At 37.4% G+C, this 138,179-nt stretch overlaps 16 protein-coding genes across 28 annotated transcripts; 7 read left to right on the top strand and 9 right to left on the bottom strand.

Moving 5' to 3' along the window:
- Positions 1-9,013: 9,013 nt before the first annotated feature.
- Positions 9,014-14,798, top strand: LOC130722320 (uncharacterized). Its single transcript, XM_057573014.1, has 2 exons — positions 9,014-10,656; positions 10,775-14,798. Exons 1-2 carry the CDS (start codon positions 9,014-9,016, stop codon positions 14,796-14,798), a joined length of 5,667 nt encoding a protein of 1,888 aa, XP_057428997.1.
- A 19,531-nt stretch (positions 14,799-34,329) lies between these two features.
- On the top strand, positions 34,330-36,739 carry LOC130729881 (uncharacterized). Of its 2 annotated transcripts, XM_057581732.1 has the most exons (6): positions 34,331-34,615; positions 34,718-34,889; positions 34,985-35,234; positions 35,868-36,147; positions 36,313-36,390; positions 36,518-36,739. In XM_057581732.1, exons 3-6 carry the CDS (start codon positions 34,987-34,989, stop codon positions 36,566-36,568), a joined length of 657 nt encoding a protein of 218 aa, XP_057437715.1. In that variant the 5' UTR covers positions 34,331-34,615; positions 34,718-34,889; positions 34,985-34,986; the 3' UTR covers positions 36,569-36,739. The 2 variants fall into 2 exon arrangements, with proteins under 2 accessions (XP_057437714.1, XP_057437715.1); XM_057581731.1 differs by lacking the exon at positions 34,718-34,889 and having other exon boundaries at positions 34,330-34,615.
- A 3,296-nt stretch (positions 36,740-40,035) lies between these two features.
- Positions 40,036-45,349, bottom strand: LOC130729880 (uncharacterized). The gene is made up of 13 exons (XM_057581730.1): positions 45,124-45,349; positions 44,821-44,886; positions 44,588-44,674; positions 44,130-44,228; positions 43,671-43,766; positions 43,447-43,512; positions 43,264-43,354; positions 42,147-42,214; positions 41,997-42,062; positions 41,575-41,625; positions 41,306-41,370; positions 40,653-40,735; positions 40,036-40,379 (listed from the first exon to the last, which is right to left on the bottom strand). The coding sequence occupies exons 1-12, from the start codon at positions 45,298-45,300 to the stop codon at positions 40,678-40,680; spliced, it is 990 nt and encodes a 329-aa protein (XP_057437713.1). The 5' UTR covers positions 45,301-45,349; the 3' UTR covers positions 40,036-40,379; positions 40,653-40,677.
- A 4,665-nt stretch (positions 45,350-50,014) lies between these two features.
- LOC130729877 (adenylyl-sulfate kinase 3) lies at positions 50,015-54,631 on the bottom strand. Of its 3 annotated transcripts, none has more exons than XM_057581726.1 (7): positions 54,290-54,631; positions 52,728-52,916; positions 52,324-52,473; positions 51,628-51,746; positions 51,465-51,549; positions 50,442-50,488; positions 50,015-50,343 (listed from the first exon to the last, which is right to left on the bottom strand). In XM_057581726.1, the coding sequence occupies exons 2-7, from the start codon at positions 52,849-52,851 to the stop codon at positions 50,245-50,247; spliced, it is 624 nt and encodes a 207-aa protein (XP_057437709.1). In that variant the 5' UTR covers positions 52,852-52,916; positions 54,290-54,631; the 3' UTR covers positions 50,015-50,244. The 3 variants fall into 3 exon arrangements, with proteins under 3 accessions (XP_057437709.1, XP_057437711.1, XP_057437710.1); XM_057581728.1 differs by lacking the exon at positions 54,290-54,631 and adding an exon at positions 53,168-53,282; XM_057581727.1 differs by lacking the exon at positions 54,290-54,631 and adding an exon at positions 53,006-53,150.
- Positions 54,632-55,759: 1,128 nt separating this feature from the next.
- LOC130729876 (uncharacterized) lies at positions 55,760-58,226 on the top strand. The gene is made up of 3 exons (XM_057581725.1): positions 55,760-56,110; positions 56,964-57,032; positions 57,465-58,226. Exons 1-3 carry the CDS (start codon positions 55,850-55,852, stop codon positions 58,074-58,076), a joined length of 942 nt encoding a protein of 313 aa, XP_057437708.1. The 5' UTR covers positions 55,760-55,849; the 3' UTR covers positions 58,077-58,226.
- Positions 58,227-59,178: 952 nt separating this feature from the next.
- Positions 59,179-59,929, bottom strand: LOC130729878 (uncharacterized). Its single transcript, XM_057581729.1, has 2 exons — positions 59,596-59,929; positions 59,179-59,492 (listed from the first exon to the last, which is right to left on the bottom strand). Exons 1-2 carry the CDS (start codon positions 59,755-59,757, stop codon positions 59,388-59,390), a joined length of 267 nt encoding a protein of 88 aa, XP_057437712.1. The 5' UTR covers positions 59,758-59,929; the 3' UTR covers positions 59,179-59,387.
- Positions 59,930-65,026: 5,097 nt separating this feature from the next.
- On the top strand, positions 65,027-73,141 carry LOC130729875 (glutamate dehydrogenase 1). 3 transcript variants are annotated; one of them, XM_057581723.1, is made up of 10 exons: positions 65,027-65,720; positions 68,341-68,459; positions 68,596-68,709; positions 69,067-69,288; positions 69,448-69,522; positions 69,640-69,756; positions 70,180-70,430; positions 72,018-72,093; positions 72,178-72,264; positions 72,780-73,141. In XM_057581723.1, exons 2-10 carry the CDS (start codon positions 68,352-68,354, stop codon positions 72,963-72,965), a joined length of 1,236 nt encoding a protein of 411 aa, XP_057437706.1. In that variant the 5' UTR covers positions 65,027-65,720; positions 68,341-68,351; the 3' UTR covers positions 72,966-73,141. The 3 variants fall into 3 exon arrangements, with proteins under 3 accessions (XP_057437706.1, XP_057437707.1, XP_057437705.1); XM_057581724.1 differs by lacking the exon at positions 65,027-65,720 and adding an exon at positions 67,450-67,631; XM_057581722.1 differs by lacking the exon at positions 65,027-65,720 and adding an exon at positions 67,694-67,893.
- A 1,357-nt stretch (positions 73,142-74,498) lies between these two features.
- On the bottom strand, positions 74,499-76,587 carry LOC130729874 (putative H/ACA ribonucleoprotein complex subunit 1-like protein 1). The gene is made up of 4 exons (XM_057581721.1): positions 76,308-76,587; positions 75,736-75,884; positions 75,509-75,624; positions 74,499-74,951 (listed from the first exon to the last, which is right to left on the bottom strand). The coding sequence occupies exons 1-4, from the start codon at positions 76,477-76,479 to the stop codon at positions 74,792-74,794; spliced, it is 597 nt and encodes a 198-aa protein (XP_057437704.1). The 5' UTR covers positions 76,480-76,587; the 3' UTR covers positions 74,499-74,791.
- A 9,399-nt stretch (positions 76,588-85,986) lies between these two features.
- Positions 85,987-93,558, bottom strand: LOC130729872 (casein kinase 1-like protein HD16). 3 transcript variants are annotated; one of them, XM_057581716.1, is made up of 19 exons: positions 93,144-93,558; positions 92,859-92,899; positions 92,663-92,725; positions 91,986-92,460; positions 91,465-91,593; positions 91,142-91,215; positions 90,967-91,036; positions 90,832-90,887; positions 90,683-90,754; positions 90,479-90,573; positions 90,142-90,208; positions 89,939-90,068; positions 89,619-89,837; positions 89,382-89,512; positions 88,695-88,869; positions 88,502-88,592; positions 87,357-87,514; positions 87,077-87,265; positions 85,987-86,457 (listed from the first exon to the last, which is right to left on the bottom strand). In XM_057581716.1, exons 4-19 carry the CDS (start codon positions 92,400-92,402, stop codon positions 86,398-86,400), a joined length of 2,133 nt encoding a protein of 710 aa, XP_057437699.1. In that variant the 5' UTR covers positions 92,403-92,460; positions 92,663-92,725; positions 92,859-92,899; positions 93,144-93,558; the 3' UTR covers positions 85,987-86,397. The 3 variants fall into 3 exon arrangements, with proteins under 3 accessions (XP_057437699.1, XP_057437698.1, XP_057437697.1); XM_057581715.1 differs by lacking the exon at positions 92,859-92,899; XM_057581714.1 differs by lacking the exons at positions 92,663-92,725; positions 92,859-92,899 and having other exon boundaries at positions 93,144-93,557.
- Positions 93,559-100,814: 7,256 nt separating this feature from the next.
- Positions 100,815-105,896, top strand: LOC130729873 (YTH domain-containing protein ECT4-like). 4 transcript variants are annotated; one of them, XM_057581719.1, is made up of 9 exons: positions 100,815-100,958; positions 101,350-101,426; positions 102,363-102,471; positions 102,608-102,675; positions 103,158-103,730; positions 104,121-104,687; positions 104,778-104,990; positions 105,087-105,233; positions 105,515-105,896. In XM_057581719.1, exons 1-9 carry the CDS (start codon positions 100,931-100,933, stop codon positions 105,689-105,691), a joined length of 1,959 nt encoding a protein of 652 aa, XP_057437702.1. In that variant the 5' UTR covers positions 100,815-100,930; the 3' UTR covers positions 105,692-105,896. The 4 variants fall into 4 exon arrangements, with proteins under 4 accessions (XP_057437702.1, XP_057437700.1, XP_057437701.1 ...); XM_057581717.1 differs by having other exon boundaries at positions 104,115-104,687; XM_057581718.1 differs by having other exon boundaries at positions 100,827-100,958; positions 101,353-101,426; positions 104,115-104,687.
- A 1,194-nt stretch (positions 105,897-107,090) lies between these two features.
- Positions 107,091-109,455, top strand: LOC130729871 (photosynthetic NDH subunit of subcomplex B 2, chloroplastic). Of its 3 annotated transcripts, none has more exons than XR_009016163.1 (4): positions 107,091-107,723; positions 108,349-108,789; positions 109,007-109,323; positions 109,419-109,455. XR_009016163.1 is itself a non-coding variant. In XM_057581713.1 (3 exons), the coding sequence occupies exons 1-3, from the start codon at positions 107,289-107,291 to the stop codon at positions 109,202-109,204; spliced, it is 1,074 nt and encodes a 357-aa protein (XP_057437696.1). In that variant the 5' UTR covers positions 107,091-107,288; the 3' UTR covers positions 109,205-109,455. The 3 variants fall into 3 exon arrangements, 1 of the variants encoding a protein (XP_057437696.1); XR_009016162.1 differs by having other exon boundaries at positions 109,416-109,455; XM_057581713.1 differs by having other exon boundaries at positions 109,007-109,455.
- Positions 109,456-112,117: 2,662 nt separating this feature from the next.
- LOC130722291 (S-protein homolog 5-like) lies at positions 112,118-112,555 on the top strand. Its single transcript, XM_057572979.1, has one exon. It carries the CDS (start codon positions 112,118-112,120, stop codon positions 112,553-112,555), a length of 438 nt encoding a protein of 145 aa, XP_057428962.1.
- A 1,274-nt stretch (positions 112,556-113,829) lies between these two features.
- Positions 113,830-114,153, bottom strand: LOC130722284 (uncharacterized). The gene has a single exon (XM_057572971.1). It carries the CDS (start codon positions 114,151-114,153, stop codon positions 113,830-113,832), a length of 324 nt encoding a protein of 107 aa, XP_057428954.1.
- Positions 114,154-114,770: 617 nt separating this feature from the next.
- LOC130729870 (protein SINE1-like) lies at positions 114,771-118,559 on the bottom strand. Its single transcript, XM_057581712.1, has 3 exons — positions 118,391-118,559; positions 116,655-117,945; positions 114,771-115,495 (listed from the first exon to the last, which is right to left on the bottom strand). Exons 1-3 carry the CDS (start codon positions 118,402-118,404, stop codon positions 115,001-115,003), a joined length of 1,800 nt encoding a protein of 599 aa, XP_057437695.1. The 5' UTR covers positions 118,405-118,559; the 3' UTR covers positions 114,771-115,000.
- A 1,514-nt stretch (positions 118,560-120,073) lies between these two features.
- Positions 120,074-125,016, bottom strand: LOC130729869 (PHD finger protein ING2). The gene is made up of 7 exons (XM_057581711.1): positions 124,812-125,016; positions 124,646-124,717; positions 124,296-124,516; positions 122,073-122,136; positions 121,285-121,544; positions 121,112-121,150; positions 120,074-120,534 (listed from the first exon to the last, which is right to left on the bottom strand). The coding sequence occupies exons 1-7, from the start codon at positions 124,855-124,857 to the stop codon at positions 120,424-120,426; spliced, it is 813 nt and encodes a 270-aa protein (XP_057437694.1). The 5' UTR covers positions 124,858-125,016; the 3' UTR covers positions 120,074-120,423.
- A 785-nt stretch (positions 125,017-125,801) lies between these two features.
- Positions 125,802-130,146, bottom strand: LOC130732545 (uncharacterized). The gene is made up of 10 exons (XM_057584569.1): positions 129,762-130,146; positions 129,604-129,687; positions 129,371-129,510; positions 129,183-129,280; positions 127,818-127,906; positions 127,628-127,736; positions 127,168-127,325; positions 127,019-127,089; positions 126,292-126,406; positions 125,802-126,148 (listed from the first exon to the last, which is right to left on the bottom strand). Exons 1-10 carry the CDS (start codon positions 129,975-129,977, stop codon positions 126,002-126,004), a joined length of 1,227 nt encoding a protein of 408 aa, XP_057440552.1. The 5' UTR covers positions 129,978-130,146; the 3' UTR covers positions 125,802-126,001.
- Between the last annotated feature and the right edge of the window lie 8,033 nt (positions 130,147-138,179).

Below are 138,179 nucleotides of genomic sequence, written 5' to 3'. Positions count from 1 at the left end.
TCTCTCATCATTAAATTTTCAATTTGATTTCCGTTCAAATCTCTCTCCCATTTTCTCTCTCTTCTTCCCCCAACTGCTTCATCCTTCAGCCTCTTAAAAAAACTCCATCAAACCATTACTCACTTACTTTTTTCTCATTCTTCAAGCATGATTGGCCTTTCCTCTACTTTTCCTTTTCATTTCCATAACTTGAAAAAACAAAATTCATTTGAAGGAAAAGGAGACGCAGTGCGAGAAAGAAAATTGAGTGGTGTTTGTCCATATTGTTGAGATCTAGACATAATTAGAAAGAAGAAGAAAAGAAGGAATTGTGGCCAATTGCAAATATTTTTTGTCATTTGATACTATGATACCGGTGGGGAATGAATTAGAGGAGTGATAATGGAGGAAGAGTGAAGTGAAATCGTTTCACTGTTGAACAGAGAGAAGCAGGAGGGTTAGCCGGTTAGGGATTATAAAGAGAGAGAATGTGTTTTTTTCAAATTTAAAAAAAATTAAAATGCAAATTACTTTAATACCCAAACAGTTGTGTTAGTTTGAAAATAAAAGAATTGATTTTTTTGTCCAAAAGAAAAGGTGTTGGTTGCTAACTTACTCCTTTTAAAAAACAAGTGGGAGTAAGTTAGCATTCCCCTATATATATATATATATATATATATATATATGAGGAGGGCTCCATTTACTCCAGGAGTAACTCTTTAAATTTACTCATCGTCCTAGCCTTTTATTTTAGTAAAATTTAACGGTTGTGATTAACATCTAATTAAGTCTCACGTGATTTTCATTTTATTCCTATTCTGGAATTCATTACCCTAATTTGATCACAAAAGGCTTTATGCTGCACAGATCTTTTCAAGTTGCCATCCACTCCGCTCAATTACTATATTAACTTTGTCTATCATATGTATCACTCCTTGCAATTATGCTGCATATGTGTGTTTTTCCATAATTTTTTATGTCAAAAACACCTCACATGGAAGGTAAAAGGATCTGGGGCCTGGGCTATAGTATTAAAATGATACAAATCGCTCAAAAAGAAGAATGAGACAGTTTAAAAAATTATTTGCTGATGAAGCTTTGTAGGAGAAACAATGAATTAAAAGAACACAAATTTACAAAAGCAATGATGAGAAGAAAATCGAACCCTGTCAAAATCTCATTACTGGAAAAATTAGGGATGGCAAAACGGGCTAGCCCGCCCCGCCAATAACCCGCCACAAACGGGACGGGTTGGGCTAGCCCGCCAAAAAAGTGGGCTCAAAATCCTAGCCCACCCTGCCAAAGGGCGGGCTAGCGGGCCAGCCCATGGGCCAATATATCAAGGAAACAAAAACAATTATTTTAGTAGAAAAACTTAAAATAATTCTTGTATTATATTTTTTTCTAATAATAAGAGAGATAATGCAAATAATAAAAGTGTAACAAAGAATAAAAACAATATTTTTGACAATTGACATAGATACATCTATAAATATATAACAAAGAGTGAAAATAAGAAAAAATTAAGAATTATGAAGCTGCATATCTTATTTTATGGACACAATATATGGGTGTACTATACAATACATAGTTACGTACCAAAAAGAAAAAAACGTGAAGTAGGAAGAGAGAATAAAGTTTTGAATTTGAGAGTGAAAGAAACAACTCATATCAAATTGATAAACTATCAAACTCAAGAAATAGAAATTTAAAGTTTTTTTTTTAGAATCAAACCATATATATATGGACTGGGCGAGCCCCTAGAGGGGCAACGCCCAGGGTTCACACCGCCCGGTGGCGCCCCAAGCCAGTAGGGTTGGGCCTCGTTCAGCCAGGCCCACACGGCCCATTAAGGACCCTAGCATATGGGGGCCCAACACTACCTCTATAAATAGGTAGCAGATACCAATTGTAAGGGACTTTTTTGGCTCATTCGATGAAATAACACTCGAAATTCAGCACTCTCTCTCTCATTCTGATTCTCTCTTAGCACAATCCCTCTACCTCTAGGTACTATACCTCTCTTCAATGTTCATTCCCATAACATTTGGCGCCGTCTGTGGGGACTGTAAACTTTCTACTCCCATTCACGTGGATTGATTGTGCATGAAGTTACCTCTGATTGTGATTAGGCAATTCTCTGGTTTTCTGATTTTGATTCTGTGACTAGTGATTGGTTTTCCGATCGAGTTTGCATCGTTTCTGGTTTGGATGGAGACTCGACGCAGGAGGCAACATCATTCACCAATGCGACAGCGGATTTCGCCGCCTCGGCGGCCTCATCGTGTGGTCCTGGATTCTCCGGTACGAACGACAGGAGTACAATCGCCTTCTCCTCCTCCATCACCTCCTGTACCACCACCTCCTCCATCGCCTTCACAGGTGGGATCTCTGGAGCGCTCACCAGAGAATTCACATGCTCCGGAACAACAACCGGCGGTGACACAGGAGCAATGGCGCCATTTGATGCGCAGCATTGGCAACATCCAGCAGCGGAATGAGCATCTACAGGCTCAGTTAGATTTTTACCGTCGCGAGCAGCGAGATGATGGAAGCAGAAAAGCAGATTCCGTGGCTGAGTTCCGTCCGTTCTCGGAAGATGTCGAGAGTGTGGCGATTCCGGATAACATGAAAACGTTAGTTCTGGATTCTTACAGCGGAGATTCCGATCCGAAGGATCATCTTCTGTATTTTAATACGAAGATGGTGATAATTGCGGCGTCAGATGCGGTGAAGTGCAGGATGTTTCCATCGACGTTCAAATCGACGGCGATGGCGTGGTTCACAACTTTGCCGCGCGGATCGATTTCAAATTTCAGAGACTTCTCATCCAAGTTTCTAGTGCAATTCTCGGCGAATAAGAATCAGCCGGTGACGATCAACGACCTATATAATATTCGCCAGCAAGAAGGAGAATCACTGAAAGAGTACATGGCAAGGTACAACGCAGCATCGGACAAGGTTGAGGACGAGGAGCCTCGAGCTTGTGCTTTAGCATTTAAAAACGGTTTGCTACCGGGAGGGTTGAACAGCAAATTGGCACGTAAGCCGGCGCGTTCGATGGAGGAGATGCGTGCTCGCGCCAGCACTTATATTCTTGATGAGGAGGACGACGCTTTCAAAGGAAAGCGCGCGAAGTTGGAAAAGGGCGACACGTCGCCCAAGCAGCGATAAAAGGAGGAGTGTCAGATCGGTGGCAAGGCGGAGGGGAAAGAACAAGGTACGTTCACGAGAGAATGACAGATCGAGATTCAGCGTGAAGGCGCATCCAGCGATGGCAGATCGGAGCAACACGGTTCAGACCGACAATGAAGAACGTCAACAGAGGTGAAGCTTCAAATCGAGGAAGCATGTAGGCAAGGGAGAGCAGATCGGTAATGACGAAGAAAAGAACAAAGGCGAGGAATCTGTCCAGAGCACAATACATGAGGAGCAGAGCCAATCCCGAGACGTTGGAATTCTGGCGGGCACGTTTTTGCTTTGGCGGGCACGTGTTGAAGTTAGGCGGTGAGCAAATTCTGGCGAGCACGTTTGCTTTGGCGAGCACGTGTTGGCTTTGGCGAGCACGTTTTGAAGGTAGGCGGCGAGCTAGTGTTGTTGGCGATGGAGTTCGACGGCGAGAGAATGTCGTTGGCGTTGGAATCTAGCAAGCACGTTTTACTCCGGCGGCGGAATTCTGGTGGGCACGTTTTGTTTTGGCCATGGAAGTTTGGCGAGTAAAGCGTTGCTATGGTTAAGATCGCTGGCCAACAAATTTTCCAATTCCTTTAAACTTTTCCTCCATCTTTCATTTGATTCCCTTCTCAGTTGTTGTATTTCCTAATTTTCTTATTTTGAAGTTGGTATTAGAAGTTATATTGTCTTCACTGGTTTTGATTCAGACAGAGAGGAGCAAATCGGATCAAAGAGAAAGAGTGGGTGAATTGAGGCACACCATTAAAGTTTTGTGAAACTTGGAAGACTCTTCCATAAGCGGTTTGTTATTGGGTGGGACAAGCTCCTGATGGCGCGATTTAGTTACAAAGTGAAACAAGTTTCACGATGAACTAAATTAGCCCCGGAAAAGCCCACGTAACAACCGGATTCATTGGCGATGTGTGGGGTACAAATTGCCCATTCTACTGAGCACCGCTTTGGTAATCCAACTGGCCATTGGAACCCAAAGCACTTTGAGTCCCGAAATGGGACGATCACACCAAGGGTGGCGACCTACCGCTAGGGTGGTGACCTCATGCCAAAGGGTGGCGACCAAACGCTATGGGTGGCGACCTGTAAGACTCAGTTTTTAGACACACAAAAGTCGCCAAAAGGGTGGCGACCTCACGCTAAGGGTGGCGACCTACCGCAAGAGGGTCGCGACCTACCGCAAAATGGTGGCGACCTACCGCAAGAGGGTCGCGACCTACCGCCAAAAATGAGGGTAGCGACCTACCGCAAAATGGTGGCGGCCTTACGCTGAGAGTGGCGAGCAAGTCAAACTAATTTCTTATAAGGCTAAAGCAAGATGGTGATGGCGATGCGGCAAGTGAGGACACTCCTACTCCTCATGACTTGGACACAGAGTCTGGTGGACTTGTAGACTATGGCGAGTGAAGGAGCATGCGTGCTGGGCGGATCTTCTCCTAGGGACGATGCGGCGGCGACTTCAGCTTGAAGACACATTGTGCTCTCATGCTTCGAGCTCGGTGTCTTGTGGACTGGTTGAGTCCCTTCACCATATTAGGGGACTCGCCCAGGAAGCAACTTGATCCATGAAGATGCTACGAGGGGCGGATGCGGGAGAGATTGGCGGGAGACCATGTCACCAGGCGAGCCAGCTTCTATTCAGCGAGTCACGTCATATGAGGCGGGCCTTTGTACACCATCTTTCTAGGTCCCGCGTCAATCGGAGATTCATGTATTTGCGTATTTCCTTGCGCTATTGGCGGTTTGTGTTTCATTTGCGCCATGTCGGCGACCTACACGCTTTATACATTCTTTGATCCCGCAAAGTAGCGTGGCTAGGTGATCTTCTAGGCGGGGAAGCTATTGCAACTAGAAGCTTGGGAATAGTTCCTGCGCGTTGGTCGAAACCGCCAGCCGAGGAACGCCGTACCAAGTGGAAAGTGGCAACGGGCGACCTGCTAGGGGGATCACAAGGGGACAGAGATTGACGGTCACATTTTGGAGACACACTTCGCTCTCCTGCTTCGAGCTTGTGGACTTGCGGACCAAGGGCGCTCGCCCTTCATCTTTTCACGTCATGTTGGCGACTTGGATTTTTGCATACGCGATGGATAAGCATTAGGCAGTTATGTTATAGTTTTCTTAAAGACACACTTAGCTCTCATGCTTCGAGCTCGGTGTCTTGTGGACTGGGCGAGCCCCTAGAGGGGCAACGCCCAGGGTTCACACCGCCCGGTGGCGCCCCAAGCCAGTAGGGTTGGGCCTCGTTCAGCCAGGCCCACACGGCCCATTAAGGACCCTAGCATATGGGGGCCCAACACTACCTCTATAAATAGGTAGCAGATACCAATTGTAAGGGACTTTTTTGGCTCATTCGATGAAATAACACTCGAAATTCAGCACTCTCTCTCTCATTCTGATTCTCTCTTAGCACAATCCCTCTACCTCTAGGTACTATACCTCTCTTCAATGTTCATTCCCAGAACAATATATAAGAAAAGTAGCAGGTTGAAAAAATCATACAATAGAAATATTATATAAAAATAAAGAAATAATGAAAGAAGAAAGAAACGGGGGAAGCAAACAGTACAGGGACATAAAGGAAGGAAGAAAAGAAAAATGCAAAACAGTACAAGAGCCAAGAACACTTAGCAAGAGACACGCTGCAGCATAGGAATTATTGCAGATAAAAGGAAAATACAACTGAAAAGATGAAACAAAGTGCAAATAACACTTTGTTGTGGGCTATGGGCATAGAAGAATTTTTATAAGAAAGAGGAAAAAAAAAATCAACCCAACAACGGCAGCCATACCCCTCACCACACCAGCAAAAAAAAAAGAAAAACAAACGAAGCCCGCGGACCAGCCCGCCTTCAACCCGTTAAATTACGGGCCAAAACGGGGCGGGCTAACATTTTTTTTGGGCTACATTTTTCAGGCCAACCCGCCCCATAACAGTGGCGGGGCGGGCTGGCCCAACGGGCTGAGCCCATATTGCCATCCCTAAGTGGAATTATCAAATTGGATAGTAAATGGAGGGTTTTCTCACCAGAGATCAAATCTAAGCGAAACTAAGAAAACTTTCTTTGTCATCACTGTGTGAATAGAGGTGACAATTTGGAGAAACAAAACCCGGAGCAATTGCAAGATATGAGAAGAACAGGTCACGTGATGATGAATTATATGTTAATCACAATCGTTGAGTTTTACTAAAATGAAGGGCTAGGATGCAGAGTAAGTTTGAAGAGTTACTCCTAGAGTAAATGGAGCCCTCCTATATATTACTCCTAGAGTAAATGAAGAGTTACTCCTATAATGCTAACTTACTCCCACTTGTTTTTTAGAAGGAGTAAGTTAGCATGCAACACCTTTTCACTAGGACAAAATCTGCCCTTGACTTTTTCTATTAAGAAATAGTTAAGTTCTGGGTTTTTAGTAATTTTGCTTACACATACTCAAATTTTCTCTCTCTTATTTATTACTCTTCTTTACTTTTCTCCTTCTTCTCCTTCACCATCAAACCTCTATCTTCTCCGTGTAATTTCTTGTGTTCTTTTTTTTCTTTTGTTTTGTCCCATTGAAACCCCAACTGTAACCATTTCTTTCAAGTTTCAACCATTGCATCAGACAGCCACTGGTTTCCCACCATGAATTTAGTGCTACTCAACCTCCACCTTGAAATGAATGACAATATTCTCCAAAAGCTTCCACGGGCTAGTAGTCCAAAGAAACAGTACCCATTACAGACTCTATTTATACTGGGCATTCGGTTAACTCGTTCAATGTTTTCTCTCAATTATTCAATTAGGGGTGGAGGAAAGAATGCAAACTCAAGTATCTGGTACCGTTTGATTGTTTAATTGGGTTGAATTTAATCCAAATTGAGTCAATCACTTCTTACAATTTCCACGAGAGTTTTTAGTTTCCATTTTACCTACCTCCTTCATGCAAGTAAATTAAGTGTTGTGCAAGATGAAACGATTGATTGTTCTTGTCCCATTCCTTTTAGGGAAGAAAATCATCATTCTATTGTTCTCTTATTTTTCTCAAAGTAATGGCAAGGCTTTTTTTTCTGAATGGTGTGAAAACAAATATTAATTGGAAAAAGGGGTAAAAAAAATAAAATTTAGCTGTCTGGGGTAGTTTCTGACATGTACTTTATAGCATTCGAAAGAAACCTTACGAATGGTAGTAAGACAAACAACTTTTTCAGAACTGAATGACATGATGCAGCATGAACAGTAGCCATTCGCAAAGATCCTTGCGAATGGTAATAAGACAAATTACCTTTTCACGTCAGGAAGTCCCTTGTCTTATTAGCATTCACAAGGATGCTTGTGAATGACTACTGTTCATGCTGGCAAATGTGTCATTCAGTGCTGAAAAGGTAATTTGTCTTATTACCATTCGCAAGCATCCTTGCGAATGCATACTGTTCAACCTGAAAAAGCTTCCATTCATGTCATTCAGTTCTGAAAAAGTGTTTTGTCCTATTACCATTCGCAAGATTCCTCCCGAATACTCACAAGACCAAACTAGAAACTACCCCAGACAGCTAAATTTTATTTTTTTCACCCCCTTTTTCCAATTAATATTTTTTTTCACGCCATTCAGAAAAAAAAAGCTAATGGCAAAGCAAGAAAGAGAAAGATGAGGGCGTATAGGTGAGGAAGAGGTTGCATAAGGAAAGAAAGAAAAAAAGTAAAGAAAGAGTAATAAATGGGAGAGAGAAATTAAAGTTTATAATTAAATAAAATTGTGTAAGCAAAATTACCAAAAACCCAGGACTTAATTAGTTATATATAGAAAAAGTCAAGGGCAGAATTTGTCCTAGTGAAAAGGTGTTGCATGCTAACTTACTCCTTCTAAAAAACAAGTGGAAGTAAGTTAGCATTCCCCATATATATATATATATATCACATTCATTACTTATTTATATTCTCTTTATTTCTCACTTTAGGTGTATACACATGTCTATCTAATATTTCCCCTCAAAGTAATGTCTTTGCATCCCAACCTTGTTTCGTGCCATCCATTCAAGCCACTTAATCCTCGTTCACATGTCCCGTCAGACTCTTAAGTTGAGTCATTGAGCCGTTCTATTTCCACAAGTCATTGCATCTTTTTCTTTTTTCCTATCTATTATCTTGTCCCTTTCTTTTCTCCCTTTTCATATGATGAATAAGATTTTTTATCATGGCTTCTAATCTACTTCACCTATGTCATCATTGAATTGAACTATATCTCGAGGGTCAGTTTGGGTGTTGGGGCTCTGGTTGTGGTTGATGTTGGTGGGTTTGTAAGACTTGGTTTTAGATCCCGCACTACAGCATTTATGACTTTCGGCAACACTGTGCATACCAACAACATGAAAAATGTCCTTGAAAGGGGGAACTGGCTACGGTTTTCAAATTGTAGATTCCTATCATACCAACGGTTCCGTAACTATATCTGAAGTATAGAGTATGCTACACTTTATCTAAGTGTAGTCATTTGACTTGTAAACACTTTCGTAAATGTTCCTAAAACATACAAAAGAGAACGGTTGTGTAATTGTTGACGGTAATCTTTTCTACAGTTTGAGAATTGTTCTTATAACCATAAACAGACAACGAATTTTATTATAATTAAATCTCATGTCAACAATTGTAAAATTGTGCTAAAAACTTTGTAGATACAACGCTTATGAAAATGTAAATTATGAATGTATTTTGAAGCAACTATAATAAAAGAGTAATAATAGAAAAATGAAAAGTCACACCACATAGAGAAAATGTTGCCGCTTTTAGAGAGAGAATCTCTCCCTTCTCTCTAGAAACCTTTCTTCCCTCTGTACGCTGCCCTTTTCCCTAGCGCCGCTGAGGCTCTGATGACGACGACGCTCCACCCCGGCGGGGATCCCCGCAAAGCACCTTGTGAAGGAAACGACCAAGCAGACCGTAGCAACAAAAAGGTAAAAACGACGGATTGTGTAACTGTCTTTGATTCAGAAATGGATCTACTGGAGGAGAATAATCCCAGATTGGAAGGTCTGCAAAAGGAATCAAAGATGTCCTATAAGGATAAAGTGATTGCTGGGGAATCCTTCACCCCCTTTTCCCCCCAAGAAATTGTTGACCTAGTTAGGGAAGAACTCGCTGGAGATGATCTGGAATCTATGAAACTTGAGGATGAGAGGAAGCCTTTCAGCCTCAACCCCGTTGTTCCTGTCTCCTTAGAAGAATATGAAGAATGGTGTCGCCCATGGAAGTTTACCCTGGTAGTGAAGCTCCAGGGAAAGAAAATTGGGTTTAGGTGGATGGACCAGCGCCTCCACAGAATCTGGGCAAAGGAAGGGGACATTAAGGTGATTGACCTTGCTGAGGACTACTATCTGGTTCGCTTTGCTTCTGAAAATGATTACCGGGTTGCTCTCTTCGAGGGCCCGTGGATGATTGCAGACCACTACCTACTGGTGCAGAGATGGAGACCTAGATTCAAGGCAAATGATGAAGCTGCCAGGAAGATAGCGGTGTGGATCAGGTTTCCAGAACTTGATGTGGAGCTCTGTAATGAAAAATTCCTTTGGCGCCTTGGATCCCTACTAGGGACGATGCTCAAGATTGATACCCACACATCTGTTAACAACCGTGCTAAGTTTGCCCGAATCTGTGTTGAAATTGATCTGAATTGCAAGCTTTCTCCCACTTTCACTGCTCTAGGAGAGGTATACCGACTAGAATATGAAGGTCTCCATGCTATATGTTTCAGTTGTGGAAAATATGGCCACAAGAGTGATCGATGCCCAGAGAGGACTATTCCCACCCCTCTTCCCTCTTCCCCTAAGGGTAATGATCCAATGTTGCCAGCGTCTGAGGATCATCAACCAAAATCTAAGGTGATTCAGGAACAGACTGAAGTGGAAAATGACACTCCTAGTGGCTTTGGCCCATGGATGTTGGTTAAAAAACCACCCAAGAGGAAGCCTCTTAAACCCTTGAACCAAACCATTAACCAGCATGGTAACAAATCTCGTTTCTCAGCCCTCAACTCTAATGATGAGCCTAGGGAGCAGCCAGTCAACGTTAATCCCCATCCTGGTCAAGAAAACCATCAGCAACAAGATGCCCCCAAATCCAAAAGTGGGCTTGGGATAAAAGCTAATAAAGCTTCTGGTAGGATCGCAACCCAACAGAAGATAGTGAATCAGAACCAAGAGAGGGTCCAACCTCAGAAAGAAATGCAGCAAAACAAGGACATGCAAACTATCCATAAAGGTGAGGAGGTGACTCATTACCTCACCAGGGAAGAATCTGCAGCCCTGGCAGCGGTGAAACAATTTCAACAAAAGATGTGGGATGATTTTAAATCAGGGAAAATCCCAGAAGATGGCCTTCAAGGTGGTTCCTACGTTCCTTCCTATGAGGAGCTCAATTTCATCAAGTCCCTCATGAAGCAGAAAGGTCTAGATGCCTCAGTAGCAGACATGGAGTGCAGTGATAGATGCAAGCAAGATTCCTTGCACGAAGCCCAGTCTGGGGATGCTCTAATGGGAGAGGGCAACCCAACTCCTTTCCCTTAGCCAGCGTTTTGGTACCTTCCCTGTCTTATCTCCAATTGTTTTAATGAATTGCTTATTTTGGAATTGCAGGGGGGCTGGGAAAAAGAATTTTACCAGCTTTATTAAGGATTGTTCAAGAATCTATCATTTGGGTTTTGTGGCCATTCTTGAGCCTCGTATAAGTGGTGAGAAAGCTGATAAAGTCCTCTCCAATATGGGCTTTGACAGTATAACAAAAACTGATGCAAACGGTTTCTCTGGAGGTATCTGGTGTTGTTGGAAGCAATCCATGTTCTCAATCAGAGTAGTGGCTTTAAACCAGCAATGCATTCACCTCCATGTTAATCCTAATGATCAGGGAGGGTGGTACCTTACTGTTGTTTATGCTCATCCCCAAGAAAGGATGAGGGTTTCCCTGTGGAATGACCTTGTGAACTTCAAGGACCAGACCTCTGGCCCCTGGTTCGTTGCTGGAGATTTCAACTCCGTTCTTTTTGAGGCAGAAAAAGTGGGTGGTGCCCCCTTCAACCGTCAGGCTGCTAACAAATTCCAGGAATGCTTGAACATCACCCACTTGGAGGATCTTGGCGCGAAAGGTGTCCATTTTACCTGGCAGAGGGGTGATCTTTTTGAGCGTCTTGATAGAGCAGTCTCCAATGCCCAATGGAGGACCAGATTTCCTGCAGCCTCTATAACAAATCTTCCTCTCCCTTTCTCAGACCATTGTGCCCTCTGGTTGAGACTCAATGTAGAAACTAGGAGCCCAAAACCTTTTAAGTTCTTGGCTGCCTGGTCGCAACATCCAGAATTCCAGGATCTGATTAAGAATAATTGGAGAGCTTCCAGTTCTTGGCAGGGAAACATCACAAACTGTACTGAAACGCTCATGGAATGGAATAAACTGGTTTTTGGAGACATATTCCGCACCAAAAAGAGGCTCCTGGCCAGAATGGAGGGCATCCAGAAGAAGATAGTTCAGAACCCAAATCCTTTTCTGATGAAGTTGAGAAAGAGACTATGGACTGATTATGAAACCATCCTGAGAAGTGAAGAGTTGTACTGGGCTCAGCAAGCCAAAATTAACTGGCTTAATTTGGGTGATAGGAACACTAAATTCTTTCACCAAAGCACTATAGCTAGACAACAACGAAACAAAGTGGAGGCCCTCCTCAATGAAGAGGGAGAATGGACTTATGACAGCGTGAACTTGAAAAGGTTGATTGTTAATTACTTCAAGTCCCTTTTCTCTACTGACCAGGGACTTCCCTATAGTCTGTGTAGTTCCTCCTCTTTTCCGAAGCTTAGCGGCCTTGAGAGCACTGAGATGATGAAGCTAGTGACCCATGGAGAAGTGAAAAAAGCGTTTTTCAGTATTGGAAATCTGAAATCCCCAGGCCCTGATGGATTTCATGCAGTCTTTTTCAAACAGAACTGGGATCTCATTGGGGATTCCCTAATCAGTCTTATCAGAAACATCTTCTCCAATCCTGCTCTGATCAAGAATGTGAACCAAACTGTTTTGGCTCTTATTCCCAAAGTCCAAATCCCTGAACGTGTCTCCCAATTCAGACCAATTGCCCTTTGCAACACTAGCTATAAGGTGGTGACAAAGATTCTGGCCAACCGAATCAGAGATGTCCTTCCCAATCTGATTTCTGTAAATCAATCCAGCTTTGTCCAAGGGCGCAGCACTATGGATAATATCCTGAGTTTCCAAGAGATGATTCACTCCTTGAGGTCATTAAAAGGGAAGAAGGGCTTCATGGCTATCAAATTAGACCTCGAAAAAGCATATGACAGACTCCTATGGCCTTTCATTGAAGATACTTTACAGTTCTTTGGTTTTGATGAGAATTTCATTCACATCATATACAATTGTGTCTCCACTTCATCTATAGCAATTGCTTGGCAAGGGGATTATACCGACTATTTCAATCCCCAAAGGGGAATTAGGCAAGGGGATCCCATCTCCCCTTACCTTTTTGTCCTCTGCATTGAACGTCTCTCCCACATCATCCAAGATGCTTGTGGAATTGGTAGCTGGAAACCTTTCAAGGTGGGTAGACATGGACCCTCTATCTCTCACCTCCTGTTTGCTGATGACGTGATTTTAATGGCAGAAGCTTCAGATGATCAGGCAAGTTTAATCCACAACATTCTTAACAAATTTTGTGATGCCTCTGGCCAAAAAGTGAGTCTGGCCAAGTCAAGAGTCTTCTTCTCAAAAAACACGAATGCCGTCATTGCGGGGCAACTTGCCTCCAAATTGGGTATCCAACAAACCCACAACTTGGGAATGTATCTTGGTGTTCCCCTTCTCCATTCTCGAATGATAAAGGAGAATTTCTCCTTTCTTATTGACAAGGTCAGGAGGAAACTGTCGGGTTGGAAGGCAAAATCTTTATCTTTTGCTGGTAGAGTATCCCTCACTCAAACTTGCCTGCTCAATCTCCCGGCTTATGTTATGCAGACAACTCCCATCCCCATGGGTGTTTGCCAAGACATTGAAAAATTGTGCAGAGATTTCATCTGGGGATCCACAGTGGAAGCGAGGAAATGTCATCTAATTAATTGGTCAACGATTTGCTCTCCCAAAAGCGAAGGTGGCTTGGGTCTCAGGGATCTCCACTCTATAAACAGAGCCTTTATGACCAAATTGGCTTGGAACATTAAAAAGAGTGAGTCTAGCCTATGGGTAAGTATTTTCTTGGCAAAGTACAAGTTTAATCCCAGGTTGGGTCGAGTGCCTATTCCCAAATCCACTGACTCCCCGACCTGGAAAGGCATCTGCAAAGCTTGGCCTATTGCTGACCTGGGATCCCTATGGCGTGTGGGCAATGGTCAAACTACCCTTTTCTGGTCAGATACCTGGAACATCTCCCTTGGTAACCTATCTGACTACATCCCTGAAGACTCTCCTGAATGGGTCAGATTTTTACCTGTCAACTATTATGCTGAAAATGGTCACTGGAAAAGAGAGACTCTAAATCTCCTGCTCCCTCCTGCTATTGTAAACAAAGTGTGCACCATTAATCCTCCTGACCCTACAAAAGGAGAAGATTTTCTGAGTTGGAAGCCAAACCCAGATGGCAAATTTAGCATAAATTATGTCTATCCTTTGCTTCTTGAGGTGGAGAACCAGAATACTCACCCATCTTTTGAAGCTATTTGGAAATTCAAGGGCCCCCCAAAAGTTCAAAGCTTCTTATGGAAGGTAGCTCACAATAAAATCCTCACCAATCAAGAAAGGATGAAGCGGAATATGTCAACCAATGCTACCTGCCCTCGCTGCTTATCTGCTGATGAAACTGTTATCCATGCCATTCGTGACTGCCCTTTCATCCAACAAGTTTGGAATTCCTTCCTACTTCCCAGGGATTGGAGCAGATTCTATAGTCAGGGCATCTCTGACTGGTTAAATTTTAACTTGCGGCGCAATGCTGTGTATCGAGGTAGATTCAGTTGGCCTCTGCTTTTTGGTCTAACTACTTGGCAAATTTGGAAGGACAGGTGTGATTTGATTTTTAACAATCATATCACTCTCCCCTGCAACTTGATTATCTTGATTTATAGTCTGGCTGAGGAGATAACTAGGAACTTAGCCAGACCGACCACAGTCCACAATCTCCATTGCAGGAAACAAACCATCCACTGGGTTAAGCCTGATCACGGGGTTTGGAAGTTGAATACAGATGGGTCGGTGAGAGAGAGTATTGGGAAAGCAACGTGTGGTGGCCTTATCAGGGACTGGGAAGGAAAATTTATTAAAGGGTTCTGCAACAACCTGGCCTTTTGCAACCCTCTTTTTGCTGAATTATGGGGAGTCTTTAATGGCCTCAAGATAGCATATGAGATGAAACCCCAACAACTGACTGTGGAATTAGATTCCAGTGAAGCCTTTAAGCTAATTACCCTCCACTGTGATGTGAACCATCCCTGTGCAGGATTGGTAAAGGAAATCTCAGATTTGGCTACAAGGAACTGGAAGGTCACTTTCAGTGACATCTATAAAGAGGCTAACAAGAGTGCTGACTATCTTGCAAGCTACTGCTATGGGAAGCCTGATTTGTTAATTGATGAAGATCAAATCCCTCCCCCCTGCTCCCTTTTCTGATTGATGATGCCTCTGGGGTCTCTACCCCAAGGCTTGTGTAGTTTTCTTGGGCTTTAAGCCCTCCACATTATCAAAAAAAAAAAAAAAAAAAGAGTAATAATACATCAGATTTCACTCTCTCTCATCTCATTTCTGCTCAGACTTAAAGTTCTCTAAAATTATTTTAATTTTGATTTTGAAATACAAAACAATAACATATAACATATATCTTCTAACTTATTCATCCATATTTCAAAAAAAAAACTTATTCATCCCTCTATCTCTATACGCTTCAACCTGAACCTGGAAACGAGAAAAAAGAAAAGAAAAGAATGAAACCTAAAATCAGAAATAGCCTTGAGGGCCCTTCCTCTCTCGGTAACGCGCAGCGGCGACGAAATGCCTTGTTAACCAGATCTTGGCTGAAGCCGTTTGATGCTTTGGTGTGATGAGCAGAGCAACGAAAAAAGTGAGATAGATGAGAAAGGGAAAAAGCTCGTAAGCGGCCTCCAAGATTAGTATCGAGCGATTTAATCAATCCCTAGGAATGTTTTCTTCAGTTTCACTCCCAATTGGCTATCGCCAATCGCCATAATCGCTTCCTGTTAGGACTCTAATGCCTAACAAGTGTAAATTTAAGCACAAGGTAACTCTATAACTCAGAGGTGATTGTATTATGAGTATGACTGGCGATTACAACAGAAAAGGAGTGAGTACCAATCCTGACAAGAGCAATGCTCCTTATAGGAAGCTCATAGCTTCCTACCCATTTCTATGCTAAGCAACAAATTAGATACCCTCTCAACCTTTCTACAGCCTTCTTATCCTAATGGCAGTTACAATCATTTTCCCGTCATTACCCTTTCTCTCTCCCCTTCTATTCTGTTAGGGAATTAGTTACATAGAGATCCCCTCTTCCTCCTTCTAGAATATACCTTCCACTCCCTGGGTCCACTCTGGTTATGCAATATAGGCCCACGAGTATCAGCTCCAACAATGCCTCCTCCTGAAGAATCAACCTTGTCCTCAAGGTTGAAGTTGGGGAACTGACTTTGAATTGTGAGCATGTCTTCCCAGGTTGCTTCTTCAGCAGACTTCCCGTGCCAATGAACTAAGACTTGAGGAACACTTGCCCCCTGTCGAAGTATGTTCCTGTGAGCTAGAACAGAAATGGGCTGGACTTGTGGTAACTCTTCCCCATCCAATTGATCTGGTAATTCAGATTCTACAGAGTAATTGCCAACAGCTTTCTTGAGCAAAGAGGTGTGGAACACAGGATGCACACGCGAACCAGCAGGGAGTTGTAGGCGGTAAGCTACAGCTCCAATTCGAGCAATGATTGGGTAAGGCCCATAGTATCGAGCTGCGAGCTTGGCGTGTACCCTGTTTGCTACTGATAGCTGGCGATGGGGCCTTAATTTAACGAACACCCATTCCCCTTCCTCGAATTCTTGCTGCCTACGTTTTGCATTAGCTTGATTCTTCATGCGTTCCTGGGCTCGTGTCAAGTGGTGTTTGAGTTGGCGGAGCGCCTCATCCCTGTCTTGAAGATCCTTTTGCACTGCCTCCACGCGAGTTTCCCCCAACACCCAACGCGTCAGTATTGGTGGTGCGCGGCCATACACAGCTTCGAACGGTGTCTGTTGCGTGGCGGAGTGATATGTGGTGTTGAACCAATACTCCGCCCAATGCAACCAAGAGGCCCAAGTTCTGGGTTGGTCAGCAGCGAAACAACGCAGGTAGGTCTCCACACATCGATTCACAACCTCCGTTTGACCATCACTTTCAGGATGGTAAGCGGAGCTCATTCTCAATTGTGTCCCCTGCAATCGGAACAGTTCTCTCCAGAAGTTGCTCACAAACAGAGGATCGCGATCACTCACGATCGAAGCGGGAATCCCATGTAATCGAACGATTTCCTTAGCAAAGTGTTCTGCAACGCTTCGCGCCGTGTATGGATGTTTCAGAGGGATGAAATGGGAGTATTTAGAAAGGCGATCGACGACCACGAAGATAGCCTCAAATCCCTTGGATTTGGGCATTCCTGTGATAAAATCGAGGGAGACATCTTCCCAAACACGCTCCGGGATCGGCAACGGTTGGAGGAGACCTGCTGGCGACATTGCCAAATACTTATGGCGTTGGCAAACATCACACTGCTTCACAAAGTCCTGGATCGTGTTTTTCATTCCTCGCCAATACAAGTTAGCCGCAATTCTCCGGTAAGTGCGGAGGAACCCCGAATGTCCCCCTTGCGGTGTGCTATGATACTCTTCGAGCATTCTGGGAATGAGAGAAGAAGTCCCCGACAACACCAAGCGTTGGTGGTAAAGCAAGACTCCCCTTGATAAGGTATACCCCGGATGACTTTGAGGGTCAAGTTGCAATTCAGCGATGATCTTTGCTAATTGGACATCAGCCTGTACCTCCTCTTGATTTTGATCATAATCGTCCCAACGCGGATAGGACATGAGAGTCTGCAATGCCCCTGCTTCCCCACTGCAATTCAGGGCATTCCGGGATTCTTCACCAAGTGCCTCTGTTTCAGCAATTCGAGACAGAGCATCCGCTCCCCGATTCGTCTTCCCTGGCTTGTACTCGATATCAAAATTATATCCTAAGAGTTTGGCTGCCCAGTTCTGTTGGTCTCCGGTGACTATCTTTTGCCTCAAGAACTCCTTGAGACTTTTCTGATCGGAGGACACCACAAACTTCCTCCCCAGCAAATAAGGACGCCAGTGCTGAATGGCTAATGCCACCGCCATAAGCTCCTTCTCATATGCAGATTTTGCTAAGTTTCTTGGCCCCAAAGCTTTGCTGAAATAGGCAATTGGGTGCTTGCCTTGCAGGAGAATTGCCCCAATGCCCACACCCGATGCATCACACTCAATACGGAATTCTTGTGTGAAATCGGGCAAAGCCAAAACATGAGCCGTAGTGAGTTTACTTTTAAGCTCCTCAAACGCTTCTTGTGCTCGTTTTCCCCACTTAAAAGAATCCTTGCGTGTGAGCTCTGTCAGTGGTTGTGCAATTTTGCCATAGTTCTGGATGAACTTGCGGTAATAACCTGTGAGACCCAGGAATCCCCTGACTCCCTTAACATTCTTTGGCTCTGGCCAAGACACCACACTTGCAATTTTCTGAGGATCCACCGCAACCCCTGATTCTGAAATTAGATGCCCCAGATACTCCACCGTGCGAGTAGCAAACTGGCACTTTTTCTTGTTGGCCGTAAGGCTGTGCTGTTGCAGAAGTTGTAACACACTTTCCAGTTGCTTCATGTGTGATTCCCACGTTTTGCTATAGACCAATATGTCATCGAAAAAGACCAACACCCCTTTTCTCAACATATGTCGAAACACATCATTCATGAGACTTTGGAACGTGGAGGGAGCATTCATCAACCCAAAAGGCATCACCATGTATTCATAGTGCCCCTCATGGGTGCGGAAAGCTGTCTTATGGATATCGGAGGCCTTAACCAACACTTGATGGTACCCGGATTTCAAATCGAGCTTAGAAAAAAAACAAGCCCCATGGAGTTCGTCAAGCAACTCCTCAATGACCGGAATGGGAAATTTGTCTGGCACAGTTACCTTATTGAGGGCACGGTAATCCACACACATACGCCACGTTTGATCTTTTTTCTTAACCAGAATAACAGGACTTGAGTAAGCACTAGTGCTGGGCCTAATAATTCCTGCTGAGAGCATGTCCTTCACCTGTGCCTCGATCTCATTCTTTTGGTGATGGGGGTACCTATATGGCCTCACATTCACTGGCCCTTGCCCATCTTTTAGAACGATGCTGTGCTCTCTGCCTCTACTCGGGGGCAGCCCTTGTTTTTCCTGGAACACAATGTCAAAACGCTCCAACAGCGCTTGCAATTCTTCATCTTGAACTGAGGCAATGTCTTCTGGAAACACTTTGTTTACCACCTTGCAGAACACTGGTTTGACCTCAGTTTCCTTGATCAACAACGAGGATAGGACACTCTGTAACGCTACAAGTGTGTCGCTGCTTGTGTGCATTCCCTGTAAAGTGACCCATTTGTCATTTTCCCAGAAACTAAGGACTTGAGTTTGCCAATTGATCAAGGTGTCCCCCAAAGTCTTGAGCCACTCAATTCCAAGTACGATATCAGGACCTCCTAAATCGAACAGCTGAGGCGAGCAATTTAAGCGGTACCCATCGAGCTCAATGGCCAGATCTCTGCACTTCCCCTGAGCTTGAGCCCGGTGACCATCTCCCATCTTTACCGTCATTCTGGGGGTGTCGACTACCTCCCATCCCATTCTCCGAGCCAGTTGGCAATCCACAAAATTGTGGGTTGCGCCGCTATCCACGAGCACCAACACTGGAACGCCACCGATGGTTCCTCTCAATTTCAGCGTTTGTGGAACATCCCCGGGTTTTCCCACGATGTTCTCCAGGTTCATGAGGCTCATCAGGCTCAGTTCAGCTTCCTGCTCACTCTCTTCCTCGTTAATTTCCATGGCGAGGATCTTCCCTACTTCCAACTCATCATCATCTTCTTCCACGATGAGCACACGCAAATGACGATCGGGGCATTGGTGGTTCGGGTGAAAAGGTCCACCACACTTGAAGCACAAGCCTTTTTGCCTTCGCTCCATGAGTTGTGGATATGTGAGATGGTTGAATCCACGATCTCGCGGCCCAGTTCGCTTGACTTCGCCTCCGTTTTTTGTTTGGTCTCCGCGAACAGTACTGGGGTTGGGCCGGTTGGTTGCTTGGCCCACGTCCTTGCTGCCTTTGACCCAGACCCAATTCTCTCCTTGTCCCTTTCCGGTTCCACTTGACCCTGTTTTGAATCCGGACCCACCGAAACGGTTGGCCCTTGCTTGACCCGATCCACTATCCCCTTTCACCTCCTTCTCCACAGCTCGGGTCACCACTAACAACCGAGCTCGAGTCATCCCTCCCATGGCGAGTAAACTCCTAACCTTACCTCTGATCTCTTCCTTCAACCCATGCAAGAAGTAGCCCTGGTACTGCTTGTCTGGAAGCCTCGGGATCTGAGCAATTAGGTATTCGAAATCAGCAATGTATTCCTCTACCGATCCACGTTGACGAAGCTCCAACAGTTGCTCGTAGACGTCGCCCTCTCCTTGCCCCCCATATCGCTCCAGCAAGGACTCGCGTAAGCGTTCCCATGTCAGATCTTCTTCCGCTTCGAGTAACGAATTGAAAAAGTGAATGGTTCCTCCATCCATACTGAGCTGCGCCAAGCTCACCTTGACTTCTGGTGACGTTTCTTGTACCTTGAAGTACACCTCCGCTCGTGAAATCCACCCGGCGGGGTCCTTGCCATCGAACATTGGTAGCTCCACCTTCTTTACAGCTTGCCGGAACTCTGTCAAGGCGTCGCCATTCAACGATTGCAGGCGCGAACTTCCCCCTTTTCCCCCAGATGAAACTGGGGTTTTGTCTCCGCCAACATCGCGTGGCACTCCATCTTCGTCGTTTCCCTCAATCGCGACTGATTTTCCCATCGCTTTATCCACCATCGTGACCAACATCGACGGCAAGTCCTTCATCGCTGCTGTCACCGCTGTTAACGACGTACGCATCGCCGCGAGCTCACTCTCCAGGGCATCGATCTTGGATTCCATCCTCGTCACGGCCACCTTCGTCTTCTGGGGTGGCATTCACCGGCTCCGACGAGGAATCCGGCAGGTCGGACCAAATTTGTTAGGACTCTAATGCCTAACAAGTGTAAATTTAAGCACAAGGTAACTCTATAACTCAGAGGTGATTGTATTATGAGTATGACTGGCGATTACAACAGAAAAGGAGTGAGTACCAATCCTGACAAGAGCAATGCTCCTTATAGGAAGCTCACAGCTTCCTACCCATTTCTATGCTAAGCAACAAATTAGATACCCTCTCAACCTTTCTACAGCCTTCTTATCCTAATGGCAGTTACAATCATTTTCCCGTCATTACCCTTTCTCTCTCCCCTTCTATTCTGTTAGGGAATTAGTTACATAGAGATCCCCTCTTCCTCCTTCTAGAATATACCTTCCACTCCCTGGGTCCACTCTGGTTATGCAATATAGGCCCACGAGTATCAGCTCCAACACTTCCTTTCGAAAACCCTATGCATTCCGCTCTGTAACCCTCAGGCTCACTTGTCTCTCCGGCTCCGCACGATTGCCATGCTCAAAGCCACTTCTGAAACCAAATTCGTCAATAACCTGTGAGTTTTATCACGTTATCTAATTCATTTCATGCTTTTAATGTCTTTATATGTTGATTTGTTTTTTTTTCCTGGAAATTTTTAGATCTAAATCGTATCTTAATGTGTTCTTACTTCTTTGTGATGTGAGCTTCATGAATTATATCTGAGATATGAAGAACTATTTGCCTTGAACAAATTTTCAGTAAGCATATTTAGTGCCCTTGAACAAATATTCTCTATGCCAATATATACTTTATAATTTGTTGGTCCGTGGTGCATTTACTATGAACAATCAAACTCCTTCTAAACGTGTACCTGATGGCTCCAAAAGGGTTTAGGTTCCTTATTTTACTCACTTGATATTATTATCCTAATAATGTTATGGATCTACATGGTTATAAGAGGAGGAAAAAATGAATGTATTAAGGGCAATGAAGAAATATAAGCTGTGAAGGGAGCAAGAGCAGGAATCAGTAAGAGAAGAGGGTAGAATACAACAGAATGGATAGTTGACATATAATTAAAGGGGCAGGCAATTCAGGAATAAAAAAAGAGAAAATTATAAATCAGGTGAAAGTAGAGAAGAGGGGTATATTTATTTACAAATCAGGTTCCTTATTTACTCAGGGGTGAGGTTAAGCTAAAAAGAAATTATCATCTTAGAGCATATTTTAATGTACCTCTTTTTTGGGGACTAGGGTGGTATAGTTGAAACATTATTTAATGGGAAGTGTATTAGATTTACTACTAAGAACAACGTTTTGAGCTTTTATTGTTACCATTTAGAGGGAGGATTTGGAACCTCATAATCATGTATATTTAGTTTCTATACACTACTAATGTTCATATTTCAATTTTAATAATAATGGCCAGCTATTAGAAGTAACAGCTAGAGCAGTTCACCCAATGCTTCTGTTTGGAGGATCAAGATTGCATTGGCAGATGGTCTTTCAAACCTTTTAAAGGTAAGCAAACTTCTGTTATTGAAATTTTAATTTAACTTGACTATGTTTAATGTAATATGTTAAACTTTGGAAAAATGATTCTAGTTTATGAGACAAAACTACTCTGTTTTTTTGGTTCAGATATATCCCAAGATACACCTTTAACTGGCTGGAAAACCTCATGTGGTTGGTCATAAGTTTGTATGCTTTTTTGCTGCCTCTGTTCAAGTACTAAGTGTTACCTGTGGAGACATCAATCCTCTTGTGCTTCTTTTGAGTATATAGTGTCCTTCAAGTAATGAGTGTAACAATTATATTGACAATGATTCAAGAAATTTAGCTTTAAGACGAGCATGGTTCACTTATTACATCAGTAACTGGGAAGACTTTTCTTACATGATTAGGTTGAGAAGTTAAATGATCGGGCATATACACTTTGCACCTTATTTCATTTTGTCATGTGTTTATTGTATTTCTTGAATTTCATATGCTTATTCATTTTTTTAATGGAAACAATGCAGTGAATGCACATCCAAAATTTGTTTTGAAGTGTAGAAAGTCAGATTTTGATGGCTATCTTGATGACGATGTGATTCTAAATTCTGGAACTCCTAAAAGTTCTTCTCATCCAATCAACATTGAATTATATGAGACTAATGTAAGTCCATTTGCATATATGTATGAAAGTATGTTGTGTAGTACAATCTTTGTTGAAACATAGACTCTTTAGGGCGAGACTTATACACGAGACAAGCTTCATTTGATAGCATTGTATTCCACATCATTATAGAATATAGATATCATGAATATGTCATAAACTGGTGGACATGCTCTTATAGAAAATGATTGCATTGAGCACTGATGCGTGGGTGAACTGCTCATCTTCCAATTTTAACCTACATCTCTTTTAATGGTTTATTATTTTTAGTTTTTCATTTTTACATGACTTGATTCTTCATAGTGAGTGTATTGTTCTTTATTATTATTATTATGAGTTAGAATGCTTGTAAAGTTGTAATGGTGTGTTTCAGTTGTTGGACTGTAAAGGAAAAAGTTTATTGGATTAATCGTAGAATTTTAGTCTTCTGAAGCTGTTTGTGGTAAGCATAGGTTTTTGTAGGTAATATAATATTTCTAGCAACGGTTCCATAATCGTTCTTTTACTGTAAGGCGACGCTTACAAAATCGTAGCAAGACTGTATTGTTAAACCGTTGCTTAACAAACATAAGACTACATTTATAATGTGTGGCTGGAAGTGAAACCGTTGCCGTTAGGATCATATAAAAACGTTGCTGAAGTTCATATTAAGACAACGGTTTTTCTGGTATGTGGCCGAAAGTTGGAAAACCGTTGCTAGAAGGAAAAGGCCACGGCTTTTAATACGACATATGCAAAACCGTTCCTGAAACTTTCAGCAACGGTTATTTGGCTTTAGGGAACACTTTCCTGGCATTGCCGTAGACCAAAAATGCTGTAGTGCCGTCACCTCACTTCTAGTGGTTTGTGGCGAATTATCTTCATATGAGAGAGGACTTAGCACGTATGGTGGTTATTGATAATAACATTAACAGCAACCCCAACTAGGATTTCATATAACCTAATTTTTAAATTAAAGCTACTGAGGTAATTTTACGACATAAATTAATTGTTTATTAATATATCCTACAACTATGAATGATGTTGCCTAGCACACTTTATAGGCTTCCCAGAAAGATTTGAATTCACCAATATACTAGATGATAATAGTTCCAAAATTGAAAGAAAATGGTGCATTGATGCATGATACTACTAAAGTTGCAGAATTCGAGTCCTAGAATTGTCTCTTTTAGATAACTCAAATGGTAAAAGAGTTTAGAGAGATCTTGAGACACAGGGTTCGAACCCTACTGGTTGAAAATCCACTCTCCCCCTCCCCCCCAAGTCAATTATATATCTTTTTTAGAAGTTGGTTGATTTTGCTTAAAATGGTGGTTTAATAATCAGATCAAGAATTGGTACCAGCAAATTGCAATAATGATCTTCTGTCACTTTAATTTTTCAAACTTCAATAGTTAATAGCGCCCTTGCTTTTCGACACAAAAGCTTTTAATTTTTCAAAAAGTTGTTGACAACGGTATAGATTTTGCATTTCAAAAAAATTAGAATGAAGAGATTTTGAATCTTCAGTTGATCACCTAATATGTTATATGGTTCCCCACATAATGGGACCTCGTCCCCTGCATCTTCCATTGAAATTGTTGCAAGTTATACATGCTCTTGTATTTACATGGGGACAAATTGTTGGCTTTAAATTTCATGTGAAGTGACCCTGTTCATTAAGACAATAATGGCTACAAACAAATAACAAAAGAGAACAATGTATTTCAAACCGATGGTCCCCTAGCAGCCTAGCTTGCTTCCAAACTTAGCAATGTTCCAACTTTGGTCTTTGTCATCATGTATTGGAATCTCAATGTTAAATCATATAACTACCACAATTGCAAGTCTAAAAATCTAGCTAATTTCTTGTGTGTGCATGTCCTTTTTAGCTGACGGCTACATCTCACTACTCTAATATGTGATGTATAAGTGAATCACTGAATATTGACATATTTATCCTTAAACATTTTAAATTTATAACTCATGTCAATCATGGGAAGGAGAGAAAATAATTAGAGTTATGGAAAAGGGAATTGTGAAATACTCGTGTAAAGTTAATGAATAAATTGTAATTCTCATTGAGTAGGAAAATTGAATAATAGTGTGTTTGAAAATGGTTGTGCTCATGCTCCAATTCATGTTTTAGTAGAAGCTAGTATAACTTGGTGCTTCTGTAGTTTTGTTGGACTTCAATCTCCTAGAAGCGGTTTCAAACAATTATTAAATTTTAGTTTCTTTTGAATTTCTCAGTTAAAATTCAGAGTTAAATATGTTTCGGGCTCATGATATATAAGGTCAAATTTAAATAGATCATAGAAAAAAATGACTTTTAATATAAAAAATAACTAAATTCAAAATAAGGATAAATGATATTATAGTTATGACAGTTGGTGTGAACTTTTTTCACATCACTTTTCCACCCGTCTTCCACTCAACCACCACCCTCCCCCTCCTATTTCCTTCCCTCCCCTACTAATAGATATGGATATTGCTAGTTAAAATGTAAATATAGTTGTTACTATTAGTTAAACGGTAAATATAGTTGTTGAGTTTAGTTTGCTTAACCATAGGTTAGTTAAGAGTTGGTTAGGCTTTGGGTTAACTAACTAGATGGGTTGGTTAACTCAACTTGAGCTCTCCTTCACTGTATATAGCTGAGAGCAAAGCTTGTAGATACTCATTGAATCAGTTGGTATCATTTTCATTCAATACAATCAAATTTTCAGTTTTGTTTACTCTCAACTGTTTCTTTCTTCTTCTTCCTTCCGCTTTCAAGAATTGTTATGGTATCAGAGAGAGCTCTGCTGCGCACATCAATGGCGGGTGAAGAACCAACCTATCCCTTCACTATGCAAGATGCACAAATAGTTTCTCATGCCTTCTATGTTCATCCAAACGAAAGCCCCTCCACCGTTCTGGTTTCACCACCGCTTTCAGAGGGGAATTACCACAACTGGGCGAGAGCCATGAGGATGAGTCTCTTGACCAAGAACAAGCTTGGTTTCATCGATGGGTCAATCGTTGAACCTCCGCAAGGACACCCCGTTCTTCCTTTTTGGCAACGTTGCAATGTCTTGGTGTTGAGTTGGATTATCAAGTCATTGAGCCAAGAAATTGCACAATCAATTCTCTGGCGCGAGAAAGCAACTGAGGTTTGGAGAGAGCTTCGCGAGCGTTTTTCCTTGGCTGATCTGTTCAGAATTCAGAGCTTCAAGAAGAAATCTTCAGCTTGAAACAAGGTGATTCTTCTGTCACAAAATTCTATACAAGCATGAAAATTCTCTGAGATGAACTCGATATCTTGAATCCCCTACCTGTATGTACTTGCAACCCTAGATGTTCATGTGGTGCGATTAGGAACATTGAAGAGGAGAGAAACAAGAACCAAGTGGTTAGGTTTCTTGGGGGTTTAAACGATCAATTCTCAGGTGTAAGATCTCAGTTGATGTTGTTAGATTCTCTTCCTAATGTGAATCGAGTTTTTGCTTTGATTGCTCAACAAGAGAGACAATTCTTGACTGAGAATGCGTCTGGATCAAAAGCACTGATGGCTTCAAGAGAGAATGGGAATGAAAATAGAGGTTCAAGCTCACATTCTGGTGGTTCTCATTCTGCCAATTCAAGCTCACATTCTGGGAATTCTGGTTCACATTCTGGGAACTCCAATTCTGGAAGCTGCAATAGTAGCTATGGTGGCAATCGGTACACGAACAAGAAGTGTTCATATTGTGGGAAAATGGGCCACACTGTTGAAGATTGCTACAAGAAGCATGGATTTCCACCAGGGTTCAAGTTTAAGAATCCCAAATATGCAAACAGGTCTGCAAACTGTGTTCATACCTCTGAGGAAGATCAAGGTAGTCAAGAGGGTACTTCTTCAGGCCAAGAAACTGCAAGGTTTGGCTTCACAGCTGATCAGTATCACCATTTGTTAGCACTCTTACCATCTCAGGAACAGAAAGGATCTTCATCTCATCAAGGAGCAAGTGTCAATTCCTGTGTTCAAGTTCTTCCCAACAAGAATGGTAATGGCAACTCACAGGAGATTCCTACAAAGAATGGTAAAATTCACCCTCTTGATACTACTTGGATTCTAGATACAGGGGCAACTGATCATATATGCAATACTTTGGGTTATTTTAGCTCATATCAGCATGTAGGATCAATACATGTTTCTCTTCCAAATGGAATAGTTGAAATTGCAAAGATAAAAGGCACAATTCAACTGTCTCCTAATTTCATCATGACAAATGTTCTTTACTTACCCAATTTCCAGTTTAACCTCATTTCTGTTCATAAACTGGTGAAATGTTTGAAATACAAACTGGCTTTTGAAGATGATACTTGTTTGATTCAGGATTCCAATGCTTGCAAGAAGATTGGCACAGCTAGAGCATATCATGGACTTTATATCTTTGATAGGTCCTCAGTTCATAAAGCTTCCACTTGTAAATCCACTTGTAACTCAATTTCTGTTTCCTCTGAAAATAGTGTTAGTTCTCAGAGTTTAGTTTGTGCTTTCACTCCTAGTATGCCCAATTTATGGCATTATAGGTTAGGCCACCCTTCATTTGTTAAAGGTCAGTCAATAACTGAGTTGTTTCCTTATATCCATTGTACAAAAGATCATATTTGTGATGTGTGTCCTGTTGCTAAACAAAAGAAGCTAAGTTTTCCATTGAGTAGTACTGTTTCTTCTGTTGTTTTCCAGCTCATACATGTGGACATTTGGGGTCCAGTATTTGTTCAATCTTTGCATGGTTATTCTTACTTTTTAACCATTGTGGATGACTACTCGAGATATACATGGGTTTATTTGTTGAAGTCAAAAGCTGAAGTGAAAACCTTAGTTCAAGATTTTTGTACTTTAGTAGAAAACCAGTATGGTGCTACTGTTAAAGTTGTTAGGAGTGACAATGGAAAAGAGTTTTCCCTAGGTCAATATTATGCTTCCAAAGGAATTATACATCAAACTAGCTGTGTGGAAACACCACAACAGAACTCCATAGTAGAAAGAAAACACCAGCACATACTTAATGTAGCTAGAGCCCTGTTATTTCAAGCACATTTACCTAAGATCTTTTGGGCACATGCTATAATTCATTCCATTTTTCTCATAAATAGATTGCCCACCCCTGTGCTGAATAACACATGTCCTTTTCAGCTTTTACATCAAAAACTTCCAGATTTAACCTTCCTCAAAGTTTTTGGTTCTCTTTGTTTCTCTTCAACATTGACAAGCCATAGGACAAAGTTTGATCCCCGAGCCAAAAAGTGTATTTTTCTAGGTTTCAAGTCAGGAACTAAAGGCTACATTGTTTATGACTTGAAGACAAAAGACATTTCCATATCTAGAAATGTAGTGTTTCATGAGCATATTTTTCCTTATCAGAATTTATCATCTCAAGAGTATCCTGAATCCCAAGCTCTATCACAACCCTCCTTTCACTCTAGTGACCTCTTTGATTACACAGAACTTGATAGTCCTCTGCATATTGCTCAGTCTACCACACGGCCTAGTTCACATGATGATATTCCTCAAAGCATACAGGGTAATGACCAAAGGGTATCGGGTAGAGTTAGGAGGCCACCTTCTTATCTCCAAGACTATCATTGTACCCTAGCTGCTACAGCTGCTGTGCCAACCCATTCTTCAAGCAAAGGTACATTACATCCTTTATCTAAAGTAATTTCTTACCATAAGTTGAGTGACTCTTATCAATCTTTCATCATGAACATCACATCCATACCTGAGCCAACAAGATATTCTGAAGCAGTAAAATATGAGTGTTGGCAAAAGGCCATGCAACAGGAGCTGGATGCTTTAGCAAGGAACAATACTTGGGTCTTAGTTGACAAGCCTCCAGATAAGACACCAATAGGTTGTAAATGGGTTTACAAGATCAAGCACAAGCAAGATGGGACAATTGATCGATATAAGGCACGTTAGTGGTCAAGGGCTATACACAGGTTGAAGGGATTGGCTACTTAGACACTTTCTCTCCAGTGGCTAAGATGACTACTCTTAGAGTGTTATTGGCTTTAGTCTAAATCAACAATTGGTTTCTTCATCAGCTAGATGTGGATAATGCTTTCTTGCATGCTAGTTTAGATGAGGAAATATATATGTCATTGCCACAAGGACTCTCCACTTCTAAACCAAATCAAGTGTGTCTTCTTCAGAAATCCTTGTATGGATTGAAACAAGCTAGCAGACAGTGGTTTTCAACTCTGAGTAGTTCTCTTTTGGCTCTTGGTTTCTCACAGAGCTTTGCTGATCACACATTGTACACTAAGAAATCAGTCTCAGGGTCTTTCACAGCTCTATTGTTGTATGTGGATGATGTATTATTAGCTGGTAATGACATGAGTGAGATACAACTTGTCAAAGATTCTCTTCATGCTCAATTTTGGATCAAGGACATTGGTGAAGCAAAGTTTTTCCTTGGTCTTGAAATAGCAAGATCCAAAGAAGGCATAATTTTGAATCAAAGGAAGTATGCTTTGGAGTTGCTTTCAGATTCTGGCTTGCTTGGTGGGAAGTCAGCTTCAACTCCTATGGATAGTTCCCAGAAGCTAGGAGCTGATTCTGGGACTCCACTCTCAGATGTTGGATCTTATAGACGTCTCATAGGTAGACTCCTCTATCTCACCACCACACGCCCTGATATTTCCTTTGCAGTAAATCAACTCAGTCAATACCTCTCTGCTCCTACCACTGATCATGAGGCAGCAGCTCATCGAGTCCTGCGTTACATCAAGGGTAACCCAGGTTCAGGACTCTTCTATCTGGTCACTTCTTCCTCTACACTTACTGCATTCAGTGACTCAGACTGGGCAGGTTGCATTGATACCCGCAAATCCATTACTGGATATTGCATGTTCTTAGGCTCTTCTTTGATTTCATGGTGATCCAAGAAGCAATCCACTACTTCTCGTTCTTCCTGTGAAGCTGAATACAGAGCTATGGCTGCTGCAGTTTGTGAAGTACAGTGGCTGAGCTACATTCTGCATGATCTCTAGTCCTCTCTTACTTCACCTGTCTCTTTGTATTGTGACAATCAGTCAGCAATACACATTGCACACAACCTCAGCTTCCATGAACGCACGAAGCATATAGAGTTGGATTGTCACATTGTGCGTGAAAAGCTGCATCAAGGGCTAGTTCATCTTCTCCCTGTGACTTTTTCTTCTCAACTAGCAGACATTTTTACCAAACCTTTGACCCCAGCTCCATTTCGTTACCTCTTCTCCAAACTGGGCTTGTACGACATACATGCTCCAGTTTGAGGGGGGCTAATAGATATGGATATTGGTAGTTAAAATGTAAATATAGTTGTTACTGTTAGTTAAACTGTAAATATAGTTGTTGAGTTTAGTTTGCTTAACCATAGGTTAGTTAAGAGTTGGTTAGGCTTTGGGTTAACTAACTAGATGGGTTGGTTAACTCAACTTGAGCTCTCCTTCACTGTATAGCTGAGAGCAAAGCTTGTAGATACTCATTGAATCAGTTGGTATCATTTTCATTCAATACAATCAAGTATTCAGTTTTGTTTACTCTCAACTGTTTCTTTCTTCTTCTTCCTTCATACAACGGACTCTGTTTTTATTGTCTATTAGAAGCACTTATTCGTTTGCTCAATCTAGCTAACCCCTTTCATGTTAATTTCTCGTATAATAGATAGGGGAATGGAGACAAAGATTAAAGAAATAATAGTGATTAAGTGTCCAAGCTACACTAAAAAGACAAATAGCAGGTGGAATTAGATAGTTATCAATCCCTAACATAAATTTGAGGGTGCTACGGTAAAAATAATTCTAACATATCCACAACAATTAAAAGAAACTTGCAATAAGAAACTGTCATAATGTTTTATAACCATTTGATTATCTTATTACAATTATTATTTTGTTTCATTAGATGTTCCAACACGTTGTCTTGATTTACAGGTTTCATTTTATGCTTATCAACAAATATTTTGATCTTCAAAATTTGTTTCTCAAGAGCAGCGATGGTTTCTTCTACTAGCTTCATTTGATCATCGCTTGCTGCTCCCCCAGTAAAGTTTCATTTTTAGGATCTTCCTATGACTTCACAATTAATCTACTCTTTATCAGCACAAGATCTAAGCTACCGGTTAAAAAAATAGTAAAATTAAGATTTGATCACACACTATTTTTTCAACAACCACAACATAGTAATTTAAAACACCACAACATAGTAAAATGAAACACATACAATAAGAGAAATAAAAGTCACAAATAAAACACATACAATCACACCATACCATCTAAGTCAGTAGGTGGCAATAGTGGCACTTTAATGGGTGGTGGTATGTCGACACAATGGGGTGGCAGTGTGGCGAGGTAATAGTGGACAAGTAGTGTGGCAGTGGGATCAAGTAGTGGAAGGAGGAAGCATAGACCAAAAGAGAGGGTGAGGGTGGCAGTGGCGGAGGAGTAGAAGATAGAGGTCGAGGAAGATGGTGAGGGTGAGGGTGGCGTCACTAGAAGGAATAGAAAGATGATGGAGCTGAGAGTGGCATAGGAGGAAGGAAGACTCAAGGATGAGGGTGAGGGCGGTGGAGGAGGATAAAGGAGGAAGAGGCCGAGGGAAGAAGGTGAGAGTGGCAAAGAAGGAGGGGGAAACCAATATGAGAGGCTGAGGGTGGGGGTAGAAGAGGAGGAGGGAGAGGGCGACGAGAGAGGCTGAGGGCGGTAGGGGGGAGATGGTGACTATATTAGTGGTAGAGGAATGGGGAAGGAAGAGGCTTATAAAGAAAATAGGGCAAAAAAAGGGTCGTATCTTACACATGAGTGTCGATTACAAAAGACACTTTTTTTTTTTGATTTTCTTGGACATTTTGCTTTGGCTTTGGTCGGTTCCGTTGATGCTAATTTTTATTACTAAAACTAATTGAAATGATTTGTTAAAATTATAATATTTTTATTTAAAGCCTAATTTTTAAAATAACCTAATAGGAGTTAGCTTATACGCATAGATCATGACTATCATGAGTATCTAGTTGACTTTAGCTATGATATCATGCAAGTAGCCTTTGTATTTCATCACACAATTCCCAGTACTACATATATCATTATTTGACGTTGTGGTTTCAACTTTCAACTCCTTTTTTCCTGATTTGCTTTATTGTTATGAAACCTTTGTATTTTTTTTTGGGAAAGCTATACCATTATATTAAACTAGTTCAACCATTTGGGCGTTTCAATATTGCACGGTGATATCAAGTTTACTTTTGATCTGACACAGTACAACTAGGATTGACTTTGCTTTTTAATTTTGGGGTTCACCGTTCATGTTTCCACCTCCATGGTTAGTAGTAGTAGTTGTCGTCATCTTCTAAGGCTATATATGGGATTATGGGTGGTTCTTCGTCCCGTTGGTTGATTGAGCTAGCTAGGTTCTTATTGGTTTCTATTTTTGGGCTCAACCCTGTCATGTAACAAAGAAAACTAGTTCAGTCATTCTACTTTCAAATCAGTTTTTAACAAATAAAATATTCATGCAACTGCAACATACACAAACAATGAATATATAACAAAGTTCAAATAACATTAGTTAAAATTTACCACACAATATGCAAAGTCTATAAAATAAGAAATATGATTTATAAAGACCCACATTCAATTCGTCCAATACATGAAGTCTAACACTCAAAATATACCATAAATATTCAACTCATCCAAAAAGTAAAGTCTTCATTATAAGTAATCTAATTTTTATTTAAGCAACTTTATTGGATTTTTAATAGTTTAGGCATTTATATTTTTTAAATTTTTTATTAGATATTTAACTTTTTATTAAGAGTATTATTGTATTTTCATTTATATATATAGGATGGGGACCCTACGAAGCATGGAGGCTGGCTTCACCCCGTTCCCAAATTTGCCTAAGGGATTCTCGTCCCCGTACTCATTAGGAAAATTCCCCAAGACCAGACCTCAAATGGGACAAACTCCGTAGAGCTCGTCATATATGTACGTGGAAATCACCATCCCTAAATGTCATTCAACAAAAAATCTAAGAAATAAAGCATTGAGTTGTATACTTTTTATTCCAATTTCTAGTTGAATAGAATGTGAAAATATAACGTTTTGAACATGTTGGCACCATGTTGCATGCAATTGAAGGGAGATTAATTGATAAAAAGGCTAATCCAAACATAGCCGAAATATTTTAAACATTTCAACAAGATCTAGAAATGCATAAAGAGGAGGAGAATATTGTTGTCATTCACATTACTTTTCTACATGGGAAATTTTTTGTTCACACTTCATTTTAAATGTAAACGAAGTGGAGTGAAAAGAGATTTGGGGGGGGGGAATGGAGGAAAAGTAAAAGATGCGATCAATTAAATGATTAAAAAAAAAAGAAAATAGAGGGGGGAGGAATGGAGGAAAAGTAAAAGATGCGATCAATTAAATAATTAAAAAAAAAAATAGATTAAAAAAAAAAGAGAGGTGCACACAACATTGTTGACCTTGATGAACTTGTACTACTACTGATTAACATCATTCAAGCAACTCATGTAATTGACCAAAAAAAAAAAGCAACTCATGTTATTGATGTTAGATTTTGAAACAAATAACCACTGAACAAATTAAGTGACAAAGCTGAAACTGCATGACTACACATTCATATCAACATGATTTAACCTTGTATTTTATTAATATCATACACATTTCGTAAAATCAAATCAATGTATCAAAAAGACAAAAACCTACTGCCAATTTTGTAAATAAACCGGTAGGAAATTTTTCTACCTTAGGCAGAAGTTTCCTATTCAAGTTATTGTAAACGTAATTGCATTAGCGCATCTCCAATGCAATGTTGATATTTAGATTGTTAGTTGGGTTGTTTAAACACTATTCTTTTTTTTTTTGAAATTGTTTAAACACTATTCTGGTGGGTCCAAACTGCTACATAAGATTTAAACAACTCAAGCAGAATTCACTCTAACCACGGTTGTTTATTTTATTTTTGTTTGGATCCCACTATACCTCATATATTTATATTATTTTAAGTTCATGAATGAAAGAGAAAATATGATTTTTTCATAAAAAAACAAGAAGAAAAAGAATAAGCAATCGTTGCTTAAATTTAAGCAACCAGACTATCATACATGTTGCTCAAATATAATAGTGCTTCAAAATAAGCAATGTTACTTGAGTGCACCAAAGCAACCTCCATTGGAGATGCTCTTATATGCTTGGTAGAAAGAGCTTTGCCGCCCATAGAGGTCCTAGGGGACTCAAATATAATTGTCTCAATGGACGATACTTGTGGTATAAGAAAGAAGACTAAAACTCTATAAATTAAATGATAATGGGCTAAAAGGCTTAGATTAGATAACCACCTGCACTTTGTTTTGTGTTTTCTGTTTAAGATTGAAAGAGAAAAACACTTTGTTTTGGTCTATACACAATTTTTTTAAGATGGGCATGAAGACAAGTCATGTATTGTTATAGTTTCCAACCCAAAGAAAAGTTTGCTTCTCTTAATCTGTCCTATATGTTGGGTCTCATAAAAAGCCCATACCCTTGACCAAACCAAACCAAAGCCCAAGCCTGTTTGATTTTAGTTTGAGAATTATTGGGAAAAGAGTGAAGAAGAAGAGCCTGTTGGGTGTGGGCCCCTCAAAACTCTGATCAATCACCTAACCCTCCTCTTTGCAATCCAACGGCTCTGATTCTCTCAAGTTTTCTGATCACTCCAACCAGAAGGATAAATACACAAAGGCAGAGAGGGAAGAATTAGATTACAAGAGATAGAGAAACGAATGAGAAGAGAAGAACAACAATAACCCTCTAACTCTGTTTCAGTTTGAGATAAGAGAAGAGGTAGAGAGAGAAACAAAGTGTTGTCACAGAACAGAACACAAAACACAGAAACACCACCACCACTCCTCTTTGGCAGAGAAGAAATCCAAACAAGATAACACAGTTTCCATATTTAACATCAGAGAAGAAGAAGATCTGTGATTTCTCTTTCATTTCTGTGGTTGTTTGTAGAACCTGAATCTGTATCATTGTAAGATTCTTCTTCATTTTCTTCATCTTCTCATCAAAGGGCCTTTTGTAAACCGATTTGTTCTCTTCATTTGCTCCTTCCTCTGACCCTTTTATTCTTCAGGGGATTTTTCTTCTTTTGAGGCATAGATCTTGAGGTTGGAGCCAATCCATTAGACTTTGACATCCCAAATTCTCTATAATCCTTGTCTGAGTCTTGTTTTTGGACAATTTCCATCACAGTTCAGACCCCTGAACTTGAATCTGTTTACAGTTTCTTCGTTTTTTTTTCCCAAGTGAGTGGTGTAAATTGTTCATTTCTCTATGTTTGAGTTCATTGTGGACTGAAAAACTCAAGCCTGATGATGTATTTTTTGTTGTTGTGTGGCAGATATGGAGATAGAGGAGAGGAACCAGAGAGCGTGCAAGGCCTCAGAGCCAGAGTTCTTCTTGCAGTGGGGGAACAGGAAGCGCCTGAGATGTGTGAGGGTGAAAGACCCTCGGATTTCAACCAGGCTCAACGGTGGTGGTGGAATCCGAAGGAAGCTTGCTTCTGGAGTGGATCATCATCGTTCTGGTGTTACTGCTTCTGAGAAAGAAACTTCACATCATCCTCATCAACAACCCAATCGCCTCACAAGGTTGCTAGAGATCTCCTCACAATCCTCCTCTTTTCTTTCTTCCTCCATGTTTGGTTTCTCAGAAAAAACCTGGGAATTTTGTTGGTGATGTTTTCCTCTGGTTGGTTGCTTTGAAGAAAGAAAAACTCTCCATTTTTCTAGTACTTCTGTTTGATTCAAAAACTAAGAGATGGGTTTTCATTGATGAAATGTAATGATGCTGTTTCTCTTGTTGAGAAAATTTCTCAGAGGAAGAGAAGCAGCAAGGATGAAATATTTTCCTTTTCCTACTCCTTCTGTTTGATTCTCAGTAAAATTGTGGTTTTGAATTGATGAAAGTTCATGATGCTGTTTCTCTCTGGTTGGAATTTTTCTCAGAAACAGAACAGAAAACAGAGGATTTTCCCCCGTTTTTTCCTTTCTCTGTTTGGTATAGAAGAAAAAAGATGGATTTTTGGTTGTGAAACAATGCTCAAAATGAAATTTTGTTGAATACCCAGATGAGATAAGCATGTACTTTCTCTTCTAGATTGAACAGTTTTGTAACTTATTTAACAAAAAGAGGGAATTGGATCTGAAATTTCTATGATGGTTTTTACAATTTGCTCTGTTTTTTCTATTTTTGTGTGATTTTGATGGAATTTTTTGGTGCAGAAACTCCGACGGGACTATTCTCCGGGCGGCGGCCGGAGAGAATAGGAAGTCAGCGTCGCCGGAGAAGGAAGACCGGTACTACACGACGAGGGGATCGGCGGAGGATACCGGCAAGTTCACCGGCGACGTGAACATTGGAGAGGAAAAAGCCTTTGTTTGGCCAAAGCTTTACATCACTCTCTCTAGCAAAGAGAAGGAAGAAGATTTTCTAGCCATGAAGGGTTGCAAGCTTCCTCAAAGGCCTAAAAAGAGAGCCAAAATCATCCAAAGAACACTACTTGTAAGTTCTCATTTCAAAATGGAAAGTTTTGTTTTGTGGGAAAAATGGGAAATTTCTGAATTTTTTTGTGTTTTTTTATTTGTGTTGGATCTTCATTTTCATTCTAATTTCTCATCACTTTCTCTTGTTAATTTGGTTTTTTGTGTGTGTGGTGGTTGGTTACAGTTGGTGAGTCCTGGAGCGTGGTTGACTGATATGTGTCAAGAGAGATATGAAGTTAGGGAGAAGAAAAGTAACAAGAAGGTACTATGTGGTTGGTGTGAAGTTTATTACCTTTTTTGGAACTTGATCTAACACCACATATCTAACCAGTTTATATGCTATAAATAAATAAATAAATTGCTTACATTTTTGGGATTTTGATGCACAGAGGCCTAGAGGATTGAAGGCTATGGGGAGCATGGAAAGTGATTCTGAATGATTATTATGATGCAAGCACTTGGAGATGATGGTGATGATGTGTTTGAGTTGATTTTTTTGAATTTTCGTTCACAATTCTGTTGGGAAAGGCATGTATGCCCCTCATGTTTTTGTAAACGAGTAAGATCTGATCCGATCTATTCAATCAATGAAGAAAATTATTTTCTGATTCTCTCTCTATTTCTCTGGTCTTCAATATACTTTTCTTTCCCTTCAATCATTTTTTTTTTTTTTTTGTTTTCTGGCTTGTACTTGCTAATCAAGTTAAGCAACTCTCTTCATGGGAGGGAATGCTCAATTTGGTCTCTCATAATGTAAGCATCTGATAAGTTAATTCCTAGAAGAAGGAAGGAAATTCTCTAATCTCTAATTATGTCAAATGTCGATGAAGTTGGTCACTATGATCAGATCGACACTTGACACAATCATGACCAACCATTCCTTCTTCTACCGATTAACATCTGCGACGCTTACACCTTCCGGGCTAATTTGAGCATTCACTCGTCTGTTTTCACTACCTAATTTCAAGAGAAGCCTGGATCCAAATGGGGTGTGTGTGTAGATTGGATTATGATCCTTTTAGCAAATCCAATTTTGCATGCCCCACGTTTGTACCTTACAAAATTGAAATGAAATCAGAGAGATTTTGACCGTCAGAAGAAGCATGAATGTGCAATTAAGAGATAGGGTAGAGTGGTAACCAATGAGGAAAGAAAATATTCAAGTCTTGTTAGCCTCGGGCATATCCATCATATCAGCAGTGTAGGCATGTGGCTAAATAAAGCATTATCGTGTACTTGTACTAGCACACGGTATCTCACTCATTTTGTCGTCTCTATCTAAACACTGGTGTATAAGAAAGAGATCTTGATTAAAAAGAAAAGAAAATGAGGCTTGTATCTGGAATTTCAGACCATTTTTGTGTCCAAATTTACACATGTTTTCCAAAGATTTTTCCAAAATGAAATTAGATTATGCTGTTTTCTAAAGATGGGATTTACTTGTGTCATTGCTGAATGTGCTCAAGCTTAGGCTTAGTGTGTATGCAACAAAAGCACAGCCCCATAGCACCGAAATTTCATATGATACCTCAAAAGCTTTCATGCTGCATTCACAACATCTGCAAGAGTCTTGAAGTAGTAGTTGTTATGACACGTGAGAGGTGATTAAAGTAAGAGCTCAGCAAATGCAATGACCAATGGGCATCGTTTTTATTTCCACAATCTAGCCCATTTTTATTTCCACTATCTATTCTAGAATCGGGTCGATCTAACTCTATTCCAAAATATATTTTAGATGTGACGATTGTTTCACTTTTTGTAAGATTTTAGAGGCAAAGCAAAGAGAGCTTCGGTTTTCTTAACCCTGCGTAAGCCAAGGATAGACAAACATGGTCTTATTTGGTCATATCTCTAATTTAAGTAAGGTTTCTTAATGCACCCCTCATGTTTAGGGTTGAATATCTGGAGACTGGAGTGTGAAATTTACTACTAGACATGTGCTAGTGGCTAACATATGGGTTTCCAATAAATTGATCTAAGATTGATTCTAATACTATTTTAAAATTGAGTTAGACTTAACTCTACCCCAAAAGTTAACTAATTAGAAGTGAGATCGCTTCAATTTATAAGTATTTACTTTGTCATATTTCTAGGTAAGGTGAGACTTCTTAATATATTTTTTTGGGATTTCAGTTCTTTGCAATCACTGATCTCATGAGGGAATCATGTGAAGAAACGATAGAAATATGTAAAGATGAGATATATTATCCGGTAATATTAGATATTACCTTAATTACGAATCTATATTCTTATACACGTATGACACGATCAATATTTGGTCCAAGCACTTGGGCCTATCATTTTATTTTGTAAGAGTTACTCACGAGTTTGAGTATCTGATGCATTATGTGTTTGGAATGTTAAGATCCAAGATAGTTTGTGGTCTGAAGCAATGAGACGTTTGGCCTCCCCCCACAGTATACTCGTGAAATTGGATGAGATTAAGAGCTTCAAGGCATTCGTTTGGGATGATGAGCTGAATTCATATTATCATAGGTGTGTTTTCAAGGTTTGATCGTTAATGGGAGTAAGTGGACACATGTGACTTTTTGTCTTGTGATAATCGATCCAGCGCGATTCATCAAATATGGCGCAATGGTGGGTCGCAGGGTATGAAATGCCTTCTTTTCCCTCGACAAGTTAAAGAATGCCTTTGCCCTCAGTTCATTACCTTTAAATCAGGAAATTGGGTGTCATTTCAAGAAATAGGTTGTTGGTGACAATAAGAAGAGTGCTATAGGAGGAAAAAAAGAGGCTTCTAGAGGAAATCTGGCTACTGGGAAATGGAACAAATTTAGAAGGTCCTCAAGGGTGAAGAGGCTTAGGGTGGCAGAGATTGATGTTGAGGTGCAACATGTCATGGAGGAAGAATGGGAGAGTGATGAGTTAGTAAGTAAATCAAGTGATAGTGAGGGAGATCCAAATTTAAATACCCCAAATTAAATATTGAAGACACGTGAAATGCTTGGTTTTTGTTCATAACTTTTTTTTTGTTCAGTTTGGATTTCTAATTTTGAAAAAATTTCCATGTGATTTATGGAGATCCAACTAATAATAAAAAGACTGAATTATGGAGATCTATGAAAAAAATTAAGGACTAAATTGTGGTGATTTTGAAAATTATGAACCAAAACTAAGTGAAAAATTATACGAGTTTGCAGTGTATAGTTAAAGAAGTTGTTACCCTTACAGCAACATTCCTTGCAATATTGAGGGAACGGAGGGAGAAAGCAAGTTAAACGAGTTTCCTTCATGGATCACTGAGGCACAGTTTGCAGTGTAATTTGCTTGGTAATTTGGAAGGTTAACCATTACTACAGGCTCTACCAAATGATATGCCAACATAGGAGTGGAAGAGAGGGAAATAAAACGAAAACTGGTTACTTGTTATGGTTAGTGAGCACACACACACACATTGGGTTCATTTATATAACCGACTTCATTTTTCATACCGTAAGCAATTCGACTAATATTTTACTCCAACCGAACAACTTTCTTCACAATTTCTTACAACAAAAGACATGTTTAGGTATATCATGTGTTCTGTGTGCTCCTAAAATTCACCAGATGCAACAAGATTGCTCTGATATGATATGATATTTACTTGAGAAAGCAGGATAGGAATTTCATGTAAAAAGCTAGCTTTTAAAAAGCGGGATCTAACTGATACATAATAGGTAATGTGTATGAGATCCTCACATATATAAATGATGTGACTATGCTGTACTTCCTTATCCCTCCAAGGTAAAGTTGTGTGCAAATATAGTTTCCAACTGTTCTTTCTTCAACTTGTGATAAAGTCACAAAGAACGTTCATGAAATATAACAGAGGTGTGGTATGCATATGATAATGGCACAACAACCAGCCACTGTACATGTCAAATTAATTGTTCTACGCACCCAAAAATTAAAAAATTAAAATGTTGTTTATATAAGGATTATTCATAAACTGTTTCAACTCTCAAATAGAGTACAACTCACAGAAAGATCTAGTAATCATTTATGTACAATGTCAACCACATGTGTCTTTGAGAGGCTACTACACCACTTGTAATTTTGAGAGGCTACTACACCACATGTGTCTGAATTTTCAAGTGTTTTCACCCCACGAAAATTCCCAATGTAAAAAAAGTATACAAAGTCAACCATATGACTTGTCATCTTTATCTTTGCAAAATATAACTAAATTTACTTTCCTACTTTTTTAGGTACACATTTAGTCCTCTTCCAAAGGATGACTTGTGGAGCGCGCTGCAGCATTTCAAACAAAAGGGTTAGAAATTAGAACAGAAAGAACTTGTACACTACCATCTTTTAAATGTCTCCTCCTTCTCTACTTTTTTGACATTTTGCAAGCTTTATTACAATCCAAGACTTAATTGGCTCCTTTGACTATAAAACCAGGCAACCCAAGTCCAAAGACATTGCAATTTGGTCAAAAAGCAGTACACAACTAAAATTTAACAAAACTTGTGGCAAGTACAACAATTGAATTCAAGAATTAGTTGAGTTTTGGATGAGCACCTATCATCTTTGATCACTGGAATAATCAATCACCTTGAGGCCTGGCAGCTTGGAGCATCTCAACAATGAGAGTCTTAACATCCCTACACGAAAAACAATATAAAAAAAATAAATTCTTCTGGAGAAAATAATAGCCTGTTTGTTTTTTGTCTTTCTCCTCGTTATTGCATTCATAACCGAGAAGGTTAGGGTCAAGCTGCTTCTCAGTTTTTGCCTAGGACAGAAATTTCTTTTATTTCCAGTTTTTGGCAAACAGACACTAAGCCAACATGGAAAGGTTATTCTGCATATTTACATATGTTCCTTATAGGAAACCCATAAGCCTATGGCATCAAGAAGCAGATGACGCAGTTATTCAGCAGGAGTTCATGGCATGGACATGATTAATCCCATCTTAAAATGATGATAAAAGAAAGGAAACTGATAACAGAGGAGGTTGTTACTTATCTGATATTTAACAGCATAAAATTTAATCAATTGAACAGTATCAATTGTAGACTAATACAGTAACACTACTATTTTCATCAAAGTTCACACCACAGAACAAATTTGCTTAAGTTTCCCGGAGAATAAAATGGCACATTTAATCTAATGAAAGTGGATATGATATTGTCTACAGGATATGGGAGTTTATATCAAACAGGAAGTCATACTTTCTATCTTCTGCACGTCGAGGGAAAGGTACACGGAGCTTGAAAGTATCTCCTTGATAACCAGCCTACAAAAACAAAATTCTTCTTAAAAAGCAGGTACATATTTCAAGCTCATAACTGCAAAAGAGGAGAAATGATTATTGAAAGGACCAACAACACTATTGATATCATAATACCAATTTACCGGTGATTTTTTTTATTTAAAAAGTAGTGCCTAAAGGGACTGGAAATAAAGTGAATAACAATTAATATTCCAATACTGGAAATACCTTAACATTGAAACCAAGACAATCCAAATCTAGTATGTCAGCAAAGTCCACCTGTAGATGATCAATTAGTAGACAACATCATCAGCCTCTTCCCCTCCCACAGCATGAGGAAGAAAAAACAATAATTTGGGACTGTATATTTTTTCTAGAACATACGATTTTATTTTAATTGGCTTTTTCAGCGCTGTAACACCCTAGCATTGATATGATTAATAACACATCAATGTAATATACAAGATAATGCAAAAGTCATCATCATTACTCTCATACACTATGATATCATATTGCACACTGGCGTAACAAAGGAATTTTACATCTTATTAACAGTTGAATCAATTAATCGAAGAGCTTTTCTTGTTGATATTTATACTCTACAATGGTTACAAGATATTTTATACTTAACAATGGTTAAAATGACATACCGGAACTGAGGTCCAGTGCTGCACAATCACTTTTGTATCTTCACCATGGTCTTTGTTCATATGAGACTGTCAAATTACACTAAGATTAGAATCAAAATAAGCTGACTTATAAAATACATAGTAGAACACGTGGTCGGTTAAGATCGCTACCGCCACTGGCTTGGAAAACTGAGCGACTGGATCAACTTTTGCAGATTTATACTCATCTCCATCAAACTCTGACATCAAAGTTAAAGCATAAGCATAATAAAAAGCTGTAATAGACAATATACAAAACAAACAAGAAAGTCACTTGACATCCAGAGATGATACTTGCTCATTCCAGAAGGTTCCAATTGTGATGGCAAGGGATTATTATCAGCAATTAAGCATCAATTAAAAAAAATCAAATAAAAAAATTATCAAAAGATTAAATTTACTCCTCAAAATGCAGGTATTATTATATATTCTTTGCAATGCCTGTCCTATAACCAGATAACAAGTACAAGTTTCAGTCAAAGCCACGGGCTTGAAACTTGAAAGGCACAGTTCTTGTTCTCCCATAGGATGCAGAACGCACCACACCAGAATCAAGAAAAACTCGTCATAAAAAAATGATCTCAGTACTGTAGTTTAGTTTTGATTCTGGGGTTGATACACTTTTACTTGCTCATTTTAGAGACAAGATTACTTTAGAAGAGTTTTGTCCCACTTCATGGCATTCGAACAGCACAAAAGCTTACTCTAACCCCCCCCCCCCCCTCTTGCCTGCAAATCACGCTTACCAACTGTATTTATCCTTCAATCCACTGTTTCTACCCTAGGTTTACTTTAAAAAACCCTGACACTGATGCATATAAGTTGTAAATCTACTGCCGTAAAAGATGAAGAAAATTATCATACCCACATGATTGCAATCCATATAGCAAAAAAGATAAATGTAGATGTGACAGTTAAACAGTTTAACAGACAACAGATAATACAAGTACATTTAGAATATTAAAAATCCCACAGTCGGTATCTCTAATAGACAGAGTGCTAATGTATGTTTCATTGTAGAAGTTTAGAGAGAAAGGGTAGGGAGGATTCATTCTCATTTTTAAATTAGGAGAATTATAAATTTTTATATAACTGAATAGAAGATGACAAGAAGTTTACATGATAATCTTTTATTTTATTCCTCATTTAGGATTTAGGGTAAAAACATAAAAAAGGGTCCATCCAAACATACCCTGTCATTAACATTTAACAGCCAATTACACCCACAAGAGTGGCAAGGTTAACAAACCTCCTGATCCTAATAAAGCTGTGGCAACACCTGACACAAATCGTACAGTCTTTGGTTTAATGCGAACAAATTGGAAGTCTCCAAAGTCAACCTTCAATATTTGAAGTTTTCTATAGCAGTTAATTTTATAACAACAAGAAGGAAAAGGTGCAAGCTCTAGGGAAGAATGATGAACAAAGTTACCCAAAATGCATTGGGATGTCTTGCTAAATATGCAGCTCGAACGGCTTCTTTATCTTTTTCAGGTACCTGAATAAAATTTCAGGAATAGAGTTAAACTTTTCCACCTTCATATAATGAATCTGTAACACAATAACTATGTAATCCAAAACGCAATAGTAGAAAGAAATGAAAACACAAAATGAAACATCCTATAAATGGGAAATGAACAGAAGATCATAACTTACAGAGACAGCATCACCATGTAAAGTTATCACTAAATCAGTCCTATCTTCAGGATCTCTAGCCACAAGCAATGAACATTTAGGATTAGCAGTTAAGTCCTGAAAAGTATAGAAAACAAGACTCTTAACCAATGGAAGTAAGCTTTAAATTGAATTGGGTAGGTGTCAATAAAAAATGATGTTCTCATGAATTATCATTGTTAAGATGACCATGATCTGGTTGAGAACATAAAAAAAGGGTTTGAAACTGAAATTGAGGCCGTGTACAAGCCAAATTCAGCAGTGGGCTGGATGGTTACATATACAAGTCAGTTCACAAAACACCAAATTCAACATCTAATCCTACTGCTCAAAATGCCAATTTACAACCAGAAACAAATGTAATCTTTAAATTGCTATATATTTATTATTTCCTAACAATATGAAAAAAATTGGAATACAGAAAAAAAGAAGAAACGGAACCTTGGTATGAACTGCCAAATCGCTCACTGCTAATATTGGGCATCCATTTGCATCACATGCGAAGTCAACCATAGACCCTGATGGATAACCCTCGTACTTCTACATGTCAAAAATCAAAAGAATACCAGATTAGAAGGGGGTACTTGTTGTCAATAAATACTAAAAATTTCATGCCTAAAAAATTAACATAAAGGACAGTCAGATTTCAATTTGATTGCTCTGGGAAGGGGGTTTGCAGTTCCTTCTGGCATGAACAGAAGGCCACAACTGAACTTCCAAACAGGCGAAATTTCTATATCTCCTTGCCTCATTGATTGGTCAATATGCTATCAGTGTTGTATCGAGTTAAAGTTATGCCTTTTATTAAATTACATTTCTCCTCTCATTAAACTTGTTACCACATTGGCTAAGAAAACAAAAAACTAAACATATGTACTGAAAATCACATGAACAGAAACCTTAGAGAATGTTGAGAGCACCCCGCGTAGGCTATGATCAAGGACAGTTCGAACTTGTTCAACCGGTGGAAGTCTAGCAGCTTTTTCCTATCATAACAACCCCAATACATTAACACACAACAATCTTCCTAAAAAATACACAGGCATACACAGAAACGTAGGCATATATTATATACATTTCAACTACTTTGAAGTTCACTAGTAACAGATTGAATTGATAACTGAAAAAATACCTGATGCGCTTGAATTAATTGAAAAACTTCATCTTTTTTCATGCCAACATCACCAGAGGGCACAGCCTGATTCAGAAACAAGCAATAGCATAACATTACTTCACTAGCTATGATTATCACTGAAAGAAAAACACTTCTAAATTCAAATTATTCAGCAAATGAAAACATGAACAGAAAAAATTATATTGTAGCTTCGAGTTGTTTTTGTTCAAGTTCAGATTTTGAAGCGACCAAGCTGATTATTGTTCAATTGGGTGTTAGAAAATACGGGAAAAAAAGAGAAGAGTGAAGAAATTGAGTTACCGGAGCGGTGGATTGGGAAGAAGCGGCCATGGAAATGGAAAGAGTGGGAATGGCGGAGATGAAGGTGAAGGAGTTTGGTGAAGAAGAGTGACGTGTTGGAGAGAAGGGAAGGGCTTTATGGGCATTTTGGCGAAAAGATGGGGAGATCCTCATCAATGGCGTCACCATGGTCTTCATCTTGTGGAGTACTCCAACAGCCAACAACTGCTGAACCAGATTCTTCGTTTCTTCTCATGTATATAAAATTAAGAATTAAAAAAATTACCAAAATATATTTTTTCCTACCAAATTCAAATATATTTTTATTATTTAATTGCATTTTTTTTTTCTCAACTATAGTTGATGTGTGATTTTGGACCCCAACCCATTTTTTCCTTTACGTAGAACGGTGGAACGAAGAAAAAACACATACGAACCTAGCGAGCACGGTGTAAGTGACATGTTAGGGCCCCCAACAAGTTTTTAGCAAATTCAGTTGCTGAAGTTTTTTTTTTTTGTATATTGGAAAGTTAATTTACACCCGTCAAGAATTGATCATAGACTTTCCCCTCCCCAACCGATATGTCACTCAGCTCTTACCATTTCGAGGACCTCAAGTTTAAAATTGTTACAATTATTAAGTCTATATTCACTTTATTTTACTTAATAATCTCAAATTCTAATTCTCGAGATGAAATTTCTATTTGTAGACTTTATTCTACTCAAAACTCACCAACCAATTTATTAAATTTCACTTAAATTTTAAAAACACAATTTTCCCATTTAAACCCTGATTTCATATTTTTTAATATCCTCTAAATTTTACAAAATTACCACTATTTTTTTTTTACTTTGGGATTTATATTATATCTCAAATCTATTGTAATCCATAAAATATTTAAATAGAAAATCAATACTAAAGGAATTTTTTATTTAAAATTGATGAAGGGGTTAAGTTTGCTTATTTTGAGAAGTATGGGGACTTAATTAGCTACAAAAATAAGGGGGCTAGATTACACAAAATTCAAATTAGATGGATAAAAAATACAATTAAGTCTTTTTAATTTTACTACTTCGGTTCTTTATTACGTGTCTAGAAAGAGAAGAAATAAACATATTAAGAAATGCAATTAATATTGTTAACTTTATTTTCAAAAAAAAAATTATTTTTTTATAAACAAAAAAATTGTTAACTTTAATAAAAAATATTATATAATATGCATCTTTATCTCATTATTTATTCATTTCAAAAGAGTATTTTTTTGGAAAAATATCAGTTAACGTTCCCTTAAAATTCTAAGTTGACACATATATAAAAAAATTATCTCTAAATTGACAGTTAATTAGGAACAAAAGCAGCATATAAGTATGACCTTACACCATCCGCAACAAAAAAAGCAAAGTTCAACCCTAACACACCCACCCGAGTTATCTATTAACACGTCCAAACCACAAAACCCGATGATGAAAACAATCAAAATCCGTTGAGATATCCATACTCTCGTATTACTTCGATTTGGAGATTTTTGGCCTGAAATCATCAAACCGATGCTCACCCCTACTTCTGCAACCAACCTCTAACTAAAAAGTTGAATTACATTTAACAACATGCTTTTAGGCGCCACCGTCATTAAGATTCAAACAAATCCTCCAAAGTTAATTTAGGGTTTTGTTCCATCCAGATTCTTCTAATCTTATGGCCGCCAGATGTGAGGGTACTAGCATGCACTACATAAATCACTTATCTAAACATAAATCATTGCATGTTTCTATGAACTACTCTTTTATCCGAATCAATTTTAAAACGCAAAAAGTACTTCTCTCCGTAATTGACTATTGCTTTAGCATGGAGTAGAATAATTTCCTCTACGCACTCATTTCATTTTCAGCTCAATTTGATAAAAAATAATTCTATTGAAAATCAATTGAGTGAACCACACTCGAAATCATTGGTAATTAGTATAAGCTCATATGCTCAAATAAATATTCTAAAATAAAAAGTTGTACATTGAGATCCTCCTTAATTAAAAATCATCTTGCATCCATCTCCAATTTTCCATCTTAATTCAGTTATGCAGGCAGAAAAAGTGTCTATATTTACATAAATACTTAGGAAAAGACAAGAAAACGAAATAAACCCAAAACAAAATAATAATAATAATAATAATAATAATAATAATAATAATACTTATAAGAATGTACAAGAACGATTGATTCACCGTAGACGTAGAGAGAGAGAAGGTACTATTTGATCAATCGGAATGTTGTTGTGGAGGAGGATGGCCGCGGAGGTAGGAGGAGAAGGAGAAGACCAAGCGTTGAAAAGGGAGACAGAAGATGAGGCGCAAAACGGCGTCGCTGGTGAACCTCTCAGGGTTGCAGGCTATGTACTGGCACAGGGTGGCTGCCACGTGGGCTACCTTCACCACCGCGCCGCTGTTCAGCACCATCCTCCTTGATCTGAAAATCCAATCCCTCTACGTTGTTGTCGTTGTCTGATACCGTGCTTGTTTCTTCTACCTTTGTCCTTGATCCTTGATGGTACTGGACAGGCTAGATAGATAGATGCGTGTTGAATTTGTTTTGTTTGGGTTTAGGATCTAGTCACAAAATTTCTAATGTTTCAGAATGGGCCATTAATGTATTGGATGTTTGCATTGCAACCACCTAGGCATGTCATGGGTACGGGTGGGCATGGATAGTATATACCCACCACCCGTTCCACATGTAAAACTTTATATTTATACCCACTCCATACCTACATTGGTATCCATTAAGTGACTTTTAACCGGATTATAAAATATCCGTGGATATCTATGAGCACCCGACACCCAGGAACATAATTGAATTCACATATATTTGTTCAAAAGAAAATTATATTAAATATAAAATTTAACATTGGACTTTACGGTCAATCAATGTGTTAAGGAAAATACTTTTTTTCTACCATTTTTTTGGATCTAAGGGCTTCTTTTTACCATTACCAATTAACTATGTATATACATATAAAAGATATTTTAGTATTTTATATATCGGGTGGGTATCCATGGGTATGAATATATCAATATTCGTACCCGCCCCATTAATAAATGGATAGTGGAAATATCCATTAAATAAATATGTGGATACCAATGGGCGTGAGTAATTTTATCCATAGCGGGTTTTTATCCGTTGGTATCCACGGGTGTGGGTAATTTTGACATCAACCGCCTAAAGGAAAATGAATTTTGTGTACCTAATCAATCTATTTTTTACTACCAAATAATAGTAATAATAACAATCAACCGATTAGATTAAACGTTGCGCTCATATGGGTACGGTACCGGTTTCGGGTGCAAATACGGGTATAATGTACGTGATCTTTTTGTGCTTCGAAAAAAAAAACAATAAAACTAAGCACAATGAGAGCATCTCTCAAGATGAGAGTCTATACTGGTGGGATGGCCTAATTGGAACTTGATGGAACAAAACTTCTCAAGTCCAGAGTTCAAATCCTACTAGTAACAGATCTTTAAAAGATGAGAGTCTCTAATATCGAATGAGGCACATCTAACTTGGTTAAGCCGCCAGTAATGAGTTTCCAGCTGAAAAAAGAACTATTGCGATGACTAAAACCATCGGTAAGTGGGGGAGGGGGGAGGCAAAAGTGGTGTGAACATGTACAACTAGTTTTTCCAACGACCATGTCAATCAGTAGGTGACAGTGAAATTACTAAGGTTAAAGTCGTCGATACCTCGTTCAAACCGATGCATTTACTGTACCATCTAGTTACCGATAAAAAAATCATCGGTAAACTTTTCTTTTAATAGGTTTCCAATAGTGTCAGTAACCTACATATAAGGAATCCGCTCGTTACTTTCAACATACCTTACTTCACTCTCCTCTCACTTTCTTATAATCCCTTCTTTTTCGCAACTTTTATTTTAATTAGTTTCTAATATTTTTTACTATAAATATGCGAATTTGTGATGAACTTTTGTGCAAGATCTTTGACGTCAAAGAAGTTAGTAATTTATGCTTATTATATACATCATTATATATAACGTGTTAGCATGTACTAGTATTTTCGTAACAAAAGGGACAAAAGACACAGAAAGAAAAAACAAACTATCCTAAACATCCCTGCACAACGGCGGGATCACAAACGAAAGCGGAGCCTTTCAAATACGTGTAGGAGCATGCGTTCGAGAGACAAACTTAGCTAGAGCATCCGCCACACTATTTCGCTTGCGAGAAATGCAAATGCAAATAAATGTAACACTCCACTCCTAAGCCAACATCGCCCGAATAACATCAATAATATCTCAGTGCCAAAAACACTAGTATCACGGTTCTGACCCAACACATCAACTACTTCCATGTTATCCACACTGCACACAATGTCCCGAATGTCTAGCTCCCAAGCATACTTCAAACCGTCTCGCACCCCAAGAAGCTCTGCTGCAAAAGCACTCCCAAGTCCCTACACTATAAACTTTGTGAATATTAATGATATTGTTTGATTGCAAATTAATAGAATTATTTAAGCTTAGAAAATTTGTAAAATATGTTCCAAGTTTATCTAAAAATAGAAATAACGTTGTTTATATATAAACGCTTATCATCATGTGTTCAAATATATTTACTAGGAGCAGAAACCTTAACAACTGGTTTGCACACAAAGCCTCATATTCGATTTGCTTCATCCAAGGGATGAAGCATTTCATGTTCTCAAATGTTAATAACATATACATGCATTCATAATTGCCTCCATTATTTTTTTTTTGGTAAATATTGCCTCCATTATTTGATACTATACTCAATTCCACTTGATATTTTTATCCGATTAAATAAAGAATTTATTGGCACACTAAATAGAGAATAGAGATGCTCACACCCTACATTTTGCACGTCATTTGACCCCGGAACACATCGAAGAAATCCACACCCTATAGAATGAAATTTGAAAAGAAAATATTTATCCAATTAAATATTATGTATAGTTGATGAATTTTACAAGTCCCCTTATCCCCTCACCACCGTGGCACCGTGTCATACCCGCCGCAGCACTTCCTAGGATTTCAACTTCAATAAGAAAAACATTATAATTAGAGCATACTGACATTACAAATTATCAGCCAATAGATATAACTACCAATTTCCTAACATTCAAGAAATCCTTTTTCCTCCAAGTAACAAGCTACTTGGCCAGCCATCACATTGGGTGTTGGACAAACTCCACCTTCCTGCTTTATTTCTATCTGGAAACAACGGGATCATGTTAAAATAAATACATCTAAGTAACACCTTAGACACAGCAATGAACAATTTTAGAAGCTCCGTCTCCGTGTACACGTACCTCACAGTTTAACGGTGGTTCATAAGGATCATCAATGCCAGTAAAACCTATGCAATTAGGTTCACAGTTAGTTAAAAAATGCCACATGCATAGTTTCAGCTGTTAGAGTTTAAGAAAGGGTTTAAAGCCATGTTTTACAAATGTTTGAATTTAAAGGAAAGATGTCAAACAGGTTAAATGAAGACAATGCAAGAAAGATCACTTCAATATTCAAGTTGAGATGCAATGCAGGTTAAATGAAGACAATGCATGAACTCTGTCAACAATATTTAGTAGGACATGAAATTTTTAATCACGTTAGAACTTAGAACTTAGAAGCGTAAAATTCATTAGTTGAATGGAAATTCAATTGACGTTGGCCACCATAAACTGAAGACAATGTTGTTATCTTAAGAGTTTATGAAAGCCATCTCTTTGCCAGCAAGGGCTAGAGCCAAGGACTAACCAGCACTAGTTACAGTAGCACATATCAAGTATTTGTTTGGAGCTAGGTACGTTTTTAAGTTAGAAGCGGGTAAGTGCTTCTGAAAGAAGCTACTGACAGTAGCTTTTGTGAAGAAAGTAGTGATTTTAGAGCACTTCAACGTGAAACTAAACATGTTGCAAGACTCAGAGCCTGTTGGTATGATACTTTCTATCCTTGTTTGATACAAGAAAATAGAAAAGTAGCAACAAGCTACTTTACTTAAGAGTGCATTGGGATGTAACATCTTTATCCTTATGAACTATACTTTAGCTAGCAATCAAATATGCTTAAACTAAAAGACTCAACCACAAATATGATATACGAGACAAATTATACTTTGGCTAGCAGTCATGTAAAGGTACAAGAAAAAAACATGGGCTTAAATACATTTTTGGAATAATTATTGTAATGCATTCAACCCTACCCTAGTGAACCATGCAGAATAAATTTAATTTTGGGCTGGCTTCATCTTTTGTCATTTCTTCCTATGTCTCAATTTCAGTTTCTTTATTTTACAGGGTTGGGGTGTGCTGGAAAAACAAATTATAGAAGCAAACCTTTGATCTTTCCAGCACGAGCAAGCTTATAGAGGCCTTTCGGATCTCGTGCCTCACACAATTCCAGAGGCATGTTCATGAATACCTGTAATTACAATTCCACTATCAAATATAATGCAGACCGATATACACCAATGAGATGAAATGTCGAAAGGATCCTTGCCTCAATAAAATTGGCATCAGACAACATGGCACGGCAAACGTCCCGATCTCTTCTATAGGGAGAAATCAGACTGGCGACACATATTAGACCAGCATCGGCAAATAGTTTTGCCACCTCTCCTGAATTAAATAATTTTCTGATCAGTAAAATCTTTAAAAACATGTATGCATCAGACTTTTTAACATACCAGCTAGCATAAAACTGCATGTGCATCATTTCTATTATATATAGAAACAGATTTTTGAAGCAGGTAAACATCACAGTATAGAGACAAAGTATCGGTTATGGAATTGGTAACATGCATCCAATTAATGTGAGCAATTGCCCGTGCTTCATTTTGCAAACACCTTCTATATTACTCAAACATCTAAGTAAGTTGGATATGACCAGATAAATATTTCTTGCAATATTTCATCTTCTGAAAAACAGGGCACTAAAAATGCCATGATAAAACAGATATCATCTATGACTTTCTATTCTTTTTATTCACTCATTCAACTATGTAGTTTTTGATAGCAAAAATTCCTGGACAGCTATTATAGGTTGTTCCAGGGGATGAAAATCATGCAAGTCTAGACTACTGAAATCACTCTGATGTCTATCCTTGGCACATAACAAATAATCAACATGATAAAACTGATTTCAGATTCATGTTACTCATTTCTTTAAACAATTTGTTCATAGGAACAAGCTTACCAGTTCTGCGAATATTTTCAGTGCGGTCCTCAGGTTTAAAACCAAGATCCTTGTTCAGTCCATGTCGGAGGTTATCTCCATCAAGGACATAAGATAACTTTCCCCTTGAGTGCAGTTCTCTGCTTAGTGAGCATGCTAATGTGCTTTTTCCTGAACCAAAGAGAAAACAATCAATCTGGCATGTGGTAGGCACATTACACATACACTTGTTACAGGAATCTTAGATTCCTGCAGATCAAGTAAGTTAAAGGGGAATCTTATATTCAGGAAGCAACTAAAACACAACGAAAAGCATAAGCATTACAAACAGCAATAACAGATAATGCTTCCCGTGCTAAAAAAAAGAAAGATATCTTGAACCAATGTTGAAAAGACATAGGCAATCAGCCACTAACAATATGAACCTGATCCGCTAAGTCCAGTAATCCATACAACGCATCCCTTTTGGTTAAGTAGCTTCTGCCTTTCAGGATTTCCTATTTGACATTCTTGCCAAAATATATTTGTTGCATTGCTCAGAGTTGACATTGTAACAATTCCCCGTGTCTCCTCTATGGATCAATCTTAAGATATTAATCGCATTTCATGGATTACTGCAGAATCAAACAATAAATAAGAATAGAGGGACTTAGAATAGAAAAGCATGACAGTATTACAAATACACAAGATAGCTGATACGTGCTTCATCAGGGCAAGCATTACAGCAATAGTACAGAGTAAAAAGCACGTCATGGTACACCAATTATAGATAGTGGAATTGTGATCACATCACGCCCACTTGGTTGTGTCGATAAAGAAACATAAACAGTTTAACAAAAAGAGAGGCCAGATACATTGTACTTACAAAAGCTTCCCATATAGATTAGGATGATATCTCATAGTGCTAACAACAAGGAATTTTTTTGGACTTAACCTATAAGTTTGGATCCTCCTTGTGTTTTAATAAATAGAATAAACAGAATATGATCATGTCCTGTTGGGAGAGGAAGACACAAATCTAAGAGCATCTCCAATGGTAGGAACTTATTTTGGGACTTAACTCAATTCTTGTGGGCCCAAATTGCCACATAGGATTTAAGACACTCATAAGGTCTTCATACACATTTCACTCTAGTGGTTGAGATCTTATTTTACTTTTGTCTGGACCCACAGTACTCAATATATTTATATTATTTATTTTCCTCCCTAATTTTCACTTTGATTATGGTATTGAAGGAGAGAGAAAAAAATATTATTTTATTTAAGATCCCACATTTGAGAGTACCTGAGCTAAGGCACGGATCTTAGCTTTTGCTAAGATCTCATGCCATGTAGGACAACTCCAATGGTGGGATCTAATAAGATCCGGATCTTATTTTAAGGTCCCAAAATAAGGACTCCATTGGAGATGCTCTAACCATGATTGGTCCTTCATTATAAAATATTGTCTTTCTCTTTCCAACATTCGAAGGTTCATAAAATATGCTCCAAAAGTCACACTCAAAAGTTTCAAACAGTCTTCCTGAACAAGACTCATAGCAATCACTTTCTTACACACACTCAATTCATGCCTATTCTGCAAGCAACTAACTTGATTATCAATCAAGCCAAAGGTGGATCCCTCAAGAACTTTACTTTCTCAATAGAAAATTTCAAGCATTGTTGGCCTGGCACAAACATTGATTAAACTCCATGGCATTTTGAAGTTTTCAAAAGATGTACTACATCATCAAAAACAGTTTCAATCTAGTGCTCCCCCACCTACCCTATAATCTCATGATCACATTATTACCTACAGTACAGACATGCATCACAATGTCAAGTCATCTAGGATTAACAACACATAGAGAGAAATGTTCCATACCATTTATTAATCTCAATTTTCTGGTGCAAAGAGTAATGAAAAGATCAGACATTTTTAACCACAACCCATTTCACAAAAAAACAACTTTAAGAGAAAAATAGGGAAAGGGATGAAAGTGAGTACCAGGAAGAAAGATGGGCGTTTTGTGTCTCAATCTGAAAGCTATGGTATGGTGTGGAATGAAGCTATCTTATTGTGGTTTTCGGGTGCAAAATAGAGAGAGAAACAGTGGTGGTGGTTGTGGTGTGTGTTACGCCGTGTAAATGGCGAAATCATTGGTTTCCATTTTTGTGAGTTACAAGGTTTTCCTGTGCTCCGTTGATGTTTGGAGGACAACAGTGAGTGAATGAATGAATGAATGAATCTGGACACCGCTCTTGTCTGAACCTCTGAAATGAATTACTCTCTTCACGGACAACGCGGTGCTCCCTTGATTACTCTCACTGGGACCTACCTTCCATTCTTTTCATCTAATTAATACTCTTCCATACCCATTACTATAAATACACCAATGAGTAATGACTCTTAACTAACATAATATACTGGTTAAGGGAGGTTTTTTTATTGCCCCTCATTCTTATGTGCTTATCAAAGTTAATTAAAACATCAACCATGGTTATTTCAACCGGTATATATTTGAATAAGGTTTCAGTTTTGAGTCTTGAGAGTTAGCATCACCCTAATGTGAATCATTTCTGCTCGAACATGAGTGTCTCATGTGAATGATACATATACGCATAAAAAGAGTTCATTAAAATGGTTAGCTTTTTTGTTACAAAATTAAAATGATTAACTTCTCTACGACGCAGATACACTTCCCAATTCTCCTCGAGAAGTTTGAGAAGAATAAAAAGGTTATGGGCAAATGAGACAGAAACCTCTAATCTAATAATGACTCAACAATCCCCAAATAATCTGTTTCACAATTCTAACATTCATATCCCATAATACTGATAGAACATACTTCAAATCTATGCGCATAGGGAGTCACACTCACCACCGCCCAAACTTGCATAGAAACCTCACAACCAAGATCGAAAACTCTCACCAAACTAGTCCTCCCATTCTCATATGTTGGGAAGTGCGTACTATAGGCACCAACGACATTCTGTTTGTAGAATCCTAGTAAAGGAACAACCAACAACCCAACGAGAAAGAAGAACAACATCAGCTGCAACGTCCTTACTCTGAGCAAGAAAGCGCACATGGTCCTGAGGAATCCATATGCAAATATAGTCAATATTCCAACGCTTATCTCCCAACACCATTTCATTCCACCAACGTCATAATCCCTATGTAGCAGCATTAAACACAGAGGAATGCGTGCTTGTAACCTGATAGTGAACCCAATCTTAAGCATTCAGGACAGGACAGAAAAATTAGCCTGGCCAGACTTCACGCGAATGGGGACAATCGTGAAAACAATGAAGACCGTCCGACTTCGAGAAAATAGGAGCACCGCGAGCAACCATGTGACGCAAAAATCACGTTTTTTATTTAAGGATATTTTGGAATTTAAAAGATCTTTAAAAATTAAAATCTATTGGATGTGTAAAATGTAATATTAAAGTCGTGTAAAACAAATTACTTATTTTCTTCCCATAGTGCTGCCTGTGACTGTGAGTGTGAGTGAGTATGGTGTGTGGATAGAGAAGAAACCCCTTTGTGATTCATCGACTGAAAATGCAATCGCATCTTCTGTTAGGATCCATCTCCGTCGCACAATACGGCGGCGCCGCCGATTCCAACCCCTTCTTCTCCGCCACGCTGCCGAGTCCTCCTCGCCGGCGGCCCTCACTCATCACAGCAGCCTCATCCTCATCCTCCTCCTCCTCTTCCGCTGCTGCAATCAACGCCGGCCTCAATCATTACACCGTGCTTGGCGTCGCCCACACCGCCACTGCCGTCGAGATCAAACGTGCTTATCGCCTCCTGGCTCGCAAGGTATTCAAAATCACCTTCCTCATTTCGATTTTGGAACTTTGCTTCATGTCTCTTGCTTGATTGCATTTCTTGCTATGAACTGCAACCTGTTATTGATCTTTCACAACTCTGTAAACTTGATGATTGATTTATCAAACGTTATAATGCAAATTATCATTTCAACTGTGACTTTCTTGATTTCAGTTTTCCTCAACAAACCCAATGAACTCATGTGCTATTTGCCAAAGGATCATAGTTCAGGGGAGAAATGCATTGCAAATTTGCAATACATATATAGCTCAAATTGTTACAATTCCATCATTATTTGTGAGATTGGGTTTTGTTTAACTTCACTACTTTTATTTAGGCTCTTCTTGTTTCCTTCTTTCCTTTTGCCTTAATAGCTGCAGGGCTGAGATATTGCATATGGTTATAAACTTCTAATTTTAAAATGCGGTCGAGTAAATAACTTGTTTACGCGCATATGTCAATAAGCACTAATGGCATAAGCCCTTATTCATAAGCTTATTTGGAAAACTTATAAAAATAAGTACAAAGGAGCTTATAGGTAGGTATAAGTAATCTGTGAAATATTAAAATATGATCAAAAGAGCTTATAGGTAACTTATAAACTATTATCATATGCTAAACCAAACACCTGCTTACTTCCTCTTGTGCTACACCATATCCAGGTTTGCTTGCAACATACACATTTTGGATTTGCATGTTTAATCTTTGAATTCTTAGTCTTTTCTTGAATATATCTTTCAGCAAGAATGTATAATTGAAACTGGTTATTTTCCCCTACGTACTAAGTTCTAACTTAGCCCTGAGCATATAGTTCACCTTGCTGATTATTTTGTTGTGAATGCAGTATCACCCTGATGTTAGCAAGGATTCAGGCGCAGCTGAATTGTTCAAGAGCATCCGTTATGCGTATGAAGTGAGCAACTGTTATTCAATCTTTCTTGCTATATAGAAATAATTGCCTCTTACCAGGGATAAATTTTAATTCTTCTAGGGTAAGAGAAACATTTTGGATTCTTTAATCGAGATCTTACTGTATTACTTTCACTTATAAATGGATCCAGAACTATTTTCTTTGGTAGAAGCTGAAAAAGAAAATTCATAGCTATCGTAGAGATGTAGTAAATGGTTTTTAAAAATGCACTTCCAGATTAAGGTTTGAAAAACAAACTCATTTTACACTCTGGTTCAGTTTTCAAATTAAAAATAACACAACTCAGTTTTGAAGCCATTTTATGAAGCCCCCAAGAATTTCTTCTGGAATATAAGGTTTTTTTTTCCTTGTGTTTCGGAGCACATTTACATACGGAAATCAATTGCTGACATCTACTTTTATATCCTTAAACAGGTACTTTCGAATGAAGCAACGAGAATTCAGTATGATCGGGAACTTCAATTGGGTCAAAAGCCTTACAGGGAAAAATGGAGTTACAGCTACAGCCCTGAATATGAAGATCAGGAAAGAATCTATAGGTGGGCCAACCTGAGGAAGAAAAGGCAGGGTGAAAGAGTTTGGGAGCATTACAATGCGGATGAAAGCTACTACAGTGAAACAGATGAGGAGGAAGATGAAGATGAAGAAAATTTAGAAGAAGAGAGGGGCTCTTTTGTTGAAGTGCTTAGATCAGCATTCATGTCACTGTTCTTGTTGCAGACGTTTGGATCCCGCCTCTCCCTTATGTTTAGCAGTTTGACAGCATTGTTTGATAAGAAATTAGACTCCGGCTATAAAATTGGTTATCTAATAGCATGGATTTTGGGTGGAAGGGGTGGCATATTGCTAACATTGTGCCTGTCGTTCGCAAGTTGGGTTTGCGGGAAAACAAGTAGTAGTGCAGTTGCCCTAGTTATGGTAGCCATGTGGGTTGGCTCCTACCTTGCAAGGTATGCACCACTTCCCCAAGGTGCTCTGTTAACGCTTCTCTACATGTCCATTAAGCTACAATCTGACCATATGTGATATATAAAGAGACCATGCCGCCACTACTAGCATTTCTTCTGAATTTGTACATCTGACTTTGTTCTTTATTAAGGTGATTGTACAGTGAATGAAAATGAATGTTGTAAGCTGTTTGCTGATAATTAATGAAAGCAAAAACGGTTGTCTGCACTCTGCAGTACTTCGAATATGCAAATGTGAATCTTGTCCAAGATTGTGCAGAAATATTTTAATATTAGTCATCATATCAGTTTTTTTTTTTTGAACAACATTATATCAGTTTTTAAAATAATTTTATCGTCAAATTAGTTTCTTTAAAGATTTAAGATTTAAATGTCATTATGCCATCATTTGAGTCCTTGAAATGGATGACTATGGTGATAATTATGTTTTTTAAGAACTATATGGATGCTTTAATACTTGTTAGAATTACTTGAAAGTATGAAAAATTAGATTATTGCTTAAAAGTTAGAAAAAAAGAATATAATTGCTTGAATAAAAAATACAACAAGTGATTACATTTATAGGCCTAGACTAACCTAATTAAGGAAATAGTAAATGTGTACAATATCTCCTAATATACTAATCTTCTAAATGATACTAAGAAATCAAATCATAATAAAATATAAATCTCCTAATAGTAAACCAAATATTCTAATATTAATCCATATATTCTTAATATTGCAATGGAATTATCCTTGAGACCAAATAATGTGTCATTTTTCTAATGCATCTTTTTTATTTTGATTCAGATATTTTTTTAGAAAAAAATATTATATTATTGAAAACAATTTCAATTAAACCAAATACTTTTTTATATATAATTGCTTTCACAATTTCCAGTTGGATATGACCATTATGAATAAAACTCTTTTTACTAAGTATTTAATGCAGCTGCCATTAGACTCCTGAAACATCTGCTTAAGCTAGAATAAGCTAGAATAATCATATGTCAGTCGATCTAAGCGCTTTAATTTGGTACTAGTTAAACCAAAAACTATAATGAAACTTTGTTGAAAATAACATTGTGTTAAAACAAATTAGATAACAACCAAATGTATTTCATAAACTTGGTAGGAATTATCAATGGGATTGTTGAATATGCAGGGGAAAATCTTGAAAATGAGAAACTAGGATAGGATTGAACTCATATATGCAATTACAATTCTTACAAGAGACCATTACCTACCGAGTATTACCAAGAATAAAACAAGAAAGAAGTTTGGAAAGACTTGAATTGACAAGTTCCTCTATCAGAAATCACAAAATAAACAAAAGAATTACAGTTTCTGCAACAAGGAAAATAAAGAACTATAGGCTGTATTACTCCTATTAGCTCTTTAGCTGTACTCCAGTATCATTCTTAGACCTCAAATTCCTCCAAAGATATTTCCCACTAGCCATGTCAACGAGTACCCAAAATCCATTCTGAATCATCTGAAATCAAAGCAAAAAATCAAGTCAGGAGAAAGGAGAAAAGAAGAAAAGAAGGGGTGGAAAATCAAGAATGATTATATAAAGAAAGTAAAATTGAAGGTACCTTTTTAAAATTGAAATTTTCCTTGTTGGAGGAGGAGGATTCATCATTGTGGCCTTGGGTTGTGGTGAAGTCAGTCTCCGGGGAGGAACGCACGGTGGTCCATGCGAAATAAGCGGCCAACGCGGTGGAGAGAAAGATTAGGATGAACCTTAGGGGACACATAATGTGTTGAAACTTGCAAGCCTGTTAACAAAGAATGAATGGTTTTGCAAAAGAGAAAGAAAGAAAATTGATGACAACTCAACTCAAGAATGAGAATATTATTGTAATGTGTATGGGATTTGAAAGTGGTAAGGTTGACATGTTTTTTATATGGAATGAGTATAATCGATGAAAAGCGCGTTGAGTAGGTACTGCATGTCTTTTGACTTTTCTTTGGTTGATTTCTAGAACCTGATAATGTCTGCAAGTAGGATTTGGTATTAGGCATGGAACCCAGTGGGGCTGGTAAATTTGAATACAATATTTATGTGATTGATAGTTTCTATTAATAAGAAAATATACATGTATAATAGGTTTAGAGAATCGTTCCCTTCTCTTAATTAGCTGGCAATATTATAGACAAGAAATAATAATTAAATTATAAAATCATTGGTTATTTAATTATAAATTAATGTATAAATTATGAGTAAGATTTGATGCTGATACTGATTAGAGAAGATATAGTATAATATAATCAAATTTCCAATTTTATACAATTAGATCTTCTTATCTTATGAAGATATGTTTCGTTTTATAATGAGAGCTATCAATTTAGCCCTAAGCCAAAAAAACCCCAAGAACCAAAAACCAACACAAAAAATTAGCCCAATGGCCAAAAACCATATGGGCTAGGGCTAGCTCATAGCCCTTTAATTTTCAAAAAGGTTTTCTCTTTTTCTCTCTATCTTAGTATCCCGACCCTAACTCTAATCGACCCTCACATACTAAAATCAATCCCAAAACCCTAAAATCGACCCCTAACTAAAATTAGTTAGACATATATTTCAACATTTAGTAAAATACATGGCGCTTTGAATGCTGGAATTCATTGTCAAGGCGATTTCAAGACTATGACGAGTGGGATACATATGAGAAAATGATCACTGAAGAGGTAATTAACATTCAAATGTTGTTGAGCGGTGATTAAAATCCTAATAGTTCACTCCAGAACTAGATTTGAATCTGATTGCAAATCGCAAAAGCATTTGACAGATTGTGCGGTGAAATTGACTGGAGGAACAAGTGAAGCAATAAGAATTGAAGCCACCCGTACCTGATTGGTTTGAGATTGGAGCTTGGCTTGGCCATTTCTATGGATTTTCCTAGATAGGAGATGAAACAACATGGGAACAATGGAAGGTTGAAGTTGGGAAACGAAATGAATAAACCTAAAATATTTGTTTAGATGTTTACTTATTTGATTGAAATTATTTTTACGTTTTTTTTTTGTATTATTTAAATAAATGAAGTATGATATGATAAAATACAACTTTGGTGAGTAAATAAATAAAAGTAAAGTTATGTAAAATTCTACGAAAATGGTAACCAAAAAATATTAAGATATTGTATTTATTTTAAAACTTAATTATGTAATTATTTTGTTAAAATAAATTACACTTAGAAGCAAATTTAGAGTAAATAATTTGTAGGGAATATCCACATGAACCTCTCGAAGAACCATAATTTGTAGGAAATTTGCATTAAAAATGTAGCAAAATGTGCAGGACAAAATTGTAGGAAAACCGCGGAAACCTATAGCAAATATGAAGTATGAATCCATAGGAAAATATGTTGGAAAGAACTGCAGTAAAATCTATAGAAAAAAACTATAAGAAAATAGATAAAAAAAAAAAAGGTGTAGAAAAATCTATAACAAATAAGTCGTACTACTTGGTTTTTTTTGAATAAGCAAAATTGTATTAGATATTAGAGTACAAGGGATACTCCAACCCGAATACAAACAAATGAGAAAAAAAACCAAAATTAGCCCCAATTTAGGAACTAACCAACACTGAAAACACACACCAACATGAACCTTCTACAGACCCACTATAACACTATCATCCTTAGCTTTTTTGAAACAGCATCCTTAGCTAATACCTCCTGAAAGGCTGAAACTATCTAGTAACATACGTGAATCCACCAGGAAGAGCCTCAGGCACACACAAACCAAAACAGCAGCTCACAATTGAGAGGAACACAGTAAAGAGCACAGTAAAGAGTCCACATTTTCTTGGACAAAGCTCCCAAATCAGCATAATATCCACCACGCCCCCTTTATTAGAAATTGGGAGGCCTATACTCAACCACAAAAGCTAGCTCAAGAGTTGAGGTTTGCACTACCCTTATAAAGCTTATCTTGGCTCTATCTCTAGCCAATGTGGGACTTCTAACACACCCTCTCACGTCCAGGATTGAACAGACTGGAACGTGGGATCAACAACGGGTGGCCCAAATATGGGTGGTCTCCACAACAAATGGATCTAGGATAGGCTCTGATACCATATTAGAAATTGGGAGGCCTATACTCAACCACAAAAGCTAGCTCAAGAGTTGAGGTTTGCACTACCCTTATAAAGCTTATCTTAGCTCTATCTCTAGCCAATGTGGGACTTCTAACACCCTTTGGCTGCTAACAAGTTTGGATACACATCATGGGACTTGTAAACCATTCAAATAGGGAATTTCCAAAACCTCCCAGGTCTGCGTTGCACCACTGCCAGGATTTCAGCTTTACCATATCCAATATGTTAGATAAATCAACCTTCACGGATCTGAAAATAACTTCATTACGATGGAGCCACACCGACCAAAGCACAGCCAACCAAATTGAACTCAGACACTGATTCTGAACAGTATTTTTGCCAAACTGAAATTGCCAAAAGTGTGCTTTAGGATCCATTGGTAACACAGTAGTATAGCCTAGCCACTTGAAGCAAGCACACCAAACATCATAAACCAGTGGGCAAGAGAATAATAAATGGGAGCAAGTTTCCATTGTCTGCAAACAACTTGCATGTAGCTGCTACCGGAGACTGAATAACATTCCGCTTGAGCAAGTTCTCCAAGGTCAGTACTCGGTTCAGAAGGCCTCTCCAAGCAAATGCCTTTACATTGGAAGGGCCTACAACCCGCCACAAGGTTTTAAAAACAGGATCAGGTGGCTGATCCAAAGGTACCTGCAAAAAAAGAAAAGCTGAGTTAACGGAATAGCTGCCATCCACACCTGGCTGCCAAACCCATTTGTCCGGGACACCCGCCGAAATTGAAACACCATTGATGTGCTGGATTAAATTTTGAATCCAACCCAGCTCCCTACCAACCAGCGGTCTACACCATTGAAAGTCCCAGCTCCAACTTCCCTGTCTCCACGCCCCGCACTCACTAACAGTGGCCCATTTTTGCCTCGACAAATTATACAACCGATAGAATTTTTCCCTCAGAACACCCACCCCGGACCAAGTCTCCAACCAGAACTTTGTATGATTTCCCGAACGCACCTCTTTTTGCACACCCTCCTCAAACCAACCATTTTCCCCTCCCCATGCATCCTGCACACCCTTCCACCAAGCAGAAACATGCACGCTGCCCTCCTCACCATACTTAGCCAAAATAACGCGACACCACAGTGAATTGGGCATTGTCCTCAGCCGCCACAACCATTTGCCTAGTAGTGCCTTATTAAAGATTGCCAGGTCTTTCACTCCCAGCCCTCCCTCATCCTTTGGTTTACACACCTCCGACCACTTTACCCAAGATATGCAAAGTATGGCTTTTGTAATATGCAGGAAGAATCCAAAGTATATTTTTGTGTGGATTTTCTTATGGCTTTTTCATGCATCTAATATTTCTTGTGAAGTTTCCTACAGATATTTGCTGCAAATTTATTTTGCTGGTTCATAAGAAAATTTGACATTTCTTGCAATTCTTCCCAGTTCCCACATATTTGAAATTCACATGAAAAGAATTAAAACCTGTAGGAAAGTTTATAAGACAATTCTTCCCAGCTCCCACATATTTGAAATTCACATGAAAAGAATTAAAACCTGTAAGAAAGTTTATAAGAATTTTTTGCATAAAATTCGCAGAAAAAATCTACAGAAAATAAACTTATTTTTAGTAGTGAGTGTGTCAAATTGTTGGTTCAAATAAATTGGACTTGTTGTAGCATTGTGGACTTTATTTACTCAACAATTTAAACTTTTGGGATAATTGATTATTTTATATGATATTAGAACCTCTATGACCAAGGTCCAAAGTTCGACAATTGCCGCCCCCAACTCTTCTAATAAAAAGTTAATTTGAAGCACATGATAGGTTAGCTTGTGCATTATCAACGCTTCAAGCCCAAAAAGCTTTTGCGTAAGAGAGCATATTCGAAATATAATATAAATTCATTCAAGTAGTCTTTACCCAACAGCTTAAACTTTTGGTACGTGATGAATGCGGAGGTGGTGACAACAACTGACAATGACGTTGATGGTGGCGGCGTTGAAAATGAATTTTTTTTAAACAAACTTCAATCAAATTAATCAAGCGGGGGCCATAGGCCATAAGATCATTCTGGATTAAAAGGTAAACCCATGGCGTTGGAAATGAAAATAGAAAGTAAAAACAAGCATGTTTTCCAAATTTTAAAAATTTGAAAATGAGAACAAAAAATATTTTTCAAACCAAATAGACCTTAGTTTCTTAAAATATTTTATCTAAACCAATAAGTTTTAGTTTAAAATTAATTTTTAAGTCAAAAATAAAAAAAATTCAAGAACTTCTGCTTTAATTTTAAGAGTCTATTAGTGTAAAATTTATTTACTCTTTAACATTCAATCAATTCACATCACGTCATCTTACTTTTGAAACTGAATCAAATGAAATAATAAGACGCAGAGACCAGTATATCAACTTGGATTAAAGAAACAAGCTTCATCGAAATATCACATCATGTCACGTCATCTTAAACAGTTACATAATTTATTATTTTAATCAAATTTAAATATTTACATTGGCGTTATAAACAACAATTAAATATCGGTAAGTTTTACCCTCTATATAGGTCAAATTATAATTCCAAGGTTTTATTTTGGAATTAAAATTGAAGAATACAATTTTGTCCATTCAATTATTGTCTCTTTTTATCATGGGGTCTCCTTTACCCTTAATTATCTTCTTCTGAATGAAGTGGAATAGTCCAATTCTGGGAATAAGATAAAAAAAAAATCATTTTGAGGATGGGACCAGGGAAAGTGGAAGAGGAAATGGATGCATCAAATTCAATCCAACAAAGACCACATTTTGGAACATTAAATTCGGGTGGTCCAATCTGGGGTTACCTTGAACCTTTTTTCTGGTCTAATCTATTATAGATAGTGTCAGTGTTCACATTAAAACTGACACTGACTCATCACTCACAAGTGTTTCCCTCACACAACACAAATCGTAAAGTGACATGATGAGTTAGTTAGGCTCATGAATTTTGAACACACAATTTGTTTAGTGATTTCATGAGCTGCTCAAAACTATTTGTAGCATTAATGCAATTTGCAAATTCTCTTTTCTTTGTAAAAGAGTACCAAAATTATGTCAAACCAGTGGTTAAGGTTGTGATTGGTTAGTTCTTTTATGTGGGAATCGTGTTGGATTCACATATGTGATCAAACCATGGATACTTATAGCCACTTAGCAGTGGCAGTGCAACACACGTTATGCTAGCTAGTTGGTATGCTTACAGGGTGTTTGTTTTGTTGTCTCAGAGAGGTGCAGGGAGGGGACTCATGGTCGAGGGTGAAATTTCAGAATTCAGTTATGCTACCTAGTGCCTAGTGGGTCTTAGGAAAGGACCCTAAACATCTTTCATTCACAGAAGCATCATATTCTGTTTCACATGTTGTTGATCTGAGTGACTTGTATTGTAAATTTTTATGGCATATTTAGGGTGTCAGCAAAGGACAAGCATCATATTGAATTTGATTCCTCTTGGAATTCAATTCTGATTCTCCCTCAGTTGTTGGGCTCCTTTTCTTTATTTGAGTTGGTGTTCTGTTATGCCTTGACTTGTTTGGGACTTCCACACTCACTCTCTCCAACACAGCTTCTTCACACTGGTTCTGTTGGATCTGGTTCAGCATTTCCCTCTCCATTTCTTGGTATGTTTCCTATCTCTCTTGTATTTGAAGTGATATTAATAATGTTGAATGAATTTGGTTGCTGTACTTTTCTCTAGTTCTCTACCATTGGAAGCAAGTAATTCAGCAGCAGTAGGGTTTTGCCTTTGGTATAAAAAATGATGCTCCTTACTTATAGTGGAAAGTACACAGCACTAGTGATGATTAAGATAATCACTTTACTTTGCCCTGACCAAAGTTGAAAAAGGGCATGTGCTTTATTTAATACATTAAGAATGAGTTTATTACCCAAAAAATGTTGAAATGACTTTTTTGTTGCTTTGAATATGTTATAGCAGGTCATGAGTTATGTAAATTTGGTTCTATGCAAATTGAGTTGTGAAAATAGAATATGTCAAGATTATCAAATCTTACTATTTCAGGGTCAGATTGTAGCTTGACCCAGTAAAATATGCATTTGATTGAATTTTTAAGAGTAAGTTTAGCATTTGAATTAGTCCATTTACTTCCATTGGATCCATATCTTGAATGATAACAACCTGACGTGTTCTTGTACTGATTGGAAACGTGCAAGGATCAAATAAAAAATATAAACTTGGAAGTGGGGTGGCCAAAGTTAAGTCATGCTCTCCAGACTTGAATAATTATATAGACATTGAATCTACTATTAATACTTTAATAGACTATAGCATTTTTTAGAAAGCCAGTTTTCTTTATGTTTCAATTCATTGCATCTATAAGTGATAATAAGTCCTGTGCTGATGTGGAGTTTTGAATGCTTAGACTTGCCAGCATGTTTTGATTTGCTTTTAATTCTCTCAGAATCACTTCACCCCACAGAAGTTACTCCTAGTAGTTTCTTCCGGAATCACTTCTCTTGCAAACATGAAAACCTACATGATTTCCAAAGATACACACACCATATGGTATCCAAAAAGGTTAACTTACCTTTTTGTCTGTTCATTTCATCTGGTATCAAGTTGAGTAGTTACTGTAAAAAAAACTTGAGTAGTTGAAATAGTTAATGCTTTGCTGGCTTAATTAGCATGCTCTCTCATGCAAGCCAAGTGTTGCTCAAACAATTTTTAGAAGAACGTTTTTGAGATGATTGCTGGGACAAAATCCTGAAGTTATCAGATTGGGTTCAGACTTCACAGCTTGTCATTTAAATATAAAAGCAGCCAGCTGGGGGAGGTTCATATGTATATTTAAATATGACAACAAAAAATAAGAAAGACAAAAAACGGAACCTCCTCCTTTTATGTAGATAGATCTAAGGACAAAAAACAACATTGGTGCATCTTTGAAGGCAAGTACTTGGAAAATAATTTAGTAATAAAGTTCCTATTGCCACAATTTTTTAATTGGTACATGAACTTGTGATAAAATATAATATTGTGTAGAAAGAAAGAAGTCATGATGCACAGTACTACCCTGGGACTTGTATTTGTCTTTTTTGGTGTGCTGTCAAGGTGATCATGTTTGAGTTAGAGACATCAATGGTGGGGTTAACTCTCCTACTAGAGGTTTTCTTCATTTACAAAACTCAAATCCGAGACATTAGTTAAAAGGAATTAAACATGTACCACATGAACCAACCACATGTTTATTGGTAGGATTGTATTTGTCTAAATGAATAATTTATGTTCCTAGCCATTTCGTAGCCATATTGACAACTATGAAGTTGTGGAAGCAATGAATTTAACTCTCAAAGTGCAATGAACGTAATTAAATATCAGGCCAAGTTACATTAAAACTTGCTAATGGACGGTAGAGATTTGCCTCTTGGATAGAGTATTTTGCTGTCTAGTTCCTACCTCACCTGGATTGTGCCTCTTCAGAAAATTTTGGAGCCAATGAAACTGCCAATTCATACAATTTCTGTTTCATAGAGGTTCCAAAAGAGTTGGACCTTCTTGACGTTGTAGAAAGGTGATTTTCCTTAGATTCTTTTTCTTTTGGAACCTTTAGCAAACGCTTGGCCAGTAGTATCCCATAAGTGTCAAACTGTCAATAAAAGTGGCTACCCAGTTCATTCATAAGCTGTTTAATAAAAGTATATAGTTAAGGCTTCCTGAACATCACAACCGCATTGTAATCTTAAGGAGTTTGATAGGTTTCTGTAACATTTTTTCTTCATGGAGATGTGAAAGAAGGTAAAACACAAAACAGGCACACTATACTGCTGAAGAAGGTAATTAGTAAGCTTCAATGTTCTCATTGTATATTGCACTTTAGAGGCAACTGGGTGATTTATGACATGGCCTTGTATGTGAATACAACAAAATTATATTAAGCTTTTCAAAGAGAGGGTGGTTCACGTTCTTCATTTTCGTTGTCATCCTGATCTTTAGTCATTAACTGCTGAGATTGATCCACATGGCGTTGGTATGACACATTGGTGGCACTTATCCATTTTGATTTTTGCATATGTGCTTTACCAAACTTTTACTAGTTTATATTTGTTGACGTTTGACTCTAGCAGCTGGCTCTTGTATATCTCTTGATATAAATATTAGTAAAGATGGATCTATTTTCATCTTCCATTGATTTCTAAAGTTCCAATAATAGTAACACTTTACAAGATCTGTTCTCCGCGTCTCTTATATCTCTGTCTGAAAAAGATTGAATATTTTGTCAGGTCTTTCAACCATGAATGCACTAGCAGCCACCAACAGGAACTTTAGGTTGGCCTCTCGGCTTCTTGGATTGGATTCCAAGCTTGAGAAAAGTTTGCTGATTCCATTCAGGGAAATCAAGGCAAGCAGAACTGTTCCTTGTGTTTCTCAATACTTTGTTCTTGAAAATTAGTTTAGTTTACTACTCTTGTTTTCCATGTTCTGTTCCATTTAGCTCACCAACTCTGGTTTCTAAACATTGTTTCATGAAAATACAGGTGGAATGTACCATACCTAAAGACGACGGCACGTTGCAATCTTATGTTGGGTTCAGGATTCAACATGATAATGCAAGAGGCCCTATGAAAGGAGGAATCAGATACCATCCTGAGGTTATTTCTATTTCAACACTGAAAATTTTCAGTTACTAATTACTTAAGGGTTTAGTTATGGTTCTTGTAAGGATAGGCATTCTTTTGATTGAATGAGTCCAGCACTGAGTTGCTATCAGGTTTTTGTAAATGATGATAATTTGGTTTGCTTTTCTAAAATTTATATACCTTGGACAGAAATAAAACAAGTTGTAGGAATAATTTCTACTGAACAACCATATAATGATTACAGACATTTAGAATTAAGCACTAAACATTGCATTTTTTTATGAACTAGTCACAGGAAGTGTTTTAGGTACTATTCTGTTAGCTTTAGGCTTTCAGTTCTCATTCTGAATCATTTATTGGATTAAGTAGGTTGACCCAGATGAAGTGAATGCTTTAGCACAACTAATGACATGGAAAACAGCTGTAGCAAATATACCATATGGTGGTGCCAAAGGAGGAATTGGCTGTAACCCAGGAGAGTTAAGCATATCTGAGTTAGAAAGACTTACAAGAGTTTTTACCCAGAAAATTCATGATCTGATTGGAACTCACACTGATGTTCCAGCACCTGATATGGGGACAGGGCCACAGGTCAGTAAAGAGATGTGGAACTTGGAAGTGAATCTGCTGCTGTTTGATTAAGATTATACTTTTGATTATGTCTTAGTTAATTTATATTTGACTTGAATATGTTATTGGCTAGTATTGTTTATGGTTTCATATGATTCTATTGTGTTGTTGTGCATGCAGACCATGGCATGGATACTAGATGAGTATTCCAAATTTCATGGTTATTCTCCTGCTGTAGTGACTGGAAAACCAATAGTAAGTAATTGTTTGTGTTTGTGTTTGTGTTTGTATTTCATTTTAATAGTCATTGAACTTATAACACCAAACCACGATTAATTAAACATTCCCTTTGCTATATCTTTTTCAAACCAGGATCTTGGTGGGTCTCTAGGAAGAGACGCAGCAACAGGACGAGGAGTCCTCTTTGCAACAGAGGCTTTGCTTAATGAGCATGGGAAGAGTGTATCGGGACAACGGTTTGTCATACAGGTACTACTTTTGCCTTGTATATTACTCCCATTGATCTCTATGCAAGTGAAAGTAGCATGCATGCAGCCGAAATTGCTGTCACAATGCCAATGCTTGAACCCCAAAACCCTTTACGTTGCGGTCGCAATTGCGGTTGCGGATGACAATTTAAAACTATGAGCTCCCAAGAGTTGATGAACACACATAATAATAACAATTGGAATATTGCATTATATCTTATAGCATGCATGCTTCTACAATTGATTCTAGAGTCATAGTCAATTGTGGAGAAGCTTTTGTGAGTAGCTTTTGGGTGCCACAATTGATTTAGAGGAAAAAGAAGCCGATCCAAGCATGCTAATAAGAAGTTCTACGATATGGTATTTTGATGAATTCGATATATACTCATGGTATCATATATTCATATTGTGTACTTTTCTTCAGGGTTTTGGAAATGTGGGGTCTTGGGCTGCCCAATTGATTAGTGAGAAAGGTGGAAAAGTTGTTGCTGTGAGTGATGTAACTGGAGCCATTAAGAACAGCGAAGGCATTGACATACCAAGCCTACTCCAGCATTCCAAAGAGCACAAAGGTGTAAAAGGATTCCACGGTGGTGATACAATTGATCCTCAATCAATTTTGGTTGAAGATTGTGATGTTCTAATCCCAGCAGCACTTGGGGGTGTCATCAATAGGTACTTTTCTTTACTTGTAGAAAATTTTTGTCCTTAACTCAGACAAAAAAGAGGGCACCTCAAATATTAGATTATTTTAACAAAGTGAAGAGTACTGTATTTATCATCATAGCTGACTCTGAAAGCAGACATCAAACTGGACCACCACCCTTTACTCTTTATTAATTGAGTAAAATACACTCTTCTCCCTTAAGGTTTGTCAAAATGACACCCAACCCCATTCTTAATCAAATTCTACACTCCACCCCACTAAATCTAACAAGTTAACTACATGTTAAAAGATGCTAACGGAATATTCTCTTTAATTCCAAACTAATAAATTTAAATATTTAAATAATTATAAATTAAAAAAAATCCCTTTATTATTTTTTATTTCAAGAAGTTTAAGATATTTACAATTAAATATTTTCACAATATTGTATAGGAATATCAATAACATTTAAGTTTACAAATATAAATTTAGACTAAACAAATACTTCTATTTTTCTTTTAACCTATTTTCATGATTAATTGTACTAACAAAATTCCATGATTAATTAGATGACATTGATTCCAATTAAAAGCCCGAAAAAAAATTATGATTGTTCTGGTCACCTTCTCAATTAGTATATTATTAGCTTCATAGATTGGTTGCACTTGCAACATGCAATATTATCTTAGCAAATAAAATGGAAAATGCAACAAATAAGAGATGGTTGTTACTTGAACTGTTTGGTCTACTAGAATAACTGAATAAGGTATAGTTTCATATCTCAAAAAAAATGGATTTAAATTCTTAATAATCTCAATCACATGATGTTGTATGTCCTCGAATGATAGCTCAAGTGGTAAAAGCTTTGAGATATATGAATTGGGTGTGGGAAGTCTTAGATGATGCAATTTATCTTTTCAATTTACCAATAAAAAATTAAAATATAATTTATATATCTTAAAATTATATAATCCAAGATGAATTTTATGAAGAAAAAAGTCATCTAATATTATAAATTATATTGTGAGAATATTTGTAGCTTTCCTCAACATACATATAATACAGTAAATAGTTTTAAATAGATTATTACAAAAATATTAATCGTAAATTTCTTAAACTTTTTTAAATAAAAATAACATTAAAATATTTTTTATATTATTTGAAAATTTAAATCTATTAGTTTGGAATGAAAAAGAATATTCCGTGAGCATCTTTTAAGATATACTTAACTTGGTAAAGTAAGTGGGGTGGAGTGTAGATTTTGATTAAGAATGGGGCTGAGTGTCATATTAGCAAACCTCAAGGGAGGGGAGTGTATTTTACTCTTGTTAATTTAGTACCTTTCTGACAAATGCAAATTGAATTTTATGGTCTGCTCTCCCTAAATGCATGTTTAGAAATCCTTCTACAATTAATTCTGAAGTCAAAATCAATTCTTGGAAGAAGCTTATGTGAGTAGCTTTTGAGTATCAGAATTGACTTTGAGAAAAAAGAAGTTTATACAAACATGCATTTAGTCTCTTAAAGCAATATTCTAAAGTTGAATTATAATAGAGGGAAGTCCTAAAGCTAATTATTTTTTTTGTTTTAAACTTTTGTTCTTGCTATGGTTGAAGGGAAAACGCAAATGAAATCAAGGCCAAGTTTATTGTTGAAGCAGCCAACCACCCCACTGACCCAGAGGCTGATGAGGTTAGTAATATTTTCTCTTTCCTTCTATTTTTTAAAAAAAGAAAGAAGACATTTACACTTGCTAACTACTTTCCCAACATGCAGATCCTGAGGAAAAAAGGTGTTGTGATCCTCCCAGACATATATGCAAATTCAGGAGGCGTTACAGTTAGCTACTTTGAGTGGGTTCAGGTAAGTGTTTTTAGCATGTTTGAATTAACTTAGATCATGTTTGAATTAAATTAGAGCATGTCTGGAAACCATAATCAATTCTATAAAATCAATTCTACTTTGTCAAAATCAATTCTAACTAGTTGAAATGATGTTTGGGCCACAACTGAATTTCATAGCATTACCCTAAGAAACTCACTTTTTTCATAAAGGTATCCGAACATACATCACATTATTCTAACTCACGTTTACCATACGCAATTATAGTAGAATCAACTTTGTACAAAATCAATTCTGCTTACGCTGATTTAAACACGCTAACTATTTTTTCCCATAATCAATTTTGACAACCAAAAACTTTTATCCAGAATTGATTTTGGCCTTAGAATCCATTGTAGATGTATTTACGAACATGTACTAAATTTTATAATGAACAGTGTGATTTAACATTGGCTATAGTATATGTGAAAGGCTTACATTACAATTCAATGAATCTACTCTATATAGTTCTTATATTGTGATTTTGTGGTGCACAGAACATTCAAGGGTTCATGTGGGAAGAGGAGAAAGTGAACAATGAGCTAAAGAAATACATGACCAGAGGTTTCAAAGATGTGAAGGAGATGTGCAAAACCCATGAATGTGATTTTCGTATGGGAGCTTTCACCCTGGGAGTTAACCGTGTGGCACGAGCTACTCTCCTTAGGGGTTGGGAAGCATGAAATCCTGCAGCTGCTGCTTTGAATAAAAGAGCTTCAGTCTCAGTTACACTTATTCTTGCTACACAAAGTTCTTGTTGCTTTCATTTGTCGGGTGAATTATATTGTTCCCACCCCATAATTTTATTGGATCCATTTTATGTCTGATTTAACAAAGAGGGCTCTTACACTGTTCTTGACTTCTTGTTTTAATGTTCTATAATTGTTTTTACACTAGCAGACTTCAATATTTAGAAAAAGGATATTCAAAATGTGAGAATTCAACTTAACACACCATATAAACTTTAATTTATAACTGTTCTCTTAAAACTCATCCACATGTTAATTGAATTGTAATAAAGTAAAATAAAAAACTTCGATATTTATTGAAAATATTAAACTTTGACAGTCTGTCTTTCAAGTTTAAACATTTTCTGAGCATCATTGAACTGGCCCTTCTTTGCATAACCAGCTACCACTGCATTCCAATTTCCAACCAAACTTATCAGGAACCAATTCGAGCAATTTTCTAGCCTGTTTGAACTTCCCTTTACGAGTATAGCAAGTTATCATAAGAGCCCATGAGAAATTGTCTCTTTCAGGCATTACATCAAACAACTCACTGGCTTCTTCAACCATATTGTTATGAAGGTATCCAGCAATCATGGTGTTCCAAGAAACAAGATATAATAGAGTTGTATGTTACATTTGTGGATCGTATTTGAGAAGACTCTTATAGCCTCTTCAACTTTTCCCAGTTTACCCAAATGAATTATTTGCTGATTTTGGCTGAGGACAAGTTTTCTGATTGATCCTATTCTAAGCTTATATTTCATCGGATGAAATTAGGTTTTTCAAAAAATTATATAAAGGCTAAATGAGTGATAAATTCAGGTAGAGAACATGCCATTCAAGGACCACAAAGAGCTTTTGTCTATGTGCCTAATGATCTGACCTTCGATTTCCCTTCAATCAAACTTTTTTTTGAATTAAAATATTTCTTTGCTCTTCACAAAAAAAGTGTAATGCAATTTGGTCTTTAGGTGCTTAGAGAATGTCTTCAGAGAAAGACAAGAAATTTGAGGAGTTTGTGTATTAGATTTAATGCTTCAATTAAAGGGGGTTGCTGTTTACTGCTGCTATTATACCCACATTCAGATTTATATGTCAAAAACGAAAATCAAATTGCAAAAACATTCATATATAAGATGATGTATATATATGCGTATGCATCTAACATTATTAAGTTTTAAGGAAAGTACATGTATCTGGCAATTTTTTTGGTCAAATGTATCTGGCGATTTGAATAAGTTAATACAACAAGCTCCACCAACCAGTTCTTCCAAGTTCCAACCATCTATCACATTCAATACTCAAGTATCAAGATTGAAGAACTGGCCAAACCAAAGGTAAAACTGCATTGAGAAATTATTTCTTTTCCAAAACCTTTGGAATCATAATATGTGAGTGATGCGACCATGTAAAACATGTTTATATGTCCGTTTTAGCAAGAAAAATCACTGGTTTTTTAAGCATTGCAAGAGTTACAGATTCACATAAGATACAACCACTGGTTTTTTAAGCATTGCAAGAGTTACAGATTCACATAAGATACAACGCAGAGAACATCAAGATCAATGTAATACTAATAACAGCACTAATTTAGATGGAATCATGGAAACCAAAATAGCTCAATCTACATTGCCATAGTGATAACAATACAATCAAGCACCATGCAATGGAACCATTCAATTCTTAAGAAAAAATAAGCCCATTCAGCATCAAATATCCAAATGCTTGATCTCAAAAGCAAAACGATAGAAGCACTATGAAAAACACATAAAATTACCCTAAAATCTCCCTCTTCCTCTGAAACCACCACCCCGTCCACCACCTCTAGGAGGACCACCTCTCCCACCCCTTGGGCCACCCCTTCCACGAAATCCACCACCTCCACGGCCACCTCTGCCTCCACCACGTCCTCCGCCTCTACCGGCGCTTGCTGATCCCCTGCAACAATAATCAGCCAACCATGTTAACTTGAATGACACAAACCATTTCAATACCGTTCAAAGCCACCACAAAACAATAAATTCTTTGAGAAGATGGTTAAGCATTTATATTATCAACAATAATCATAGCTGGCTTTTTTTATGGCTCAGCATACTATTTCATGTAAGGAAGTAGCGCACATATCCAACAGCACACCGAATAATTGAATCGAGGAAACTTTAGTACAGCACACACAATACTCAGGGCAGAAGAAGCAGTTCACATATTTTTCACAGTCATAACAGGATAGTGCTAATACATGGATAGCAAACATGCACAGATAATAGACCAAGAAGGCCATCAACCTAGAATTTATTTGGAATTCACTGAAAACATGGATAGGATCCCGAAATGTTAAAAGCACAAATAAGTGAAATTAACAGGGTGACAATTAATGTTTAGCCAATCTCTATTATCATCTGCTTTTCAGGCACATTCATTTGTGTTTCTCCTATGAACAATTGTACAATACATGGACAGATTAAGATAGGTGCAGAGATGCAAAGAGAACATACTTTGGTTGTGGAAGAAATCTTGCAAGAGGCAAGAGCTTGCTCGGGTCAATATAAAACTTGTCACCCGCTGAATAAGAAGTAGCAACAATCCCTTCCATCATTTTAACTGAGAAGTACTGCATTTCACAAATGAAGCAGAAAATAAAATCACAACCAAATTCTACAACAAACAAAAAAACCTAGATACAAGTAACCAACATCTCAAAATGAGAATGAGAGATACTAACAGATTCATTGATGGGGCCAAATATTTCATCAACTTTCCCAATCTGAGTCATGTTCTGCAGATATATAGGAGCATTGAAATAGGGAATTTTCTCATTTGTAAGCTTCGTCACAGCATCTCCCTCACACGCATGCATAAACGTCGAGACCTCTGCATAAATCAAATCAAAGAATCACATTAAAAAACACACCCTATATAGTATGTTTGGTTTGGCAATTAACACCCATACTCACCTTTACCACTTCCATATGTTTGACATTACACATTAATCAATTTTCACAAACACAGATGACTTTACCAAAACCAACTTTTCATAAAACAACTCATCCTAAATAATACAAGCTTGCTTTCCCCAAATCACAAATTTTGAAAAAAAAAAATGAAAACATAATTTTTCTCATTTTTTTAACCAGCTTTACATAAAGCTGCATTCTTTCCTAACAAAATCTCAAAACCCAGAAACGAAATAACGTCATCAACAACAAACACCACAAAGCACAAAAGTTTTCAATCATCAAACTCTACAGATATCAGAAAATCTCGAAACGTTTCAAAATGAAAGAGATAACACACCTACGACTTCGGAGGGTGGCCCTTCATCACGGAACCCACGACCTCCGCCACCAAAACGACCTCCGCCGCCACCGAAACGACCTCCACCACGACCTCCGCCACCGAAACGACCACCGCCGTCCCGTCCACCTCTGAAACCGCCGCCGCGGCCACCTCCTCTTGGGGGTCTCATTGTTCGGCTATCGAAGAATGATGAGGTAGCTCGTTAGCTCCAACAATGGCTGCTACGACAGACAATGTTAGTGGGGTTTAAGGTTTTTTGATGTGATGAAATTAGGGTTTTGAAGAGTGGCGTGTTTGGGGGAAATTATTACTCTATTGTTTGGGCCGCTACTTGGTTTTCGTGGAACCAAACAGAGTATAGCCCATTTCAAAGTTGGGCTCTCCCAATTTATATATGGCAAGTTTTTTTATAAGCCAACAAATGCATTAATCAACGCATTTATGGGAGGAGCACTCAGGTCAAGTGAACATAGATAGAGCCATCCTAGAACTTTATCAGGATATCTACCATACTTCCAACCCCACAAACCTGAACCTTGATAATTGCCTCTCCCATGTCCCCTCTAAAGTGTATGCGGAATTCAATGAGAAACTAATGGAGCCAATACACGAAAAAGAGATCAAAGATGCAATGCACCACCTGGGAGGTATGAAAGCATCGGGTATTGATGGCATGAACAGACTCTTTTACCGGAAACAAAGGCCTACCATAAAAGATGATGTGATAGTCGTTGTCCAAAACTTCTTCAACATTGGCTCCATTCCAGATTCCATCGACGAAACCCTAGTGGTCCTAACACCTAAAGTTCCCAACTCAGAATCCTTGAATCAATATCGGTTCATCAGTTACGTGAACTTCAGCTACAAAATTATCACTCGCATTATTGTTACGGGGATGAAGCCTTTCATGGAGCAGTTGATTACTCCGCATCAGAGTGCCTTCGTGGGAGGTCGACAAATACAAGATAATCTCATAATCGTCCAAGAAGCTTTCCACAGGCTCAAAAGACCAGTCCTTGCAGTCGGGATAATGCAGCCATCAAGCTTGACCTCAACAAGGCTTTCGACAGAATTGAATTGGAATTTCTAAGGAGAGCACTCTTAGCCTTTGGATTTGCGGAAGCTTGGGTCCAGCTAATTATGAAGCTAGTGCAGGGAGTCTCTTATAGATTTAAATTAAATGGAGCTATAGGAGAAAAAATGATTCCCCGAAGAGGAATAAGGCAAGGAGATCCCCTATCTCCTTACCTTTCCATCATCTGCATGGATGTGTTATCTCGCATGCTCTCCAACAACCGATCCACTGGAGTTTTGCAAGGTATGTCCCTAACTCGTTCTTATCCACCTCTCACCCACCTATTCTTCACCGACGACGCCATCCTATTCACAAAGGCTTCCAACCAGAAATTCTTCCACCTTCAACAAATCATCAACACCTTCTCGGAAGCCTTCAGACAAAGAATCAATATTGCAAAGTCAGGGTTCATAGGAGGGAAATACCTAGCACTGCACAAGAAAACTGAGCTAGCAAATATCCTGAAATCCAAATTTAGGACAATCCAGACCTCTACTTGGGAATTCCAACAGAATGGGGCAGATCAAAAATCCAATCTCTAGCCTGGATCAAATGACATCTTCTCAACAAGATTCAAGGTTGGAAGATATTGCTTCTTTATCAAGCAGGCAAGGATGTACTTTTAAAATTGGCCCTCCAAGCAATTCCTACCTACTCCATGTCCCTCCTCAAATTACCCAAAGGCTTATGTGTTGACCTGTGTGCAAAGGTGGCTAACTTCTGGTGGAGAACAAAGCACGATAAGGGTATTCATTGGAGAAAGTGGGACATATTGACACTAAATAAGAGAGAAGGTGGGATGCGATTCAAGGACTTCCAACTCTTAAACCAGGCCCTCATCTCAAAACATGCATGGAGATTGACACAACAACTCAACTCTCTCTGGGCACAAATCCTAAATAGCATTTACTTTCCAAAATGCCAATTTCACCAAGCCAAAAAAGGTAGATCCTCCTCCTGGGCCTGGAACAACATCCTTCATGAAAGGGAAATCATTATAAGGGAAGGAAGATGGCTAGTTGGGAATGGCAAATCTATAAACATGCTCTCAAATAACTGGTTAGCTTCAGGGGAACCTCTGATCAATGATACTTTACCTGAAGGGACCATAGTAAATAGCATTCTGGATGAGGAAAATCACAAGCGGAACATCCCCAAAATCAGAGAAATCCTCCCCTATGTGGGCTTGGGAAAAATTCTGCAAACTCCAGTCAAAATATTAGAAGGCAAGGATGAGCTTATTTGGCCTCACAGGGAATCTGAGTATACATTATGAAGTGCGGGTATAGGCAAATCAAGAACAAATTTGTCTCAACCAACCACCCACAACCCCTCAACCTCCGCCCCTCCTCTAATCAGTCTTTGGAACACAATCTGGTATGCGACCTTACCTTAAAAAATCAAAGTGTTCCTCTGGAAACTCAACCAGAACGCAATAGCAGTTAAGGAGAACCTTTGGAGAAGGAAAAATTCAAGATAGCATATATGCTCAATCTGTGCCCGAGAGGAGGAATCCACTACCCATGCTTTTCTTCGTTGTGATTGGACAATAGTTGTTTAGTTTGGGATTCAGATGCACCTCACCCTTTCGATCCCAAGAGAAACCTCATTCACTTCCTAGCTAAATGACACCACAACAGGTTTCTCTAGTGCTCAAAATCCAGATCTCCCTCTAACTATCCTGGGCTACACACTCTGGGAGATCTGGAAGTCCATGAATGAATTCATTTTCAAAGGTACAAGGTTGTACCCTCTTACAACTCTAAGAAGAAGCCAACTAGCAGTCAACGAATTCCTTGATGCTCAGGCCAAGTCTACAGCAACAGAGAATAGTCCAACCCTGGAAAACAGAAACATTGTCTCCCAATGGAAGAAACCTCCAAAAGGCTACCTCAAAATAAACATAGATGCAACCTTTACAATACACAACAAAAGAACAACTCGTGCAATCGTAATCAGAGATGAAGTAGGATTATTCACAGGGGGATTAACAAGGAAAGTCTTTGCTCCTTCTGCTCTTGTAGTTGAGGCTTTAATTTTAAGAGATGATGTAGTGACTGCAAACAACATGAATTGGGAGAACATAGTTTTTGAATCAGACTATTTGAAACTCATCCAATCTTGCAGAGGATATCTACAACTAGGAGAGATAAAGCATATCACACAGGACATCCAAAACTGGATCATGCAAATAGAAATTGGAGCTTCAATTGAACTAGCAGGTTGTGCAACCAAACAGCACACTATGTAGTCGAAATGAGCCACCGGGGAAGCCTTCCACCAAAATGGATATGGATCCAACCCCTGCAGCTCTCTAGAGACCTCTCCAAAGATAGATCTTCCACCACTACGGATCCTTAACACAACCAAGCAGAAGCAAGAACAACTACATACCCTCAATAAGAGCAAACTAGTCATCCCACTACAAGGCAACAAGGCCATACAAACAACCATTCTATCTTAATTGGAATTTTTCCTTATCTTCTGGTTCGAGACACTCCTAAAGGGGCAAAGGCTTTCCTTGAATGTAGGCCGGAATTACTTTTTGTCATGGTGATTCCTCTGATATAGAGACAAATGGGACTATTCACGAAACTAGGTGAGTGTGACTTTTTTATTTAATGTTTGTTATTATCTATCGAAAAAAACTATCAAACTGAGTGCATTAGTTCAAAAAAGATGGGAGGATTAGGATTTCAAATTGTCACTTCCTTCAACAAGGCTCCTTGTAAGGCCCAAGTTTTTAAGCTCAGGAAAAATGGAAGAGATTTCCATTTACGACTAGGCTTAATATATCGTGAAGGAAAACCTGAACAAGAGTTCATCAAATGAAATAAATCTATGAAGGAGAAAGTTCAGGAAAAGTCTAAGGATTGTACCAAAATCGATAAAAGTTATAGCACGATCGTTACACGCTTAAACCTAGGTCAGAAACCCTAGTAAATAGCTAGTTTTCACTTATAGGCACGATGGAAGTTAATTCCAAAAATCTTCAGAGGAATGTTAGAACTTCTCTTATTCCATATATAACAATCGTTTCGAGGCGAAACTCTAGGATCTACGAACGTCCGATTCCAATCATCGGAAGTTTGCCGAAACCGAAACCCTGGTATTTCAAAACCCTAGAATCACCCGACAATGAAGACTTTTTCTATTCAGAGCATCAAATGAAGATTCTACACGCTTACACCCATTTCTCTTGATGATTTCAATCTTTCTTCAGAAGGAAGCTTTCTATTCCGACATTTGATGCAAAAAGCAACTTATCGGGTAAAATAGTTTTATACCGATTGTGCATTAGTTGCCAAAAATACAAGGAGACCTCATTTTAGTTTTGGAATTCTTTCGCCAAAACATATCTTAGAATTCATGGAGAATGACGCCAGAAAAATCAGATTCGCGAAACTTTCATTTTGCCGCGTTTTGCCAACCTCTATATATAGCCAAGAAAGGAAGAAAAACACAAAATTTCCACCACTTTCTCTCCACAAACCCGCGAGTTCATCCAAGGAGGAAGGAAGAAGAGTTTTTGTTCAATCCTTGCTTGATTGTCGATCAATCAGTTGCTGCTTCAAGGTTTCGAGGTATAGTCGCTAATCCTTACCTCTGATCGCTTTTTCCATAGCTTTTCTGTAGACTTTTCTGAGCTGATAGTTTTGAGGTTTTTGCAAAACTATCCTGAATATTTCATTTCTGATTCTAAACCTCTTCCTTATGTGCCCAAGATCACTTCTGCCGGATTAGATTTTCCGTTATGTCGCCGGATTTCCGCCGGAATCAATTTTAGCCTTAAATACCCATTTTTGGAGTTTTTGGAGTAAAGCTTCAACCTTTAGGCTGAAAACTATCGCCTTAGCTTAGTGCTAGTAGGATTAGTTGTCATAAACGTCGTTAGTAACGTCCCTGTCAAAGTTGCTTTTTGGGATTTCAGTTTTGAAATTCTAAGTTAAAAATCATGACCAAAATACCCCTGCGACAGTTTTTGATCCAATAATTTTTCCGAGTTTAGAATACCCTTACTTACGGCTAATGATAGCATAGGAACCAAGTTTGATCGAAGAAAAATCGAGCCCCATAATTAGCCAAAGTGGCCGAGCCCTATTAGGGGGGAGGAGGAAAATTTCCTTTTCCGAAAACTTGTCCTTTCGCGCTAGATTATCGTACCTCGGAGTATGTAATACTTCGTGTAACCTTAGTAAGTATCGATAGCCTAGTTTTCGATAGATTCTAATAGTAATTTTGTGGTTTTGCTCTAAAGGTGATTTCGAGAAATTCCCAGAGGAGCAAGGCGTTGGTTGTGAGGAAGAGTTTGAAGTTCATCCTGGAGAATCTACAGGTGAGGGAACCTCACTGAATCTCTAGTTAATGCTTAGGGTCGATGCTTTCGACATTGTTTACTGTTTATGCACTTGTTTGTGTTTGATTGGAAAAATGTTTTCTGAGGCTTCGACTGACAATGTAGATGATGCATCTACTACTATGTTTTTTGAGATTGACTTACATGCTATGTGCTATGTGGGTAATCTAGGATGTGTGGTGCATGCTTATATGCTAAGTGTTATGTGATTATTGCTTAATATGTTGATATATGACATGTTGATTGATTGTGCTGAGTTATTTATGCTTTTGCAATGAAATCTGAGTTTCTGAAAAGTGAGAATAGCGGGCAGGTCATGCCGATTTAATTTTGAGAGTTTTGAGAAAGTATGATAGGACGAATGAGATTCGGGCCTTGTTATGATGTTTATGGATCGAGACATTCTCTGGAGTCATTTGGGGATTAGGAGATCCCGAGAACTTATAGGATTTGCGATAAGACTAAAAAGGATATTATCTTGAAAAGAAAACTCATAAGACATTAAACAACCTCTAAAATCTTCAAATAATGATAACAAACTCGAAAGGAAGCTTCGGATGCAAATCTTAGTTTTGGAAAACGAGAAGTGTCGTCGAATCCAAGTGTTGAGTATGTTGTTGTTGTTGTGCTGTTGGAGCAGCGTTTGTTGTTGTGCTGTTGGAGCAGCTATGTGTTGTTGGGCTATCCTGGGGATAAGTCCGGGAAACCGTTGGTTTCCGAGAGTGTGATACTCTGTGCTCGTTGAGCAGTTGTGACCATCGGATTGAGATGAGTCGGATGATTTGGAGATCATCATGAGTTATGTGTTGTTGAGAAGAGTGTCTTTTGTCGCGGAATCGACTTTACCTTAGGGTAAGCTTTTAGAGACATTAATTTAGCTAGAACACGTGGCGACGTGTCGAGTGAGATCCGGAGACGTTGTTTGGCTAATCACTGCATTGCATGCACACATTAAGTGGTTTAAACACGGCGAGATACCGGACCACGGCGGATTCCAAAATGGTTATAAGACCGGGATTTCCGCGTAAGAGCGCTGCTAGGTGACTCTTAGTAGCAGACCGAATGGCAGGCCTTCGGGTTTTATGCTGATCTGACTACCGATGTTGTTGGAGTAAGAGGCACGCGGGCCGAAATGGTCCCACCGTGGCTGGTGCTAGGGCTGATCCGTTGATGTCCATCCGTTCCGGAATGCATATTGGTTGACTGGGTTAACCTGCATTGCATATCATGCAACATGCATACTAATTTAGTTGTCGAATGTGATTGTTATTTGTTAATCCTATTTGGAACATGTTAAGTGTTTTTATTGTCATTTATGCTCATTATGAAATATGCAACCCTAGGATGTTATCCCTAGTTATAAGCCTAAGTGGCTATTCTATTATCTGTATCTATCGGTGCTATTATTTACTTAATTCTTTGGAGTTGACCCTCGCGTCTTCTGTGTGTGCTTTGGCGGACAAACGCCCTTTGTCAGATGTCCATGGCGGACTAGATCATGATGGTTCACCCTTCGGGGGGGACTAGAGTTGAGATGCTGGAACAGGAGCGCATCGCGGTAGCGAGAGGAGGACGGATGGTGTGCATAGACTAGGTCGTTCTGGATTTTGAATTCGGACGACGATCATGCTAGCATGTAGGTTTTAGTGCTGGTGTGAGCTCCTCGAGATGGGATTAGTGTAGGAGTAGAGTCTTAGCCCTGAACATCATTGTTTTCTTTGGGGACAGGGTAGTTTCCCCCACCTATAGTTTTTTGTGTGGTTTCCTTACGGGAATCACAGAGAGTTGGTTGGACTTAGGAGGTCTTATTTTCAGACCATTGGGTCAACTTATTCTCAATTTTGAGGGATAGTGTTGCGGACACTTCACCTTTTTATTTGGTTTGTACATATTGCCTACGGGCGTTACAGTTTTCTTTCCGTCACTGGAGGTTACTCGTGACGAGGTTGCTATCTACAGCGGGGGATGTTATATATATTGTATATTAGTTCTGTTTATCGTTATTGTTGAGTTTTATTTATTTCATGTCTTAGTTATTATCAAAAAAAAAATATTCACGTTTTTCCGCATTAAGTTTACTTTTGTTACTAAAGTGACGCCACCGAAATCGGGGTGTTACACTCCTCTGGTGGAACAATGGTGGAGGATCTCTACTAATTGGTACTCTCTTTTATCTAGGACTCTCAAGCCGCGTTACTTTAGCTGCTTTGATAAGCCAATCATAAGGAAATGGTTCAAACCAAGTTATACCTGAAGTAGCATGGCCAGGGTCACCTGAGGGAGGAATCGACTCTTCATGTTTTGGTTAAGTATCGTTGTGAAGGTGTGGTTAGCATCATCTATGGCTCTGCGAATTTCTCATGGAAAATTCCAAAAGTTCGAGGACGGGCTCTCCAAAATTTTACAAGCGCCTTCGAAGTACCAATAGGGTTATGTCTTTGATCTTTTATGGGCCATTTAGGGCTGAGCAACGGTCGGGTTCGGGCAGTTTCGGGCCAAAAAATCGAAAACCGAACTTAACTGAGATGAAGAAATCCTAAACCATCTCCGACCGATTAATGTTTCGGTTTCGTCGGGCTCGGTTAATACGGGTGAACGGGTGCGTCGGGCGAGTTCAAGCGGTTTAAACTTTTGTAGAAAAAACTGAGTTTGTTAGAGCCCAGACAAGGAGAAGTGGAGGACGGGACGATGCCACGACTGGGGGACTCTAACCAATAACCAGATTTGGTGTATAGCCCAGCCAGGGTCAGAGAAGGCCGCGTGGGGATTGGCGAAGGTGAGGAGAGAGGTTGGCGGAGGAAGAGGCGGTTAAGGTGGTGGTTTCGGAGGTGGGGCAAAGCTTTGCTATGGAGGTCTTCGACCGAATCATCAAGCCATGGGTAGCGTTGGGTAGACGAGAGTGAGAGGATAAAGTATTGCACATCTGGGAGTAGTTTTACGTTCACTGGTATTTTAGTTTGAGTTATTAGTGAGGGGTGATGCGGTGTTTCATGTCAAATATACTTAGAAATTTTCATAAAACTTTTAACTCTTCCCAATAAAAAAGTAGTATAAAAATTAATAAAGATTGACATCCTTTTCAATAGAGAATACTTAGTTGTAACATCTGTACAAAACTACAAATTAAGAAATGTATAAAATAATGGTGATAAGACAAATCCTTTATTGATGTCTTGATAGACTTGAGGCTCTGCAAAGCAGACATTGCGTGTCTCGAAATACTGCCATGGTCAGAAAATTTGAATTGAGGAAAGACATAAAGCATGATATACAAATATAAAATTCATTCAAGGCATATTCGGTCGGTTTTGGGTACCGACGGGCCAATTTCAATGAAACCGAAACCGACCGAATTTATCCTTAACAAACCGAAAATTGCCACCCGATTACCCGATTGACCGCCCCAAACCGCCCGAGATCATTTTTTTCTCACTCGGATAGCCCGGGTTCGGGCGGATCCGGGTTTTATGCTCAGCCCTAGGGCCATTTGTAGAAGAAGATATACTTGAACTTTTCAATAGCTTTGGATCCCTCTATAGGTGACCCTACAGTAGGCGTTGGTTATGCCGCAAACCAATTTTTGTCCCAAAAGAACGAATGTCAAGAAAGTTGTTGTTCCAAGAAATCAATCCCCGACGGATACTTAGAATGGTCATTCAAAATGCAGCTAGAGAGTGCTTTGCTACGACAACAGGCTTCAGATCACAAGGTTTGGATAAAATTTTCGAAGGCTTGTGCTCTCAGAAGTGGACTCCATCTATTAAGTTGACTAGAGGTATGTTCGCAACTAATGTGATTTTTGAGGTAGATTGCCATGTGCAGGCTCATAGATGGGGCTCACTAGTCACTACACAAGAACTCAGATATGGATGCTCTTATAGGAACTGATGCTCTCTTATATGACTACTTGATGTTGATGGAGTGTTCAAATGATTATTTTCCTTTCCACTAGTTTTTACACAAATGTCTTATAAAAAGGTTGCCGATGTTTTAGCAAAGAGGGCTGGCTATTCATGAGCGTATGCGAATTGAGAATCCTCAAGAGATCCAGGCAAAATATTGGGGGCAGATGCCAACCATGTTCAGTTCGAATGAAATTGCTCATCTTAACTTCCAAAAAAAATGAATGCAAAACTTGATATGATAAAAATATGGTAACAATCAAACTAAAAGGCCTTTGAGAAAACCCTCCATCGAATGAAATTTAAATCCTGACCTCCCACTAGTCCAGGACTTCGAATAAATTAGTCTTCAAATCTAGAAATCATCATATCTTAAAATTCGTTGTTTTATGTTTATGATGTTGGTAAAATTTTATATCATTACATACAAAATCGCAAATTGTTAAAGCACAACCATGATACATGGCCAAAATAGCCAGCCCAGGTAACAAGTTAATGCCCACCAAATCATTGCTACCATTGGCTGGGGTTGGTAGGGGAACATGCTCTCACACAGCATAGCTCACACCTGTTTCTCCATTACCCTTCTCATTTTTATACAATTATAACAAAACTCTTATATGAGAGGGATTTTCCTCAGTGACTGGGTCTGGGGGCAAAACCAAACCCACCTATTCCAAATCACGGAAATCCTCTCATCTTTCTAATTTTGCCTCTTTCTTCAGAGGATATAGCAAATGTTCACTGCGGAAGCTAGCAAACAGTTCGCCCATAACATATTGAGGCAATATAGAGGTTTTTCGACCATTTCTCCTGCAAATCCATCAAATTAGAGATTAATACCATGAAAAGAAAAGAAAAACGGGAGAAACAACAGCAGTGCGCAGCCAAAACTCATGTTACATTTTAGTTATGTTTCATTTTGGCATTTAGAATGAGTTTGAATTACAAAAATATTAATTAATTTTTCGTTTTCAAGGTGTGACCTGATCATTCTCAACCACAAGCTATCATACTCATCCATATCCTCAGTTAAGTCTACTTAACATATAATCACAGAAGATGGGGTAAAAAATACCATCAAGTTAGATGTTATTATGTTTATAGGTTAACTTATGAGGGGAAAATGAGAAAGAAAATAGCAGTTGGCCAGGGGCACGCCACAGAACAGAGGACTGTCAGGATTTTTCAAATTCCTTTTGGCAGACAAGTAGAATATTAAATCATAGTAATTAAGGATTTTCAATTCCTTATTAAGGTATGATAGATAGTTCTCAATCACAAACCTATCAGTACTCACCAAATCTTCAGTTAGGATGGCCTAATTATTATATTAAAAAGTAAAAAACCAAAACAAGGGTTCCTAACACTAGCACGCATACTAAAACTACGTATAGCCCAAAATGTAGTAGGACACAAGAAATGCAAATACCTTTACATGGGTACTGGGGAAAGCAGATGTACGCAGAGTCTCTTGAGTTTCATCAAGCAATTTGCGTTTAGGTATGCTCAGAATGAAGGCTGCCTGGTCATTAGTAGCAGCCATAGAAGTAATTCGGTAACCATTCTCCCACCGTCGATGAATTCCTTCACTTGGGTATAAAAAGTCAAGCTCCACAACCTTGCATCATCAAATGAAAAGCATGCATGTTCAACAATGGAGGTCATATTTAAAGAATCATAAATGACCAGAACTCAAGAAAATAACGCACCTGATCAGAGAACCCAGCATTCCTAGACATAACAACACCCCAGCGAGTGCCAGCAGTAGTCATGGAGGTAACATGGAATCCTTCTTTCCACTTCTTGTTTATCCATTTGAAGGGAAATGATTCGCTTACTTTGTAGGACTGCTGTGTGTAAGGAGTTCCTACAAGGCAAGGATAATAACATGAGTTAATAAACAGCAGCTCAGCAAGCTATATATATCGAAGAAAGTTAATGTTTCTTTCATTCCAGATGTTAAAGGAAACACATAAGAAACTCTACTGATAAAATAATTCAAAAGTTTCTTTTGTCATCACCTATAACTAGGTAGTTTGCAAGGAAATGTTGTCTCATAGGATGATGCCAAGACTAGCCTAGAAATTCACCAATCTAAGAAAGAATTTGGTAGATAAAATTGAACAGAACAGAATAAAACATATGTTCTGTCCATATATGATGCATAGTAACAGTAGAATGGGAAACTCGCATATGTTGGTTCTGGTTCCACCTAAGAGGATAGAAGTGAACCAAAGCAAACTAAACAAAACAGGTCATTCACTTCGGTTCTACCTACATGCAAAATGCAACCCAATTATTATGTCCCAGTTGAGAAGCATATATATGGGAAGAACAGAATGAGCATGCCATGGAGAGAATCACTTCCAGTGTATTTGGTGAAGTTTTGAAAGTGGTTAGCACACTTTCCAATGCATATTTTTCCAAAGCAACACATAAGTCTCATATACAAAAAGGACTTTTACTTTTAAGTTTTAACATAACTTCAATACAAACACACACTTCATCTTTTAAAATGCTTTATAATTCCACAAAAACCTATACAAGATTAAGTTTAAATTGGTATTAAAAATGACTAACTCTTGCATCTATGCTGTGCAGTTATGCGGTCTCGGTCAATGGCATGGCAACCATAATGTGAACAAAAAACATCATAATTTTTTTTTAAAATAGGAAAGAAAAAGTATTTATCAATCAAGAATGAATAGCAAAGGGGATGGTCACAATGATGGCATGGTATAATAAAGCCCTTTCTATGTAAGTAAATAGTATATAAAAATGGCATAAAATATTTGAAAAGAGGAGTGGAGTAGGTCATAAAACTAAACATTATAAAAGAGTGTAATGGTGAAACCTTTGGACATGACAACCAAGGAACTTCCGTTCACTGCACCAGCTATTGAACTGATATAGAAATTTTTCTCCCATTGCTCCATAATCCAATCCTAAAAATAATAAACAAATAAACAGCCATACATCAATTATTCCACTCCACATTGGCTCCATAGAAAATGAAATATATAAATCAGAGAGTAAAGAAAGCCTACCTTATGTAGAAAGGCTGGCGATAACTCATAAACCTGTGCGGAAAAACCTGTCCCGGCATCCATGATCAGGGCCCACAAATTCGCTGAAGATGCCACACAGCTTATGTACAAGCCATCAACAATACCCTTGTCTACATGCTGCCGGAGCCTATTGTCCGCAACATTATAGTGATATCTGCAACCAAATAAAATGTTATTTAAGACCAAGCAATAAACACTAGTTTCTAAATAAATAAGCTAATGCATATAGTGGGCAATGTGTATACTCCTTTAAAACAACTCCTGCACTAGTAATTACAAAGGATTACTGCATTGTTTAGAACTACTTTTGACAAGAACAGTCACAGGATAAGTCCAACTATATAAACACATTTGAGACAGACCAGAATCTATAAATAGCTGATCAGGTACATCAATTGAACAAGTTTGAAAATCAGCAATCTCATTATAAGTGCCATTAAAACTGATTTATACAAGTAACAGAATCATATATACACATAATGATGAAATTCTGGGACAAACATTTTGAAGCTATCAGTTACAAAATCTCCATCCTTATCCTTTCTCAAAAAGAACTATTCAATCAAAGCATCATTCACCCACTCTGACACTAAAGCAAGAATATTTCTACTGTGCAGAACATAATCATCCAAGACCATGCCATATTGAAGAGGATATGTTAATTACCTCTGCTTCATGGGACGGCGTGCATTATACACTGATATCCATTGAGTAGCAGGACTCCCCAATCTCACTTTCTTCTTAGGCTGCTCATCTTCTTCCAGATTTATAAGCATCCTTCCTCGCTTTTGACCGACCTATTTACAGAAAGAGTTTTTATTCATTTCAGATAACCAACAAAATCAATAAAAATAACGAGACATTAATAACTTAAAATAAATATGCAAAACCAATTAAATCAACCTTTAAAGCTCCATCAATTCTAATAGGTCTCAATGGAGTGCATGGTTCAATCAAGCTGTCAAAAATTGATATAAGCTTGGAATAATTTGGCTCTTCATCAAATCTCATGTTAGTGACTGCTTCTAAGAAATGCTTAAATGGAGCGGGACAAAAGCAGCACATCAACTCTGGAGAAGTGGACATCTTTTTCTTACAAACAAGAAAACTTTTGTTGTCGCCCTGTAGATTGGGGGGGTGGGGGGAAGAGAAAAATTACATCACGCAAAATGAAACCTTTGAAAAGCAAGAACCTTTACATAAAGAGATACTGCAAAACGGACCTGATAACCCTGCCATGGTAATCTCCCTTTTATGAGAAATATTAGCGTGTATGCCAGTGACTCAAGATCATCCCTTCGACTTCCAGTCCTACCTAAATGAGCATGTACACTAGCATACCTTATTGTTCCCCTGCACAGAAGGCATGTTATTAATGTGTAAAAACAAAAAATGGTCATTATTAGTACACATGACGTTTACAAACCTGAATATATCGGGTCTCTGATCATATTCAACATGTTGACCAGTTGACGCATCCTTCCATTTAGAAGCTGAAGACAATGCAAGGTATGGAAATTAATGCACTACAATATATCATGTAACTCCAATTAACGTGTGGTGAGGTAGACCAATAACTCAAAGCAGTGTTGTTAATCACGGATCGTGATGAATAGTGAAAAGCCAAAAATCCGCTATTTCAGGCCTTCAAAGCAGAAAATAGCTCCGTAGCGTGAGCCCTCAGAGCGCTACGCTATAACCGCTATTTGACAACACTGACTCAAAGTAAAAGCAACAATAACCGGTTTTAAAGGACAACATACCCAAGCCAAGATCAATAAGATATAACTTCTTCTCATCAGCCGATCCAGGTTGACCAAGCAAAAAGTTTTCTGGTTTTACATCTCCGTGCACAAACCTGATTCAATGATATGAATTTCATTCATTAAAGGCAATCAATCATAACTTTCTCAAAATAAATGGGAACATCACAATTGACGGGACTGAATTTTATTCAATGGAATTACCCTTTCAAATGGAGCTTCTCAAGAATTGATATTGCTTCCACAGCAATGCACGCAACCATACTTGGCGACATCCTGCCCAAATAATAAGAAGTTAATGGAGCCAAATTGGAATAGCAAGAAGATAAATGAAAGGTGAATCCAAATCTTACGACTGGCCAAGATTATTCCACATATCCCAAAGACTGGGCCCAAGCATGTCCATGACCTGTAATAAATAAAAAATTGTTAGACAACAAAGAGCAAGTCATCATATCAGGATATAGGAACTACAACCCATATCTCACCAAAATATAGAAATCTCCTTGTCGACCCTTGTAATGAACCCAGGGAATGCCATAGCAACCATTCAGAGTACTTAGGAATGACAAAAATACAAAAGTGAGAATTAGATGATAAAATTAAAATGCTTAGAAGCTTAAAAAAATGTATTCTTGGTTAGACAAGGGACTGATTACTCACCTGTAGACTTGCCACTCATAAGGAGGCCCATAATTACAACCTTTACTATTTCTATGCTCAAACTTGAGTGCAACCTGTAAACAGAGTCAAAATCAGTGTTGTTAATCGCGGAAAGCCAAAAATCCGCTATTTTAAGCCCTCATAGCGGAAAATAGCGGACAACAGCGGAAAATAGCGATGAGCCCCCAGAGCACTACGCTAGAGCGCTGCTAGAACCGCTATTTGACAACACTGGTCAAAATAAGAAAAATTAATGCATCATTCCATATAGCGTCATTAATATTTCATTCAACCCATAAATAGAGATTGAATTTGAGTAATACCTCAATTGCGTCAGGACCAGTTCGATCAGTCGAACCGCCGCTAACCCTTCTGCCAACATAAACTTGACCAAAACCACCCTTACCCAACTTCTTTTCTATCTTATATACAGGAGAGTTACCAACTTGAACCTGCACCAATTAGAGTATTAACCTATAATTAGATACTGCCAAATATATATAAACTGCAATGCAGTCTAGAAAATACATGGAATGAGCCAAAACTGAACAACATTTTAAAAATACGAAGAAAAAAAAATCAAAATCACCATCACATGTCAAATTTCCAGAGCAGCCTACTAATATCAAGTCCGACACATCAATGAAAAACTGTAACGCTGACGAAACGCATTAAATGGCATTAACTACTAGACCAAGCCCCAGCGTATCAAAAAACTAAAGAAGATTGCAGTCATGATTATTGCTACCAAAACTAGTAACATCACGTGATGAAACCAAACACAATAATACTTGGAACGGCACTTATAATATCCATGAGAAGCAACATGCAATACGGAATATACCCTCTCAGGGACTGGGGCTGTGCTTGCTTCTTCTTCGGCTGCCACCACCTTCTCTCCACTTCCACCCTCCATAGCAATATTATTATTGGCCACAACTTCTACGTTATTGTAACCGGGTTCCGGAACCCCTAAAGCAACAGGTTCTGGAAGGAATTCACAAGGTTCAGGATCTAGATCAACCAATCTTGCTCCGCGGCCTCTACCAGCTGCAGTTCGCCTTGTTGGTACAGCTGGTGAAGGCCCTTTACCTACAGCTGTGGCATTACCGCCTCTTCCTCTACCACCTCCAACTCTCCTCCTAGTCGTCCTGTTTTGAGCAGGCTGTGCCCAATTCTCTCCTTGATCAGCAGGTAGTGGACCGGTCTGAAGATCTCCAAGCCGCTTCGACCTTCTAGCTCCACTCCTCAACTCTGGCATCCTCTCCCCATTCAAATCATAGCCCACTTAAACAAACCCCGAAAACGGCAAAAATCATCTGCAACGAAAAAACCAAAATCAAATAAACAAATGAGTTCAAAGCACTAATTGAGAAACATCGTCAGCAACCAGAGCCAAAACTCCATATCATCATCGTAAAAGCAGGTTCAAAAATATCTATGGAGCTAGCTAGCCCCAGTTTGCAGTCACTCGGATATCAACACAAAGAAAGTAGCATTGCGAAAAAGCAGTAGATATACCAAGTAAAAGGATTCTACTTTCAGCAAAATATACTCCACCACCACACAACCAAAAGAATGTACCTAAAAGCATAAAAGGAAAATCCATCACTTTCCATATCCAAATTTAACACACACTCCTTACATCATCATTGTCGGTCAAAACAGTTCAAAACATTCAACACAACACCAAACAATCAAAAATTACAAAAACTACCTAATCTTTCATCACCAAAACAAGAGCACGAAATATCCAACCTGCAAATTTCATCGATTGTATCAACCAAACCAACAGCTAAACCAACCAAAAAATAAAACAGATTGAACACTGAACAAAGAACACCAACCAAACTCCAATCCGATCATCCAGAAAAAACCAAAAACATGTAAACAAACATGATCAAGCTCGGTTATAGGCAACAACAATCACAAAAACGATCAACAAAAAATAAATCAAAAAATAAAAAATAAAATAACAGGCACAGAGACCAAAAAAACTCACAGATCGATGAAGCTCGGTGGTGAAAGAGGAGGATCGGGATGCGAATCGCGAAGGGGAAGGAAACGGAGAGCGATCGAAGTGAGGATCGAAGAGTGAAATCGCGAGAGAAATGCGAAATGCTGGAAGGTTGTTGTTGTTGGTTGTTGTTGCAGTGAGAGCAAACACAAGCTACGGTTAGAAAAGCATCATCATCATGAACATCGATGAAGAGTTGTATCTAGGGTTTGAAAGAAGAAGATGAAGATGAAGAAGATGAAGATGAAGATGAAGAAGAAGAAGAACGGTTTGCGAGGAGAGGAGTATATTAGGTGAATGGAAGAAGATATGGGGTTACCCTCTTTATGGTTTTTGTTATCTTCGCTTCTTCTCTTTTCATTTCTTTCTTTTTCTCTCTCACTATTATTTTGTTTTTTTGAATGTGGTAATGGTAATGGTAATGGTAATGGTAATGGTAATGCTGAGTTTTATTTTGTGTACGTGTGTATTTTCTTTGCTTTCTCTCTATCTTATGCTATTTTTTATACGCACCATGCAAATGTAGTGCTGGCTTCGTAATAACCAAAAGGATATTTTATGATTTTTTTAATTTAATTTTATGTTGTTTTCCTACACCGAACTTGTTTTCACTAATGTCCTTTTTTTATTTATGGGTTAAGAAACAATAATAATAATCAGAATAATTTTCTTTTATTCTTTTTCGCGTGACTTTTTATGTATGTCCTTGCAAGCTGAAAAGCCGATTGGGGAGCATCACAATGTCTTGTCTTTGATGTAATTATGTTAGGTTAGGGTTTAGTAAAGCAAACGTGTTATAAAATAGTGTTTTTTCAATTTATGTTAAATGTAATGTAGTGAAATCAAAAAAAAAGTAGTGAATTCTAATTTCTTCACATGTGTTTGGTTAAGTTGAAAGTGATCAAGTAGTTGTAGTGTGTTTTCCTATGCGCATTTTTTCAAAGTAGCAAATATGTCTTGTTAGGAAAAAAGACTTTCACGGTAGATAAATGCAGATACGTGAAATCACGTTTGCGTTAACTTTGACGTCAAACTAAACATGTACTTAGCTTTTTTTTCAAAATTTTAACTTTAGGCAATTAATTTACACTCAATATTCAATAATATAGTATATTTTAATTATATTTATATGCATATATACGTTAAATGTGTGAGATTTGAAGAATATTTGTGAAGAAAAATATATAAATATAAAATCTCACATAACAATGTTGTGTGATATGAGATAAACTGTTTTCCCTTAAAACTCTGATTAAAAAAAAATAGCCTTGTTATTTGGCATGAGAAAATCGTGCAAGAAAACTTATGGAAAGTAGTCTTGATATATTGATAATATTATAAAGCTGGAATTGCTAAGAATACATGGAGGATTTGTTTGCTATTTGGATTTTGATGAGCAATTATAACTCATTACGATGTTGTAGAGTTTGTCTTTGAAAAAAAAAGGGTGAGAAGTTAGAAAAATCGATGTACAAGATTTTCTTTGACAGATTTGCGATTGGATCTCATCCTTAATTTGGTCGATCTTCTTCTGTAAACTTAAAGATATTTGTTGACTGATTTACGCAATAAATAACTATGAATTGTACTTTGAAATGTTTTCAAGAATAATCCGTTAAATTTTATTTTACACAAAATAAATTTAATGCTTTTTTTTATTATTTGTTCCTATTAATGCAATTTTGCAATTTGCAAAGTGGGTTTTAAAGTGAGCATCGGTAATTTTCCGATGTACCAAAAAAAAAAAACGAGCATTAATGTCTTAACTTTTTGACCGGGGCAGTTTTGTTATATCTATTTTGTCCAAAACCTAACATTTATGCTTATATGTCAGTTGTTACTTATGTGGTAGGTGAGTTGTGTGCTTACATAGATGGTGATCTATGATTTTTAATGGATTATTAACGACTTGCATATGTCTTCCCTTCTTCTCCTCCCTTAGCACCACACCTCTTCCTCAGGGCCACCCCTCCACATTTCTCCCTCGCCCTTCCACCATTATCTCTGGTTGACCATCGTACACTCAACCACCACTTGTCGGAAGAAAAAAGGTAGTGCAATGAGCAACAACTTGCTCGAAAAAAAAAAGAGTAAAAACATCCAAACATAGGTTTTATCAGGTCAACAATCTTTTTCCATGCACCATAACACAATCATTATCTGAGGAATTGAACATAAGAAGAACCCATAGCTATAACCATTATGCCTCGTGTACCCATACCTCTCACCATCGTGCTTCCCACCACGAGCCAACACACACAACAAAATCGGAAAAATGATCTTTGTCATCACTGGCGCACGAGCTATTTCCTCGACTCAACCTCAGCCCCCACAACCAACCCTCCTTCATTGACCCTTACCATTGCTCGAGTGAGGGCATGTGGCAGTATATCGTTGTTTAAGCACATGTGGCAGTACGGGCTCACATGAATAGTGCTAAGAACTAAGAATTTATCATTGGAGATGCTCTTAGAGCAACAAAACGTTAATAGAGAGGAATTGTTGGGGTGTACTGTAATTAAATATACCTCTAAATAAACATTAAGCATCACCTTGAATGCTTGATGTTTTAGACATTTATTCCATATGTATTTGTGTTGTGAATTGTTTATGTTACACTGATGTATTTAGAGCACTTAGCTATTGGTAATGAGAGGCAATTGGTGATCGAGCAAAGTTTGTTTTTCATTACTATTTTATATTGGGTTGATGTATAAATTCTCCATCATATTTGTTATGTATCATGGCAAATTGGTTATAAGAGTTTGTTGTATTATGGGGAGTTATCACATTTCAAGCGAACAAATTATTAAGGACAATGTTTCGTGACACTCCTCAAACTACTATGATTGTTATTGTGATTCTATTGTAACTTTTGGTTCAAACCATTGTAATATTATGTTTCCCAGTGTGAATTTTTAACATTCATGACATCGTGGGTTTTGGTAGTTTGATATAAAATGATGATGCACTTGGAGCTTTAATGGTAGTGTTGGTTGGGAAGGATATCCTTAAAGTTGAGCTTCTTGTTATTCTCCATGGTGTGTTGGGTTGCGGGGTTCCCAAGAGTTGTGGTGTATTCTGATTATTGGCATTATTTTGAGCTTGTGAGTGATCTTGTTCCTTAATTTAACTTTGCTCTTCTATCATTTTTAATATTAGAAGTCTACTTCAGAGGTTTAGGGATATCAAATTCTAGAACGTTCTCCGTGAAGGTAATGCGGTGATAAATTTTATTGCTAGGTTAGCTTCGAGCTGATCTTATAATTTCGTGCCTCATGAAAAACCCCATCAGGTTTGAGGGAGATTCTTATATATTGGACTATTCGTTCAATGTAATTTTTCTTCTTTTGCCCATATTAATTATAATAATAATAGGATCATAAGTTTAATGAGAAAAAATAAAATGAAATAGATACCAACTAAATACTCTATCCATTTCTATTTTAATTTTTTGAAGTGAACAATTTTTTTAATCAATATATTTATTTGAATATTTTATAACATATTTGTTTCTTTGATGGTTCCAAGGGTTGAATGAGATGATTGAAACACTTGTTTTAACCCAAAATAATATGTATTAGATTGAATATCATTATTTATCCTTTTGACTTTTCCCTCTTATAAGAGTATGGATAATCGTCAAACCTAATTTTGTGTGTTCCAATAATTTTAAAATGAAAAATACAGGTTTCGAGATAAAAACATTACTCGAGGCTTGAAGTACTTTAAGCTCGTGATTATATTTTTAGCTTCCCATCATTTAGCGGTTATTTGATCATTTCATGCTCTTTAATTAAGTTGTTATTATGATATTATTATATCATTAGTTGTGTAATAATTTAGAAAATTAATCAAGGGGTTATGATTCATTCTTGTGGCCTATCGTTAGCCTTTTCTCGTTCATCCATCCAGCGATGGAGGCTTGATAAAGCTTCCACTACTTTCATTCATTTATTCATTTGATGACATAACAATCAACTTGATTATGCTCTCTTAACGGTTGATCTACCCTGTATCCTGTTGAGGTTCGAAAATCACATTAAAGTGAATACACTCATTATAGCCTCTATTAGATGTACCTTAGAGTATGTGTCTAACTCAATTCCAAATACACACTCACACGAGCATGCTTGTTTATTTATCATCCCTCGTTCGAGGCATGGAGCTCAATGTTAACCCTAAACTCTACCGTGAGCCTTTGTCTTTTAAATTCACTTTGAGTCCTTTCACTATAATACAAACATACCTATGGCCGGATAACCACCCAAGATATATTTTCGCGTGTTCCAATAATTTGAAAACAAAAAGCAACATGTTTACGTTTCCTTTGTAACAAAAAAAAGCAGCACATTTCAAGATAAAAATGTGAATCCAACATCTATCTATATATATATGTAAAGCTCACTTGAGCTATAAGTGTTAAATGCATTAAACAATAAAGTTAAAAAAATTAAATTTTTATTCAACTTTCAATATAATGTAACTTTTGAAACATCTCTCAATCTTTTTGTTTTTTGACTTTACAAATGCCAATATGATGTAACCTTTGAATTAAATTATAATTTTTTTATTAAATACATTAAATATAAAGATTGAAAACTGAAAGAAATTAACTAAAGACTATTTAGCTACCTATACTAAATAATACAAATATTTCTTTATTTTAGGAAAAAAATCATCAAGTATAAAAAAAAATACATTAAATCATATGGCAGTACTATATATTAAATAGTAAAAATAGAAAATACATTAAATAATAAAAACTCATGTTTGTGTTAATTGTATTATCGATTAATTATAAATTTTAGTTACTTATAAGAAAATAGTTTATCCAATATTAATTTTAAAAAATTAGAATATTAATTATCAATCATAAATTGAAGGGGAGAAAATTAATATAAATTAAGTAATATTTTGATATACAAAAAATATTGAGAGTTAAAATTAATTATAATAAAATAATATTTATTAAAAATAATTAAGAAAAAGTAGTCTTTAAATAAAAAGTGGAACTCTATCGGTATTTACCGTTAACTATAATGTGTGTGTATTCGTTGAAAAAATTCTTAAAATATAATTTTTGATTTATTATATATTAGTAGAAATGTCTTGAGAAAGAATAACATAGTAAAATAACTATGACCAAAGTTGAATAAATTTAAGTCTAATAAATAATTCTTTACACTAAAAAATCATTTCTTATTATAAAAGTTAAAATTATTTTATTGTGGATATAAAGTGTAAACAATATGTCATTATAAATTATTTATGATATTAAAAACTTAGTACTTGAATATATTTCAAATTCACATAATGAATTTCTATATTTTCAAATGAATAAAATATTAAGACTACTTCAATACTAATTATTTAATATCAATTACTAGAGTCTGGAGAGAAATGCACGCGTGTGTAATAACAAAGTTATTTCTCTTCAACATATATGAGACTATTGCTTGGTTTGTGTGTTTTGGTGGGTCAAGGGGAAGTGGAATGATTGTCGATATGATTTGGAGCAGTTTGCTAGAGGCTTTGAGCGTATTGAATGGCCATGAAAACAAAAGATGCCACGAACAATGTATTGGGAGTCACCGTCAGCCACTGTTTTGAAGTTTAATGTGGATGGGGCGTCGAAAGGGAACCCAATGGTGAGTGGTATTGGCATGATTTTGAGGGATCAAGAAGGGGAGGTTTCAGGTTACTTTGCAAAAGGAACTAAAATGTTGTGGGCTTTTGACAAAGGTTCAAGTAGTGTTACATGCTTTGTTATTTTTCCAGCAATTTAAATTTTCAAATGTGGTGGTTGAGAGTGATTCCTCCTTAGGGTTGGATGAGTGTCTAGGGGAGATAGGAGGTCAAGGAAATTGGAACATATATTTAATCATATAGATCATTAGATGTCTATAATTCAGTGTGTTGGTGTGGTGCATGTATTGCGTCACTCTGACAAACTTTTTGGCAAATCAAGGGTGTGGTAGGGAACAACAGATATGGGTATGTTGTGATCAAATGCAATTATCTAAATGAGAAGGTTGTTCTCATTTTTATTGTGTTTCAATACAGTTTTCTTTTTTAAAAAATATCAATTATTAAATTTGAGTAAACTCAAATTCTATTCAATGAAATGTCTCACCTCCATTATTATTTAATTTATTATATTTTATGATTACACATATTTTAATATTTATATACTTATTAAAACTATAATAATCATATATAATTTTTAAAAAATTATAAATAAACCCGTGCAACGCACGGGTATAATTTCTAGTTTACTGTATGCAACACTCACTTTAAAACTCTTTTCATCACTCTCATTTATTAGTTGAAATTCATATAAGATCCAGTAAAAATGTGTCAATTTAGTATTCCACACGGTTTTTAGCAAATTAAGGAGCGAGTGTTGAAAAAATGTTAGAATGAGCGTTGTACACTCCTCTAAAGTTTATTCAAACATACTCTTAACATGCAATTATATTTGTAGCTTCTCACCATTTCACATTATTTGACCATTTCATGCTCTTTAATTACATTGTTTTTATGATATTATCATATCATTATCTGTGTATTAATCTAATTAATTAATTAAGAGTTATGATTTATTACGGTGGCTCATCGCTTGCCTTTTCTCTTCCATTCATCTATGGAGTCAGGCTAGATAAAGCTTCCATTCATTCATTGGACGATGTAACAATCAGCTGGTTTATGCCCTTCAACGGTCAATTTAACTTATACTTATCTAGTATAAACATCTATCACCTATTCAATTAAAATACTTTGTTAGTTGCCTTTAATATTTTAATCTAAAGTATTTTAATATATTTATTTATTAGTTTTCAAAGGATTATTTGCATTGTTAATTTTCTTAATTAATTCAATCAATACTTACTTTTTTAATGAAACTTCCATTAATCAAGAAGAAGAAGGTGCATAAGTCATAACATTAACGATAACAAGCAAAAGGACCGACCGAAGCCTCTTCTACCCATACAACATTACCGTAGGTGAAGACATGCTAGCCATGAAGTCAACCACTGAGTTCCCAATACCCTAAACAAAAGATGAACTAAAAACAGAAAAAAGAAGTAGCTAACCAACAAACCCCAATAACAAAAAATAAATAAGACAATTCTCCTATAAACCGAGCTTGCCAACTCTGGAAAAGTTGCAGACAATCAGTCTCAAAACAAACGTTGCAGAACCCAAGATCACGAGGGGACTCCATAGCCCAACGAATACTGTCACCAAGAAAAGGAGATAGGACCTCAACTGGAAAATACGATACCGCACCCATGATCAAATATTATCAAATAACTTAATACACTTGTATATAATAATTTAAATTGATTATCTATCAATTAAAATAAACTTAAAAAGTTTCAAGATTTTTATACCTTTTTTCCACATATCATAAAAATACTGCCAATTCCACGATATACTCTACTCTATTTTTCTAAAATCACTTATTCGTTTACAAAATCATTTTAACAACTTTCCAGATGTACCCAAAAAAAAATATCATTTTACAAAATAATTGGATTATTCAGTTTATTCTTGTTTTGATTTTTTTGACGTAAAGTTTATTGTTTTGATTTTTGATAGGAAAAAAGAGAAGAGACGTAAGCAACCTCGTTTTGTTTGACATATAAATTGGTTCCTTAACCCCTCAAACTCTCCTCTTTCTCTTGTGTGCGTTGTGTCTCTCTAAAACCCACGCAGTTGGCGGCGACCTCTTCTTCTTCTTCTTCTTCTTCACTCTCACTCCGATCATGGCACCTGTTCCTCCTTCTGCTGACAGTAAGCAACCTTACTCTCTCTCTCTCTCTCTCTGTGTGTGTCTCTCTCTGTGATTTTACTCATCTTTCTCTTCAATTTTCCATGCTATGCTTCTACATCTAGGTTCCCTATCTGGGTTTTTTTTTGCATTAATCGAATTCCACTCTCTATTAGGGTTTCTTTGCTTTCTGCCTATAATTTAGGAAAACCCCCTTTTTTTTTATCGTTTGACAATTTACACACTCATGTGTATGTGTAAATATGCATGTGTGTTCAGTGGTTGTCTATGTATAGCTTCTATTTGTGCATTTTATGATTTTTGGTGGCTCAAATTTTTCTTCTTTTATGTTCTTGTTATGCTGTTTATAGTTCTGTTTAAAGCTAATGGTTTTTCATTACTATTTTGCTGTAGAAGCTGCTGATTTGCTGCAGAATTTGTCCCTGGATACGAATCCAAAGACAACTGGAGTTGCTGAGCCTGCAAAGAAGGTACTTGTCATCTTATTGCTGCCCATTTGTTTGTTAATTTGTTTTGTTGGCTGGGTAAGGTATCTAAGCCTACATTTGTGGAAAAAAATATGCTTTTGGTTTTTTGATCGAAATTGGTTTTGTTCCTAAAAGTACTCCAGACCGTATAAAAGAGAATAAATTTGTGGTTTTTATGTTGGATCCAGAATTTCATACGATGTTGAACATACTTTTAACCAGTGTTGTTAATGGTGGATACTAGATAGCGTAGCGTAGCGGCAAGCCCAAAAAGCACTATAGTGTGTAGCGCGCTGAAGAAGGAGGAGGAGGGGGAAGAAGGAGGAAGGAGGATGAAGAAGAAGGAAGGAGGTTGGAAGGAGGTAGAACGAGGAGGAAGAAAGAGGAAGAAGAAGAAACAAGAAGGAGATCGCACAGCGGCTCCAGGCTGAAGAAGGAATGAAACCCAGCGTTTCATTGAATGATAAGAAAAACCCCAAAATGCTGTTAAAAAGTTTGACCTAATGTTTAAATACGGGGCAATTTGGGGGTTTCACTTGGATGCGTAGGGTTTTTGGTCCCTCTTTCCCCTCGCGCCGGTATAGTGCCTATCCAAATGCGAAACCAGCCGCAATACTCCGCCTTTACGCTGCTTTGGCGCGCTATTAACAACCCTGTTTTTTTTAGAAACAAACAACAACCCTGCTTTTAACTGATATTAATTTTGCAAAATCAATATATAGCATGTTTGGAAGTGAACAATGGATTAACGAGGTGGACTAAAACTTAAATAATAAGTTCAAAGTCTCTTCTTTTGTTTTGAACCTTAAGAACACCCATGCTAACACATGGATAATTTAAAGTCAAATTTGCAAATGACCGAGCTCCTGCTAAAATAAAACTGTAGGGTGTTTGGCATTGCACTATGTTCACATATTCTTCTTGTCTATTTGTATGCAGAATGGGCCTGCTTTTTCCAATGGAACAGCTAAGGGGATGACCAAGCCATTGACTCCAAATCCAAGCTTCGTTCCTAATGGATATCCTTCTACAACATATTATTATGGAGGTAAGGTAAGCTGCGAAGGCTTTTGTGGATAGATATATTTATAGGTTACCAAAAGAAATGTAAACATTATTGATTGAACAATTGAACGGCTTACATTATTCCTTCAAAAAATGACATGGTGTTGGGACTCTTTCAGGTTATGATGGGCAAAATGATTGGAATGTTTATTCCAGATATATGAACCTTGATGGAGGAATGGCTCAAGTAAGTAACTTGTTCTTTCCAAACTTGTTTATTATGCTTTCTAAGGTCCTGCATTAAGATCCCCTGTATAGGGGCTAATTTATGTTAAATGTTAGTCTTAATTAAAGGATGGTGGACTGGGGCTTCCTAAATATATTTGATTATTTTCTGAAAATTCTTTCAGTGCCATCCATTTAAGTTGTAAACTTGTTTATATTGTTGCTGTTTTGGATTCTAAGGTAGTAAATTATTTGCAATCTCTTCCCTTCATCTCTGATCCTTAAAGTGGTAGTGTACCTAGTTGTAGTTTGATGAATATATAATCATGTCCTTCCTCTGCCACTCTTATAAGTTTTTTCTCTTGTCTTCTTTTTAATTGTTTATACTTTATAGCCTTCTAGGTTATGATTTGTTTCTTATTACTTTTGTATGATAAACTAGATTTCAGGAAAAAAAGGAAGCCTTTAACTATCTTACAATGTTTTTTTTTGTTGGATCAACAGGGTGTTTATGGGGATAGCTGCTCATATATGTACAATCAAGGTTATGGTTATACACCATATGGAGCATATGCACCGCCAAACGCCTCCTCACCCATCATTCAACATGATGGTCAGCAGCTTTATGGGCTGCAACAGTACCAGTATCCTAGTTCTTACTACAAATCTCCGGCTTCTGCTGATGTATCATTTGCGCCAAACAAAGTCAGTGTTCCACAAGGGGAAATACCAACAGCCGTTAATGCTGATCATATCCCTTCCTCAAATGTTATGAACAAAGGAAACTCTGTTAGCGTAGCTAATGGTGGTGATTGTGCAAATAAAAATGGCTTAAATGCAATTCTAACAAGTTCCCAGCACAACACTTTGAATGCAAATAATTCTTATCCGTCTGGCATGACGGCTTACGCTCCTTTGTCAGGATATCAGGGTCCAAGAATGAGTACTCAGGGTACACAGTCAGCTGTCCCTTCTGATGTCTCATTAGCTTCGGATAGACAGACCAAACATGGAGCCAAGGTTAACTTCTCTTCTCAAAGGAATCAAAGACATCCCCAGCCACTTCAGCAATTCACGGTATGTTTGTTTTGGTCATCACTCTTCATGAGTGCAATTGTCCAGGCAGAATAAGTGTCTTGAAGTAATTGAGATATCTCTTGCTTTAACATCTTAAAATCTTATAAGCTTGTATGCTGTAGTTTCTTAATTGAAAATGTCCAAGCAAATCCATTGTATGTTCATCAGCCAACTTATTATCTTATATGTCATTTATGTTAGTATCCTGGTTGTGATACATATTTAAATCATTGCTGCATATTTTTCGAACCACATGATCATAGTCCCAGGCATCTGTTGTATGTCCTGTCATATATAATTCTTTCTGTCTTCGTTAGATGTTGACATATTGTGGCTTTGAAAAATTGAATCAATTCAAAATTAAACTTACATATGATTTCTTAGTTGCAGAACTTGAATGGTTCTGGACATCCATCTGGAATGGACCTGGTTTCTGGATTCATGAACAGGATGTATCCAAGCAATGGGATATACAGCCATTATGGAAACACATATCGAACTGGTTCTCGTTTTGGATCTGCTGCATATGGATATAGAACAGGCTCTCTTGATTACAAGAGCAAAGCCACAGGAAATGGCTGTGTTCATGATTTTAAAAGAAATGGTTTCAGTGAGCTCAATAAGGGACCAAGAGCTGGCAAGAGTTCTGACAGTAGAAGCGTCCAAAGTCTTGGACCTGTCACATTATTACTCAAAGGACAGAATCTCCCAGTGAAAAGTGATAACAAAGAAGTGCCCGTGGTTCCCAATAAGGAACAGTACAACGGGGAAGATTTCTCTGATAATTACTCTGATGCAAAGTTTTTTGTCATCAAATCCTATAGTGAGGATGATATTCACAAAAGCATAAAATACAGCGTCTGGGCAAGCACCCCTAACGGCAACAAAAAGCTCGATGCAGCATATCAGGAAGCCAAGGAGAAGCCTGGTGGCTGTCCCATATTTTTGTTATTTTCGGTGAGTGTCGTACCCTGCATTTAGTTGGCAAGTTCCTATATTTTCTTGGTTTTACTAAACTACTCGTTCCCCTCATTTTTTGTTGTACAGGTGAACACTAGTGGGCAATTTGTTGGTTTAGCCGAGATGGTAGGTCCTGTTGATTTTGGTAAGACTGTAGAATACTGGCAGCAGGACAGGTGGACTGGTTGCTTTTCTGTGAAGTGGCATTTCGTAAAGGATATCCCAAATAACGTGCTAAGGCACATAACCCTTGAGAACAATGAAAACAAACCTGTAACCAATAGTAGGGATACTCAGGAGGTATTTGTTTTTATCCAGTGGCTTGTTTCATTATACCTTATGAATCCAACCCTTTTTCAACTGCAATACTGCATGCTTATATATGTCATTCTGCAGGTTAAGTTTGAGAAAGGTATTCAAATTATCAAAATTTTCAAGGAGCATTCGAGCAAAACTAGCATATTGGATGATTTTGGGTTTTATGAGGCTCGTGAGAAAGCAACCCAGGAGAGGAAATCTAAGGAGCAGCAGTTCCCAAAACAGGTATTAGTTGTTCCTTTTCATCATGCAGAACAAGTTATCACATTTGACATGTTTCTATAAAATTTTCAGTGCTGTCTTTTATTAATATTGACCTTCTAGCATGTTTTCTTACCTGTTTCTTCTTCGGAGAAATTGTTAAAGCTCTCTTAGAAAGTATCTTAGGAAGTTAATGAAAAAAATCCGCAGATAAAGTTAATCCAAACAAGTTAAGCTAAATTGAGGATAGTGCCACCTAGGTCTCACCTCCATTTTAAACTTGTTAAATTCTTTGTTTGAAACAGGTCAACAAGGCCAGTGACATAACAATTGGGACTGTTACACTACCAAAGTCTCTTGATGCAACCTTGACAAATGAATCAGCTACTGCAGATGCAGCAGAAGGAAGGGTGAATGCTGAGGAGCTGTTAGAGAGGAATGGATCCACCACAGTAGTTGAAGAGTCTGCTAAGAGCTGTTAAACCAGTGACAGTCTTTTACTGATTTTTGTTTGAGTTTTGTTTGTTGTTTTTTTTACCCGTTCCTTTTAGTCATGGAGTGAGTTGTGATGTTTGTTTTTGTTTTAAATTATCTCTGTTTATTGGACCTTGTTATCGAGTGGAGTATTATCTCATTTTAGTTTTTTCTTGACTCATTTAATAAAAATGTTGCTGTGTTAACCATCAATTTCAGATCAGAGTAAGGGGATTTTAAATTAAAATATATTTGGCACTATACAGTAATTAAGAATTTTTAAGCAATTTATTTACTTTCAAGATTGAATGTTACTATTTCAACCTGTTTTTTTCCCTTAATTATTTTTCTAATCTTTAAAATAAAGAATTTAATAAAGACATCATTTTGCTAAATCAGAAAATAAGTTTTTAATTTAATTAAAATAAAAAGGAACATAAATGCTTTTGAATACATGACACTCAATTATTGGATGTCCGTGTAAAGCATTTTTACACCGACAGTGCACATGCATTAAACTCTAAAATAAAATTTGTCTAACTTCTGGTTTAATGATTGATTCATGCACAAAAATGATACGCCTTTTGTTCTCGCAAAATAGGGGGATTCTAGATCTATGATTTTGTAAAACCATTATTGGTAAAAGAGAAAACCTGTTTTAGTGAGTGGAGATGGGGAGGGTCTAGTCTAATATGGCTAAATCCTAATCTTACCTTACATCAGCTTAATGGACTATGTGTTAGGTCAGACAACCTTTATACATGTCTAGCCTTTTATAATGAGGCTAAATCCTAATCTTAAATCATTATATATTATGAACCTTACATCAGCTTAATGGACTACGTGTCAGGTCAGACCATCTTTATACATGAGATGGAAAGCGGGAAAGCGGAATGAATGTGAAAATATTGAAAATCTTCAGTTTGAGCTGGAAAAATTCTTATTCTCTCAAATAAAGGTGATCAGGCCAGTAAATTCCGCAATACTAGTAATAGTTTGAGTTAAAGACCTTCCATATTTTAATATCTTTAATCAACCTATTTAATTACTTTTAAGATTTTTTCAGTGGATGACTCTTGCTGAGGCAGTCCTTAAGCGAAGTTCACAAGTAATCTTATGAAGAAGGAAAAGTGTAAAATAAGAGCTTGCCAAAATTCATGTATTAAGTTAAATTTAATAAACAATTCAGCAAAGTAAATTTACTTGAAAGAACTGAACTCTCATACCCAAGCAACAGCCATAAAAAGAAAAAGGGAAAAAATACACCCCTAGAATAAGAATGAATAAATAAAACCACAATGGATAACAAGGGAGATTTGTGGCAGAGCTGAGTTGCACTTCTCGTCCTGTCAGAAATTATTGGATTGACCCACTCAAGAGAAAGCCATAAGTTAAGAACCCATTTGAGGCCTCCACACACTATCAATCACTTGAGAACATGAAATTCCCTCTAAGAGGAAGCAAAAGCCAACAAAAGCCACACTTTTATCCAAAACAAAAATCCTAACTGACATTGTGTGCAGGTAAGGTTGAACCTTAGCAACACAACATGCTCATCATTTCTCTGTGTGGAAGCTGTTAAAAGGAGCTTATTCCTTGCTCTCCATGGCTTCTTTTCTTTCCTTATCTCTTCCCAAATTGAACTTAATAAAGGCCTCATCAGCTGCTAATACCTCCACAACCACTCTTACATCCCCTGAGGCACTCAATGAGAAATTTGGCAGAAAAGGCATCAAGTTCTTGGAGTCTGATAACAACATTCCCATTGTTGAGCTAACAGTCAGAAATGGAAGCTCCCTGAGCCTAAGGATACCTGATGCTCATGTCACATCTTACAAACCAAAAGTTTTTTGGAAAGATGATGGGTTTGAGGAGGTTCTTTACACAGTTCCTGCTACTGAATCAGGACTTTACAAAGCCAAAGGTGGGATTGGTTTGGTCTTGAATGAAGTGCTGCAACCTGGAGCAAAAGGAGTACTACCTTCCACTTTAGAGTGGAATGTAGTTGATATTGAATTTGATTCCATAGATGCTCTCCAGGTATACTATGATATCCTTTTGTTTGAGACTTCTATGTGCAGCAGAATTATTAGTTACCATTAAGCACAAACATAGAATTATAGCATGTTTGAATCAAATTATGCTTCCTCAAAATCAATTATGAAATCTAGAAACTACTCACATAAACTTCTCCCAAGAATGAATTTTGATTTTATAATTGTACCTACCGAGCTATCAGTAATGATAGACCGGCCTAAAGGCGGAGAACAAAATGCCTAAGCCGAGCATATAGGCAGAAGTCCACGAGCCAAAGAAATCGTAACCTCCAAATTAGTTAGCCGCCTTGTAACCCCTGAATTAACTAATCAATCATTACATCACTTAATAGCCTAATTAAATCGTGTAATAAGAATGAAATAACTAAAAGTCAAAGAGACAACCTTGAGTCTTTTAAAGACCTAGAGAAACATGAGTGAGTCCAACATATTTACTCTAACGCTATTCTGTGCTTGTTACTCTATAGCTGAGCTTTGGGCCCTAAGAGTTTGCAGAGAACAATAATCAATTGTAAAATGATTTTCAGACTTGCATTTAGTGCTTTTTAGCTAATTGCGAAGTACTAACTTGGTTGTTGTTTTTCTTGCTTCTGTTCATTTTTCTACAGGTTGAATTGAGCTGCACTAGTAGATTTTTTGACCTCACTTATGTTGTCACACTCTATCCTGTGAGCATGGCCACTGCAGTTATAGTTAAGAACAAAGCTCCCAAGCCTGTTACTCTAACGAACGCTATACTAAGCCATTTAAGATTCAAGAGACGATCCGGGACGGCAATTCAAGGCCTCCGGCGCTGCTCATATATCTCACACCCTCCTCTGGCTTCCCCTTTTCAAGTTCTGACTCCATCAGAAGCAATGATATCTGAGCCTCCTGGATGGCTTTCTTTTGGTGCTGAGCCTGAAGTGAGTCCAGGCTCGTGGACTCAGCAAGGCGTGCCTATCACCCTCCTTGAGAACAAGATGAGTAGAGTTTACGCTGCGCCTCCAAAGGAAAGATCAAAGGCGTTTTTCAACACCCCACCTTCCAAATATGAAACCATTGATCAGGTTTGAATGAGTGGACCTCTAGCCAAACATTTGATTTTTATGAGTGTTTGGATACCAGTTGCCTGCAACGCGAATGAGCTTTCATCTCAATTCATAAAAAGAGCTTCGTTCACTTTTTGTCAGTTTGCACTAGTGACAATAAGTACCCAAACATAGCCTATGTACCAAATTAAGTGAAGGCTTTTACAGATTAGTTCTTGTTGGTTTTTTTTTTCAGGGACGTGAGCTTTGCTTCAGGGTGATAAGAATGGGGTTTGAGGATATTTATGTGTCAAGTCCTGGTTCCTTGTCAGAGAAGCATGGAAAAGACTACTTTGTATGCACAGGCCCTGCTTCAATACTGGTCCCTGTGACTGTGAACCCTGGTGAAGAATGGAGAGGAGCACAAGTTATTGAGCATGATAATCTATCTTAATCACATTAACAAATATTAGTGTGTTTGGCAAACCAAAAAGCTACATTTGTGGCTCCTCTCTGAAAGTGATTATGGACTCTCAACTCAACTGCAGAACCAAACACATTCTTAGTTTACATGTATCTAAAATATATTCCTTTCACTCTTTCTTTAATTCTTCCCTCTGGCTTCTCTTCCATTTTGACTTTTTTTTTTTTTTTTGTTTCTGAAGCAGGATTTGTCCAATACTATTAATAAAGGAGGTTACATCATGCTTGTAGATTTTCCATTTCAATGTGAAAAATCAAATTGCACTTTGGTGCTTGGGAATGAAAACTGCTAGCTAGGCCTTTACAATTCTAATTGACATGAGATAAAAGTTTTTTAAAGCAAGAAGAACAAGATTCATTCATGATGGAATTTTTTCCTTGTTCTTGTGACTCTAAATTACCACATATCATGCTCTCAACCGGATACACTTATGTTAATATTTTGTGTTTGTGTCTCTCTTTATGCCTATTCGATATATAGACGAAACACTCTGAATACTTATCAATAGAGATATGGATACAATCATATAACATTTCATAAAATGTCATGTGATATAAGATGATTTTAAATCTTTATCACCATGCTTTCAACTAATAATTGTGCTATCACCCGCTCCCTCGGCAATAGCTTAAAAACAACAAACAATCAAACATACAACACTTCACAAAATGTCATGTTATATGAGATGATTCTAATTTTTGGGAGAACCTAATATGCACTATTTTTAGGTGGTGTAAAATTTTTGGGAGAACCTAATATGCACTATTTTTAGGTGGTGTAAAATTTTTGGGAGAACCTAATATGCACTATTTTTAGGTGGTGTAATTTTACACCACCTACTTTGACTGGGTATATAGCAGGTCAACACATTATTTTTTTTAAGAAAAAATATCATTAAAAATGTGTCATATATTAAATTTCTTTAAAAAAGATTTGTTGACCTGTTAAAGCAGGTTAAAAAAAGTGGTCTAATTTAAAATTAGACCACTTTAAAAGGTCCACATTAGGAGTCACCCTAATTTTTATCTCCAAGCCTCCAGCTAATAATTGTGGTATCACCCGCCACCGTTGGCAATAGCTTAAAAACAAAACTGGCAAAATACAAAAATTTATTTTATGCCTTTTCTTCTTTGCTTTAGGGTTAAAAAAAACAAGTATATTGTGTAATGCACGCGTATTGTACTTTTTGAGCTATAAAGTTGAATCAAAATACATTTAAAAAACAAGTTGAATCAAAATAGATAAAAGTAATCTTATTTGTAAATTAGCGGAAGAAGTTAAAACATTAAATTGAATTATCGTTTAAAAATATAATTCACACTCATAATTTGATTTGATTAAATAAACATAGATGCTGATTAGAAAAAAAAATTGTGATATGCTCTGAACCAATTTCTATTTAAAGAAAAGAAACAATGATTTTTATTTAATAAGGTCTTGATGCCACATGACTACATGAGAAAATAGTTGATGATGTAGCTTAATGAGATTCAAGATGGACTATTCAAATTTAATAGATAGAGGGTGAATATACTCATCACATGCGAAACTAAACTAAAATATATGTAAATGGACTATGTTTGAAAGTCGAAAAGCTAGCTGATTGCAAGAAAATGTTTAGCGAAGCTAACTGCTGAACGCTAAATTCGTAAAATGAAACAAGAACATATATATAGGAAGGATTATGGTTAATTTTTGATATCTAATTATTGATTATATTTATTAGTATAGTTTTTTAGAATTTGATATCATATAAGTTAAGAAAAGATTCGAAGTATTTCATTTACCATGCATATTTTTTATTTTGATATATATAATAAAAAGGATTCCAAGTAAAATTATTAATCAAGTTAAAGAATAATGAATTTGGAAAAAAATAATAATTTCATCATTTATTAAAAAAATAATAAAAATTATTTAATTTCATTAATTATTTAATTGTTTCAAATCAAATTTTTCAAAACAAAATCTTCAAAAATTTCGATTTTAAAATATTTTTCAAACTTAATTTTTTAATATTCTTGATATATAAAAAAATATTCCAAGTAAACTTAAAATTCAAAGTTGAAAATAAGAAATTTCTTAAAACTGTAATTTCACAATGTATTCCCAAATATATAAGTCATAAAAATTTGGTGAAAATTCTCTCCTATCAACTTGTTTCACGAGTGCCGCTACACTACACGACCTGATCACGCACTACCCACACGACATAACTTTTTTTTTGTCCTTTGGCTTCCGATCTTCACGAGGGAAAGAAGCCCCACGTGACTAATTTGGCTCGGAATACAGTAGTGATGTCCCTGACCACAAAAACACAATATAGCTTAAATCAATTGTTTTGAAATAACAAAATCTCCATTAAAAAAAATCTTAATTTTGGAAAAAAAAAATCAGCAGATAATAAAGAGAAGTTCGGAAAACACTGAGTAGTGCATGTTGTGTGGTTATTGGGTAGTGTCATTTAGCATTTTTCCTCCTTTGATTCACTGCTCTAGCTTTTTGAGGAAAATAGAATGATCATTGAGAGACACGTGGCATATGCTTGTAAAAGATAGATATAGTAAAAATATTAATTATAATCAATATGGTTAATTAGCATTGCTATACACACAAAAAAGTTGTACAATTAATAGTTTATATAGTTAATAAATTATAAAGTTTTTCCTTTGGAGATGGATTTTGTACCTTTCTATTCTTTAATATAATAGTTTCTACTTTAAAAAAATTGGCTCGTTACTATGGCTATTATTGTTGTTCCAATTTTTTTTTTGCTATTAATGTCAATTTCAAGCCACTTTTACTATACAAATAGGGTGTAGATTGTGAACTTTTTGTAGAGGCTGTGGAAATATGAGGTGTGTTTATTAGTGTCTCATAAACATGTTGAAGGTGTTGGTTACAATAGTTTCTGTGTTGGTGATCATTTCAGCATGCGTGTTGATAGTACCCGTGCAAGGTCAAGAAGGTGGAGTTGATCGTTGGTTCTGGAGGAAAACTGTGCGGATTATAAATGATTTGGGTGATGATTCTACTCAACTCTATGTCCATTGTCGTTCAAAGGATGATGATATTGGGGAACATTATCTTACCAATGGACAATTCATAGAGTGGTCCTTCAACGTAAATATTTGGCGCACTACTCTGTTTTGGTGCAACTTTGCATGGAACAGTGAGCAACAAAGTTTTGATATTTATACTAGAAAAGATTATAATACTTGTAAAGCGCAATGCTGGCGAAGTATTAGACCAGATGGAGCTTACTTTTATCATGAGTACGGATCTGCTAACCCCTACTGGTTGAAGAAACTCTCATGGTGAAGCTCTAAGCATTATTATTTGTTAGGTTAAGGGAAAATATAAATAAAAGCTACTCCCTTTATTCTTTTATATCTATTACAATTTTAAGAGATATGTTTTTTTCTACGTACAAGAAATATATGCTATTTCTATGTATTCTAGTCACTTTTAAAATTTTATTTGGTGGCCATGATACGATAATATATAGAGGAGGGATCCGTTTACACCTGTGTAAGTCTAAAACTCTTACACTTATTCTTGACCATTGCTCCAATTTAAATCTAATGGTCCCAAATAATTTATATTAGTAGGTCATTTGATTTTCTATTTTTTTTTAACTGTCTTCTACCCTGTTCTCCCGGTGAATTTTCTCTAGCCGCACTGCCAAACCTCACCTTTCTCTCGTCTCTGTGTTTTGTTGCCCTCACTTCTAGATTTAATTTCGTATCACCTTCTCTTGAATTTCTAATTTCTTATTGTTTTTTGAAAACCTATCTGCACTAGCACTAACCACAAGGGCCACAACTTAACAAATCCATCTATCAATTGTATGTAATATTTCATGGAATGAATAATCAAGAGAGCACCATCTTCATTAAGAATCTGAAAACGAAGAAAGAGAAAGAAGCCAAGCACAAAATATGATCGAGAGCAGGACCTCAGCACAAAAAAGAGTAAAAATATAACCTTATCCTTTCTAACGTTTGGTGCGGATATAACAAAATCAGATAACATTATGCAATCATTTTTTTTAATCATGTTCTATCTTTAAGATGAACAAAAAAACTACAGGGTGTTATATATATACTATACTCAAATGCCAAAATGACCCAAAGTATATTTTTAAATTTTATTTTCCCATTAATAAAAAATAATTTATTTTATAAAATAATTTATAAATATGTCTTTAACTATTTGTTTTATAATTATAAAACAACTTTATTCGATAAAATTATATAATATATGGTATATATTGGATATACATCTGTTCCAATTAAAAGCAAAAATCAAAACTGAACAATCTTACAGAGCAAAAACGCAAGCAAGAGACAAGCCACAAACAAGAATGATCGAGGCCATCAACAAAAATAATCGAGAGACACTTTTTTTTCAGTTTCACATATTGAATTTGAGAAACGCATAAAAGCAACGAACAATAACATTAACGAAAACTTATATGAGAAAACAATCGCCAATTGAAAGTATGGTCCAATTTTCATAAACTTCTTTTCATTCTTAATTTTTTTTTTTTGGTAGATTACGAAAATAAAGACAACAACCAGAACACAAACAAACTAACCTAACTCCCTCAACTGAGCAACCTCAGGAGGGGGAGAATCCCAAACTGTGAGATCCCACTTTTCCTTCAATCCTAGCTTAGCTAAGAGATCTGCAACCGTGTTATTATCTCGCAAGACATGCTGAAAGACTACCTCCCAATCCTCCAGCAACATACATCTAACCTCTGTGAGAAGTATGGCACAAGAATGCAGATTAACTGACTTGTTCTTCCTTAGACTTTCAATCACATTCAAGCAATCTGATTCGCAAACTATCCTCCTGCACCCATACTGCCAAGCAATACGAAGACCTTGGGCAACTGCTAGCAACTCTGCCATGTGCGCATCACCTTGGCCCTCAAAACTAGAAAATCCTCTAAGCCATCTCCCTCGATGATCACAAAACACACCTCCACAAGCATTAATGTTTATGCAAGTGTTTGTGAGAACTTATGTAAACAACTTATGGTCAATCAATAAGATGTTTTAAGCTTATTTTCACAAGTTGTTTATATTAGCTTATGGATTAAAATTTATGCTTCTCTATAAATTTCAAAAAGTTTTCAAATCAGCTTATCAATAAGCATTGGTTTATTATCATTAGGCTTAATTAAGCAGTTTTCTCAAACGCACCTAACATGGATGATAAATTTAACCATGGAGTGTAATAACCACAACCACAATTCTCACCTAATCAGCCAGTGTGGTTGTGCCATCAACCCTTACAAGGTAAGGAAGTGCATGATTGAAGTGTGTCAACATTTGGGAGGTGCAACGAGCCTTCACGTATCAATAGAGAAACTCCCCAGAGTTTCAGCACTCTGGTCACTACCAATACTACAAAGAAATCAAAATAAACTAATGACATCTAGTCTCCAAATGTGCACTAATGACATCTAGTCTCCAGATGTGCATATCATCAGTCTTAAATGTGGCTGAGAATAATGAAACTATCGTTTTTAAATTTCAAATTCAGTATTCAAGTTTCCACCTCAACACAAAGTAAAATTCAGACAAAAGTTCTTAAAGACTCTTTACAGGAAAACAAAAGCACAATGAAGATGCTCAGTGGAAGAGAACCATTCCTAGAATTTTCCAACATTGTTGGAATTTGCAACTACCCCTACAAAATCATACCTAGAGTGCTCTTAATCCTAAGGGTGCACATCAGAGTGAGCAATGCATGTTATGTTGGGACAAGATAGTGGCCTTCATCCTGATTATTGATCCAGATTAAAGGAGCGGCTATTGCAAGAAGAGTAAATGAAAGACCACAAACCAATTTGAATGTAGTCTTTTGAAGTGCTTTTCCCATGTGATGATTTTGTAATTGCATAGCATTTCCATTTTCAGGAACCATCTTGGAAGGCGTTTTCACATCAGCATCTCCTGGAAGGTCATTTGTTGATGACACTGACTCTGAGCTACCTTGGAACTCCACATCAGCACATAAGCTTTCATTCACTCCACAGTCACACTTCACCTGATCTGAGAAACAGTTCTGGTCATATTTCGATGTTCGGCTCCAGTCAATGTTGCCATAGGATAGACTCCTGAGCCTTCTGTTCTGTTTCTCGGAGCAATCCAAATTCATGTCATTTGAATCTTGAAGAGAGTGAATGAGCTTCCTTGGGGTAGTGAATATTTCAATGTTGTCAACACTAATCTGTGTGCGTGACCTCTGAATTACAAGCGTAAATACACAATCAGCTAACTCCATAAGTAAACAATAAGTGATTTTATCCGGAAACATTGCAGCATAGGATATCATTGAAGAGTTTCAATTACAAACAAAATAAGATTCAACTGATGATGTAATGTATCTTATGCACTATATAAGTTTCAAGTGTTCACATTCTCATAGTAGAAATATTCTTCATCATTTCACTATTCCTCACGCATTATAAACAATGTTTTCATCACATATTTTTGAAAGGCACTGAAAGTTCAACCATTTCAATTAAGTGTATGATTAAATCAATCGAATAGTGCAAATATCCGCACTCAATATAAGTAATCAAATAAAATAAGGACATACTTGTATACTATATAAAATATTCACGCCATAACATAAGAACACAAAATAAATAGAAATAAAATTATGAGATTAGCTTGTTAAAAATTATTTATAATACAAAAAAGAAACTAAAATTTCCTAGAGTTGTGAGAAGAAAGTTGATGAAATTCTTCCAATTGCTGCTATAGAGTAGTAAGAGCACTTGATCTTCAACCGGGAAAAAATTTCAATACTCCTGGAGGATGGAGTCTTTGGAACTACTTCCACTCATATTGCAACACATACACATGTATGGATAGTTATTCATACTTTTTATTTGTTTTAAATATATCTTTTAGAAAAAACCGTCACTTTTACACTAAGGGAGAGTACCCGGTCTTCTGTACTACAATGGTACTTGAAGATTTGCTCCTTCAACAAATGGTGCATTAAGAATCTTAAACTAAGTCAAGAAAGACATAAATTGAATTCTTCTGAGTAATGTTGAAAAACCCATGATGAGGAAAAAAAACTTATTCTTTATGTTTCTAGATTCATTGTTTTAAGAATTGATGGCTAGAAAACAATTTTAATCATACAAAATTCAACTTCTTCTCATTTTGTGTAATAATAAGACAGCAAGTTTTATAAATTTACAGGCACAAAATCATAAACAAGAGTATATAAGATAAACATCAAAACCAGTGGAACACATAAACAATATACTGAAGTAAGGGGTGTGGCAGAAAAATGCAGTATAGAATGTTAAGCAGAATTGGAAATGGAAGTAAAAGCTTCATGCTCTATAGTCCTACAATATATAACAAATGTCTGAGAAACTTACTTGGGGACTTGTGGTGGTACTTCTGGATACTCCATGCATAGGATTTCTGTCCATGAAACCAGAAAACTCTTGTGCTAATTCTCTCCTTCCATTAGAAAACTCATGATTCACAGAGTGCTCTAACAAACCACGTTCTTGCCCCACCGCTGAAGCCAAACCGTCCTTGAGAGACACATTAACCACTCCATTTTGATTGCTCCAAAGCTTCCTATTAACACTCCTTCGCTCATAGTCTAAGTTGGTTGAGATGGGAGACTCAACAGCAGATTCATATCCAGGCAAAAAGTCCAATGCGCGTGATTCTGGTGAAACTGATGCAGGAGAATGATCTTCATCACCAGAGGAGGTATTCACTTCCCTACTTAAATTTGACCCTGTAACAGAAGCAGGACTTTTAACATGCTTTGGCTTGCCAATTGCAATTTCCTTGGCAATTTGCAAGGCTTCAAACGCAGCACCTTTGACAAATGCCATTTTATCAGATTGACACCTTTCCATCTCCTCAATTATCGATTCGAGCTCAGAGAATATGCTCCTGGGGTCCAAACATTTCATCAAGAAGTTGACCATCTGAATCGCTGAAAGCCGTTTCTGAGAATTCCCCTCCGCAAGGCCGGCATTCAGTACTCTTAGTCCAGATTGTATGAACAACCTTGCATAGGCTTCAACAATCAAAGCATTCCGCTTCGCCAGCGCCATAACCAGGCCCATGTGTGCATTCGTTTGGCTCTTACATTTTCCCTCTAATGCCACAGCCACATTCTGGCAAACCCTATTGACCATTTCATCCGACGCAAACCTCCAGTTATCAGATTCCACCAGAGCCTTCAAGCAAAGCGCGGCACCGGAAGTTAGGCTCTCCTGTGAACTTGAAAGAGAATCAGAAAGAGGCTTGCAAAGAGAGTGGATTATGCCCCTCTTCTTCTCTTCTGGGGTTGAGTGGTCAATCCCATATTTTGCTATTGCTGGTACCACCTTGGAGCAAGCCTGATGAAGAGAGAAAGACCCTCCACTTGAACCTAGGGTCTGAACAATGGATCCCATGATGGTGTCTATCAAGGGAACAATCTTGACACCATGAACCCTAGCAAAAACTTCATACAGTGAAATTGTGAATGGAATTTCCTTTGTCTCAGAAATTTTTGCAAGAAACACAGGAACAGCCTTGAAATCCATATCTTTCACATATGACTTTAGGGCTTTCATGGCGGATTTGCGACTATCTGCATCTTTGTCAAGATTCGCGAGCTCTTGCCGCACGACCGGGCTGAGATTTCTTCCCATTGTTGAACTACAACCAAACAGCAACCACAATCAGCAAAACAACCATTTACAGAAAAGGAAAAAAAAAATCTCATTTTTAGGGTTTCCATTGCAGATTCGTTCACCCCCATTCCTAACAGTTTCACTGCTTCTACGGTTAAAGTTCACAACTTTTTCACAACAAAAACCGAAGAAAGATTAATTACGCAAATGGGGTGGCTAAAAAATGCAATTTTCTTGAAACCCCAATTGCACACTTCCCCTAAAATTGAATTTTCTTCAAAAATTAAACAAAAAAAAGAAAAAAAAAACTTTCTGGGCATTCACAAAAAGGGTATTCAATTTCTCCAGGAACTGAAAAATGGGCATTGAATTACTTTAAAAAGAACGCTTATTGCAGTGAAATAAGCAGTGTATGAGAAATGAAACAGTGAAAAAAAAATTGGAAAATTGAAGAAAGAAGATGAAATTACCTTAACAGAGTCATGGAGGAGTAGGTGGTGGTTCTGTTGAACGGAGAAGGTGGCAATGCAAGAGAGTGAGGAAGGGCAGTGACAGTGATGACAGTGACACAGTGTGTGTTATTCAAAATGGTATTCTTCTTTCAAATTTCCGCCGCTATCCATGCCAACGCGGGCACCACAAAATTCTGAATTTGATTCCGATAATACCCTCACATTTATTGACTATTATTAGTATTAAATTAATATTCCGTTTTGTTTTCTCTGTAATTAAATTAATAATTCTGTACCAACGTCCAGCAAGGATTCTAACGGAGTGTCTTTGAAGGAAGATTTAAGTGGTAAGAACCCAGGACATATGAACTGGGAAAGAAAAATTAAGGATTAATCTTTAAAAAGAGAATTTAAATGTTTTCCAATTTATAAAAAGGATCCGGAGACTGAGTGGTACAAAAAAAATTAACAAGTCTATAATATAATATTTATGTTGTAGATTTGAAATGAATGATTAAAATTTGATATACAAAATGGTAAAATGGTAAATCAATAAATTTTTTATATTTAATATATAATATAAATATTATTAAAAAATCATAAGAATAGAAAATTTTTTAAAATTTTTCTTGAAAGTTAAGAATAGAAATTTGGATTTATATTAAAAATCATTACTATAATTAGAAAATAAATTGGTAAAATGTTTTAAACTTGACACGAAAATATAAAAAAAACGAATTTAAATAGTTATGACTAAGAAGAATTTCATTCTCATAGGTGATGTTTTAATTTAAAATTTTTAAATAATTCATTAATTATTTTAATGTACATAGTGTGTTAGGATATGTTAAGTTTAGAGGCGTTTTAATTTGAAAATTGATAAAGGTTTTGACTACAACAATATTAAAATTGTGAATGTTATATTTGTCTAAGACTAGTATTTTAAGAAAGGTACTAAGAAGTAAGAACCATCTCTAGACGCAAAGTCAACAAAATTTGATATCGCTTGGACAAGTCAACGCATGAAACACTAATCGAGCTTAAATGTTTTTTTTTATAAATATAAGTGTGACTACATGAAGATACCAAGTTTCTAAGAATATTTATAGTGAATCAAAAAGGCTTAAAACAAAAGAATATGGTTAGGGAAAAGTTTCGGAGAATACTTATTTCTTCTAAGACTACTCTCAAAATAACACTTTATAAAATCATTATATCATCACTTTGATTTTTAAAATAGCAATTTGAAGTTTTGAACACTACCTGAAAAATCAAATCTGTTGGAGGGTAAGATCGTGAATTGGACTGCAGGGTCTTTGATTTTTGTCTTGTCTGTCTGATGTTACCGTACACTACAAACAAAGCATCCATCCATTTCCCGCTTCAGAAGTCCGCGTGTTTCAGATTTGAAAGACGCGCCCAAACTATTTGTTGAAAAGACTGTTAGGTCCACTGGTATCTTATTCTAAACGATTCTCACTCTTCTTATCTTTCTTCTCTCGTGAGAGAAAATGACACAAAACTGTACTCACACATTATTATAATATACATCAGATTTATCAGACATAACTTAACATTTTTCATTCTCATAGCATCAAGAAGAAACAAATCTTTCAAATGTTTTTTGGGTCATAGCAAATCTTATTTCATTCCATTCTCTTTATTTCATGAACTAACTAAAATTTTAGAGCAATAGAAAGATTTCTTAACAAAGGCCTCTACTTTTGCATTTCACGTACAAGTAATGAACCTTCTCCCTAATTCAAATCTAGAACCGTATCTTGCAAGTCTTAGGACTTCTTTATACATGGCATGACAGAGCTCACAACACAAGTGGCCAAGCAAAACACAAGAGAAATAAGTCGAACCCCACGTGTGTTTTCTAAGCAGGGCGGGGAGGAAGGAGGGAAAGGGTTACAAGGGGATTTGCAATAAACTTACCCCATCCATCATAATACAGCTCCAAAATTATGCATTCACTAAAAAGTAAGAAAATATATTCAAACAACAATGGCTATTTAAGAGTGTAGTTTAACTGGTTCAAAGACTCATCATTGACATTGTGGTAGTAATCTGCAAGTTGGACAATACCACTTCCCCTTGAACCTTGTCTCTTGTGTCAGGCCAACACAAGCATAGTGGAACCATTCACCACCTTGGCACTGTCAAGAATAACATAGTAAACATCAGAGTAAAAAACAATGAAGGAGAGAACAAAAAATATTAACATTGATTGGTATTTAGCAGGGAAAAGCTACTGAATAAAAAGACGATTGGCAGTCTATAATACAATAGTTAACCCAGGTGAGTATGCGGTTAACCACCATCAACAGTTTTTCAATTTTTTCCGCGAAAAATAAAATAAACAGCTCCAATTCTTCGAAGTCCCTCTTAATGCTTAAGATCAAAAAGAAAAAAATGTAATAGAAGTGATTCCAAACCAATATTAAGTTACATGCCTCATTGTTAGATACTCAGTGTTAAGCTGCATCATATTTTTTTATGTGATCTCATTAACAATTTATTTTAAGAACTGTAATTATCTATGGCAGATTTTTTTGGCATGTAGCAACCCAAAAAGTAGAAAAAAAGCTGTAAAGGAATGAACACCATATAGTAATTGCACTTGATGCAGGAGATTAAATACATTCTGCACTCTGCCAACCCTAGTTCCCCCAAACAAAAAGAAAAAGGTAAAACACATACAGCGCAGGAGAGAGCAAAGTAAAATGTACTTACATTTTCATTATCACAAGCAATCATATCTCCAAAAGATACCTGAATGATCAGATAATAAAACAGCCTCAGTTTCTTACTAGAATATTTTAAGCAAAAACAAAGGGACAATATGGAGTAATAGCCTAGAAGGAGATTAAGAGCGATAAAATGTATTATGAACAGCATATCGGAACCTGATGACAAACACAGTATGTTGGCTCATTTGGATCAATGGGTTGATCAACATCCATGGGGATTACATAGTCCTTCTTATGACTTCCTGGCGGAGGCATTAGCTCAAAGTCCCTATCACGTTCCCGATCCCAGTCTCTATCCCTGTAATCAATTCTCTTCGATTGAGGTGTTCCATATACGACTTGCCTGCGCTTTTCAGGTTTAGGGACTATAGGCAATGGGGGAAGAATCGCTGGTTCATCTTGTGCTATTTTTCCCTCTGATGAAATTAAATGAGAAGAGAATAAAAAAAGGATCATAAATTGATAAAGTACAAAAAAACTATTTTAATAACATTTTAGAAAGAAAAATAAAAAAACAAGTTCCCAAATCTCCAAAACTATATTCCCTTTTGTTTCTGCACTTTCTTTCTAATTCATTATAAGCTACTTTAAATAGGTCCAGAAACACCCAATAATGCATTTACCCACATATTCTTTCACCTCAAATTCAAATATTCATGTTATTGGTATCAAAGAAAACAAAATATACTTTTGTGGAAAAATTAGACAAACTAGTTACTTGAAGATACAGGGGCATTGGCACGTTGATTAGGGGGTAAAGACATAAATTCTTTCTTAATAAATACACTCATGGCACTCTCATCCCAGATCCCTTTTCCAGTAAAATATGTAATCAACACAGTAGTAAGTCTTCACGATCATAGTAAATTTAGGTTGATTTTGGAAATATTTGTGTGCACATGATGCAACAAAAAATCAGAATGAAAATTACACAGCTATTTTACCTTGCTTTAAATCTTCGGCGAAGTTGTTTAAATCCTCATCAAGTCGTTTTACATGGCTATCTATCTGATGCAAATAAAAGAAGATTGAAACTTGTAAACTATAGCTGAATAATGTTCCTTGTATGCATAAGCAGAAGCAAAATGCGGAAAATTCACAGGACTTCCAAGATAAGAACTGTTATTTCACCTTGGAATCAACAGGAAGTAGTTTTTTTCATATTGTGCATGTGTAGGAGGTGAATATAGCATGTCGTAAAAACAAAATAGGCTTAATTGCACTTTTAGTCCCCCTATTATCGCGATTGTGCAATTGTCACAGAAGGGAACAACCGCCACCACCATCCACACAACCCAGACACCATCACACCGTCCATGGCCTCTGCGGCCCAACTCCACCATTCTACCATTGAAGCAATCGCAAACTCCTCTATCCTTCCTCTCCTCTCATCAAGTAGAAAAAAGATGGGGATTGGGGTTTCAGGTGGGCACAGTGGGATGAGGAAGGATGTGCAGTGGGGGTTGGGGTTAGGGTTTCAGGCGGGTAATGGGGTTTCAGGTTAGGGGAGGGTGTGATGAATGTGTGGCTGTGTGGGTGGTGTCAGGATGATAAAATGGAAAGTAAAGACCGAATTATACTTCCAGGCAGAGAAGGAAGGAAATATCAAATGGGTTTCTGAATAGCTGAGATTTTGATGATATGGAAGGCAATTTTGTAATAATGGTTCAATGGGTTCGTTTATTAAGAGTATCAATTATGGTGCTTGGAGGCAATAAAACACGGTCCTCTTGTTTTAAATTGAACAATTTTGGATGATGAAAATGGAGGTATTTTTATCGTGAAAATGGATGAAGATGGAGGAGTGCGGCTGTTTTTGAGAGAAAATGAGACGGTGATTTTCGGAGGTGTGTTGGTGGAGATATCAGTTGGTTTCATGGTGAGGGAATAAAAAGGCTGCTGTAAGGAGATAATGATTAGTAAAATCTAATGGGAAAGGAAATAAAAAATCTTTATGAAATTCCTAAACCTATAAGGAATCATCATTCACCGCGTAGTTAAAGTTACTAAGGGCTATTTTTGCTTGTTGGAATAGTTTTTCCAGTTTCCAACCCATTCTCATGTAAAACAATCAGAATGCAGCATAAAGAGTGATCTCACCCTTGAATTTGATGAATGGGGCTTCTCTGTGAAGAAGAAGAAATAGAAGTATCAGGTTTATACACTTCCAACTGAAAGAAAATTGTAATATCCTCATCAAGTATCAGGTGAAAATAATGGGACACTTTGAATAAGAAGAGGGTGCAATGACTTTAAAGTTGTATTCACGAAGATATGTTCCATTGTGCTTTAACAGTTACTGAGGAACTCCATTACATAGCAAGCATGTGTTTAACTACACATAAGGGAGAAACAATGTGGAACAGAGATTCCTGGGACTAAAGGTACAACCGCATGTACAGAAGAAAGGACGACATAACGGACACAGCGAAGAATTACCCGCATGAAGACAGGGAAAACATACAACGATGGGACCACGAGAACTTGAAAAGCCCAAGGAAAAAGGTCCAGAACCATATAAAAGAAGAGAGGGAAAACGAAAAATGGCATGTTCGTTGAAAAATACAAGTTTGGAATAGTGTTCTTCTGCCAGGGTTTGAGGACAACATATATCTTAGCTCTAAGGGAAAAACACTTGTAATCCTTGTTAGAACTCATAGTAAAAGAGAACACTGCCAGACTGCACATGGCTAGACGTATTGATGAATTGCACATCTTAAAGAAGCATACAAATACATAATTAATTTACATTAACAGCTATATATTACAATCTAGATGACGAACAAATTTTAATACTCTTGTAGTATTGAAGACTCAGTAGTACATGTACATCCACACTCACAATGTGACAGTTGGGGGCCGGGGGTACATGTACTAAAGGAATACAGAAAAAATTACCCGATATGTTATGTTCAAAGCTCACTTGGAAAGCAATTTAATTTTAATCACATTATCATTAAGGCATTCCCCTATCTCGCACATATCAGTTATAGGTATTATTTTATTCACCCATCTTAAGCCATGTCCCATTACAACCATTTCGACGAGCTTCATCACCATCGATCATTCTATTTGAGGTTTCGTGTTCGTCCATTAGCAATAGTTTCTTTTCCAAGTCATAAATAGCCTAGTCAAAAGCACAATAAAAAGAAAAAAAAGAGGCTCACCAGTTCATATGCTTGTCGTGCCAACAAAACCTTCTCAGTACACAGACTCAATGCATTATCCTGATATGTCTCGATGTCTTTTCGCATTTTCTCAATAGCGGCATCGTCATCCTCGTTCGCGTAACTGTTACTATTGTAGTAATGATTATTACCCTTCCTAGAGCCATGTGATGAGAACCCCATACAGTACTTTGTTTGCTGCCTAGTCTGGTTTATCATAGCTTTCATCACACCACAAACACCACAATTAGAAATAAATAAATTAATTAATTAATACAATGATGTAAACCTAAGAAATCACATGAAAAATTTTAATATTAAAAAAACAAATTTTTTGAGAAAGCATTTACATTGGGATCGTTCATCGAGTTCACGGACGGTGTTGAGCAGTCTCTGAAGCTCAGCAGGCAATGTATTGGCATCTGGGGGGATGGAAAATTCAACGATGAAATTGAGGAGAAATTCATGAAAAATGGGGGAAATTAGGGCAAAAAAAGGGGAAAAAAAATCGCTTACACTCCAAATAGTCATCGACGTAGACTCCAGTGCGTGCAATTGCCATTTTAGCAGGATGATTGTTGCAATTGGAGAGGGGTTAGGGTTTGTGATTGCGATTGCGAACCCTAGAAGGATTGTTGCTGGTTCAGATGCGATGTGGGAGATGAAAGCTTCGAAACGATGTCGTATGAGCAAGGTGTATTTTTTATAAGGTAAAAAAAGGCGGGGATTTCTGTTCTCAGGAATATGGTAGCTGTTACATTCACATTCAATGATTTATTCATATGATATGTAAAAAAAATTGTCAATCAAATGAATTTAAGTTTGAATATAAATAATTAAGAATTCAAATATTTTGAAATAATTTGAGTTTATATTTTCATATTTTGATGAAAGGCAAGAGCTATATATCATTGCTTTTTGAAAATTTAAATTTGTCAATCACTTATATTATTCTCTTTTTGAGTGAATGTTCAATTAAGTGTAAGCATCGAGCAACTTTCGTTTCATATCACGAATGTCTTTTAAGCCTAATTGTTAGTTATTATCCTTTAACTTTTATTCATTCAAGAATTTCTCAACTTTCAAAGATAAGTTTCGACATAACGAAAGTGATATAAATATCAAAATGACATAAAAGATTCTTTCTATGTGAAAAAGGAAAGAAAGATAAAAACTACATTTTTCTCAATTATTAATGCAAAGGGTTTGTTGCATCAAAAGTTCTTTTTAAACATAATACGTGTTCTCTTCTAAGACAATCTTATTCGACTCAGGTAGGACCTCTATGAACGGTAAAATCCTTCCTACCAAGTATATAACGTAACTGCATTCATATGAACTTGAACCCAATGCCTCAACAGCTCAACTTAAGATAGAACAACTTTGTGTCACTTGATTTAGACGCTTGGTGGTGCTTCATAAATAATAATATGTATATAGAACACCAATAACAAATATATATATATATATATATAAAACACAAACCTATTTCTTTTAGAGGGGCAAAAAAAAATTCTTTCAACAAGGACACAGCATAAGCCTATAAATTATTCAATCACCTATCATAGTCCTCAATTATTGTTATTTTTGGTACATCTTGAAGTAATTATACAAATTCCTACCTCTTCCACCAAATCTGAAAAAAAATCTTAATACTTTTGAGCAAAATTGTAAAAGCCAAAAATTGACTTTTAGGTAATGGGAAGTTAATAAAGTTGAACCCAAGCAAATTCGTGTTTGTATGGCAAACTTGCATCGCAAGAGGCTTCGCATGCATACACCACAATCGAAGCCCAATCCAAAGAGCCAGCTTCATTGTCAACCTTGAAGAAATGCAGCAACTGTGGCAAAATCTAGCACCAACAACAACATTTAACAATTCAGTATCTAAAGGAAACAAGAGCTAAGAAAATTTGATCAAGCAAAAGAAATGGTAGTACATGTAGAATGAGATTCAGCTATAGAAAATGATTTCTCAAATAACTAATATAATTACCTGAAATTCACAACACATAGGTCCACCACAATAACTGCATTTAGGGATATCAGCTCTGGATGGCCTCCCCTTTGAAACAGGCCATATTGGCTTAGCATTAGTATTCCTATAATACCTGTTTATGTCAGAAGCATCAAAACTGTAATTAAACAAAATTTCATTGATAAAGTAAATAACACTAGTCACTTTATACATGGAAAAACTTTTTTTAGCACACATCACAAAATATGATTATCTATACAATGCACATTTTATAATGTAATTTTGAGGACAACTAAGTGCCAATTTGTGTCGGGAAAACACATCCAAATGCATCACCGGAGAAGTAAGATTTTGACATGTTGACTCAAACGTGGATCGACGTTTCAGATCATGCAAAAATTGCAGATTCTAAAAGGTTTATTACTTTCAGATTAAACAGTGCATTGCAACAGGTATTCTTCCTTCTTTTTAATGCAAAATAAACTACAGTTGAATCATCAATAGACATGTAAAGCTAAAAGAACTATCTTTGAGCTTGATACATCATAGGAAATTATGATGATACATTTAATCCAGCCTATTTAAAGAGAAGAGATTTAGTTGTTCGTTGTTGCTGTTGTAGGAAAGATGATTAATGGTAAACATTTTATCCCACTCAGTTCAGTAAATAATCTGTCTACGCAAGGGCACATAAGCCAGTTTACTGAATCAATTAAGCACCATACATTTTCTAAATATTAATTACCTCAATACTTGTTCAGGGGCTTCGGCAATGCATTCCACAAAGTTGGTCCAACTGTTTTGATCATCAGTACCCTATTAATGGACAATATAATTAGCACATAATATACTTCAATAAGTAATGTAAGCTTAATTAAAAATGAGAGGTAATACCTGAAAGCTATCCATAAGTGAATCCATTGAGTCATCAATCCTATTCCTCAAGATCAAAGAATTATGTAAGGTATTATCCTCGGATACATCTCTGTTAGATTCACTTTCATCTCCAATGATGATCTCATATTCAGGCCACATAAAGTTGCTGCTGCCAACTGTATAGTCATGATCTCAGATGTGAGCTATCAAGAAGCAAAATCAGAGGATATAATACAATTATGCACAGTAACTTCTAATTCTAATGACCAGTGTATGTTTCATTCAAAAATGACATCAAGCATGTTTTAAGTTTCTTAGCCAGATACAAATTAAATGTCCTGTTACCAGTGTACATTTTATGAACACTAATATAATTAGATTTATCATTTTTTGACTTTATAGAAGTTAGCCATATTTTCATTCTCAACAATGAGCAAATAAACCTCACAAAAATATACAGCTCTTAAACCACTGTGACCTTTATGAGACTCCAAAGAGGTGGTTCCACTTCTGTTGGGTCCACAAACAGGTGAGGAAACTTTCATCTGCTGGCAAGCAATTTTATGCCCTGAGCGCCAACTCATAACCTGTAAGTTGATGATGTGATGTTATAGGAATCAATTTTGTGAAAGGATATCGAATTTGACACATTTGAGCAATTTGGTTACCTGATGCTTCTCTGAGCAATACCGCACTTGCTTGCAACTACTACAGAGCTTATCTCCTTTCCAGGTACCACACCAATCACAAAGTGCGGCTGAAAGTGATACAAAGCAGAAAAGAAAATCACACCAAGGAGAATGTATGCCATTTGATACTCAAAAGTGCAGAATATAACTACAGCAGCAAGAGAAAATAGGAGGAACAAAAGAAGTAGCTACTGAGCGCTAGCTAAATTCCTGCCCGATCCCAAGGCTGAAATCAAATAATTCCAAAATATCAGAATATCCCCCAGATTCACCCCCACCTTCTCCTATTCCTATTTCCTACCAACTCTCATTCTCCGCTCTCCTCCTGGTTGCCACTTAGCATAACTGCCTTCCCTCTCCATTCTCCATGTGTCCCTCTTTTCCCTTTGCTGAAATCTACCTAACATACATTGGAATCATCCTGAGATACCACTAATTCTAATTCCAAGACAGCTTCTGCTTAGCAATTCTGGATCATACTTTGGCTTGAACTACTAGATCAATACCTTCAAGAAGACCCATCTTGTCATGTTAGGTTGCTCCAACCCCATCTCGCATACCTAGTGAGAATATGTCCTCTCACATGTCGCATATCTAGTGTAACATTCCTCTCCTTTTGTCCTTCAAATGTTGGTATCTCCATATGTTCCTCCTTGAGTTCCCTTCTCAAACCTCAAGCTCTTTCCTTCGTTCTTTGAGAATGTAATTAGGACATGTAATTATGTGTTTCTTCATTCTCACTGAAGCCTTGAACATTCATGGACCAACTTGAAGATGTAATACCCACAACTCCAAGATTGGAGCTCTGGTACCAGTTGATAGAAACTTGAAATTTTCTTGGAAATAAATAGGGATAAACCCCAATTGCAAAAGGTAGTCCACTGCAGAGCTTCAAGGGTCTGCAAACCTCCTGCCCAAAGGCCCTAATTCTCACTCAAATGACTAGATATCTCTCCCTCTCATCCCCTCCTCTTAATTACAGGCAACCTGCCTGATTTCTTCTAACTGTTTCTTCTAACAGTCGATAAGAACCTTGGAACCATACAACAAGAGCCCAAGGTCTTATAAAACCCACACTAGAAAAAATCCCATACTTCCAACATAGGACCCAAGTCCTATCCCTTGCAATTGAATCCTAACACAGTCCCTAACAGTTGTCTAACAATACCCCTGAAAAAGTTTCACCTTGTCCTCAAGGTGAACAGCTTGTAGTAGCTGAAAACAAATTACCCTATTTTGTGTGTCCAAAAACATTTGTAAATCTCAGAAAAAAGAAATTTATACAAATGGTCCCAACAAATATTTGTAAAATAGGACTATGTTTCTGAGAGTATAAGCACCAACCTCCACTGCCAGCAGGTTTTTGACTTCCATCATTCGTAGGGTGTTTGCTTGAGTAAAACGGATTGACACGAGGTAGCTGACAACGGAAAACCTTCACACTTCAATAAATCATTACACAATCAGATATCAACAGTCAAAGGAAGTAAAAAAGAATGGAAAACTTTGTATCACAGAGGAAGATCACCGACCTTCTAGATGGTCTTTCCGGATGACGTTTACATTGCTCATGCTGATCCCTAAGAAGACATGTCATGGAAGGACACATGAAAACAAACAGCATCCGGTGAAATGTATTTTCACATTTCTCCTCAACAATTGGTGCATAGACCTAGTAGTTCAAGGGTTGTATAAAATTTATCATGATTCACAAATACAAGACAAACCATATGCACATCAAATAAAAGGATGAGGCATTAGCTACCTGAAGCAGGAATAGTAAAGGGTCTCCACAAATGTCGCACACAGATGACCTCCCTGATGGTATATTCAAAGGATCAAGCCAAGCCTGTTTTTCACACCACATTGAATAAAGCAAGACAGAAGCAAGGGGCAAAAGAATTTAATGAGAAGGTAGAGTACCGGGATTCCTCCAGCTTTGCTTGGAAAATATTGACGGCAAAGTGACCATTGATTCTCGGGCTCGAAAGCCAAACCGATTTCAGGCTTTTCATCATCATCATCATCATAATCTTCAAAATCATCATTTTCATCTCCATCACAATCATCATCATCATCATCAATTCGGATCGCCTCAATCATCTTGACATGATCTCCAACAGCATCTGCAGTGTCCATGTATGCGGCAATGGTATACAAAATGCTAGTCTTTTAGAGAGTGATGGTGCAGTTATTGCATAGAGCTCTAGTGATGGTTGTACAACCCACACTAGAGAATAGAGATTGCTCCGGTTAGAAGGCTGGGTCACTGGGTAGAGTAGTCTAACTACTGGTCAAGCAATTGAACTGAAAAACCAGATACTAAAGGAAATAAGAAAAAACCATATCACGAAATAGTTCATAGCAAAGCATATTAAGCTACAATTAAATAACTGGAAATATGAAAATTTACATATATAATTTCAGCCTGAAAATGCAATATTGCAAGACAGCTAGACATAGAATAAATGACAATAGCAGAAAATTAAGAGGTAGACTGGCTTGCATTGCAGGTGGTTCATGTGATCCACCATGATCAATAAGAACATCATTACTTAATACAAATATGAAGTTTTAAGGCTCCACATGATCATAAACATAGTTCAATACAACTAATAATTAATTTGAAGAAGGTGGCAAAAAGAGCAAGCATACATCTACATTTCAAGTATCAAGTAGGTACACAATTCTCATGTGACACAGCTTTATTTGTATGACTAAAAAAATAATCTTGATGCCGAAGAGGGAATAGGGTACCTGATAAAGTTTGGAGCTTTAGCTTGAAGGATTGATTAGAGCTTCAATGGAGGTGGTGGACGACGGTTAAGGTGTGCCGCCAGTGAGGATGAATGCCGAAGAGAAAAGGGAACGTTTTTCTGTTAAAAAGAAAGAAAGAAAAGGGAAATGCAAAAATATGTTTTTTTCTCAAAAAAAATTAGAGTCTTTTGGTTTGTGCTTCTCAAATTTTTTTTGGGTATACACTAAAGGCAAAATAATACTGAGGTTTCAGCCTCTACGGTCACCTTACGTCGTTTAGAGGGACCTAAAATAAAGTACCAAAATTTTAGAGGGACCTAAGACATGATAAAAATTGTGTTTTAGGTCTTTTTAAAATCATGGTTATTTGATTTAGATCTCTCTAAAATCATGGTTTCTTGGTTAAGGTCCTCTAAAATATGTTACGTAAACGTCTGTTAGGTAAAGGTAATGGCAGAGGCTTATCCCTTCATATAATTTTCAAAATAAGGGTGTATACCAAAAAAAAAAATTAAGGGAGCCTAAACCAAAAGACTTTAACTTTAGAAAACAAAAAACATATTTAAGCCATATATATTTTATTTTTAAATTAAGTATTGTTGAGTAAACTAGGGGTGGCAATGGGTCTTGGACCCGTTAGACACTCGTAAAAAATACTCACAATGGGCAGAGTAAAAACTAGCTAGATGAGTATGAGGTTGAGCATGGGTACATACCTGCAGAAATAAATGACAATGGGTGCGAGTTTAGACACTATAGTACCCAACCCGCTCCATACCCGCGCACATATATTATACATACATGCACATAATTTAAAGTATATTAGTAAACTTAAAGTATACCTTTCTAACTTCTTTTAAAAAATAATTTAGTGAACTCTTAATATTATATATATGATTCCTTTTTTTTATACATCGAAAAAGTGTATATATGATTCCTGATTGTTCTCAATATTTTTTTTTGTTAAAATAAGTTATTAATTTACAACTTTAGGTATCTATTAACAATCTTAAATTATAAATTTTAAGCTTAACTTTCCCTCTTATTCTTTTAAAAAATATTACACTTATTTGAATGATGTTACTTCTTAAATATTTAGATGGTCGTTTGTATTTTTAATTAATAATTTTTATTTTATAATAGCAGTAATATTTCAGTTTTCTATTGAAAAAATCGTAAAAGTTAAATTTTGGTTAGCTAAATCGCGGGTAACGACATGAGTACGAGCATTTAGGTACTCACAGGACGAGCATTCAGGTTACTATCCACGCGGGTATGAAGCGAGTACGAGTACTTTTTAAAAACGTGGGCACAGGAATGGGTACTGCAGTACCTACCATGACCATACCCATTATCATTCCTATAGTAAACTCTAGTTAACAAAAAGATTTATTCTAATAGTAATAATTAGAATTTAGGGATTAATTATTTTCGTCTTGTAGAAAGAAAAAGGAATTTAGGGATTAATTAGATGAAATCAAAGTTTACGGTGCTAATTGCAAAAAGGTAAGAAAGTTTAAGTGGTTTTTTTCATCTTCATTTTCCTTTTTTATTTTCTGCTTAGGGCCCGTTTGGTGAACAGGAAAGGATAGGATAGGATATGATACTTATCATATCCTATTTTAATCCAGTGTTTGGTGGTTCAATAGGATATGATAGCTTATCCTTTTATCATATCCTATCCTACCTCTTTAGTTATTTTTTTTATCATAGGGGGGGACACATGACAGAAACGGACCGGATAGGATAAGAAAAAAAGTTACGTTCTTCTCCTTACTCTTCACGCGTTTCATTTGTCTTCTCTTCTGCAAGCCCTACTCTTCTCCTCCTTCGTTCTTCTACTTCCATACTCTTGGGAAATGGCTTGAATTGAGTGCTGAAAGATTGGCTGAGGCTAGTAATAGCCTCAAAGTTGATAAAGACATGTTTGATGATTCCAGGGGCGTCATGGATGAGCTGCTGAAAATGGGTTTAACGGATCAAGAGCGTTATGCAGCTGGAGATAAGATAATGTCTATGCCTCATCGTGTGCACATGTTTTGGGCTTGTCATGGAGAGGACCGTCTCAAGTTTGTGAAGTCATTGATATAATTGCTTTGAGTAATTGCTTTGGAGAATGACATATTGTTGGACGATGTTTATGCTATTTTGCTTTGTTTATGTTGGCTTCTCTACTACATTCGGATAGTTCACCATTTTGTTGGATGTTTATGTTATTTGGCTTTGTTATGCTATTTCTAGGGTGGAGATGACATTGCTCCTCTATTACATTCGGATAGTACACCATTTTGTTGGACGGTGTTTATGCTATGTTACTTTATTTTGATGGAGGATGAAGGTATGAAAAACGGTAGAAAGGGGGGGTTTGAATAACGTTTTCAAGATAAAGCTTCCACCTTAAAGATTTTGACAAATCTTTCGAGAACTTAAGTGCTAAAGATAAGAGATAAAAAAGCACACAAGGATTTTATCCTGGTTCACTTGATAAATCACTCAAGCTACTACAGTCCACCCGTTAAGGTGATTTCTTCCTTCTTAGAATGAAGGCAATCCACTAATCAGGTAAGAGTTACAACTGCACTTGAAACCTACAAGTGACTAACAATTACACTGACTTAGCTCACACTAAGATTCACTCTCTTAGTCTTCTCTAGGATCCGATCAACCTTGATCTCCTAAAGGAACTAAACAAACTGTTTATCAAAGAATTGTTTACAAGAGATTTGCTTCTAAAAAGCTAATAGTAAACTCAATGAATTTCAGATGAAAGAAAGCTTAGAAGAATTTGAATTTGTCTTGCGCGTATGTGAATGCTTCTAGCCGCTTCTTTCAGTCTTCAGCCTCTTTATATACTCCAAGGATTAGGGTTGAGCGTTGCATGGGAAATGCTACCGTTGGAGGGCAGTTCTGGAAAATCCAGCTTCTGCTGTGTCTGAGACTGTTAGGTAGGTCGTCAGGAAGGTACAGTTGCTTTTGTACTTGGATAGCGACTTGACCTTTAAACCTAGGAGACTTCTGATCAGGAGAAAGCTTCATGTTGGAACTTGTGAAGCCGGTTGATCAGAGTCAGAGGGAAAGCCCAGATCCTCTGACCATTGTTTCTTCTGATTCTGAACTCAGAGGGAAGTACATGGTCTTCAGAGTATCTTGCTTCTGGACATCAGAATTTCACTAATCAGCTTCTGGATCTTCAGAGTCTTCTACACCATCAGAATATCTGAGCCTTCAGTGTTTCTTGGTTATCAGACTTTCTGGATCTTCAGAACTTCTAGTGACTGAGTCCACATCAGAGTTTGTATAACTTCAGAACTTCTGAAGCTTTTCCACTGTTCATACTGAACATGGTGAATGCGAAAGCGTTGCTTGGGTCGCTCTTTATACACAGTGCTTTTGATTTGTGTGAGATTGAGTTGAGGTCAGAGCCTGTAAATAGCACACTCAGAAAAACACGTTAGAGTACCACAATTGTTCATATCAAAAGGTTAACTTGTAATCATCAAAACATAGAGTTGTACTACTAGATCAAAACTTGATCTTACAATCTCCCCCTTTTTGATGATGACAAAACTAAGATTTTTGATGAACAATTCTTAAACATTAAACTGAATTCACTCAGAGTTTAGAGATATAGAATAAGACTTATCCTGATGTGAATAGTTTATCTTGCTCATTCTGAATTCAAGTCACTGCTTGATTCTGAGCTTAGCTCCCCCTGAATCTAATACTTGATGAAAACATTAGTAAAGTCTAGATTCTGAGCTAAATGATATAAGAGTTTAGAGTGAAAAACTTATGACATAGATGAAAATAGAGTAATCAGAGCGCATAAGTAATCAGAGTCACGGACAAGGTATCAGAGTCTTGGGTATCAGAGTCAAATTAGAATCACTTCAGAAGAAGTGAAATGTATTCCTTGTATTTGCCCAGTGACACATCTATGGTCATAAAGGTGGAACTCTTAAATTCTCCAAAAGAAAAATAAATCACACTAACACGTCTTACACATAAAAAACTGGGTTTAATCCCCCTTTTTATCATAAGCAAAAAGCTTGGGGTGTCAAAAACTTAGCCTGAAGTACAAGGTACTCCCCCTTAGAGAAGGTCTAAGTTTAAAGAAAATGAAAACGATGCAAGAATCAGAGTTAGGCGAAATAAATAGAAGAGTTAATGCAAGATATGAACGTTTACCACCGGCCAAGGAAGTAAAGAGGAGGGTCAGTTACCAAGAACTTAACCTCGAGAAACTGTAGGAGCATTAACTTTTAGAGAGAAAGTGAAGCCTATATAAAGCGTTGGAGAGAGAGGTAAGCTTCACAACTCGAGCAATTTTCAGTAAAAAAAAATGGCATCATACATCGTAGCACTAGAAGAGCTGAGAAAGAAGGCCTTTGAGGAGGACTTGTTCCTTAACATTAGGCATCCAGAGGGTACAAAGACCATCTCAGAGCTGACAAACACACTGCTGGAAGAAGACCTGCGTCCAGAGTTGAAGAAAGATTTGAGGGAATTCCTTTCCTTCGTGGAGGAAGTGCAAGAACTCAGCCAGCTGGAACTAAAGCTGCTGGAAGAAAAAGAGATTTTGGAAAAGAAGCTCAAGACTTCAGAAGAAATTCTGGAGAGGGATGAGCAGATCGTCAATCTCAACAACATCCAGTATGCACTGGAGCGTCTGGAGAAGGAGAGGTCAGAGCAGCGCCAGGAGTGCAGAAGAATGAGGAGGGATCCTCCATTCTAGGATTTTAGGAAAAAGAAAGAAAATGTATGATGTAAAAGCGGTTATGATGAATAATAAAAAAAAATTTGCAAACATAATGTCAGATATATATATATATATATATATATATATATATATATATATATATATATATATATATATGCATAGATAATCACAAACGAATGAAGTAAAGATTAACAAGAAAGAGCCAGAGGTTAACGAAATAAAACATAGATAAAGAAAAAGAAATCAAAACGAAGAGATCCTAAAGCTAGGGTTTATCAGATCGACGCAGAAGTTCCATCATCATTTGCTTCATTTCAAACAGCAGAGACTCATGAGCGTCAAGACGTTGTTCCACAATGTCGAGTCTGGACGAGTTTGGCTGTGTAGAACTAGAAGGAACATTCTGAGCAGCGTGAGGAGCTGGAGTGGAAGCAGAAGCAGCAGGAGTAAAAACTACGGGTGCAAGTGCTTGGCATCTAAGAGCTTCAGCCTCAGCTTCAAGTCGTTCTGTCTCTAATCTGGCTTGTTCAGCTTGAGCTGCTGCTTGACGTGCAGCTTCTTCTGCTTGTTCTTTCTTTCTTTTGGCTTCTTCAATAGCTTCAAGTAGCTTATGTCTCTGTTCTTGTTCATGAAGAGCCACCCTTCTAGCAAACCTTTGCTGTGCAGCCTCGATCCTCTGACTTCCCTCTGCATGCAGGAGCTGCATCATAACTGGAACTTGAGCCACTAGCCAAGTGCTCAGATTGTTCCACTCTTCAGCCACATGTTCAGCATTCTCGCTTAGGTCAGTCTGACCTTGCACATTGCGTAGCATCAATGAGGCTTCATGATAGAAAATATTGATGCACTCAGAGAGAGATGTGGGTCGGAGGTGAGTGTAAGGAATTATAGAGAGGTTGGTTTCAGGAGAGGCTGGGTGATTGCTGCTGTGAGCTTCAGAGGCACCTTGTGGAGAGCCAATGTTAAACATTTGAGCATTTGGTTCAGAGGTTCCAAGGTGAGGTTCTGAAGTTTCAACCAGAGGATGGGGTGATCTAACTGAGGATTGGTTAGACACAGATTGTTCTGGTTCAGGTTCTGGTTGAACAGGCTCTTGTGGGTCAGGGGCAGGGTGAGCTTGTTGAGCCAAAGGGTCTGCCTCATGTAAAGGATTGGCCAAGATAGGTTCATCGGGGTCAACTAGACGTTCAGGTCTAGGGCCAGGATATCTCCTAGGGCTTGGACAAGTGAGATAATATTCTTCTAAGGTAGACACCTTTTCTTTTCTAACTTCCATGAATTTTCGAAGGGATTCAGAGTTGTTGGAAGAAGAAGAATCAGCAACATTTGTTGGGAAGGATACAGGTGTAAGGGCTGTGGAAGAGTCTGTATCCGTGGTTCTGGGAGCCAGACGTTCTGATGCTCTTGGGACAGAGTGATCAGAGGTTCTGGGTCCAGGTTCTGTTTGGTTAGGCTCTGGTTGCTCATGGATGATGGGTTCAGAAGTTAATGGGTTGTACTGGATGGTAATGGGAGAGGTTGGTTCATCTGGCCTAGAGGGTTGGTTCTGGAGCAAATTCCAGAGAGGTGCTTCAGTAGGAGAAGGTTGAAAAAATGAAGACCTTGGGGAATGTGGTGGAGAGGTGGTTTGTGCAGCTGGTTGGGACTCAGGAATAGGAGTGAGTGGATTTGAAGATTGTTTGAGCATGGCTGATATAGGGAGTGCATCAAATAAATTCAAATCATCATCAGAAGCAACTGCAGACTTACTTGATTGTGCTGATGATCTTGTCACTCTGGCAGGAGTTTCAATCCTTCTGATCACTTCAGCAGCTGGTTCCACCCGAGTAGGCTTCACCACAATTCTGACCTGCTTCTTCTTCTTCTTAGGAGAAGAAGGACCATCCTCATTATCACCATCATCACCATCATCGGGCTTGCTGGTTTCATCATGTTTTCTCTTGGATTGACCAGTCTTCTTCCCTTTGGTCAGAGGGACATCTGATTCCTCAGAAGATTCTTCTAGGATCATCTTCCTCTGAACTTTCTTCTTGATAGGAGAAGGAAACTCTGGAGCTGGCGGCAGTCTGCTGAAGAATTCATCGAGATCAATTTCATAGCCTTGAGCCCTTAGGTCTTCAACATAGCACCTAATGGCTTCAGGATTGTCTGCCTGTGTCCACAGAGGGTAGTCATTCAGAGGCACCCTTCTACTTCTGATTTCAGAAGATGTGTCTTCATGGGCAGGAGCAATCTTCTTCTTGACTAGGCCCATTTTCTTTAGAGAATTCGCAGTGAAGACATCACTGACAATGGTGGTCAGATCCTCTGTGCATCCAGCATTTACCAGATCTTGAATGAGGCCACTCTCAATGAAGAGATCAGACAACAGTCTCCCAAAGGGAATATACTTGATTGCTGACTTGATGGAGGCAGTGGTCCGAGACTTCCGGATACACTCCTTCAAGTAGGAGAACAGGAAGTAGGGAAGGCAGATCTTCTTCTTGTCTTGGATGAAGAACAACATCGCCTTCTGGTTGAAGTTGATGTAGTCTGGGGAACTGCCCTTTGGTCTCTGGTGAATGCAGTTGAGCAAAATCTTGTGCCAGATCCTGAGCTTGGGATGAAGGTCCATCACTTTGTAATTAGTCTTGCCCGGTTTGTAATTGGTGTACAGGGCCTTGTTGGTCTCATCCTTCGTCTTGGGTTTCAGCTTCGATTCAGTGAATTGGAAACGATACCCAAGAGCAGTTTCTGCACCCAGCAGATTCACGAAAGACTTCTCTGTAATGATGATCTTCCTTCCAAGAATGTGAGATACCACCTGAGTATCATCGCAGTCGGCATGCTTCCAGAATTCCTTGATCAGTTTGTCATACACCGGT

This window comes from Lotus japonicus, chromosome 1, assembly GCF_012489685.1.
Source record: "Lotus japonicus ecotype B-129 chromosome 1, LjGifu_v1.2".
Classification (NCBI taxonomy): domain Eukaryota; kingdom Viridiplantae; phylum Streptophyta; class Magnoliopsida; order Fabales; family Fabaceae; genus Lotus; species Lotus japonicus.
The sequence above is the reverse complement of the archived record's forward strand: the minus strand, read 5'-3'. Positions and strand labels throughout refer to the sequence as shown.

Coding starts and splice junctions, on each gene's coding strand:
- LOC130722320 (XM_057573014.1), top strand. CDS start 9,014: ATGACGACGACGCTCCACCCCGGCGGGGATCCCCGCAAAGCACCTTGT. Junction 10,657..10,774: donor GATTCCTTGCACGAAGCCCA/GTCTGGGGATGC, acceptor TTGGAATTGCAG/GGGGGCTGGGAAAAAGAATT.
- LOC130729881 (XM_057581731.1), top strand. CDS start 34,987: ATGGAGATAGAGGAGAGGAACCAGAGAGCGTGCAAGGCCTCAGAGCCA. Junction 35,235..35,867: donor CAACCCAATCGCCTCACAAG/GTTGCTAGAGAT, acceptor TTTTTGGTGCAG/AAACTCCGACGGGACTATTC. Junction 36,391..36,517: donor AGAAGAAAAGTAACAAGAAG/GTACTATGTGGT, acceptor TTTGATGCACAG/AGGCCTAGAGGATTGAAGGC.
- LOC130729880 (XM_057581730.1), bottom strand. CDS start 45,300: ATGAAGACCATGGTGACGCCATTGATGAGGATCTCCCCATCTTTTCGC. Junction 43,767..44,129: donor ATTTGGCAGTTCATACCAAG/GTTCCGTTTCTT, acceptor TATACTTTTCAG/GACTTAACTGCTAATCCTAA. Junction 41,626..41,996: donor AGCACTGGACCTCAGTTCCG/GTATGTCATTTT, acceptor GATCATCTACAG/GTGGACTTTGCTGACATACT.
- LOC130729877 (XM_057581726.1), bottom strand. CDS start 52,851: ATGTCAACTCTGAGCAATGCAACAAATATATTTTGGCAAGAATGTCAA. Junction 52,474..52,727: donor TACTGGACTTAGCGGATCAG/GTTCATATTGTT, acceptor TCTTTGGTTCAG/GAAAAAGCACATTAGCATGC. Junction 50,344..50,441: donor AACCACCGTTAAACTGTGAG/GTACGTGTACAC, acceptor CGTTGTTTCCAG/ATAGAAATAAAGCAGGAAGG.
- LOC130729876 (XM_057581725.1), top strand. CDS start 55,850: ATGCAATCGCATCTTCTGTTAGGATCCATCTCCGTCGCACAATACGGC. Junction 56,111..56,963: donor ATCGCCTCCTGGCTCGCAAG/GTATTCAAAATC, acceptor TTGTGAATGCAG/TATCACCCTGATGTTAGCAA. Junction 57,033..57,464: donor GCATCCGTTATGCGTATGAA/GTGAGCAACTGT, acceptor ATCCTTAAACAG/GTACTTTCGAATGAAGCAAC.
- LOC130729878 (XM_057581729.1), bottom strand. CDS start 59,757: ATGTGTCCCCTAAGGTTCATCCTAATCTTTCTCTCCACCGCGTTGGCC. Junction 59,493..59,595: donor AAAATTTCAATTTTAAAAAG/GTACCTTCAATT, acceptor CTTTGATTTCAG/ATGATTCAGAATGGATTTTG.
- LOC130729875 (XM_057581723.1), top strand. CDS start 68,352: ATGAATGCACTAGCAGCCACCAACAGGAACTTTAGGTTGGCCTCTCGG. Junction 68,710..69,066: donor GAATCAGATACCATCCTGAG/GTTATTTCTATT, acceptor TGGATTAAGTAG/GTTGACCCAGATGAAGTGAA. Junction 72,094..72,177: donor CTGACCCAGAGGCTGATGAG/GTTAGTAATATT, acceptor CCCAACATGCAG/ATCCTGAGGAAAAAAGGTGT.
- LOC130729874 (XM_057581721.1), bottom strand. CDS start 76,479: ATGAGACCCCCAAGAGGAGGTGGCCGCGGCGGCGGTTTCAGAGGTGGA. Junction 75,625..75,735: donor TTGGCCCCATCAATGAATCT/GTTAGTATCTCT, acceptor TGTGAAATGCAG/TACTTCTCAGTTAAAATGAT. Junction 74,952..75,508: donor AGATTTCTTCCACAACCAAA/GTATGTTCTCTT, acceptor TTATTGTTGCAG/GGGATCAGCAAGCGCCGGTA.
- LOC130729872 (XM_057581716.1), bottom strand. CDS start 92,402: ATGCCAGAGTTGAGGAGTGGAGCTAGAAGGTCGAAGCGGCTTGGAGAT. Junction 90,574..90,682: donor GAGAAGCTCCATTTGAAAGG/GTAATTCCATTG, acceptor TCATTGAATCAG/GTTTGTGCACGGAGATGTAA. Junction 86,458..87,076: donor TCCCCAGTACCCATGTAAAG/GTATTTGCATTT, acceptor ATGGATTTGCAG/GAGAAATGGTCGAAAAACCT.
- LOC130729873 (XM_057581717.1), top strand. CDS start 100,931: ATGGCACCTGTTCCTCCTTCTGCTGACA. Junction 104,688..104,777: donor CCATATTTTTGTTATTTTCG/GTGAGTGTCGTA, acceptor TTTGTTGTACAG/GTGAACACTAGTGGGCAATT. Junction 105,234..105,514: donor AGCAGCAGTTCCCAAAACAG/GTATTAGTTGTT, acceptor TGTTTGAAACAG/GTCAACAAGGCCAGTGACAT.
- LOC130729871 (XM_057581713.1), top strand. CDS start 107,289: ATGGCTTCTTTTCTTTCCTTATCTCTTCCCAAATTGAACTTAATAAAG. Junction 107,724..108,348: donor ATTCCATAGATGCTCTCCAG/GTATACTATGAT, acceptor ATTTTTCTACAG/GTTGAATTGAGCTGCACTAG. Junction 108,790..109,006: donor AATATGAAACCATTGATCAG/GTTTGAATGAGT, acceptor TTTTTTTTTCAG/GGACGTGAGCTTTGCTTCAG.
- LOC130722291 (XM_057572979.1), top strand. CDS start 112,118: ATGTTGAAGGTGTTGGTTACAATAGTTTCTGTGTTGGTGATCATTTCA.
- LOC130722284 (XM_057572971.1), bottom strand. CDS start 114,153: ATGGCAGAGTTGCTAGCAGTTGCCCAAGGTCTTCGTATTGCTTGGCAG.
- LOC130729870 (XM_057581712.1), bottom strand. Junction 115,496..116,654: donor GTACCACCACAAGTCCCCAA/GTAAGTTTCTCA, acceptor CTTGTAATTCAG/AGGTCACGCACACAGATTAG.
- LOC130729869 (XM_057581711.1), bottom strand. CDS start 124,857: ATGGCAATTGCACGCACTGGAGTCTACGTCGATGACTATTTGGAGT. Junction 124,718..124,811: donor CGTCGATGACTATTTGGAGT/GTAAGCGATTTT, acceptor CCATCCCCCCAG/ATGCCAATACATTGCCTGCT. Junction 121,545..122,072: donor CGCCGAAGATTTAAAGCAAG/GTAAAATAGCTG, acceptor TAATTTCATCAG/AGGGAAAAATAGCACAAGAT.
- LOC130732545 (XM_057584569.1), bottom strand. CDS start 129,977: ATGGACACTGCAGATGCTGTTGGAGATCATGTCAAGATGATTGAGGCG. Junction 129,511..129,603: donor CTTTACTATTCCTGCTTCAG/GTAGCTAATGCC, acceptor TTGAACTACTAG/GTCTATGCACCAATTGTTGA. Junction 127,907..129,182: donor AAAACCTGCTGGCAGTGGAG/GTTGGTGCTTAT, acceptor TATCACTTTCAG/CCGCACTTTGTGATTGGTGT.